Source organism: Dendropsophus ebraccatus, chromosome 2 (genome assembly GCF_027789765.1).
Source record: "Dendropsophus ebraccatus isolate aDenEbr1 chromosome 2, aDenEbr1.pat, whole genome shotgun sequence".
In the NCBI taxonomy this organism is placed as follows: Eukaryota; Metazoa; Chordata; class Amphibia; order Anura; family Hylidae; genus Dendropsophus; species Dendropsophus ebraccatus.
Genome location: NC_091455.1, coordinates 127,819,770 through 127,963,948, shown reverse-complemented (window position 1 = coordinate 127,963,948; position 144,179 = coordinate 127,819,770). Strand labels below are relative to the sequence as shown.

Sequence of the window (144,179 nt, the reverse complement as noted above, 5' to 3'; positions counted from 1 at the left end):
GACAACCAGGTCTCATCGTCATCATCAGACACCTCTTCTAACCCCACTTGCAAGTCCCCACTCTCATCACCCACTGACTGCGTGAGCTGCATAGTTTGGGCATCAGGACAGATTGACTGCTCCGGTTGCTCTGACTCAGGGAAGGGTCCAGAAAAGAGTTCCTGGGAGCATGGTGGTGGATCTGAATCCCTTCTTTCCCTAGAGGGGCCAGGCTGTGGGGAAGGAGGCTGAGCTAATGGAGCAAGGGTTCCACTCCCTTGGGTAGCGTGGGTGGACTGTGTGGAAGACTAGGTGGTGCATACGTTACTGGACACATTATCCGCTTTCCACGTGATCACCTGTTCACACTGCTGCGGTTTCAGTATCGGTCTACCTTGAGACCTCGTAAGTTGGGCAAAGAAGCTAGGGAGTGGACGTCTGCGGTGTGCCCAGTGGCGTAGCGACTGCGGTCGCAGAGGTCGCTACTGCGACCCGGCCCGCCAGCTGGGGGGGCCCGCGGGGCCCCCCTGGCTACGCCCCCGCTCCCCATCCCGTCAATTTGTGACCGCAAGCAGTGTTTTGCTTGCGGTCACAAGATGCAGTTTTCGCCGACGGGGGAGCGTGTTGTAAGGTGAGTAGGTTTTGTTTTGTTTTTTTCTAATCTGCTTTAGACTGGGGGCATCTATGAGGGGAGACTCCACAGGGGGCTTCTATAAAGGGGAATACACAGGGGGATTCTATAAAGGGGAATAGACAGGGGGCTTCTATAAGGGGGAATACACAGGGGGCTTCCATAAAGGGGAATACACAGGGGGCTTCTATAAAGGGGAATACACAGGGGGCTTCTATAAGGGGGAATACACAGGGGGCTTGGATAAGGGGGCATACACAGGGGGCTTCTATAAGGGGGCATACACAGGGGGCTTCTATAAGGGGGAATATACAGGGGGCTTCTATAAGGGGGAATACACAGGGGGCTTCTATAAGAGGTGACTACACAGGGGGCTTCTATAAGGGAGAATGCACAGGGGGCTTCTATAAGAGGTGACTACACTGGAGGGATCTATAAGGGGAGACTACACAGGGGGCTTCTATAAGGGGTGACTACACAGGGGGCTTCTACAAGGGGAGACGACACAGGGGGCTTCTATAAGGGGTGACGACACAGGGGGCTTCTATAAGGGGAGACTACACAGGGGGCTTCTATAAGGGGAGACTACACAGGGGGCTTCTATAAGGGGAGACTGGACTACACAGGGAGCATCTATAAGGGGTGACTACACAGGGGGCTTCTGAGAGTGGTGACTACACAGGGGGCTTCTGAGAGGGGTGACTACACAGGGGGCTTCTATAAGGGGTGACTACACAGGGAGCTTCTTTAAGGGGTGACTAGATAGGGGGCTTCTATAAAGGGAGACTACACAGGGGGCTTCTATAAGGGAAACTACACAGGGGGCTTCTATAAGGGGGGACTACAATGGGGGCATCTATAAGGGGGATTACACGGGGGCATATACAATAGGGCATGCACAGAGTGGTATGCATGTACTATAGTGGTCTACTCGGGGGGGGGCATATACTATAAGGGGGTCACATAGAGTCAGCCTACCCACTAAACGAGGGTGTAAAGGGGCCAATACAGATGTGCAGTTTGTATAAAGATGAGGATGGTGCCAGAGTGAGGAGTGTAATATGTCTGTCTGGCAGATTCTGTGGATTTGTGGCTCTGAGAAGTTCTCATAATGGCCCAGGACAGATGGAGAAGATGAAAAAGGAAGAACTCTGATCAGAGAAGACGTCACCTGTGAGTCACTAAATATAACTGCGCTATAATATACTGTATATGGTGTATATGAACCTGTGTAGAGCTGTGTCCACCTCTATATGACTGGATAAGGTGATTAGGTTATTCAGTAGCAGCAGTGGTGTAAGTATACTGGATTTGGTCTGTAACAGTATTATAACAGTATAGCAGGCGGTATTACGTATGGTGATAATATTTACTTCCTATGTACTGGTATTATTGGTAATATCAGTCTTGGTAAATATATATACACAGCAATAGCATTGCTTGGTCGAGGAATGGGGGGTCCCAAGTTGACTTCTTGCACCAGGGCCCAGGAGACATTAGTATGGAACTTAGATAGGCCTTGCATATGAAATACAGAAATCAGGAAAAATACTTGTTCTCCCACAAGTTTTGGGGGGGCTGTACGGTACAATCTGGTAGTGGCTGGACCTAGATACACGCTGTGATACCCCTGTCCAATGAGCTGTGAAGTTTTATAAAGATGTAGTACAAATCCCAGCAATACAGTGTAGTACCCACTAGTTTAGGGGGGGCTGTACGGTACAATCTGATAGTGGCTGGACCTAGATACACGCTGTGATACCCCCGTCCAATGAGCAGTGAAGCTTTATAAAGGTGTACTACAAATCCCAGCAATACATTGTAGTACCCACTAGTTTAGCGGGGGCTGTAGGGTACTATCTGGTAGTGGCTGGACCTAGATACACGCTGTGATACCACCCGTCCAATGAGCAGTGAAGTTCTTTGCAGGTGTACTACAAATCCCAGCAATCAAATATAGTACAGCAGCACCACCAGCCCCAAAATCAAAAAAGAATACACTGAGCACTTCTTAGGGGTCTGTATGCAACACCTAATGTCCCCTTTCTGCCAGCAGCCAATCACCACAGTGTGCTGGTTAAATCGTGGTAGCAGCACTGCAAGTTCCAGCCAGCAATCTGTAGTAATACTATTAAAAAACGATTTGAAGCCCTGAAAAGGGCTGTTTGTTTGTATTGCTAGTTTTTCCCTGCCTACTGAAACGCTAAATCCTACACTGACACTCTCCCTGAGAAGCAGCAGCTCTGTCCCTAATCTCTCGCAGCATGTGTGTGAAGCGAGTACTGACGGCTGCGCGTTTAATATGGCAGGGTCATCTGATCTGGCCAACCAATCTCTGCTATCGACATGTATGGGTCTCATGTGATCGCAGGATGTACTAAAGAGTCTCCTGCATGTTTATTGGCTGAGAAATAGTGCCCAAACCGATGATGAGATTTTCTTGAGTATTGCGAGATGCTCGTCTGAGTAACGAGTACCATCGAGTACCCTAATACTCAATCGAGTACCAAGCTCGGAAGAGCATGCTCGCTTATCACTAGCCACCATCTTTCACAGGGCAATTAGCAGTGAGCTTGGATGTGACTCACCACTTCTCCCCACCGCTTATTCGATTTTGACAGAAACCGAAAAAAAGTCTGCCACAAAATAATGTTTGCAATTCAAATATTAAATATCAACCAAAGAAAAAATTGCAGAACTAATACGTGAATAAAACATATTTCTTTATTTAAATCAATAATAAATTACAAATAATAAATTACATAATTATCACCATGAGATACACAGAAGTACAAAACTGGAGAGGGGAGTAGATGTCAATGGGGTATATGTGACTAATGACAAAAGATAAATAAACAGTATAAAGGGGAACACCCCGTGTAAGGCACAGCTATATATATAGATTAGATGACCTCCTGTATGTGCAGGGCCAACACACAGGGCAAACACAAGTGTGTATAGTGGAACAAAGTAAACCCACTAATCTGCCCAGCAAACAATAGGTACAAGCCCAAATTATAAACAGAAGGAGTGAGAAATAGAATAGCCAAACAAAGAAAGGAAGGAGGTGAGCACCAGCTACCACACTGACATTTTACCACTCTCCAGCACAGACAGCCTGACGTACATTTTGCTCACTTCATCAGGACACACTTGTGTTTGCCCTACGTGTTGGCCCTACACATACAGGAAGTCATCTAATCTATATATATATAGCTGTGCCTTACACGGGGTGTTCCCCTTTATACTGTTTATTTATCATTTGTCCTTAGTCCCATATACCCCACTGACATCTATTCCCCTCTTCAGTTTTCTACTTCTGTGTATCTCATGGTGATAATTATGTAATTTTTTTTATTTGTAATTTATTATTGATTTAAATAAAGAAATATGTTTTATTCACGTATTAGTTCTGCAATGATTCGATTTTGAGTTTAAATTTAACTTGGAGGTGCTGGGCTGCCCTGCCCCTAGCGTGTTGTCAGAGCGGGTCTTCAGTACAGCTGGTGGCTTCATAAGTGCAACCGCCTGTCAAGTGACAGTGCTGACAGGCTGACATTTATGAATTTTCTTATTTCTTTATTTCTTATTGCACCAAGGTCACTGCTAAATACCCTGTGTGACAACGGGCGGAACCTGGTGGCGGCTCTGCAACTCGGCAGCCTCACACATGTACCATACCTGGCCCACGTCTTCAACCTAGTGTTGCTGCAGTTCCTTAAAACCTATCTCAATTTGACTGACTTGCTCACCAAGGTTCACTGCATCTGTGCGCATTTCCACAAGTTAACCAGGGAAAGTTACCCCAACTGCTACAGTCAAATTCAAATTCAAAACAGCGGTGGGGAGAAGTGGTGAGTCACATGATGCAGGGAATGTTACCGCAACTGCTACAGTCAAATTCAAAGTCAAATTCCAACTCAAAACAGCGGTGGGGAGAAGTGGTGAGTCACATGATGCAGGGAAAGTTACCCCAACTGCTACGGTCTCCTCACCGTTGTTTTGAGTTTGAATTTGACTTTGAATTTGACTGTAGCAGTTGGGGTAACTTTCCCTGGTTGACTTGCGGAAATGCACACAGATGCGGTGCACATTGGTGAGCAAGTCAGCCAAATTGGGGTAGGTTTTAAGGAACCAAGCTCACTGCTAATTACACGGAGTAATACAATACAGTCTTCTTAAGAGGCCCCGGAATTTTATTAAAAATTCAACTCAAAACAGCGGTGGGGAGAAGTGGTGAGTCACATGATGCAGGGAATGTTACCCCACTTGCTACAGTCAAATTCAAAGACAAATTCAATTAAGCATGCTTGTCTTGTCCATTTCGAACCATATTATGTGTGGATGTCATCTTACTTTCACCAGTACCTTCTACCTTCTTTGGATGTTGTAGCTGTTTTGAAGGCAGAATTGGCCAGGTCTTTTTAATAAAATTCCGGGGCCTCTTAAGAAGACTGTATTGTTATTCTTCAACCCTACCTCCAAAGATATGCCTCTCACGCACAACTGCATGAGGGTGTGAGGCTTAATCTAGCCATAATCCGGCTTTTTATATTGGATGATTGTATTGTCCATCTTGGTATGGGTCAGTGGTGTCAGCCTAAGTTTTTGGGTGGTCCATATGCTACCTGTGTTTTAATGGTTCTCTGTGTCCTCACTGCCATGCTTTGTTAGGCTCAATTTTGGGGTGGTTCATATGCTACCTCTGTTTTAATGATTCTCTGTGTCCTCACCGCCATGCTGTGTCAGGCAAATTGTTTGCGTGTTTCATATGCTACCTGTGTTTGAATGGTTCCCTATGTTCTCACCGCCATGCTGTGTCAGGCTAAATTTTTTAGCACGTTGCCTTCAGTCGGTAGCTTTAGGCGCAGCAGCACTGCCATGGGTAAGCGCCAACAGGCGGTGCTCAAACTTGTGAGCAGCAAATTTTACCTTCCTTGGATGTTTTAGCCATTTGAAGGCAGGATTGACCAGGCCTTTCACCAGTACCTTCTACCTTCCTTGGGTGTTTAAGCTGTTTTAAAGGCAGGATTGACCAGGCCTTTTACCAGTACCTTCTACCTTCCTTGGATGTTGTAGCCTTTTTGAAGGCAGGATTGACCAGGTCTTTTAATAGACAGGATATTGTACTTGCCCTCTCTTAGATACTCTTTAAAGGATTAAAAGTGTATTTGTTTAAATTCCGGGGCCTCTTAAGGAGACTGTATTGTTATTCTTCATCCCTACCTCCAATGATATACCTCTCAACCACAACTGCATGAGGGTGTGAGGCTAAATCTAGCCATAATCCGGCTATTTTAATTGGATGATTGTATTGTCTATCTTGGTCTGGGTCAGTGGTGTCAGACTAAGTTTTTGGGTGGTCCATATGCTACCTGTGTTTTAATGGTTCCCTGTGTCCTCACTGCCATGCTTTGTCAGGCTAAGTGTTTGAGTGGTTCATATGCTACCTGTATTTGAATGGTTCCCTGTGTCCTCACCGCCATGCTGTGTCTGGCTATATTTTGGGGTGGTTCATATGCTACCTCTGTTTTAATGGTTCTCTGTGTCCTCACCGTCATGCTGTGTCAGGCAAAGTGTTTGGATGGTTCATATGCTACCTGTATTTGAATGGTTCCTTGTGTCCTCACTGCCATGCTGTGTCAGGCTAAATTTTGGGGTGGTTCATATGCTACCTCTGTTTTAATGGTTCTCTGTGTCCTCACCGCCATGCTGTGTCAGGCAAAGTGTTTGAGTGGTTCATCATATGCTACCTCTGTTTTAATGGTTCCCTGTGTTCTCACTGCCATGCTGTGTTAGGCTAAATTTTGGGGTGGATCATATGCTACCTTTGTTTTAATCCTTCACTGTGTGATCACTGCCATACAATTGCCCATAATTTGGTATAATAGTGCGATAAGGCAGCCTCAGAGGCATCCATGCATGCTGCCCCTGTTGTTTCCTGTCCACTTCTGTGGTGTTTTCATCATTTTCTGAGGTTGACAGGTTTTCACACAACCTTCCCTCTACCGAACTTGGGTCCCCTGCAAAAATGCTCGAGTTTCCCATTGACTTCAATGGGGTTCGTTACTTGAAAGCGGGAAATATTTGTCTCGAGTAACGAGCACCCGAGCCTTTTAGTACTTGCTCATCACTACTCCCTATACATCCATTGGAGCGAGCCAGGCATACGCGGTAAATCTGTAAATGTTCCCTCAATGGGAAAAATTGAGATGGCCATGGCCATCTATTGGTAATGGCCACAAATAAAGTTCATGATCATTATCTGTGGATGTCTTTTGGAGCTAAAATGCTGACCATCTGGAAAGACGGCTGTTGTTTTTCCACTTTAGAAACATAGCCATACAGTGGGGAAAAAAAGTATATAGTTAGTCACCAATAGTGCAAGTTCCACCACTTAAAAAGATGAGAGAGGCCTGTAATTGACACCATATGTAGACCTCAACTATGGGAGACAAAATGAGAAAACAAATCCAGAAAATCACATTGTCTGATTTTGTAAGAATTTATTTGCAAATTATGGTGGAAAATAAGTATTTGGTCAGTAACAAAATTTCATCTCAATACTTTATTATATATCCTTTGTTGGCAATGACAGAGGTCAAACGTTTTCTGTAAGTTTTCACAAGGTTGGCACACACTGTTGTTGGTATGTTGGCCCATTCCTCCATGCAGATCTCCTTTAGAGCAGTTATGTTTTTGGGCTGTCGCTTGGCAACATGGACTTTCAACTCCCTCCAAAGGTTTTCTATAGGGTTGAGATCTGGAGACTGGCTAGGCCACTCCAGGACCTTGAAATGCTTCTTACGAAGCCACTCCTTTGTTGCCCTGGCGGTGTGCTTTGGATCATTGTCATGTTGAAAGACCCAGCCACGTTTCATCTTCAATGCCCTTGCTGATGGAAGGAGGTTTGCACTCAAAATCTCACGATACATGGCCTCATTCATTCTTTCATGTACCCGGATCAGTTGTCCTGGCCCCTTTGCAGAGAAACAGCCCCAAAGCATGATGTATCCACCCCCATGCTTTACAGTAGGTATGGTGTTTGATGGATGCAACTCAGTATTCTTTTTCCTCCAAACACGACAAGTTGTGTTTCTACCAAACAGTTCCACTTTGGTTTCATCACACCATAAGACATTCTCCCAATACTCTTCTGGATCATCCAAATGCTCTCTAGCAAACTTCAGACGGGCCCGGACATGTACTGGCTTAAGTAGTGGGACACGTCTGGCACTGTAGGATCTGACCTGGCGGCGTAGTGTGTTACTGATGGTAGGCTTTGTTACATTGGTCCCAGCTGTCTGCAGTTCATTCACTAGGTCCACCTGCGTGGTTCTGGGATTTTTGCTCACCGTTCTTGTGATCATTTTGACCCCACGGGGTGAGATTTTGCGTGGAGGCCCAGATCGAGGGAGATTATCAGTGGTCTTGTATGTCTTCCATTTTCTAATTATTGCTCCCACAGTTGATTTCTTCAGTCCAAGCTGGTTGCCTATTGCAGATTCAGTCTTCCCAGCCTGGTGCAGGGCTACAATTTTGTTTCTGGTGTCCTTTGACAGGTCTTTGGTCTTCACCATAGTGGAGTTTGGAGTTTGACTGTTTGAGGGTGTGCACAGGTGTCTTTTTATACTGATAACAAATTTAAACAGGTGCCATTACTACAGGTAATGAGTGGAGGAAAGAGGAGACTCTTAAAGAAGAAGTTACAGGTCTGTGAGACCAAGAAATCTTGATTGTTTGTAGGTGACCAAATACTTATTTTGCACCATAATTTGCAAATAAATTCTTGCAAAATCAGACAATGTGATTTTCAGGATTTGTTTTCTCATTTTGCCTCTCATAGTTGAGGTCTACCTATGATGTAAATTACAGACGCCTCTCATCTTTTTAAGTGGGATAACTTGCACTATTGTTGACTGACTAAATACTTTTTTCCCCACTGTAGGTGTAAAGTGTGTTTACCTTCCTCCAAAGAGGTTGTAATTTCTTAAAGCAACTCTGTACCCACAATCTGACCCCCCAAATCGCTTTTACCTTCGGATAGCTGCCTTTAATCCAAGATCTGTCCTGGGGTCCATTTGGCATGTGATGCAGTTATTATCCTAAAAAACAACCTTTAAACTGGCAGCCCCGTGCCCAAAGATCGGGGCTTAACTTGTGTATGCATTAGGCCGGCTCAACCTCTCTGTCCCTCCTTCACACCCTCCTCATCATTAGGAATGCTGCAGGCAGATTGTCTCCTATTCCTCACATGTGTAAGGACAGCACATGGGCTGGATCGTTAAGGCACCTGTGCATTGTTCAGCATGGAGAAAATGTTCCAGTAGCTTTCCTAATGATGAAGAGGGTGGGGAGGAGGGATAGAGAGGTGGTGCAAAGTAAGGGCACAGATACTCCCCTTGGGCACGGGGCTGCCAGTTTAAAAGTTGTTTTTTAAAACAATAACTGCATCACCTGCCGAACGGACCCCAGGACAGATCTTGGATTAAAAGCAGCTATCCAAAGGTACAAGTGGTTTGGGGGGGTCAGATTGTGAGTACAGAGTCACTTTAAATGATTAAGGGCTCGATTCTCGTGAAAAGCCAGGGCTGCATGAACATCATTAGCAATGTCCGTACAGACCCTTCTTTGTAAAAGTGTAAAATAATAAAGTTTACTAACCTCTGCATGCTTCCTAGTGTCCTTAAAGTTTCTCCCCGCTCATTGTAGTTGCCACTGGCATGTGTAAAGCCGTGCAGTGACAGGCCACTTAGCCAATCACTTGCCTAGATGAGACAGCATCAAGGAAAGTATGAAATCTATTATTTTCTTTACACATTCATCAGCAATCATCTGCTGCTGGCGCGCATCACTGCATGGCCAGCATCAGAGGATTTTAAAACATATTTACAAGACAATGTTCAGCCGATGATTGTTTCTTCGGCCGATTGTTGTCTTTAGTACACAGAGATAATCTGCAAAATTGGCCTGATAGGGCCCTATTATGCTGCGATTACACGGAACAATTATGGTGCGAATTTGCATGATAACTATCGAATTTAAACGATAATCGTATGTGTAAACTCAGCGAACGATTGAACGACAAGTGAGAAATCGTTCATTTTAATCTTTGAACATGTTCTTAAATCGTCGTTCGCAAAAAATTCACAGATTGTTCCGTGTAAACAGTCATTCAACGATTTTACCTATGTGCGAGATAGGCTTAATGGACGAATTCGTATGGACGAATTTTCCATACAATGTATCTTTCCGTCTAAACGCTGATTGTTATACAAAAAAATTTGTAACTTCGAAATCGTTGATCGTTCGATCGGGCGAATTATCGTTCCGTGTAAACGCAGCATTACACAGAGCAATAATCTGCCCAAGGAGTACTCTGTTTTCAGTAAGCTAAAAAAAAAAAATCTTTTTTTTGCTTCTTTTCCCTTCCTTTTTAATAGTAAACCACCACACTGAAAAACAGACTTCCTTAAGAAAAAATGTAAACTTTTTTTTTTTTTTTTTAGCAATTACAAAAAGTATTTTGTAGATACAAAATCCATACAAAAATACATATCACTCAAGGTGCTCATTTGGCGGACTTCCTAAGTTGGGGATCAACTGTACTCCTCCAGGAGATCACGATCCTCCATCTGCACAACTGAAGGACTGGTAAGGCGTGCAGTCAAGCAGCTGGATGGATGTTTCAGGAGACAGTGCTCCTTTCCTCAGGTATACCATCTTTTTCCATCACTGCATTCAGAGAGCAACTAATTTTGTTGTACATATGAAATAATTGATTTCACTATAATTTACCCATTCTTAGGGAAAATAGGATAAAGAAAAGTTCATTCAAATGCAATATATCATGATATTTAAAACACGGGATAGCCAGATATCTCTAGCCTGTTGCCTTGGGGTGCCTCCATGATAGGGAGAGCACCACACCACCCTGATAAATAGCCCCTTAAGTCCCACTCAGTTGCGAGTATTGGAACATAAATAGGGAAACACCAGGGTGGCCCCTTTTTGTCAATGTCTAACTCAAGGTGCGAGTATGGCGATCATGAAAAGGGCTTGCCAAGGCAGGCTTCCATCCACAGACAGACGTTTCAGGGTATTTGCCCCTCATCAATGTGGAGTAGGATTCTGGCTAGTTGGGGCAATAGCAAATCGACCAACAAAACACAGTTATCACTGAACTCAAGGAGAACAGTGAAAAAAATTCCAATGAAGTACTCAACCAAGAGTCTCCACTGATGCCCCCAAAAATTTAAATATGCAAAACAGGAGTCCCTGGAGCCTCGGTTGCGAGACTCAAAACACGGGATAGCCAGATATCTCTAGCCTGCTGCCACGGGGTGCCTCCATGATAGGGAGAGCACCACACCACCCTGGTGTTTCCCTATTTATGTTCCAATACTCGCAACCGAGTGGGACTTAAGGGGCTATTTATCAGGGTGGTGTGGTGCTCTCCCTATCAAGGAGGCACCCCGTGGCAACAGGCTAGAGATATCTGGCTATCCCGTGTTTTGAGTCTCGCAACCGAGGCTCCACGGACTCCTGTTTTGCATATTCAAATTTTTGGGGGCATCAGTGGAGACTCTTGATTGAGTACTTCATTGGAATTTTTTTCACTGTTCTCCTTGAGTTCAGTGATAACTGTGTTTTGTTGGTCGATATCATGATATTTATCATGCTGATATGGTGATATAAAGAGATTAATAATTTTCTTATGTTTTTCTAATTCTGCACAATGTCTTCACTTTTTTTAATCAAAAAGAGAAAAGAAAATATAGGTTGCTTTATTCTAAAAACCATACTCCTGGAGCTATATAAGGGTTCTGTTGACCGGGAAGAAGCAAGGTCCTTAAAAGACTATAGGGCCCACAAGCGATCCTTCAGACAGCATAGCGCAGGTATTAGAGCCAGGTGGTCAGTAAGCTATGTGCTGCTGGCTACCAATGGATGTGACTCACCAAGCCAGATAAGAATGCCAAGATAGTTTATTAAAAAAGCGACGCGTTTCGGCACACTAGTCTATCAGTGCCTTTCTCAAGCTTAACAGAGAGTAACACAGAGTAGTACATATACACCTGTAGTACAACAGGTCCCAGCACGGCACTTCCGGTATCGCGGATTACTAAGCCATGTTAATCGCAAGCCACCCGGTCACATCACATCATCTCATATGTATACTGCCGGTACATCTACTAAACAAATTGCAAACAAAACAGAAAACATCATATACTTACTGTCCTCCAACTGTCCATGTCTCTCACATGCCGAGTCCAATATGGCTGCGGCGGAAATGACGTAGGACGTAGTGAACAGTATCCTCTAGTAGCGTAAATGGCGTAAAACTACGCCATCTACTTAGATGTAATAGCCGATAAGCCCCACTAGATGGCGACCTATCTGAATTCAAATCACCTTCCCTCTATGTGTGAGATCACACACAAGGGAATATCAGTTCATACTCAGGATATAAATAACTGTATATTAATAAACATCAATAAATAGATAAATCAATGTATAAATAAATAAATAAATAAATAAGTGAATAACCTCTCTAAACTCTGAGAATCTAAAAATACCATATAAAATACCCCTAGGACCTGCAAAATGGTATATAATTATATATGCTCTATGACCTCATTAAGACCATCAGGGTATAATGATTGGATCCTATATATCCAGTATGTTTCACATTTATTTAGCACTGTCACTCTATTATGTGTATTTACTGGAATTTGTTCAATGGGAGTAATGGATATTTTGTTGAAATCTTTATTGGTGGTGTTATGTCTATGTGAGTTTATCCTCTTGTGTAGAGGTTGGATAGTTCGTCCAATATATTGTAGTCCACACTCACATGTAAGGAGATATACCACAAAAGGGCAAGAGCAATCCAGGTGTTGTTTAATTTTAAATGTTTCCCCTGTTATATTAGATTTAAAAGTTTTTGCCCCCATTGATATATTTTGACAACACTTGCATTGTTTCTTTCCACATTTCCACACTCCCTTCTTCACATTCTCTTCCAGCGTAGTTGGATTTCTTCTGTTTTTGGCGTTTTTTAGCCTACTTGGGGCTATGAGATTACGTAATGTTTTGCCCCTCCTATAGGTTAAACCTGGTTTTTCTGGAATGAATCTTTTTAAAACAGGATCCGTAGTCAACAGATGCCAATGTTTCTCCAGAGTTTCTTTAATTAAACCATTACTATTATTAAAAGAAGTAATAAAATTGAAACGCCATCTCTCCGAATCACTTCTTCCCTTCTTCTGAATTTTTTGGGGTGGTTCTAATAAATCATTCTGTGTTTTTGCAAGGTTCTTCTTAAAAGCCCCGTCTATCAACTTCTTCGGGTAACCCTTCTCCGCAAAACGTTTTTTCAGGATTTTTGACTGTGCATTAAAATCTTCAGTGTCTGTGCAATTTTTTCATATCCGATAAAATTGACTAAAAGGGATGTTTTTCATCCATTTTTTAAAATGAGTACTTTGATAATTTAAAAAACTATTCAAACATTGACCACACCCTTGGATTGAAGGCGATGGAAGAGCATCTGAAGATTGATGGTAAGCTCGACGCTGTGCAAAGTGATTTTTTGGTGGACTGTATGAGGTATATTTTGACACATAATGTGTTCCTTTTTGATGGCGTCATGTACCATCAGACCAGGGGTACCGCGATGGGGACTTGGGCCGCACCCAGTTATGCAAATTTGTTTATGGGGCGGTTCGAGTCCTCCCACATTTTGCGGTCCCCCTGGACTGATGGTCATATCGTTATTTACAGGCGTTTTATTGATGATTTATTTTTTATTTGGAAAGGGACAAAGGAATCTGCCATAGTTTTTATTGATTCTCTTAATAATAATGATTGGGGCATACAATTTAGCCCTAACATTAGCGCGGAAAATATATTGTTTCTGGATTTGGTCATCTTTCACACGGAACAGACCATTTGCACTAAAACGCACTTTAAACAGGTGGATTCAAATAGTTTTTTAAATTATCAAAGTACTCATTTTAAAAAATGGATGAAAAACATCCCTTTTAGTCAATTTTATCGGATAAGAAAAAATTGCACAGACACTGAAGATTTTAATGCACAGTCAAAAATCCTGAAAAAAACGTTTTGCGGAGAAGGGTTACCCGAAGAAGTTGATAGACGGGGCTTTTAAAAAGAACCTTGCAAAAACACAGAATGATTTATTAGAACCACCCCAAAAAATTCAGAAGAAGGGAAGAAGTGATTCGGAGAGATGGCGTTTCAATTTTATTACTTCTTTTAATAATAGTAATGGTTTAATTAAAGAAACTCTGGAGAAACATTGGCATCTGTTGACTACGGATCCTGTTTTAAAAAGATTCATTCCAGAAAAACCAGGTTTAACCTATAGGAGGGGCAAAACATTACGTAATCTCATAGCCCCAAGTAGGCTAAAAAACGCCAAAAACAGAAGAAATCCAACTACGCTGGAAGAGAATGTGAAGAAGGGAGTGTGGAAATGTGGAAAGAAACAATGCAAGTGTTGTCAAAATATATCACTGGGGGCAAAAACTTTTAAATCTAATATAACAGGGGAAACATTTAAAATTAAACAACACCTGGATTGCTCTTGCCCTTTTGTGGTATATCTCCTTACATGTGAGTGTGGACTACAATATATTGGACGAACTATCCAACCTCTACACAAGAGGATAAACTCACATAGACATAACACCACTAAAGGATTCCTTAAACATAGCGTGTCACGACACCTTACATGCTTACACAATAAAGATTTCAACAAAATATCCATTACTCCCATTGAACAAATTCCAGTAAATACACATAATAGAGTGACAGTGCTAAATAAACGTGAAACATACTGGATATATAGGATCCAATCATTATACCCTGATGGTCTTAATGAGGTCATAGAGCATATATAATTATATACCATTTTGCAGGTCCTAGGGGTATTTTATATGGTATTTTTAGATTCTCAGAGTTTAGAGAGGTTATTCACTTATTTATTTATTTATTTATACATTGATTTATCTATTTATTGATGTTTATTAATATACAGTTATTTATATCCTGAGTATGAACTGATATTCCCTTGTGTGTGATCTCACACATAGAGGGAAGGTGATTTGAATTCAGATAGGTCGCCATCTAGTGGGGCTTATCGGCTATTACATCTAAGTAGATGGCGTAGTTTTACGCCATTTACGCTACTAGAGGATACTGTTCACTACGTCCTACGTCATTTCCGCCGCAGCCATATTGGACTCTGCATGTGAGAGACATGGACAGTTGGAGGACAGTAAGTATATGATGTTTTCTGTTTTGTTTGCAATTTGTTTAGTAGATGTACCGGCAGTATACATATGAGATGATGTGATGTGACCGGGTGGCTTGCGATTAACATGGCTTAGTAATCCGCGATAACGGAAGTGCCGTGCTGGGACCTGTTGTACTACAGGTGTATATGTACTACTCTGTGTTACTCTCTGTTAAGCTTGAGAAAGGCACTGATAGACTAGTGTGCCGAAACGCGTCGCTTTTTTAATAAACTATCTTGGCATTCTTATCTGGCTTGGTGAGTCACATCCATTGGTAGCCAGCAGCACATGGCTTACTGACCACCTGGCTCTAATACCTGCGCTATGCTGTCTGAAGGATCGCTTGTGGGCCCTATAGTCTTTTAAGGACCTTGCTTCTTCCCGGTGTATCTGCTCCACACGCTGTGTGGATGATCCTCTGCTAAGCTGCGGTATTGATATTACGTCTGATATAGTGTTGTGCCTATCATTGCACAACCTCAAAAGGTGAGCACATTGACGATCTTGTGCATTATTGCTATCTAGTAACCCAGATATTGCACTAGGAAGCGCCCTTCCCTCCTTTCCTTCTTCTTTTTTACTAGGGTTCTGTTGAGGAATACAATGTCTTGGAGTAGATATTCATTATTGATTAACCCTTTTTTTTAATAAATATAAACACTTGTTGCTCTTGCCTTTTGTTTTAGGTTTATTTCCTTTTTTTGACATCTAAAAACATTGCTTTTTTATTTAAAGCTACAAGACTGGCTTTTCAATGTTCATAACTATATATAGTAAATCAAGTTTCCACATTCTCTACACATTACATCATCCTCTGGTTGTCAAAGTTATGTTTCATATAAATTATATTGTATTGTATCATACATAATTTATCACTGGCTTCATAATAAAATCGCAATCTGCTGGAATACAACATAGAAGTGCTGTTAAAACAAAAGCATATTAAAAGGCACCATTAGCATGTTTTTACAGATAAGTTACCCTAAAGCTTATTATTGAAGCCACCACTGTGGTTCCCTCAAACCAACATCACTAGAGGAGAGACTTCAAGACATAGTAAAATTTGATTGACATGTTCCCAGAAAATGAGAGCACTAAGAATAAAATATTTACTCCATAACATTTTATCTTTCTACACTTCACTTGTTATAAATGTTTAATGTATGGCTTCATTCTCCCTTAAAACACTGCTAAGGCAAAATCAGAAATCTATTTTTTTCAGAAATATAAAGAGATTTAATAATGAATTTTGCAATGTATGCTCATGAAACATTAATAAGATTTATAAACTATTGCTTAAGTATGTCTTTCCAGCATATACATTAAGTTACATGTAGATATTTAAGTAAATAACAGTGTTTATACACTCATATGCACACACAGTCACGTGTTACAAATCTGTCTTTTTTCAATACAGTTCAAGCTGCTGGATCCCAACTTCCCAACCAAAATGTATGGAAGATAACTGAGGTCATTGATGCCCGGATGTCCGGGTCAAATTAATGCAATATTCGTCCCCGCTTTCTAAGAGCCATAGTGCTTTTATTTTTCCACCTACAGGGCTAGTTGGGGTGTCATATTTTTGCGCCATGATCTCTAGTTTTTATTAGTATCATATTGGTGTAAAAGACATTTTTTGATCGCTTTTAGTTAATTTTTTCCTAATATATAATTTTTAAAAAATCAGCAAGTCCAGTGTTTTTTTCTGTTTACGCCGTTCACCTTGCGGGGACAATAATGAAATATTTTAACATATCGGACAATTCTGCACGCTACGATATATAATATGTTCACTTATTTATTTTACAGATTTTATTTTTTTTTAATGAGCAAGGAGGTATTTTAAACTTTTATTGGAAGGGGGGTTTATAAGGGATTTTTTAAATACTTTTAAAAACTTTTTTAAATTACACTTTTTAAAACACATATTTTACTGTTAAACATGCAATCATTAGATGGCATATACTGATCTATGCTGTATCATTGAATAACATAAATCAATGTTATTGGTAAGTTATGGAGCAGGACGGCAGGGGACGGGCCAGATCGTCAATAGGGGGTAGGCAGTGCTCCTAAAGCTATTACCGGACCATGGAGTAAACAACTTAGTACACGGGTAAGGCGCTGAGGATGAAAGTAAGAGACATACCTTCATCCTTGGCGCCTCCTGCGCAATAGGGAGCAGCAGGTTAGATTTGTTCCCCTTTAAAGGGGTTGTCTGGTTAGGTTAAATATATGTTGAATCATCCCCTCTCCTGGAGACTAACAATTCATTCCATACATATCATTACCTTATCTGTCTCCTTCCCTCAGTTTTGAGCTGCTGCTTTCTGCTGAAAACACAATGGGGGACATTTATTAAGTCCGACGTTTTTTACGCCGGACTTAAAAATGTCCCGCATCTCCGGCGCTACCAAAATTTATGTAGAGTTGGACTGCGCTCCAGTACGCATGGCCGAAAACCTACGCCAGCTGAGGGCTTGAGTAGTTTTTCGGCGTAACTTTAAGAGAAAAAAATAATGAATCGCGCAGACTATGAGTCCGCGCCCCCGTTCTGCCCCCTCCTCACCCCCTCCCCGCCCCCCGGCGTACCCGGCGGAAAGTGACGTTTTGCGAATATTTTATTCGCGAAAGGCTGTTTTGCGAATAAAATATTCCCAAAACGGCACTTTCCGCCGAAAATCAAAGATACGCCAGATGATACATGTCCCCCAATATCTCTTTCTGAGCTCTTCAGAATTTACCAGTGGTGTTGCTGTAATTAACCCTTGCTGCTGTACAGAGAAAAGAGAAAGAAACAGATGGCCAGGGAGCTGTTTACATGAGCCAAGGGGGGGGGGGGGGGTAGAGCAGAGTCAACACAGACATTTGTGTCTTTAGCAGAAAGCAGCAGCTCAAAAATCAGGGAACGAGACAGATAAGGTAATGTGATGAATGTATGGAATGAATTGGTAGTAATGATAGTAGTGATGAGTAAACATATATTTTACCTAACTGGATAATCCATTTAATACTTGTATTCCCATTAAAATAACACTTTTGGAATATTTTTCTTAATAGCTTTTGTTGTGCTTTTAATTTGTTATTCTTACTAGAAATGTATGATTTGAAAACCGACTAGGTTTTACCAGTTGGAGATGTGTCTGGCACTTTTAGCTCTGATTGGACAGTCTCAGACAGTGTAGAGTCATTGACAGTGCATGAGTCATACATATCTATTAAGAATAACAGAGAAATGACAGAACACAAAGCTATAAAATTATTCAGAGCATCATATTTCTATATGTCTGCTTAGTTAGGTGGAAAAAAAAACAAAATAAACATATTTACCTTCATTACAGTGGCCACTGGCTGAGCAGGCAATGCCTCACGCCAATGGGCTTCAGGCGTTTTGTGTATGTGTTTTTTTTTACCTTCCTGATCACAAATATAAATACTCAGAGTTCATATTGTTACCAGATTACAAAACATAACAACATGATCTTAGATAACATAGAAGCTGCTTTTGACTGCCTAATTGATGAACCCAATTATCTGTATTCCATTAAAAATAATGAATCCTATCAAAATTAGTGTGATGAGTGCAGTGAGGTTTGCAAATCATTTATCAGCCAAATTAGAAAACTGACAAAGAGGCAGAAACTGCAGTTAATAGTCAACCTTTCTGATGGGAATTCAATATCTAATAGATTTGTGAAGTCACCCAAAATGAATAATTGAATTTAAGTTTATACATTAATAGTACCAGAGTTAAAGCCTTTTAATTCTATGGCTTTCCTGGTCATATTCAGAGAAAATAAAACAAAAAGGCTTGTCAAAAACTCCTCTAAATTGCCAGCACTGCCTCAGAAATGTCACAGGAATAGTAGTGGTAAATGAAAAAGTGAAAGGTGTTATTGTAATTTTCACAAATACGCATCAAGCCCAAGGGGCTTCAAGGTGAGCCCCCATCTACCCTGACATTTACCAACTGGCATATACGGTATCACAAGAGACGCCGCCTCCCGTTCTTTCTGGGTTTTTTTCCTCCTGGTCATATTCAGGCAGCACACAATGGTTTAAATTGATGCCTGGACCTACTGGACAGAACTCCACATGCATAGCAATGATTAATGCAAAGGAAATTAAAAGGAAGCAGCTCCACATTCTTTGTGATTTTTTTCTGTTCCTATTGGATCTCTAGTTTTTTCTCTTTTTTCCATCCGTAACATCCACAGACTCTTTGGTCACTTTACTGGTAAGCAGGGCCGTATTAACAGCTGCTGCTGCCCTAGGCATTAAACCTGAAGACGCCCCATCTTCACTCCCCATCACATTGATATCTGATCAGTCTTAGGCTGCCTTCACACATTTACTGTACGTCACCACATGCAGCAGATATCAGACACTCATGCGGTAACCAATAGGTGTATGGTCAACAATCCTGGTAACAGCCCATGACTAGTGGGGAAGAAATGGGAGCGTGGTTTCTGCCACATGCATACCCCCAACACCCCTCCACCACCTTGAAAATACACCAGATTTACTGGCAAGTCTAAAGGGGAGGTTGAAGAGTAAAAGAATAAAACTAAAAAAGTTTTTTTCTCCCCCCCCCCCCTGCTCCCTGGTGCTGCCCCCCCCCTGAAAGTTGCTGCCCTAGGCTCCGGACCACGGGTGCCTAGTGGTAAATATGGCCCTGCTGGTAAGAAAAGGTTATCTCAGAGTTTGTCATATGTCCACAACCAAGGTTATTTACAAAGTCGTATAATCTCGCAGCTAATAAAAGTTTTTCTGGAGGAAGGTATATGGCTTGTTCCAGCCAAACATTACAAGGAAGTTGTGTACTTAAGAATATTTCTAGTACCCGAACCAGGAGGCAAATGGAGGTTGGTAGACCTGACATAACTCAATCAATTTCTAATGAAAAAACATTCAAAATGGACAATGTAAATTCTCTACTGCCGTTTGTTCTACCCTAAGATTTCTTGGTTACCATAGACATAAGGAAAGCATACCTACACATTCTTATCGCTCTATTCCACAGTAAGTGTATTCAATTTGTAATCATTAACAATCACAAGATTCTAACACTATTGTCTCCCATTGTCTCCCATTTGGTCTGTTATCAGCATCATCAAGCATCTTCTTGATCTCAGGTGTCAAACTCAGGCCCTCCAGTTACAATACTACCTTTCATCATCATGCCTGGACAGCCAAAGCTGTCAAAAGTTATCCAAAGTTAGCTACCACTCCTTGATAAAGACTTGGCGAAACGCGTTGGTGGGTGAGGTGGAGGGGCTAGCTTGTTAGCACATGGGAGCTATTGTGTAGTGTGTATGTGGTCCATTCACCACCATTGTATAGGCAATGTAGCCTTTGATTGCAAAGTTTGAGATGAATTGTGTAGGATTATTTATTATCATAATTGCACAGGCACTTTAATAGGTTTTTTGCACACAGCATGTATTATTTATTTACTTATTAGGATATAGCATAGCCACCATTGATATATGAATTGATATTGATGTGATTTTTGTTACATGGTGCCCCTCCACCTTGTTTTTTAATGTCTAGTGTGTATGTGTTGATTTTATGGGATATTTTGGGATTTATGCAATAAATTCATTTTTGGAGTAATGATTTAAACAATTTTTTGTGGCATTATTGCAAACAGGGGGTTAATTTTGTTTTTGTTTTTTACAGCCATATCATCAGCCTTTTTGGAAAACTGTTCAAGAAAAGTTAGATAGGTAACAGCCAGCTCACCGGATAGCACTGCTGCGCACGGTCCACACTCCAACAGGTCCTTGTAATTACTCCAATATGATACACTGGACCAGCGATTTGCAGATGAATGAAGTTTATTTATTCGGACCCATAAGACCACAGATACATCAGCAGTATTCACACACAGATGTCAACGCGTTTCTGATGCTATCGCATCCTTAATCGTGACAATTGTATCTCCGTATGGAGCTGGCTTTTAAACCCTAAGTTCCATTTCTCTCTGATGTCAGAGCATAATTTGTTACACATGTTTTGTTACCCGTATAACGTGTAACAAATTATGCTCTGACATCAGAGAGAGGTGGAGCTTAGGGTTTAAAAGCCAGCTCCATACGGAGATACAATTGTCATGATTAAGGATGCGATAGCATCAGAAACGCGTTGACATCTGTGTGTGAATACTGCTGATGTATCTGTGGTCTTATGGGTCCGAATAAATAAACTTCATTCATCTGCAAATCGCTGGTCCAGTGTATCGTATTCAAGAAAAGTTAGGTTCGAGTTAAACATCTTGATTTTCTCGAACTCGAACCGAACATTTTAGTGTTCGTTCAAGTAAGCGTTCAAGCGCCTTTTTGCCAGCCAATCTATGCAGAGCACATAGAAGTGTCAGAAACGTCATTGCTGAGGTGTAGGGGTCTCATTAGCTGCTAAATCACATGACCATCTCATATAATAGTCACTGTGCTGCATTTTGGACGCCATTTTCTCCACATTTACTGTGCTGTTCAGACTGCTGTTTCAGTGTATCATTGTCTCCCTGCATGCTGCCATTTCAATTAGTCACTGTGCTGCGTTTTGGACGCAGTTGTCTCCTCACTCACTGTGCTGTACACACTGCTATCTCAGTGTATCATTGTCTCCCTGCATGCTGCCATTTCGATTAGTCACTGTGCTACGTTCTGGACGCCATTGTCTCCTCACTCACTGTGCTGTACACACTGCTATCTCAGTGTATCATTGTCTACATGCATGCAGCCATTTCGATTAGACAGATAGGTAGTGAGATTAGTGATATTACTGAGATAGGTATTTAAATTAGAGAGATCAATGGGTTGTTTATCAAGGTTAGGCTAGTATATTTGCAACAAGCATTTCCTGTCCATAGGGAGCATTGCATTTAAAGCAATACTTAGCTTTGGGATTGCAGGATTGCATTGCATATTGGATTTGCCAATTTATACATAGTGCCCAAAAGTATATTTTGGTCTGCTCACGCAGTAATTAAACGTACATCTTATTTGTGTACGTGTATTTGTTTAGAGATTACAGCTATACTTGTATAAGCTGAAAAACGTCCTCTGTCCATCAGGAAAAATACAAAATAGTAGACATCTGTTATACAGTAATTAAACGTACATCTCATTTGTGTACGTGCATTTGTTTAGTGATTACAGGTATATTCCTATAAGCTGAAAAACGTCCTCTGTCCGTCCCCAAAAATACTAAATACTTGACATTGCTTATACAGTAATTAAACGTACATCTCATTTGGGTATGTGCATTTGTTCAGTGATTACAGGTATATTCCTATCAGCTGAAAAAAGTTATCTGTCGTTGTCAAGTATTCCGTATTTTTTGTTATCTGTTATACCCAGTATAAGAGAGAACCAGAGGTGGTAGGCGAGCAATATCAGGTGTAGGAAGGGGAGATAGAGGTAGCGCACAAGGTAGTGCTTCCGCCACTTTCTGGCCCTGGTATGTCCCCAGTATCACATGCCCAGCAGGCAATTCTTTGCAAGAAAAGCTGTCCCTGACCTGGCCCAGCACGTTCAGGGGTGTCCTCTGCCTTCCTTTCATTTTGTAGTTGTTTCAAAGGCAGAAGCCAGCAGCTCGGTAAAGGCCACTTTCCTTTTTTTTTAATCTTCGATTTCAAATCAAATCAAAAGAACAGACAGTGAAAATGCAGCATGGTCATAGTGATGCTTTAGAACATCTTCACATTCTCACAGTTCTCTTTTGTATTTTAGATACACATAGTATCTATTTAATTAATTTCCTGTAGAAAGTCAGAGAGTTGAGTATAATGATTCTCTAGTGTGGTTAATGACTTATCAAATTCAATTCAATCTTTCATTTATTTTTATATTTTTTTTAATCGAATCAAATTGAATACTTGAGGCACCCCGGGGCAAAAGGCTAGGGATATCTGGCTATTCCCGTGTTTAAGACTCGCAGCCGAGGCTCCACAGACTCCTTTTTTGCATATTTAAATTTTGGGGGCATCAGTGGAGACTCTTGATTAAGTACTTCATTGGAATTTTTTCACTCATATCCTTGAGCTCAGTGAGTGCTGCATTTTGCAAATTAAATACTCCCAAGGGCCACAAAATCAATTTTTGTTTTAGGTCGAAAAAGTCACTGTTTAACAGTCACTGTTTATCAATCAAGTCGGTGGAGGCGGTAGTAGTGGGTGGTTTTTCCATCTAATTCAATTTAAATTTGCCTTCTCTTAGATACTCTTTAAAGTATTTAAAGTGTGAACATTCAAATTACATGGTTTCTATGACAACCACACTACTGTAGAGTGTCTGACCAAATAACACACACACAATGACAGTTAGCCATGGGTGCTGTTTGCAGGGGAAGCATGCATGGGTGCATCTAATACTAGTGATCAACGTAAAGTGAAAGCATATGTTTCGGTCTAGCACGAATAGCACACTATTCGATCGAATACTATTCGCTCATCACTACATGAAGTATTTTACCCTCTTAATTTTTTTTTCTGTCATTCTTAGAGCCAAATTTTCTTCACTAAGTTGTTCCATGTATCCAGTTTCCTCTTCTGGATGGTAATTTCAGCTTTTCCTCGCCTGTATGAAAATTAACCCGAACATCTCCCAATGGCTTTAATTGGGTTCGAGTTTGAGTTCGAGTCGAACTTCGAACCAAACTTCACTTCTGTTCGAGGTTCAACTAAAACATTTTACTGTTCGATCATCACTAGTTATTACACAGACAGATAATAGCTCATTTTCGATTGTTATAGCGAATTTTTAAACGATAACAAGAGTTACATAAAACTGGATTTCTCTTCATACAGTTTGCAGGTCCTAACATCCTTTTGGAACAAATTTGCAGAGCTGCCACTTTGTCCACTCTGTTGACCTTTGTAAAGCATTACAGGTTGGATGTTATCTCTGCATAAGGCTCAGCCTTAGATAAAAAAAAAAGTGCTTCAAAGCCATTACTAATATGCCCCTCTAAGTAATATATTGCTGTACAATTCCCATTTTGTACTGACTGAGGATGACCAGGAAGCGGAAAATGTGCTCATCTGAAATATTCTTTTCTTGTAGTCGGAAGGCAGCACAGAATCCCTTCCTAATAAATTGCTCTATACAAAACACACTAAAGATATAGCGCTGCTTCGTTTTATATTTCATGAGTTAGTCATTGATGAATTAATCATTACTGTGCATGTGGACTTCTGTCCAATAGGGTCAGCTTTCCATTTAACCCATTGTACGCTGCCTTCAGACTACAGAAAAGAAAAAAAATTTCAGGTAAGCAAATTTTACTTTTATCACTGCCATATATAGTACTATATGATTTATCATAAAAAATAAAGTATAACTTTATTAGATATAGTAAATAGTATAAAAAATACTACAGGAATGTATGCGAGTGCTTACCATTTTTCATATTTGCGTAAATATGTACACAATTGCATATAAAAATAGGACACATTAATTTATTCACAAAAATACTTCTTTGTTGCTTTTTTCAATGCAGATACAAAATAGAATATGAAAAAATACAAAAGAATTTCACCACAGTGCTCTGGGAACTGAAGAGTCCGATCTTCACGCTATAGCGCCGGTAAACTCCACATGTCCCATGAGACTCTCACTCTCATCAGGTAGCAAGTTGGTGACGTCTGGTTGCGTGTCCAGACATCACCAACGTGCTACCTGATGAGAGTGAGAATCTCATGGGTAGAGAGGACTGCTCTAAATGGCCAGAAAAAGAGAACTTTCATCTGAAACTCGACAGTCTATTCTTGTTCTTAGAAATGAAGGCTATTCCATGTGAGAAATTGCTAAGAAATTGAAGATTTCCTACAACAGTGTGTACTACTCCCTCCAGAGGACAGCACAAACAGGCTCTAACCAGAGTAGAAAAAGAAGTGGGAGGTTGCGTTGCACAACTAAGGAAGAAGATAAGCACATTAGAGTCTCTGGTTTGAGAAACAGACGCCTCACATGTCCCCAACTGGCATCTTCATTAAATAGTACCCGCAAAACACCAGTGTCAACATCTACAGTAAAGAGGCGGCTGCGGGATTTTGGGCTTCAGGGCAGAGTGGAAAAGAAAAAGCCATATCTGAGACTGGCCAATAAAAGAAAAAGATTAAGATGGGCAAAAGAACACAGACATTGGACAGAGGAAGACTGGAAAAAAGTGTTGTGGATGGATGAATCCAAGTTTGAGGTGTTTGGATCATAAAGAAGAACGTTTGTGAGACGCAGAACAAATGAAAAGATGCTGGAAGAATGCCTGACGCCATCTGTTAAGCATGGTGGAGGTAATGTGATGGTCTGGGGTTGCTTTGGTGCTGGTAAGGTGGGAGATTTGTACAGGGTAAAAGGGATTCTGAATAAGGAAGGCTATCACTCAATTTTGCAACGCCATGCCATACCCAGTGGACAGCGCTTGATTGGAGCCAATTTCATCCTACAACAGGACAATGACCCTAAACACACCTCCAAATTGTGCAAGAACTATTTACAGCAGAAGCAGGCAGCTGGTATTATATCGGTAATGGAGTGGCCAGCGCAGTCACCAGATCTGAACCCCATTGAGCAGTTGTGGGAGCAGCTTGACCGTATGGTACGCCAGAAGTGCCCATCCAACCAATCCAACTTATGGGAGCTGCTTCTAGAAGCGTGGGGTGCAATTTCTCCAGCTTACCTCAACAGATTAATATCTAGAATGCCAAAGGTGTGCAATGCTGTAATTGCTGCAAAAGGAGGATTCTTTGACAAAAGCAAAGTTTGATGTAAAAAGTTATTTTTACATCAAATACAAATCATTATTTCTAACCTTGTCAATGTCTTGACTCTGTATGGTGGTGAATAATGTGACTTTTCATGGAAAACATAAAATTGTTTGGGTGACCCCAAACTTTTGAATGGTAGTGTATATATATATTATGTGGACATGTCACTGGACATGTCACTGGTAAAGTGCTCGAGGGGATGTACATCTCACCCAGGTTAATACATAGCATGAGATGGTGAGTCCAGGAGGCATCTGTGCTCAGCAGTGTTATGCTGCTGAGCTATTATTTATTATTGCCGGGCCTGGACTTACATGGAATGGCAGGTAGGTTTTGGTAGTGGGACTTGCCATTCCCTTCCAGGTCAGGTTTTGGGGTCAGGTGTCTCTGGCCGTAATCAGCCTGACAAGGTAAAAGCCCTGCAGAGGATCCAGTGTTGGCTCTCAGCCAGGAGTGATCAGCCTGGGTGTCTGTTTGGGAGCAACCTGGGAATAAAGCCTCTGCTGGAGCTTATGTATACCCTGCGGTATCCAGGTGAAAGACACACTGTGATAAGTGTTAGACAGGTGAGCTAACCTGTTAGTAAGCGCCCAGACGGGCAAGACCTTTTTGTTTGTTTTATTCTTAAAGCACGGTGCTGCTGTATTTTGTTTGATGGACTGTTTATGCTGCAAATAAACGCCAAGCTGTTATTTTACAAGTCCAAGTCTGCTGTGAACTGTGTCCAAACACACCATCCCCCGGGAAGATCCCTACAATTGGTGCTGCGGAGCGGGCAAAACGGTTGCTAGGGGCAACGGTGTGCATCAACTTGGCTACAGCTGCTTATGTCCTGGGTGAAGGCTTCTGCTTCACTCCAAAAACAGACAAGCAACATGGAGGAGATGATGAAGCAGTTAATGCAAGTGAGTGTGCAACAGCAGCAGGCTCTGACAGACGCTAACCTGCGCCATGAACAGACAATGGCTGCACATCAGCAAGCAATGGCTCAACAACAAAAAGGTCTTGCCCGTCTGGGCGCTTACTAACAGGTTAGCTCACCTATCTAACACTTATCACAGTGCGTCTTTCACCTGGATACCGCAGGGTATACACAAGCTCCAGCAGAGGCTTTATTCCCAGGTTGCTCCCAAACAGACACCCAGGCTGATCACTCCTGGCTGAGAGCCAACACTGGATCCTCTGCAGGGCTTTTACCTTGTCAGGCTGATTAGGGTCAGAAACACCTGACCTGGATCGGGGGGAAGGGAATGGCAAGTCCCACTACCAAAACCTACCTGCCATTCCATGTAAGTCCAGGCCCGGCAATAATAAATAATAGCTCAGCAGCATAACACTGCTGAGCACAGATGCCTCCTGGACTCACCATCTCATGCTATGTATTAACCTGGGTGAGATGTACATCCCCTCGAGCACTTTACCAGTGACATGTCCAGTGACATGTCCACTATATATATATATATATATATATAAATCCTAAATTGTAATATCCACAAAAAAGCATTAGCACTACACATTTCAGTACAATTGTAATCTTAATTATTCACTATAAAAAATATATAACATAATAAATTAAAATTTAAAGTCTGGAATATGCTAAATTATGAGGCAAAACACACACACACACACACCAACATTCAGCAACAGTGTACAGTGTTAGAAAGTGCTTGAAAATACAGTCATTTATCATATTTCACATACTGGGAGACTTTCTTTATCAACCTGACATTTTCCAAATGCACACAAGGACAATTCAAGGTTGTTATACCCCTGAGAATTACTTGTCAAAGAGCTGTTATTCAGAATTTAGGTCCAATTTGATAATTTTGGAAGCAGGTTTTGGATGCTATGCTATGATTGCCTATTTAAAACTCAGAAACAGGGACAATACACATTTACTCTGCTGTTGGGTTTTATCTGATTTGGATTAGTCTCATCTATTAAAGGTTTATGTTTACTAGACCGTTCTCTACAACAAGTTTAAAGTGCTTTCTGGCACATCTATGCATGCCAGACTGATTGCAGCTTGTAAATGCCACATTTCTTCTTCTTGCTTTTGCAAAAAATGGAAACCCTGCCCTACCTACATTAAGCCCTTCAGGAACGGGCAAATGTTAATTTTTGCGCTTTCGTTTATTCCTCGTCGTTTTTAAAGGGCCATAACACTTTTTTTTTGTACCTACAGACCCACATGAGCTCTTATTTTTTATGCCACTACTTTTACTTTGCAATTGCAGACCTAATCCTTCCCAAAAATATGCTGCAAAACCAGAACAAAAAATATTTAGTAGTGAAATTAAAAATAAATTAAACACAATTTTTTTTATTTATTTTATTTTTTGGGGGGAGGGGGGTCATTTCACCGATCTTTCCTAACTTTTATTTTATTTGATGGGTTTTAAAAAAATTTTAAACCTTTTTAAAAAGTTAAATGCTCCTTAAAATTGCTCTATTACCATTGTTATAATCCCTTTATCCTTTGGTCTATGGGGCTGTGGGAGGTGTCATTTTTTGCGCCATAATCTGTAGTTTCTATTACTGAATATATGCGATTTTTTTGATCACTTTTTATTACAATTTTTCTGGATTTCATGTGACTTTGGCGGCTTTTTGCACTTATGCTGTTTACTGTGCGCGATCAGGATTGTGATAATTTAATAGTTTGGGCGAATACGCATGCAGCGATACTAAATATATTTATTTTTATTTATAAAATTGGAAAAGGGGGGTGATTTACATTTTTATTAGGGGAGGGGATTTTTTATAAATGAAAAACTTTTTTTCCACATAGTAATTAGAAGTCCCCTGAGGGACTTCTTTATTCACAGCACTGATCTTGCATTGTCTGCTGCAGACCAGATCTGTTGATTACCGATCTGGGATCAGCGCCATTCTGTCGCTGAGGCCCAGCTGGGTAAGTTGAACGGATCACCCCTTTGCAATCGCATCGAGGGGGCAATCTGCTCACTAGACCACCAAGGAGCAGGGGAAATAGCTATTTAAATGCAGCTGTTAGCTTTAACAGCTGCATCTAAATAGCTAATTAGTGGGCGCTGCAGTCAGACTGCGCCCACTAAGTGCCATTGTCCCGGGCTACTAATAGTGGCTGTGATGCAGTGGTTTAGAGCAGGGTCACTGTGTGGCCCCCCTCTGAACTCCCCTATCTGACATATTGCCAACCCCCCCAAAAAATGTATTTTACTATCACTAAATAGAATAGAGTGCCCTGATTACGCAACTATTTACAGTTTTCTCATATAGCCTCCCATTCAGATAGATGCGAACTTAGTTTTAATAATAGGGGGGATTTCAGGAGATGGGCAGGATTATATAGTCAGTTGGTGTGTATTAGGTATTCATATCCATCAATGTAAAACATTCACACTGACTGTGTCACATCAAGGGAGGTTCAGTGAACCCCAACTGACGTGCTGCCCTAAGTGGCAGACCCCAACTTGGCGACAGTCACTACACTGCTAAGGTGCTGGGGCTGTCAGAGAAGGAAGTATAGTCTGAAAGACTGAGTTTGTAAGGTCTGGCCACAATTCAGGGTCCAAGGAAGAAACCAGTAAACATGCAAGGGGTCGGAACCAAGAGAGCACCAAATCAGAATCCAAAGGGGAAACATATAACAAGCTGAGGTAAAACATCAAGGGACTAAGCTGGGGTAAGGGAACAAGAAGCAGAGGTCAAAACACAGAGTTGCAAAATATAGATAATTGTTAGTGTGGTATGGGAAAGCCAAAAACTATTACATGCACCTGTTTTAAGAAGCATCCCCACAGCGTTATTTTGGTGCTATGTCACCATTAAAATCCCCCATCTTCAGAGGCCCAAACTGGGGGGTTAAAAGAATTTGGGTGAGTGCTTCTTTAAATATGCCTTCATAGAGACTTGCAGGAGTAGCAGGTTGCACGATTGGCCCAGTGTTCCAGCATCCCAGATAGGTCAGTTGGCCCCGGCTGCCAATTCGTTTCATACCCACCACATTAGCAGAGAGGGCAGGCCCGTAACTCCTGCACCACTTCTGGAGGAGGAGCAAAGTCAGATTCCTTATAGCCTAACTGAATAATCACAGCCATCACCTGATATTCCCTTCTGGTAATAACCCCTTTATGTCTGGGTTTACTTTTGAGTTTTCATCTTTTCCTCCTTGACTTCGAAGATTCATATCTCTTATATTTTTCTATATACTATATATTTGCAGGACTAATTGTACCTTATGACTGCGTTTGTTTTACAATAAAATGTACAGCAACACAGAAAGAAAATTAGTTGTGGAGTGAAATAGAAATATACAGTATTTAGCAAACTTTGGGGATTTTGTTCCTACACCATGCAAAATACAGTATTCTATGGGTCCGCGAGATTACAGCGATACCCAATTGATATAGCTTTTGTTTTATTTTAGTACTTTTAATAATTTCAAACTTTTTTTTTAAATTAACCCCTTTGTGCTGCAGCTAGTTTGGTCCTTTATGACCAAGCTCATTTTTCAAAATCTGACCTGTCTCACTTTATGCGCTTATAGCTCAGTGATGCTTTAACATATGCTAACGATTCTGAGACAGTTTTTTTGTCACATATGGTACTTTATGTTAGTGGCAAAATTTGGTCACTATTTTGTGTGTTTTTTGTGAAAAACATCAAAATATCATAAATTAGCATTTTATGAACTTTGAAATTCTCTGCTTTTAAAAAAAGTAAGTCATAGCACATAAATTCTTTATTCTGACATAATTTGGTAAACATATTTTACTTTTTTAGGGTGTTACGGGCTTAGAAATTTATCAGCAAATTATCAGATTTTTGTGAAAGTTTTCAAAACTAAGAGACCAGTTCTTTTTTTAAATAAATTTAGGAGGCTTGTTGTCACGACCAGTCACACCAAACACAAAGAGACAGTGAGCCCTGAGCTCAGCCCCTCCCACTGTCCCTACCTAATTGCCGCAATCTGCCCTAAAATGGCAGCGGACAACTTGGCGGCGATCCCTGGCCTGGATACGTGATACAATAGACAAGACAAAACCAACAAACACAATAAGAATAGTCAACAATCAGGGTCACAACGGTCTGGCAGCAAAGGTACAAAATCAGGATCCAAAAGAGTAATCAGAAAACAGGCAATAAGGTCGGGGCAGGCAGCAAGCAAGCGAGGTCAAAAGAAACTAAGCAGGAGTCAGGAGAAACCAGAAAACAGAACACACAAGCAGGCAGAGACTAAGTCAATAACCGGCAAGGCACAGGCAGAAACAGAAATCTTAAATAGGACACCAGGAACCAAGTCCAGAAGATGATTGGAGGGACCAGCTGTCAATCACTGAGGCAAGGCAGGTTAACTGTTACATGACCAGAGGAAACTTTGCAGCACAGACACGGGTGGGGCAGGGAAAACAATTAGTAGACCAGAAGAAATAAGACACAGTTCAGACAGGGCACAAACAAAGGCAAACAAAACACAGAATAACTGAAAGATTATGGCCAAAATCGCAGTCTCGGTCATACCTTACGCACCGAGGACTGCATTCATGACACTTGTATCCTGGAAACCCCCATAAGTGACCCCATTTTGGAAACTTGACACCTTAAAGAATTAATCTAGGGGTATAATGAGCATTTTGACCCTACAGGGGCTTGAGGAAAGTATATACCATTAGTCCGTAAAAAAAATGGAAAATGTAAATTTTCCAATAATATATCCGTTTAGATTTAACTTTCTCATTTTGAAAAGGAACATGAGAGAAAAAGCACCCAAAAATTTGTAAAGCAGGTTCTGTTGAGTAAAAAGGTACCCCATTTGTGAGCGTAAACCACTGTATGGGCACACAGCAGGGATTTTTCTGAAGAAGTTTCTGAGCGCCAAGTGCGTTTGCAAAGCCCCTATAGTGCCAGCGGAGTGAAATGCCCCCATAAGTCACCCCATTTTGGAAAGTAAACCCCTCAAAGAATTCATCTTGGGGTGTGGTGAGCATTTTGACCCCCACAGGTATAGGAGGAAAGTTTTCAAAATTAGACAGTAAAAATGAAAAACACAAATTTTTAAAATAATATGCTTGTTCAGTTTAAAGTTTCTCAATTATACAAGGAAAAGGAGAGAAAACGTACCCCAAAATTTGTAACACAGTTTCTTCTGAATACAACAGTTCCCCGTAATAGGCGTAAACCACTGTATGGGCACACAGTGGGGCTCAGAAGGGAAGGAGCGTCAATTTGCTGGAACAAAACTGCAGCTAGTAACAGTTATTAGAATGGCGCAGTTACTAAAATAAAATAAAATAAATGAGATTACAGGTAATCTGGAGGTGAATATGGGCAACCTGCGGTGGTTACGGGCAACCTAGGGTGGTTACGGGCAACCTGCTGTGGTTACGAACAACCTGGGGTGGTTTCGAACACTCTGGGGTGGTTACGAACAATCTGGGATGGTCACGGGCAATGTGCGGTCTACAGACAATCTGGGGTGGTTACAGACAACCTGGGGTGGTCACGGGCAATGTGCAGTGCTTACAGAAACCTGGGGTGGTCACAGGCAATGTGTGGTGCTTACAGACAATCTGGGGTGGTTACGGGCAACCTGCGATGGTAACAGGCAACTTGCGGTGGTTATGAACAACATGGGGGGTTACAGACAATCTGGGGTGGTTATAAACAATCTGGGGTGGTTATGGACAATCTGGGGTGGTTACAGACGATCTGAGGTGGTTACGGACGATCTGGGGAAGTTACAGATAAACTGAAATGCTCTTAGGTAATCTGGGGTGGGTACATGTAATTTGGGGTGGTTACGGCAATCTGGCATGGTTATGGGCAATCTGGGGTAATTACCGACAATCTGGAAGGGGTCACTGGCAATTTGGGTTGGTTATGGGCAAAGTGCGGTGGTTATGGGCAACGTGCGGTGGTTACAGGCAATGTGCAGTGGTTACAGGCAATCTGGGGGGTTATGTGTAATCTGGCATGATTACGGGTAATCTGGTGGGTAATCTGGGGGGCTACGGGTAATCTGGGGTGGTTACGGACAGTCTGGGGTGGTTACAGATAAAAGTGCTTATAGGTAATCTGAGGGGGGTACATGTAATTTAGGGGGGTTACAGGCAATGTGGCGTGGTTATGGGAAATCTGGAGGGGGTTATTGGCAATTTGGGGTGGTTACGGGCAACGAGCGGTGGTTACGGGCAACGTGCGGTGGTTACGTGCAATCTGGGGGTTACATGCAATCTAATGTGATTACAGGCAACCTGGGGCGTTACAGGCAACCTGGGGTCGTTACGGGCAACCTGCGGTGGTTATGGGTAATGGGAGTAAACCGCAATTATTACTATAATAAAAAGTGTGTGTTTTATTTTATTTGTATGTTTTTCACTTTTTCACTTGTGCTTTTACACTTTTTTTCACTATATTACTATGATTACTGTGATATTTTCTATCACAGTAATCAGTTCAGTGACAGGGACCAAATTGGTCCCTGTCTCTTTAAATTTTCAAAGTTGACTGCTTCTGAAGCGCATGTGCACTTCAAAAGCAGCCTGGGCGCAGAGGAGGAAGGACCTCCCTGGATCAAGTGAGTATAAGGGGTAGGGGGTTGACTGGGGGTGACTAGGGGGGTGGGGGGCGGCGACACAGGGGGGTCCCCGATCACTGCCCCATGCTCTCCGCTACCTCGGGTGGCGCAGAGCACGGGGCTTTGATTATTTTTACTATTCCATCACTGTGAACAGACATAGTCTGTTCACAGTGATGGCACCAGCCATTTTGGAAGTGATGGCCGCCGGGGGAGGGGAGGGTTAGTGACTGCCTACTAGGGGGGGCTGATCTGGGGTCTGGGGGACACATTTTTCATCTTCCCCCGCCGTGAATTCACGGTGGGGGGAAAGATGAAAGCATGCGGCGGCGCCGGCAACACCCGGTACCGGCGGTCGCCGCTATGACATTAATAGTGGTGATCGCCTGTACGGGGGGCGGTTGGGATGGACCCCACACACTACCCCAACCCCTCAGTTACCTCCGGTAGCTGGGGGGACGGGGCCTTACCGGCGCCGCTACCTTATTCTCTGCCATCGCCGTAAAAAGCTGATGGCCCATTAGTGACCGCCGTTAAAAGCTGTATCGGCAGTTACTAAGGGGTTAATATTCTTAGCCCCTAGACAACCCTGGACGTACCAGTACGCCGCGGCTGCCTGTCTCCAGACGACCCTGGAAGTACTGGTACACAAAGGGTTTAAACAACTGCCGAGGTTAAAAAAAAAAAAAAGGCATTTTAGGAAAGATGGCTGCTATTTCTTACAGTAGGCCATCTTTATATGTATGTAGGCTGCGGCGGAATCCCCAACCCCCACAACCAGCGTGTCGTCACCAACTTTAGAATCATCAGTCTTGGGGGGTGGTGGCAGGGGTCTCAACAGCTGTTAGCCATGATTGGACAGTCAGTACGGACCAACAGCAGTTAGAGACGGCGAGCAGAGTGGGTGTGCATTTGTCCTATGCCCCCATTTGTGCCCATCTGACCTGGTGATCCTGGTGCCTTTCTTTGTGCTGGTATTTAATCAATGGAGTTTAGTGGTGTCCTGCCAGTACTGTGCTGCCTTCTGCTGTGCTGCCTGGCTGGACTGAGCAGTGATCTGCGATCCTCCTGTGTTTGGAGGGTCCTGTGTCACCATCATCTTCTTTATGTTGGTGACAGAGTCACTCTTGTGCGCAACCCTCTCTGCATGCTGATTTTTTTTTTTTGTCTTTTTTACATCCCCTGAGGTGTCCATGCTTTCCTGGGTGCTGATCACCACCCATCCACCCAGGTGTCCTGCTTTTTTTGGGGTGCTGATCACCACGCATCCACCGAGTTCTCCCGATATTCTGGGTGCTGATCAGCTCACACTGATCAGCATATAATTCTGACTTTTTTTTCTTTTTTCTGTGTCTGTGCCTAGGTACCTTAGCATATATTACAGGGTGTATACTGCCAGCAACACTTTATTGTCTGGCTAATCCCCTGTGTGCCAATGTACCTTCTGTGGCAGTCTTTTTTTTTTTTTTTTTTTAACTTGAGGATCCCTGTCAATTTTACCAGCAACCGTATAAGTCTGTGTGGCCGGCGGCCTCTGTGTTCTTGCTCCACTTAGTGCTGATCTAGGGAAAACCTGTCCATGCCAGGGATCCTTCTACAGATTTTTCAGGACAGTCTAAAAAGAAGTCAAGGGAATGATCTGTAGTAAGACAAAGAGCACAAGCCGAAGTAAATTACCCATCACGCAAAGCTATCTTGAGAGTTCTCAAGGAATCTGCTACACCTTCTGTAGGTGTATAGACCTGTGGCTTGTATCACCCAACCTGGTACTCTGTAAACTGGTGGGGGCAGAGGGTGGTCTGTTGTACGCTCGAGTATGCGTTTTCTTGCCTTTACACTAAATACTATTCTCTACACTAATTCCAACAGAGTACACTTCTACCTTGAACAAGGCCCCCAAGATGGTCCCTATGCCTTCTTTAAGTCAAGCTTAAACTTTTACTTTTAAAGTTCACAAGTAAAAGACACTTTTTGTTAAGTGTTGGCCTCTGTGCTGATTTTCTGTGCTACACCTTGTGCTACCTTTACAAGTGCCAGTGCCCGTGTGTCCGGAGGTGGGTAGCACCACTCTTGGCCACCATAACAAGCATCCCAGCCACAGCAACCACTCCTGTTAGTGCCTCCGATTGTCACTGATAAATTTGCTGCTAAACTTTTAAGCCCTATAACATCCTGTAAACGTAAAAGGACCTTTACCAAATGCTGACACAAAATATACATATTGTAAATGTGATTGTCTCATTTGTGTTGCATCACTTTGTTACATTCAGACAATTCCAAACCTAAAAAATTTACACAAAAAATGTATGTATTTACAAAAATTTACTGCTAACAAGAAGAATGTTAGTAGGATGCCATCTTAGTAACACCTTTAAAGCAAGGAACTGAGATTACTCCCTGTATACAGCATGTACACCTAATGCCAGGGGCCCTGTCCAGCTGCTGCCATGCTGGGGGGGCCACAGACCCCTGTGATCAGAGGCTCAGGCTATTAACCTTTGCAGAGCCAACCTAACATTAGCAGCTTCTCAAGAAGCCTTTGTGGCAGAAGATAAGAGGGATGTTTACACCAATGCCTTTGGCAAGCAAGCTCAGGTGAAATGGAGCAATTTTTTCTTTTCTTTTTTTTCTTTACCTTTCATTTTCACATCTACAACTTTTGAACTTGGTCAGGAGAAGCCGTCTCAGCAGCTTAGAAGAGAAAAAAATGGCACCTGGTCTGGTGATCGGTTTTATGGTTATATTTAGGGTACCTAGCCCTATGGAAACATACCAGCAAGTTGCATTATTCTAACCTGCTGTTAGTTTTCCTTGTGTTCACACATGGCATCATAAAAGGCATAAAAAATGCCACGTGTGAACATAGTCTTAAATGGGTATTCTCATTAACTAACATTTTGTTAGGTGACAGAGCATGCAAAAGAAAGAAATTCTGCAAATGCTCTGCATTATCAAAATTGCTTTCTTTTGTAGTTTTGCCCCTTTCTCTCCCTGTAGTGTTGACAGTTTTTTGCCTAGGTTCCCAACCACCACTCTCCGCTAAGAGCAGTGGCCTGGATCCTCGGGATGAGCTCACACATGTCTCCAGGTAGAATCCACAAGCCCTATAGATATGTTTAAAGGGATAAAAAATGTTTATAAATTAACTGGTATCAGAAAGTTATACAGATTTGTAAATAATTTCTTACAAACATGAAAAAAAAATAATTGTGATCGTGTTAGCCGAACATTCATGAACAAATAACAAACGTACAGTAGAAGCGTACCTTTCGGTCTACGCACATGCATACAGAGTATCAGGTGCAAAGCGTAAATTACGCAGTTGCCTTTGCATTTGTGTACACATTACATTTGCATTCATTTGCATACACAATGCTTACATTTCGGTCTAGAGTTACGCACGTACAGATTATCAGCAGCAAAGCGTAAATTATGCAGTGGCGTACATTCGTAAGTTCGAAAATGATCGTTATAACCATTCCGATCGTTGAACAAATTGATTGTGATAGGCGAACACGAACAATAAGCGTCATGTTCGTATGAACATACAAATATGAACATACAAATACAAATACATCACTATTCAGCACCACTGCCTCCCACCTTTGCTCCCCCCACACCGAACCAGGAAGTGAGTGCCGATCTGATTGAGGGGAGATGGTAAAACCTCTTTAATTATTTAATAGATTTATTGGTAATTAACCAGTCTATTTGATTGTACCTAGGGGGATTTATCACATCTGATGTGCCCCCATAGAACTATGAGGAATACTTTTTTCTCCAATGCACAACTTTGGTTGATTCATTTTCTCCACTTTACCAGCATGTATATTTAAAGGGGTGTTCCTCCCAAAATCTTTTTTTACACAAGGTGATAGCCCACCCATAGCTATACATATTGGTCAATACAAGTTATTATGTGTTTTAAGCGGTTTTCGTGCTTTTTCTGCTTTCTGACACCCTTTGAATGCAAAAAAGGAGCTAAACTGAGTCCACTCTGATACCACTCCTGCCACCCCCCACACCCAACATCATCCTCTGACTGCCGCCCCTCCCCTGGACATCATCCCCGTCCTGTCCTCTCCCCCCAGATACCATCCCCCGCTGCCCACAGAAATCTGGCTCCCCCAACACCATTCGCCTGACTTACCTCTGCTACTGTATATCACTGACTCATCTCTGCTTCCTCACTATGTCACCTCTACTACCTCAACTTTGCTGTATCATGTGGGTATCAGTTCTGCTACATCATGAACCAATTAGGCAGAAGCATTGCATGATGGGAATTGTAGTTTCCCATAATAGATATAGACCATCTTTTAGAAAAACTTGTAACTCAGGAACGGTGGCAGCTAGAAAGACAGAAGATGTCTCAAAATACTCAGGAGTAAGACCAGCTTTTTAAGCTATATGGTGGAATACCCTTAAAGGAATACTCTATTCCCTAAGGACGCATACACATGTTCCGTGTTCCGCACGGAACACGGAGGTGGAATGCCTGTAACGGACTCCCCCCCCTCCCCCCGCCCGGGCAGCATTTATGATAAGATGCTGGGAGCGAAGGAATTGTATGCATATGCGCTGCATTGTAATGGATCATGTACAGTTCCCCAGCTCCCAGCATCTTATCATAGATGCTGCCCGGGCCGGGGCGGGGGGGGGGGGGGGTTGTCCATTACAGCCATCCCACGTCCGTGTTCCGTACAGAACATGTGTATGCGGCCTTAGGAAATAGAGTATTCTTTAAAGAGTATTCTCCCTAAGCGCTAAAAAAGCTGGTCTTACTCCCGAGTGAGGCTGTGTTCACACACATTGCAGTTTCATTACAATACAGTTGTGATATTGCAGCATTTCCACTAAAACTATGAACACAGCCTTAGGTGAGGAAAATTGGCTTCTACCACATGGGGGTATTCTGGCTATCCTTGGATCAATAGTGCATGATAATAGGCTAAATTGGATGGATGTTTTTCCATGCTTAAAGGGGTAGTGCGGCGGTAAAAAATTATTCACAGACTAATGGGCCTATTACACAGGTCGTTAGAGGAGCAAACGAGCGCTCTCAGCGTCCGTCCGAAGATGACGTTTGGCACAAGATGGCGGACGGCCCTCGACACAGATCAGGTAATGTATAATGCACCACACTTCCGGGTACACGGGTGAGGGTGGGGGGACATGGGGAACGGGGCCATTCACATACATAACATACATTACAAAGTTGTATAACTTTGTAATGTGTGTTATTCTGTGAATAATTTCTGAGCGCCGCACTACCCCTTTAAAAACTGTTACAGGCTTAGGCTATATTCACACAACGATTTTCAAAGGCCATTATTTGAGTACCAAACAACGGCCGTGGTTTAGCATGTTCCCACAGTGATTCATTTCAATAACAGCCGTTGTAACATTATTCTAGTTCAAAGTCAAAGATGGCCCTTTTGGGTGTTTCTTTAAAAAGTCCATTGATTTTAATACAAAGAAGGGTGAAAGAAGTACTATGTATAAACAAGTTAAAATAACAGCCACTGTTTGTGCAGTAACAGCTGCACATTAATGACACAATATAACAAACATGTTATGTTATACATTGTGTGAACCAACGGCCATTGTTTTCATAGTAGTTCAATGGTAATCATTGAAGAATGAAAACAATGGCCATTATTTTAAATTAAAATGGCGGCTGTTTTTTTTTACAGAGTGGGAACATGGCCTTACACTGTAATGGTAAGGCTGGGTTTACACTACGTATATTTCAGTCAGTATTGTGGTCCTCATATTGCAACCAAAACCAGGAGTGGATTAAAAACACAGAAAGGATCTGTTCACACAATGGTGAAATTGAGTGGATGGCCGCCATATAACAGTAAATAACTGCCATTATTTCAATATAACAGCCGTTGTTCTAAAATAACAGCAAATATTTGCCACTCCTGGTTTTGGTTGCAATATGAGGACCACAATACTAACTGAAATATACGTAGTGTGAACCCAGCCTCATATAAAATATGAAATGTAAAAAAAAAACTAACTTGGTAGTTTTAATAAAAGTGACTAAAGGGCAGGGGTAGGGAACCTTGGCCCTCCAATTGTTGCAAAACTACAACTCCCATAATGCCTAGACAGCCAAAGTCGGCTACAGCTGGAGCGCCAAGGTTCCCTACCTCTGCTGTAGAGTGCAAAGTCCTTTCCCTGGCTGCAAAAATCGCTTAGGAACATTATTGACTCATTGTGTACTTATTTTAAAGTTATACAGAGTTTAGGATAAAAATTAAGGGTAGACTGAGCAATAGTTTTTAATCCTACATGGACTTTCACCACAGATGGTGAGGCCCAGGAATCATTTTGCTCTGTTGGATGAGGCTCCAGCAGAAAATGTTTGATAAGCACTGACCTAGATATGATACAAATGTACACTCTAGTGGTTACAAATATGAACTACATCATTAAAAGAGAAGACTATTATTCAAAAGAATGTATCAGTAAAGAAGCTTTGTTATTTTAGATAAAAAAAAACCATTGCATAATATACATTTAAATTCCTATTCAGAACAGCAACATAAAATGTATTGATGGCATTCATCCTTTGGAATTACTTTTATAGGGTGTTTTCTTCTGTTCATAAAACAATCATATACACTGCTTTTGCCGAGATGTAAAAACAACCAGTTTTACTGGGGGAATTAATATAGTGAGTTCACTATCTACTTGCATCCCCACTTAACCCCCTGGGGGCCATAGTTAACAATCTGGCACCCAAGGGGTTAATTGAGCATGCATTACATACACACTTACCCCCTTGAGGGCCACACTGTAAGTAGTGATCTGTAAAGATTCTGCATACTGTAAGGTGCAGAAGACCTGTCACAATAATGGATGTTCTGCTCCTTTTTGTTTTTTTTTTGTTTATTTTTGTGTTTCTCCCTTTTTTCTTTTTAGATATTGGTATCCTGAGGATTACTCTGGATTCTGTGGACTACGATTTTTTTTTTTTTAGATTTTTTAAAATAAAAAAAGTCAATGAGGGGTGTGGGGGTCTTTTTATTTGAATAAAAATTCACTTGTTTCTTATGTTTATTTCTAGGCCCTGACTTAGTGATGGATTCAGTAAAGTAAGTAGCCTGTAAAGTAAAGAAATAAACACAAGACACATGTAAAAAAAATGTTTTATTCAAATAAAAACACCTCTACACCCCTCATTGACCATTTTATTATAAAAAATTTTCCAAAAGATGCTTGTCATCAACATAGTACACCGAATCCAACGTAATCCTCAAGATAGCGATATCTAAAAAACAAAGGGAGAAATATACAAAAAGAAAAAAAACAGGAGCAGAACACCCATCATATTGACAGGTCTTCTGCACCTTACAGTATGCAGCATCTTTGCAGATTGCAACCAAGGGGTTAAGAGAGAATGTATCACATCCACATTTAACCCTTTGGGTGCAATACAGGACAGTGTGGCCCCCAGGGAATTAAGTTAGCAACCCCATTTAACCCCTTGGGGGCCAGACTGATCTCACACTACACCCATCCCAGAAAGTAAGTGGGTTAAGTTACCCCCTTCCTTGCTAGGATGAGTGCAGTTCAGGGGGGAATGAGGTTGAGCATTCCTACTCACCCTTCAGGTCTTCTCTTTTCACTGGAGCTGGACACACTCAGCTCAATGTGCAGGCTCTGGCTCCTGATATGTCCGCTGATTGGCTGAGCAGCCATAAACAAGAAAGACGACCAAGGGAGGGTCAGTAGGACTACCCCTCCCCCCGACCCATGGGACCCTCCGGATCAGTGGCAGGGCCTGCTGATCCGGAAGTTCAGGTCTCCATGGATAGTGGGTCCATGGAGACCCAACCTTCCGGATTTCCGGATCTAGGCAATGGAGCTTCGTAGCTGAAAAAGTAAAAGAATTATATCTCTTAGAAGGCGAGGAGGAAAAAACAAAAATGTAAAACTGAAAATTGGCGCGAACCTTAAGGTCATTTTAGGCTCCGTTCTTAAGGGGTTAAGGCTGTTGAAATGTGTTGTGCATTACCACAGCCAGGGCCAGCATTGGGGGGGGGCAAACAGGGCAATTGCCCAGGGCCCCCATCCCCCAGGGACCCCTACCGCAGTTACAGTAGAGCAGAAGAGCACCGACAGCGTCCTGCAGCATCTGAGAGTGATCCCTGGCTACAGCTAATGGCTGCTATCAGGGGTCACACAGAGGCTGCAGGACACTGGGCTCCCGGTGTGTGCTCCTTGTGTAGCTCCCCCCAGCTCCTCTTACTGCACGTGACCTTCTCCTCCTGGTGTTCAGCTGTCGGGACGATGGGGGAGACGTCTGCAGGGTGAGGATGACAGCCTGCTGCTGCCATGGACAAGACCACTACACCAGCATGCTGCTAGAAGGGAGTAAGTATACTGTATATGTAGTGTGTATAAATGTATGTGTATAATGCATGAATGAAGTGTATGGTATGTGTCATGTGTGTACTAGATGGAATGGATAGTTTGGATCTGTATAATGTGTTTTCATGGATGTGTTAGTGTATGTGTGTGTATGTATATATATATATATATATATATATATAATGGTGTGTGTGTATCAGCACTGCTGACTTTAAGTGTTACGGTAAATAGACTGTACATACTGTAGGAGCTGCAGCCATTCTCTGGCCTCATCAGTCCTATGTAATTGCTGCAGGTGACCATTGAGGCCGTGGATTGGCTACAACTCCTATGTATAGTGTATTATGATGTCACTAAAGTAATACGGTGTATTTTATTGAGGAGAAAATAAGGTGGTATTCAGTCTTCAGGCGGTGGTCACTCTATGGCGGTAATATTGGTCTGGATATAGTGTGTATAGTGTCATTATGCAGTGGTCAGTCTATGGCGGTAATATTGGTCTGTATGTAGTGTGTATATAGCGTCATTATGTGGCAGTGAATCTATGGCAGTAATGACTCGAGTCGATCCGAACCCGAACGATTGGCATTTGATTAGCGGGGGCTGCTGAACTTGGATAAAGTTTGTCTGGAAAACATGGATACAGCCAATGACTATATCCATGTTTTCCACATAGCCTTAGGGCTTTATCCAAGTTCAGCAGCCACCGCTAATCAAATGCCGAAAGTTCAGGTTTGGATCGACTTGAGCATGCTCCAGGTTCACTCATCTCTAATTACAAGGTTTTTATCTTTACGAAACGGCTTGGTCCTATCCAGGTAGATCTTGAGACATGGTTTAACTGTGAGCGCTCATTGGGAACGCTCACAGTTAAAGGATTGGAGCACAGTGCAGCAGTGGGTGACCGCAGGATTATAATGGGGCAATCTCCATGGGCCCCAGATTGCCCTCAAAATATTTGGGTTCAGAACTGTTATTCGAACCCAAAAACTCAGCATTTAAATCCCTGCAGCTACATGATTAGATTTGGCAGCTTTCAGCTGGCATCACGCTGGGTTTATGATATGATTTAGTTGGTGAACTCCCAAGTCTCTAAATAAATGCATATTTAGGCTATGTTCATACTGAGTATGAATCCGTCGGTAGATCGTACGCCGCCATACATGTGCGGCTGAAACTACGGGCGTGGGAAAAATAGACATGCGGCCGGATGCGTACGAACCGCGAACATACGCCCGTAGTACAGTTATGCTTCCCTAGCTTGTTTGGAAGCGATCTGAGGCAGGTCATTTACTTGGAAATCTTCACCCAGCCCCGTAAACCACACAGAACCTTTTGGATCGAAAAATCAAGTTCAATTTGGCTGAAATAAGTACTTCGTACGGGACCGCATGGAAATCCACAGCCGTGAGTTTCAACATTTCCGTCCTCAAACAATGGTCTTGTTCATTTTTCACGGCGCCGTATACGATCCGGCCGTAAGCTCATACGTAGTGTGCATTGTGCGGCCGTATATCGTATACTTTCAAGCGAACGCATCAACCTCAAAACTACGTGCGTATATTCGCGGTTCGCACTACAGACGGATTCATACGCAGTGTGAACATAGCCTAAAAACACAGTAAGTGATGTATTCTTTCTGACACAGTGCTTTCTGCTGCCTCCTCTTTCAATGACAGTAACTGTCCAGAGCAGTAGCAAATCCCCATAGAAATCTCTTCTAATCTGGACATTTCCTGTTATGGACAGGGGTGAAAGCAGAGAGCACTGTGTCAGACTGGAAATAATACACCACTTCCTGCAGCACTTACATCACCCTATAAGTACTGGAAGACTGGAGATTTTTAAAAAGAAGTGAAATACAAATCTATTAATCTATTAATAATAATAATAATTGTTGGAGTAACCCTTTAATTCTACAAAATCCACAAAAGTCGCTGCAGCAAATTCACTACAAATCTGAACAAAGATTGTTGAACATTTTCCTGCTTTTTGGTGCTTTTTTTCTGGCACTTTTTCTGCTGTTTTCTCATTTTTGTGTAAATTACTACTAGTGTTTTATCCTTGTTTTTTTTTATTCATTCATGTGATTGTTCATCATGCGATTCCAGGTTTTCTATTGAAGAATTGAGGAAAAAACAGAGAAACAGAGAAAACTGTCCTATGGGTATTGTTTTTAACTTTTCCCCATTGACTCTCAGCAACCATTGCAGCGTTTTTTGACTCCCCCTCCAAAAAAAAAAAAAAAAGCCATATGCCAGATTGCAATAGTACATGAGAACATACCCTTCTCTCAAAGTTCACAGGATAACAAGCCCTACATGTAGTGTCTCCGCGCAGGTGTGCCACTAAGTTCTTTATGCACCTGGGCAAAATAACTTCTTTAAGGGTATGTTCACAATGAGTAAGTACGGCAGAATTCAGTGGCAGAGAATCCTGCCGTGCTCAGTGTCCCACTGTCAGTGAATGAGAGGGCGCGCGCTCCTCCGCAGGCGTTGCTCTCCGCTCAAAGAAGTGACATGTCGCTTCTTTGAGTGGAGAGCAGCGGCTGCGGAGGAGGAGCACGCGCCCTCTCATTCAAAGACAGCGGGACACTGAGCATGGTGGGATTTCGCCATACATACTCAGTGTGAACATACCCTAAGGTTCTCACAGTGGACAAAAGGACATCCACAGATTAAATGTGATATTTAATTGCCTTAAAGGAGACCTGTCACCCCCCGCGCCGGGGTGACAGGCTCCCGACCCTGCTGTCGGAGCCGGTCCCGGGACAGAGATATCCCGGTGAGAAGCCGGCGCGCGCGCACATCAAATCCAAAAAAATTTAATAAAAAGCGATCAAAAAGTCGTATATGCGCAATCAAGGTACCGATAGAAAGTAAATATCCTGGCGCAAAAAATGACTTCTGACACAGCCCCATAGACCAAAGGATAAAAGCGCTATAAGTATGGGAATGGAGCGATTTTAAGGAACATATATTTGTTAACAATGGTTTGAATTTTTTACAGGCCATCAGATAAAAGAAAAGTTATACTTGTTATATATCGTAATTGTAACGACTTGAGGAACATATATTACAAGTCAGTTTTACCCCAGGGCGAACGGCGTAAAAACAAATACCCCCCAAATAAAAGAAATGCGTTTTTTTCCTGGTTTCCCAGTGTACTTTATGCAAAAATTCAGCCTGTCATTGCAAAGTACAATTAGTGGCGCAAAAACTAAGGGCTCATGTGGGTCTCTAGGTGGAAAAATGCAAGTGCTATGGCCTTTTAAGCACAAGGAGGAAAAAAACGAAAACCCAAAAATGAAAATTGGCCCTGTCCTTAAGAGGTTAAAAATGAAATTAACAGCAATGTTTCTATCTTCGCAGGTGGCAACAAGCTGTGTAGTACAGTACAGTCTATGGAAGATGTGCAGATCTTACAAGCTGACTTAGACTGACTGAGTGTTTGGGCATCCACTTGGCAAATGAGGTTCAATGTGGATAAATGTAAAATGAGGCACCTGGGTACTAATAACCCACATGCATTATATGTCCTAGGGGGAGTTACACTGGGAGAGTCGCTGATAGAGAGCCACTTGGGTGTACTGATAAATAATAGAAGCAGCTAATTGACATCCCATTCTGTAGTCAGCAGGATATTACAATGCAAAGAAATGGGAATGCCTAGCTATAGTGCCTAGTATGTAAATCAGTACAGTGTTATGTTCAATGTAAACAATTGATTATCAATTAATGGATATTAAATAATGGTTACATGGTTTGTTGATTCATTCAGGATATTGCAATGCATTAAAACAGGCATGGACTCTCAGGACAGGGACATAATATTCCCACTTTATAAAGCTTTGGTGCAGTCTTATCTGGAGTATGACATTCAATTTTGGAACCAGATTCTGCCAGCTGGTGCTGACAACAATATATAACTGCAGGCTTTTTGATAGAACATAAACTATATCAACCTTTAGGGGACATAGTCAATTTTGGCATTTACAACAAACCTTTCAAGTATAACATGTGTTACTTTATGTATTAATAACTTTGGAATGCTTTTACCTATCTTTGTGATTCCAAGACTTTTTTTTGTGAAAAAACTCCAAAATGTTGTAAAAAAAACAATTACAGTGAAACCTCCCGAGAAGACCACCCCCACCCCCCCCCCACCCCTTCCCGACCGATTTTTTCTGTGACGGATTTTCCCCCCATTATTTTCTATGGACGAAGCCTCTCCTTTAGAAGACCACCCCCTGATCCTACCCCCGACCGCCTTTTTGTGCAAAATTTGTGGGTAAAAAACCCTATATGAAGACCAGGATCAGGATCAGAGGGTGCCATGATATGGACCAGGGATGTCAGGGGGTGCCATGATGGGGACCAGGGATGTCAGGGGTGCCATGATGGGGACCAGGGATGTCAGGGGGTGCCATGATGGAGATCAGGGATGTCAGGGGTGCCATGTAGGAGCCAGGAATGAGACAATACTGTATACTGTACTGTATCATGACAGGTCCCCCCTTGTCTCATTGTCTCATTGTCGATCAATACCGTCCTATATTACTGGAGAACAACTGCATGGTAAGCATCATGGGATATCGGTCAGTGTGATGCTAGGACTTTTAATACTGTACTGCTAAAGCTCTTGCTTTTCTGTGTCAACAGTTTACAGTGACCAAAAAAGATCTGCATGTGCACTGTACTCTTCCAGAGAACCTGCTGCAATGTCTGAGAATCAAGAAGAGAGCACCCGGTAAACATAATGGTGTACTGAACGGTGCGATGCCAGGGTCTATTCCAGATGCATCTAATGAAAGGGCGTTGGATACATGTGGAATAGTGAAGAGGGAGGACAAACAAACCCAACAGTTTGTTTTTTTTGCCTTTAAAGTGACTGTACCACCAGGCCCAGGCTGAAGCACTGGAGGCGGGCCGACCCACCCTTAGTGGGAGGAAACCCCAGCCCCTCCATGACGGGACTCCATTAGAATCAATGGAACCCTATCATAGAGGGGCGGGGGTTTCCTCCCACTAAGGGTGGGTCAGCCCCCCTCCAGTGCTTCAGCCTGGGCCTGGTGGTACAGTCAATTTAAGGTCTATACAAAGACAGACAAGAACATCAGCTATGGAGAGTTCCAGCAGCAAAAGAAAACTGTCCATTTTAACCCTGTGTGATGGAATTGCCATGATGAAGAAGAGTGAAGAAGGAAAGTCACAAGAAAAACTAGCTGATGTAAAGGCTGACACTATCACTCTGGGAGACATTTATTAAGTCCGGCGTTTTCTGCGCCGGACTTAAAAATATCCCGCAGCTCCGTCGGTACAAAGATTTATGTAGAGGCAGTCTACGCGGCAGGAAACCTATGCCAGCTCAGAGCTGGAGTAGGTTTCCTGCTTATTTTTACGCTAAAAGAATGATAAATGAAGCGGACCTTGGGTCCGCGTCCCCCTCCCCGCCCACTCCACACCCCCTCTTGGCCCCCCCTGGCATACCAGTCAGAAATGGGCCTGATGCAAATAATTTATTTGCAAAATGGTCATTTGCAAATAAATTTATTCGCATCGGGACCATTTCCGACAAAAAATATGCATTTTCACGTTGATACATCTCCCCCTAAGTGTTTTCTAAAGAATGGCTTTGAGTTACAGTAGCAGCTCATGTGGATGACTTCCTCTCTGATGTTGATGAGATAGGTGAATTTCCTAACCATCTGGTAATGTGACCAATGATGTGGAACACATTGATGAAGATGTTGAATGCTTCCACACTGGTAACAACTTAGATTCTCTGGTAGTGATTGGTCACAGTGATTCTGATCCTGAGGATCCTAAGCTGAGTGATGGGAGGCCCTCTGTTTCTCTAGAGCAGTGCTTCTCAAACTTTTTTTACTGGAGCCTCACTCAACAGATCAAGGCAATGCTTAGGCCTCACCAGTCTGACCAAGAGGGTGCCTGGGCCTCATTATCTGTGGTTGAAGTCCATTTAAATAATGCTAGGGCTACCTTTTACCCATCTCCCAAGCTCTAGATACTAATAAAGCAACTACGAAATAAATTAATAATGTTGGTAAAATGGAGATTTTTGAAAACAGTCACTACTTTGCAGATCATAGTTACTTTGTGAAAACTGGCTCCCCAGCTGGGCCTCACCAACAACTAGGGGGTGCCTCACTGGTGAGGCCCGCCTCACAGTTTGAGAAGCACTGCTCTAGAGCAACCAATACAATTGAACGGTGCTCTTCTAAGTGTCAGACAGCATAAATTGTTTGCTGCTGAACTGGGAAATCAGTTACTGATTGACTTACTGCTTCAAGTTGAGAGAGAGTATGAAAATGTCACTTTTTTGGGCAGAACCAATTAAAACATGTTCTTCACTATACTATACAGTACTGTAGTGTCATTTTACCTGTGACTCCCCAGTTGACTCCTAGTCACTCACAGTATACTGTACTGGGGAGTCCCAGGTGGAAGAGCACTGCAGTACAGGACGGTAGGATTCTTTTTAAAGTGTACCTTTCATTTGGGCAAGCTTTTCAAATGTGATAGAGATATGTCAAAAGTATTGATTGGTCTGGGAGTGTTCACACCCATACTGATCGTGGGAATAAGTGGGGAGAGCACCACGCTACAGCACAGTCCACTCCCTGCTCTGTGTAAGAAAAAAAGAGTTGGGCTCTATGAAGCCCTACTCTTTTTTTCTTACACAGAGCAGGGAGAGGACGCTCTGCAGCGTGGTGCTCTCCCCACTCATTCTCACGATCAGTATGGGTGTGAACACTCAGTTCTGGACCAAGTTTCAAGGTGATAGGTTTGTTCTGCTGGCTGTTTGTAAAGTTCTGAAAATGTCATTTTCTTTTGCAGCCGTAGAGCCGTCCTCTATGTCACTCCAGTAAGGTGGGAGGGGAAGTTGTGTCTGGGCTGCTGCAAAGGCAAATGATGACTTTACAACTTTACAAACAAAGGTATGGGCGGTCGTATCCTTATGACCTGAAGCATTAGATGTTCCTGTTTGTTGCAAAGGTTTTTTTTTTTTTTAAATCTCTGTTTGTTGTATGAGCAAGAGTAGAGATGAGGGAATCTACAGTAGGAAAGACTCAAAACACTTCTGCTCATGAAGCTGTGGGGCTTTGAAGTCTGCTCTACTTCATGTCGCTCTTCCCTGGGTGCTGTGAAAAGCTAGATCCAGTCCTGAGAAACTGGGAGAAGTTTCCCAGGACTGGATCCAGCTTTTTTCCAGTACCCGGGGAAGGGCAGCATAGAGTAGAGCAGACTTCAAAGCCCCACAGCCTCATGAGCAGAATGCTGCTAGGAACTAATGGTGCGTTTACACAGAAAGATTTATCTGACAGATTTTAGAAGCCAAAGCCAGGAATGGATTTGAAACGAGGATAGATCCCAGTCTTTCCTTTATGACCTGATCCCTGTTTATAGTCTGTTCCTGGTTTCCGCACCAGGACGTACTATAACTGCCGGGCTCCCGGTGCTCACTGTTTACACAAACAGTGACCGGGAGCCGAAACTAAACTGTCAGCTGATAGCTGACAGTTTAGTGTAGCTGCCGCTGGACCCTTTGAAGGTGTCCAGCACAGCCAATCACCGTCATCAGTGGATCGGTAACGATCCACTGATACCGGTGAAGCGAGCAGGAAACCCCCGGGTCCCGGTCTCTGCCGAGTTCCGGGGGAAGCTGCTGCCGATCCGTCCGGCCCCCCCCTGCCGTGTCTGCCGATGTCCCGCCCCCCCTGCTATGTCCCCCGCTGATGTGTCGCCGGGGTCATCCCGCCTCCCGCCGCCACTGTGCTGGAGGGTCACAGCAGATGCCTCTCCTGCCGCTGCTGTGCTGGAGGGTCACAGCAGATGCGATCTCTACCCTCCTGCTGCAGCATGATCCCCCCCCCCCCCCGGATCGCCGCTACAGCCGCCACTGCCACCGGAGGGGGTCACAGCAGTCCTTCCCCCTCCTCCTGGCAGCACTGGCTTCCCGGATCCCGGAGCTTAGAGTGAGTTCCGGGAACGGGGAGCCAGTGCTGCGTGATGACGCTGGTATATGCTGCTATATACTGTGATTGGCAGCTCTGTGATCAGAGCTGCCAATCACAGTATTTGATCGTGGCAGAGCATGGATGCAGGCTCTAATCACTCACTTTGTGAGGAGATCAGAGCCTGCATCCATATACTGTAAAAAACACACACACACACACACATATAATAAAAAATACCCCCTGCCCTGTGATCTCCCAGTAATAAGGGAGATCTTAGTTAGTGTCCGTCAGTCAGCGTCCGTTAGTAAGCATCAGTCAGCGTCCGTTAGTAAGCCTCCGTCAGCGTCTGTTAGTAAGCGTCGGTCAGTGTCAGTCTGTGTCCATTAGTAATCATCAGTGCCAGTCAGCGTCCATTAGAAAGCGTCAGTGTCACTCAGCGTCCGTTAGTAAGCCTCCGTCAGCGTCTGTTAGTAAGCGTCAGTCAGTGTCCGTTAGTAAGTGTCAGTGTCAGTCTGTGTCCATTAGTAATCATCAGTGTCAGTCAGCGTCCATTAGTAAGCGTCAGTCAGTCAGCGTCCATTAGTAAGGCCCCGTTCCTACTGAGCCAAACTAGCGGAATTCCGCTGCGGAATTGTCCGCCGCGGAATGCCGTTAGCCTCCTGCTCATAATGGGAGTCTATGGGAGGCACGCGCTCCTGCTCTGTCCGCGCTGAAGAATGAAAAGAATTAGTTTTGCTCAGTGGGAACGGGCCTAAGCGTCAGTGTCAATCAGCGTCCGTTAGTAAGCATCAGTCAGCGTCCGTTAGTAAGCGTCAGTTGGCATCCATTAGTGTCAATCAGTGTCAGTTAGTAATCGTCAGTCAGCATCCATTAGTCAGTCAGCGTCCATTAGTAAGTGTCAGTAACCGTCAGTCAGTGTCCATTAGTAAGTGTCAGTAACCGTCAGTCAGTGTCCATTAGTGTCAGTAAACGTCTGTGCACACACAGACATAGGTGCTTCTTCTCCTCTGAGCCCTGTTGAACGCCCACACAATACTCTATGTTCACAAATGGGGTATTTCTGTGCTCAGGAGAGATTGCTTTACAAATATTGGGGGGCTTTTTCTCCTCTAAGCGTTTTGAAATTTGAAAAATTTGAGGTTTCATCAATGTATAAGTGTGAAAAATTTGTTTTTTCATTTTCACGGCCCACTTTTGCAAAAAACTGAAAAACCTGTAGGGTCCACATGCCCACTGTACCCCTTGTTACATTCTTTATGGGGTGTAGTCTTCAAAATGGGGTCACTTATGGCGGGTTCCCACTGTCTCTGCACTAGTGGTGCTCTGTAACTGTAACATGGTCTCCTACATTTATTCCAGCCAAATTCCCACTCCAAAATTTAAAGGTTGCTCCTTCTCTTCTGAGCCGTGTTGTGCGCCTGCACAACAGTTTACACCCACAAATGGGGTATTTGTAAAAACTGCAGATTCAGAGGAATAAATGTTTTATTGTATTTTACTTTTTATAGCTGTGCGGTATGAAAGAAATAGGATTGAATTGGAATGTCTGCCAAGAAAATGGAAATTTTTACTTTTCACACTTATGCCTCTATTTCACGGGTCGTTTAGGGGAGCAAACACTCGTTTGCTCCTCGTTCCCCGCTCGCTGCCGCCGCTACTCAGCGCGGCTGCAGCGAGCGGGTGAGTGCGGGAGCTGCGGGGGGGGGGCTGCCCAGGTGATCGCTGATCGTCCGGTAAGCCCATAGGATACAGCAGCGTCTGCTGCCGATGCTCCTATTCAACAGAGCGCCGGCAGCAGTTTGCTGCTATATCAGTCGCTTGTTTTTCAACATGTTCAACATGAACAATGTCGGCTGATCGTTGCACTCTATTCCACGGGACGATTACCGTTCGTAGCGGCCGATATCGTCCGAATGCGAACGATATGCGTTCCGTGGAATAGGGCCTTTATTTTGCAGTTATTGCTCTGAAATGCCTAAAGGGTTAAAAACTGTTTTAAATGTCAATTTGAATACTTCAAAGGGTGAAGAGTTCAAAATGGGGTGAATTATGGGGTTTGTAGTATACAGGCCTCTAGAATATGCTTCAAAACCTAACTGGTCCCTAAAGAATTTTAAAATTTAGAAAATTGCTACTAAACAATCACGGCCTCTAATATCCTAAAAAAGTTGAAGCATGTTCACCAAATGCTGCAAACATAAAGTAGACATGTTATAGATATGAATTAATGAATAATTTATGTGGTAGAACTATCTTCCTTATTGGCAGAGACTTTCAGATTTAGAGAAATGCAATTTTTTTCAATTTTTCACATCATTTTGGAGGTTTTCTCAAAAAAAGTTAAAGGTATCGGCCCAAATGTACCACTAACATAAAGTGGAACATGTCACAAAAAAAAAAAAAAAAATCTTGGAACCACAAGGATCGGTAAAAGCATTCCAGAGTTATTAATATATAAAGTGACACGTCATATTTGAAAAATTTGGCCGTGTCATAAACACCAAAAGTAGCTGTGTCCCCTAAGGGATAACCAATCACATCTCTCTTTCCTTTCAACAGAGCTGTAAGCTGAACTGTAATTGGTTGCTGTGGGCAGTTTGCACCAGTCTAAATTTTACACCCTTTGATAAATCTCCCCCTAAGTGTCTTGCGTCTTTCCTACTGTAGATTCGCTCATCTCTACGCAAAAGAATACATGCCCAACTGCTCCTCCATTCAAGAAGAGAACATGGCACAAGGGCCGGCGTTAGGGGGGGGCAAAGAGGGCAGTTGCCCAGGGCCCCCATCCCCCAGGGGCCCCCTGCCACAGTTACATTAGGTGTCAGGGGCTGGACCGCACAGACAGCGTCCTGCAGCCTCTGTCAGTGATCCCTGGCTGCAGCTAATAGCTGCTATCAGGGGTCACATAGAGGCTGCAGGACGCTGGGCTCCGGAGTGTAGCTCCCCCTCCCCCTCTTACTGCATCATGTGACCTGCCTCCTGTACCATGTGACCTGTCTCCGTCCTGCTGGTGAGACTGCTGTAATGTACCAGCAGTCGGGACGATGAGGAGAGGGCTGCAGTGAGAGGATCCCTGCCTGCTGACAAGGACCACTACACCCAGCAAGCTGCTGGAAGGGAGTAAGTATACTGTACATGTAGTGTGTAATGTGTATGAATGTAGGTGTATAATGCATAAATGTAGTGTGTGTTACATGTCATGTGTGTGGTGTATGGACTGGATGGTTTAGATCTGTATAATGTGTTTTATGGATGTGTTAGTATGTGTGTGTGTATGTGTATATGTGTGTGTGTGTATATATAGTGTGTGTGTGTGTATATGTGAGTATGTGTGTGTGTGTATATATAGTGTGTGTGTGTGTGTGTGTGTGTGTGTATGTGTATCAGCACTGCTGACTCCACTGTCCAGCAGAGGTGTAGAAGTGAATGTACTGTATATAGGAGCTGCAGCCGTTCTTGGCCTCATCAGTCCTATGTAATTTCTGCTTGTGACCACTGAGGCCGGTGATTGGCTGCAGCTCCTATGTATAGTGTAACTGAGGCCGATGATTGGCTGCAGCTCCTATGTATAGTGTATGATGATGTCACTAAGGTAATACCGTGTATTTTATTGAGAAAAAAATAAGGTGGTATTCAGTCCTTAGGTGGTGGTCACTGTATGGTGGTAATATTGGTCTGTATATAGTGTATATAGAGTCATTATGCGGTGGTCAGTCTATGGCGGTAATATTGGTCTGTATATAGTGTATATATAGTCATTATGTGGTGGTCACTCTATGGCGGTAATATTGGTCTGTATGTAGTATATACTGTATATAGTCATTATGTGGTGGTCACTCTATGGCGGTAATATTGGTCTGTATGTATATATATAGTCATTATGTGGTGGTCACTCTATGGCGGTAATATTGGTCTGTATATAGTGTATATAGTATCATTATGCAGTGGTCACTCTTTGGCAATAATATTGGTCTGTATATAGTGTATGTATTGTCATTATGCCGTGGTCAGTCTATGGCGGTAATATTGGTCAGTATATAGTGTGCATGTAGGGTCATTATGCGGTGGTCAGTTTATGGCGGTAATATTGGTCAGTGTATAGTGTATATATAGAGTCATTACCACCATAGAGTGACCACCATATAGTAACTCTATATATACAATACATACAGACCAATATTACCGCCATAGACTGACCACTACATAATGACTCTATATATACTATATACAGACCAATATTACCGCCAAAGAGTGACCGCCACATAATGACCCTACATACACTCTCTATACAGACCGATATTACCGCCATACAGTGACCGCCACATAATATTGGTCTGTATATAATGTATATAAAGTCATTATACGGTCGTCAGTCTAAGGCAGTAATATTAGTCTGTATATAGAGTCATTATGCGGTGATCAATCTATTGCGGTAATATTGCTCTGTATATAGTGTATATAGAGTTATTATATGGTGGTCAGTCTATGGCAGTAATATTGGTCTGTATATGGTGTATATATAGAGTCAATATGTGGCGGTCATGGTGTGGTGCTAATATTGGTCTGTATATGGTGTCATTATGCAGTGGTCTCTCTACGGCGGTAATATTGGCCTATACATAGTATGTTTTCATCAATAACGGTATGGAGGTCATATTTGGTTCTAATATAGGGATTTTTTTATTTTATTTTTTAAAACAATGCATATAAATAGTTTTTGTGTTTGCAACACTAACAGCAGTCCTGACCTGTAGCGGGGGTCCTGACATGTGCGTCGGTCCTGGCCTGTAGCGGCAGTCCCGGCATGTAACCTTCTGAACTGACTGACTGTGACTAAGGGCCCTAATACACCAAGCGAAAATTGTCCTAATCCGGCCAATATCGCTCTGTGTATAGACAACAGTCATCAACTAATCATTGTCTTTTGGCAAGTTCAAAAATCATTGGCTAATGATCAGGTAGTATATATCACAGACAAGACCTGAGGACACCGGGGAACGTGATCAGGTAGTATATATCTTTATTATTTATTAGCAAATAGATAATCCACGGCACTCACGGGGTTAAACGGTGAAAAAAGTAAGTGATTTATTGCAGCATTCCAAAACAAGACACGACGTTTCGGTAACCTCACGTTACCATCCTCAAGTGTACAAAGTGAAATACATCAGGGGTGTATATACCCACACAAAGTTCTGTGATTGGTTTACAATAATTGCAAATAGTTCACACATGTGTTAACAAACATCAAGGTTGTGCAAAACAAAGTTAGGTTGTGCTGATTAGAAGGACACTGCCCACTGTGGGCGTGTGTCCAAATACATGTGACATAGTCATGTGATCAGTGGGCGTGTGTGTCCAAATACATGTGACATAGTCATGTGATCAGTGGGCGTGTGTGTCCAAATACATGTGACATAGTCATGTGATCAGTTAGAATCCCACCCACATTGTTGTAAATGACTCTCAGTGTCTGTGAGTTAAAAAGAGTACAAAGTCTCTATTCAAAATGAAGTCACTTGAATAGGGCAACGCAAATCTTAGATACAAAGTATAAGTCCATAAGACATAGTTACTGCTTGCTGTAACCGGTTCTGGACCCACCATACGGCTCGGGCGATCATAGCAGCTGGCACATGCGCAGTGAAGAAAGATAGAAGCCTGCGTCCTGCGTCGTCATGATGACGTGAGCCTTCCCACAGGTAAGGAGAGTCACTGTAGGTAGCTAAGCCCATCGCTTACAGGTTCCGTGAACACGACCCCGGGGCCCATCTTGTCCTGTGCAGGCACTCTCTTGGTCCCCTGTCATCCGGACTGGAGCTCCCAAGTAACCTGGACAGCATCCTAAGCCAGGATGCCCACCCAAAGCCGAAGGGAAAACATCCGTCCTACAAACCAGGTCAGTGTTCGTGGACCTCTCCAGGTCCTATGTTAAAGACGCAGCACTACCGTTACATGTGAACTGCTCCCAATGGTACTTTGTGCTCCGCAGGAAACATCAGGTAAAGCAAGCAAGATGTAAGATGTGAAAGCATAGCCAGCTGATCGTGTCCTTGGTGAGGTCCTTCCGGCAGCAAGGAGATAGATCTACAGACAAGAAAGGTAAGTATAAGTAAATAAATTCATGAATGTATTTCACAGATGCCTATTCAAGGTAAGGTAAATCGGATGGTTTCAGTGTACGGGGAAGCTACCTAAGCATGTCATTACTAACCTTATAATCAATATTGAGTCCTCTAGGGGACAAAGAATCCAACTTGTGGATCCATTCCAATTCCCTCTTTTTCAATAACATTAGTCTATTACCTCCATATTTCAGAGGAGGAATGTGATCAACGATCATAATCTTCAGGTCATTTTCTGTATGATTATTATCCACACAATGCTTGGATACAGGGAGATCCAACCTTTGTTTTCTTACTGAATATCTATGTTGCCCAAAGCGTGTTCTCAAATCATGTGTCGTCTCCCCTACATAGATAATGTTGCATGGGCACCACAGTACATAAATAATCCACTTAGTGGTACAGGTGAGATAATGACGGGTCTTGTATGTCATGCGGTTATTAGGATGTGTAAAAAATTGTCCTTTAACCAGTTGTTTACAAGTTACACAGCCCACACAGGGAAAGCAACCTGTTTGATGTGTACCCAAAAGTGTTTGTCGCACTGTCTTTTTCTTGCTGATGTCAGTTTTCACTAATCTGTCCTTCAAGTTCTGACTTCTCCTATATGATAGTAGAGGTGGTACTCTAAATTCTTCAATGTAACTATATGTGTCACTCAGGATCCTCCAATGTTTTTTTACTACCCTTCCTATGTGTGGAGAACAGTCCGTATATGTCGATATAAAAGGTATCCTTTTTTGTGAGTCATGTCTGTTGGTTTTCTTGAGTAGTTCCTCTCTAGGGAGTAATGTAGTTTTATGTCTACATATCTGTAGTAAATGATCAGGATATCCCCTCTCACGGAAATCCCCTGTCATTCTGGTTAAGGCCTCATCCAGGTTATATGAATTGTCGATTATACGTCTAGCCCTTAACATTTGGCTGTAAGGCAAGGAGCGTATCATCCTCTTCGGATGGCAGCTAGAGTAGTGTAAGGTGGTGTTTGAGTCTGTCGGTTTTCTATAAATGTTAGTCGATAATCTTTCTTGTGTCACTGTTACCTCTACATCTAGATATTGCATGTTTGTTCTAGAAAAATTAGCTGTGAACTTGATAGTGCGGTCCAATCCATTAAGCATGTCCACAAATCCCAATAACGTGTCCTCATCCCCCCTCCAGATGAGGAACACGTCGTCTATGTAGCGCCACCAGGCCAGCACATTCTGGAACTGGGGCGCCACATAGACAAGATGCTCCTCAAGGTGTGCCATGACAATATTTGCGTATGTGGGCGCGACATTCGCGCCCATGGCCACGCCCCTTTGTTGTAGGTAGATTACATCATCAAATGTGAAATAATTATGTGATAGAACCAGAGTCAATAATTGCATGATAAAATCACATTCAGTATTATTGAGATTCAATTTGTGTAGTGAAGCGGCTACTGCAGACAGTCCCATATCCTGATCAATAGATGTATAGAGACTAGTTATGTCCAATGTTACCAATAGTGCCCCTTCTGGTATTCTCAAGTCTGAAATTCTATTCAGGAAGTCGGTGGTGTCCTGTATAAATGATCTGGTGTTAGTAGCTAAAGGTCTGAGTACCCTGTCAAGAAAGATAGAAATGGTGTTAGTAATAGACCCCCTGCCTGACACAATAGGTCTCCCAGGTGGGTTGACCATACTCTTGTGAATCTTTGGCAAGAAATACAAGAGTGGCATTTTAGGATGGGTAACAGTGAGAAATTCAGCAACCTTTTCATCAATCACATTTTGGTTAAGACCTTCCTGAATAATACCATCAATTTTTTTCTGTATGGAGAATTTCGGGTCATTAAGCAAAACACGGTATACCTCTTGATCATTGAGTTGTCTAGCCGCCTCATTCAAATACATCTCCCGATCCATGACCACGATCGCCCCGCCTTTATCGGCGGGTTTGATGACTAGATCGCGGTCATGGATCAGAGACTGGAGGCATATAACCTCCTCAGAGGTAAGATTGGGATGGAAAACCTGTTCAAAAAACATATCATCACGCAATTGTTTAACATCATTTTTCACCAAATTTTGAAATGTTTCAACTGCTGCAGGTAAAGTGGGGGGTGAAAAATTGCTCTCTAGCCTGAGACCTAACCGGTCCAGGTTGAAAGCCTTGGTGTCACAATGAGCTCTAGTATTATTTATTATATACAGCAAGGGCTGCACAGACATCACTAATGATATATATATATATTATATATAAAATCTATATACACAGTCTTTGCTGCACGATAATTGAGCCATGTAGTAGGCTCTGTAAGCGAGCTCCATTCTACCAGATTGGCGCTCACTTCGGAATATCAGGCCGTGTAATACAGCCCTTAAATTGGCCGTACACTTTCAGTGGCTGCTGGCTGAACAATCCTTCTCCCATCCGGCCCCATCCTCCCCATACACAGGAATGTTCGGCACAGCTGAGTGTTCCTGTGTCCTCTATAGGAGGGGTAAGCCATAGTCAGACAGATCTGATGGTGGCTTGTCTCTCTGAGAACAAAGAGGTTGGATGTTGATTTTCCATCAAGCCTAACCCCCTATGTCCACTGATATCATCTGTCAGACTGTCCAGAGAGCCCCATACACCTTACACTGATGGCCGAACCCACCACGAGCAGCAGGTACCACCAACAAAAGTGTAAAATGTATGGGGACCTTAAATTGTTGCTACAATACTTCAGCATTTGGGGCCCCACCTTCAACTTTGCCCAGGGCCACATTTAGTCTAAAACCAGCCCTGCATGGCACCACAGTACAGTACTGTATCTCTTGATTTCTGGGGCCCTCAGTGATAAGATATAGCACTGTACTGTATTTCAGTTGCAGAACTTTCTGCATTCTTTTATGCTTTTTGGTTTGCAGTGTACTGGTGTTATACTGTAGTGATGTTGTACTGTAGTCAGTTCCAGGAATAGTTTTAGGGTTGGGCAATATTTCCCATATGTAGGATGTATGGAAAAAAAAGTTCATAATAAAGTACTGTTTGCTGTATGATGACTGTCTCATTAAACACATAAGACATGACTGTGTTCTCTTTCATCATTAATAATTCATTAACTGATAGTGTGTAAGCTCATGCATGCGAGCAGGGACCTCACTCCTCATGTATGGATAACTATATGTATCTCTCTGTAATGTCTATTTTTTGTCTATGTATGTACCCCCAGAATTGTAAAGTGCTGCGGAATCTGTTGGCGCTATATAAATAAAAATTATTATTAATTATTATCATTATTTATGTGTAAATGTATGCTGTACATGTTCCTGATTCAATTATACACTTAATTCAGCATTTTCTATACTTTGTTCTGACAAGACCACCCCCATAAAAGACAAATTTTATGTGCAAAATCGGGTGGTCGGCTCATAGAGGTTTTATTGTACTTACGGGTAACTGTGTTTTCATGAACCCATGACAGCACCCCTGGGGATGACCTCCTACCACAGGACAGGAAACCAGTTTTAAGACCAGTACTCTGGAGGAGCCATGACCATAGACAGTATAAACCAATAAGGAAAAGAACAGATAGAGAATATGCATATTTAAAGAAGCAGTTCACTTTTTATTTTTTTCGCCCCCCCGGGTAGCCGCTGTCAAGTATACTTACAGAAGATGATCGGTGTCCCGTTCCCGTCGGTCAGTTCCGTCCCGCGGTGCCGTTCACATCGGGCGCGCTCATTTCCGCTGGCTGCTGCGAGTCCTCTTCTCTGCCCAGTGATTATACGCTGGAACGCTTCCGGCGTTCAAATGACAAGGGAGAGAAGAGGAGTCACAGCGCTGGCGGAAGTGAGCGCGCGCCCGATGTGAACGGCACCGCGGGACGGAACTGACCGACGGGAAAGGGACACCGATCATCTTTTGTAAGTATACTTGACAGCGGCTAACCGGGGGGGGCGAAAAAAATAAAAAGTGAACTGCTTCTTTAAGGGCCAGTATATATGAGGAATGCGGTCATTGGCTCATGAAAACAGAGTTACCCGTAAGTAATTATATTCTCACCCCTACACCCATGACAGCACCCCTGGAGACTTGTGGTGCATTTACACAGATATTTATCTGACAGATTTTTGAAGCTAAAGCCAGGAATGGATTGAAGAGAGGAGAAATCTCAGTCTTTCCTTTCTGTTTATAGTCTGTTCCTGGCTTTGGCTTCAAAGATCTGTCAGTTAAATCTCTATGTTAACGCACCATTTGAATAGGTGCTATTTTAGGGAGGGACTACAGTTGACAATACTTTGCAACCAAAGGACAGATCCAAGACTGGGTGTAGCTGCAGTCGGTAGTGTTCAGTATGTACTAAGTTCCAGGTAGCTGCTTTGCAAATTTGATGTAAGAAGGCTTCAGCTTCCTCAGCCCAGGAGGCAGCGGGCGGGGGGGCCCTGCAGGGGGCGCCATGGAGGGGTAAGTAGATTACCCATATATGGCGCTCCCCCCTGACAGGCTGGCGGCGGAGGGGGGGCCCCTTTAACCAGTGGGCCCAGTGCACATGCACCATGTGCTCTCTGTTTAAAGCGGCCCTGCCTAGTGGAGTGAGCAGAAAGGGAAGGAGCAGATTTCCCTTTATTGGAATATGCCAGGGAGATTTTCTGCTTTATCCACCTACTGACTGATGGATTTGATGCTGCTTTCCCTTTATTTGCCTCTGTGAACCGAACTAAAAAGGTGAAGCATGGTCCTTTGTAGCATCCAAGGAAGCAAGAAGACACGTTCTTACATGTAAATTATGCTTCCCTAGGATTTGCTGGCTCAATACAAAATGAGGGTAGGATAGTGTCCTGTTTTTTGTTTTCAGACTCAACCTTAGGGTATGTGCACACTACAAAATCCCAGCAGATCACCAGCTGTAGATGCCGTAGTTGGTGGCTGCACGCATGTCCGCTGCTCCCTTAGGCTTCACTCTATGGTTTGCCAGACTCCACCAGGTTGATTCTTCGGGCGGATGGCGAAATCTGGCAAACTATAGAATGAAGCCTATGGGAGCAGCGGAGATGCAAGCAGGTGCGAACTACAGAATTCCGACAGAACACCCACTCGCATCGCTGCTGCTCCCATAGCCTTCATTCTATGGTTTGCCAGATTCCGCCATCCGCCCAAAGAATAAACCCGTTTACTCTTCAGGTGTACGGCGGAATCTGGCGAACCATAGAATGAAGCCTATGGGAGCAGCGGAGACGCGCACAGCTGCCAGTTGTGGATTCGGTAGTTTGCACATACCCTTAGAGTGGTCATGAGGACTTTACCTTCATTCCTCCCAATCCTCCAACACCTGTGTATAAGGAGAAGGGCCTGTAAGTACCCCACTCTCTATGCTGTTGTAATCGCAAACAGGAATGCCATCTGCAGGGTGAGTCTCTTTAACCCCTTAAGGACAGAGCCTGAAATGGCCTTAATGACAGAGACAAATTTTATGAATATGACCAGTGTCACTTTATTCATTAATAACTTCGGGATGCTTTTACCTATCCAGCTGATTCTGAGATTGTTTTCTCGTGACATATTGTTCTTTACATTTCTGGAAAATTGGAGTCGATACTCATAACGAATCTTTATGAAAAAAAACCAAATAACGTGAAAAAATGCATTTTTCCAACTTTGAAACTTTTTTGCTTACACAGAAAGTGGTTATACCACATAAATTATATATTAAATAGCATTAGCAACATGTCTACTTTATGTTGGCGGCATTTATTAAACGATCTTTCATTTTTTTTAGACAATAGAAAGCTTAAAACATTAGCAGCAAATTTCCAAATTTTTAGTAAAATTTCAAAATCAGATATTTTTAGGGACCTGTTCAGGTTTAAAGTGTATTTGAGGGGCCTGTATGTTAGAAAGCCCAACAAAGCACCCCATTTCAGAAACTGCACCCCCCACACTCTTCAAAAGCATATCCAGAAAGTTTTTTAACCCTTTAGGGGAGTCACAGAAATAAAAGCTAAGCGTGTAAAAAATTTGAAAATTTAAATTTTCTGTGCAGAGATTTTATTGTAATCCAATATTTTTCATAATTATAAACCTGTTACCAGAAAAATGCACCCCAATATTGATTGCCCCGTTTCTGCAGTTTATAGAAATACCCCATATGTGGCCCTATTGCGCTATTTGACGCAACCACAAGCCTCAGATATAAAGGAGTGCCTAGTGAATTTCAACGCCTCCGTTATATTTGGTCATTTTTGACTGTACCACTTCAGGTTGGCAGAGGCTCTGGGGTGCCAAAACCTAAAAAACACCCCTAAAGGGACACCATTTAGAAAACTACACCCCTCAAGGAATGTAACAAGGGGTGCGGTGAGCATCTGGACCGCACAGGTGCTTCACAGATTTTCCGAACAATATGGCGTGAAAAAAGAAAAATTTATTTTTTACACTAAAACGTTGTTCTAGCCTTCAATTTTTCATTTTCTTAAAGGGATAAGAGGAAAAAAAAAAGACACAAAATGTGTAGCGCAGTTTCTCCTGAGTACGGAAATACCCCACATATGGCGATAAAGCGCCAAGGGGGCGCAGGACGAGCCTCCAAAGGGAAGAAGCGCCAATTGGCTTTTGGAAGCTGAATTTCACTGGAAAGGATTTCAAGGGCCATGTCGCATTTATAGAGCCCTCGTGCTGCCAAGACACTGGAAACCCCCCACAAGTGACCCCATTCTGGAAACTACACCCCTCAAGGAATCTAACAAGGGGTTCAGTGAGCATATGGACCCCACTGGTGACGGGCACAAATGTGGAACAATGTGACGTGAAAGGGAATATTTTCATTTTTTCACTTTCATGGCACAAATGTGCCCGTCATCAAGGGGTCAATATCCTCACTGCACCCCTTGTTAGATTCCTTGAGGGGTGTAGTTTTCAGAATGGGGTCACTTGTGGGGGGTTTCCAGTGTTTTGGCAGCACGAGGGCTCTGTAAATGCGACATGGCGTTCATCATCTATTCTAGTCAAATCCAACCTCCAAAATCCAAATGGCGCTCCTTCCTTTCGGAGGCTTGCCCTGCGCCCACATGGCTCTTTATGTCCACATGTGGGGTATTTACGGACTCAGGGGGAATTTCTCTACACATTTTTTTTCCTCTTTTAACCCCTTGTGAAAATGATAAATTCAAGGCTAAACCAACATTATAGTGTAAAAAATGTAATATTTCATTTTCACGCCACATTGTTCCACATTTGTGCCCATCACCAGTGGGGTCCATATGCTCACTACACCCCTTGTTACATTCCTTGAGGGGTGTAGTTTCCATAATGAGGTTTCAACTGTCTTGGCAACACAGGGGCCTTTTGAATGCAACATGGCCCCTCAAAATCCATTCCATCCAAATCCAGCCTTCAAAAACCAAATAGCGCTCCTACCCTTCGGAGGCTTACCCTGCACCCACATGGCGCTTTATGTCCACATGTGGGGTATTTCCGTACTCAGGGGAAATTGCGCTACACATTTAGTGTTTTTTTTTATCTTTTAGCCCCTTGTGAAAATGAAAAAATCATGACAAGATTAATGATTTAGAGTAAAAATTTTACAAAAATTACACTAAATGTTGGTCTAGCCTTGATTTTTTCCATTTCCACAAGGGGTTAAAAAAGAAAATGAACACAAAACGTGTAGGGTAATTTCCCCTGAGTACGAAAATACCCCACATGTGGGCATAATGTGCCATATGGGCAAAGGGCAAGCCACCAAAGGGACAGAGCGCCATTTAGAGGCTGGAATGGAGGATGGAGGCCATGTCGCAATTACAAAGCTCCTGTGCTGCCAGGACAGTAGAAACCCCATATAAGTGACCCCATTCTGGAAACTATACCCCATAAGGAATCTAACAAGGGGTGCAGTGAGCATATGGACCCCACTGGTGACGGGCACTTACGTAGAACATGTGCCGAGAAAATAAAAAATACCATTTTTTTTCATTTTCACGTCCCAAATGTGGCCGTCACCAGGGGGCCATATCCCCGCTGCCCCCCTTGTTAGATTCCTTATGGGGTGTAGTTTCCAGAATGGGGTCACTTGTGGGGGGTTTCTACTGTCCTGGCAGCACAGAGGCTTTGTAATTGCATCATGGCAAGTCTCTAATGGGAATGGCGGCCATATCTATTTAGCTGGGGAAAAGGGACAATTCTAATTTATTTGGGGATATTAGGCCAATTATTAGTTTATAAGGTTGAAAAGGACAGGTGTCCATCAAACTCAATCTGTGTTGATCCAGAGGAAGGCAAAAAACCCTTGTGAGGCAGACGATAGTAGCCTCATCACAGGGGAAAAATTCCTTTCGACTCCATAATGGCAATCAGAATAATTCCTGGATCAACGTGACCCCCTGAAATAGGAATAAGGGACAGAATTTAGATAATGTAGAACTCCGATGACGTGTGGTGCGCCTTGAAGCGATCCAGTATGCAGAGGCCGGGGTGATCAGGACAAGCGTCACACTGGAAAATGGTGTCCTTCCTGATCCCCCTGTTACGCCATACTCTGCACTTCTTCTGGGGTCTCCTGTTTTCCAGTGTGGGGGACGTCACCTGGAGAATGTTGCCCTGGTGCGATCTGGGGTCCTTCATATCCAGAAGCGCTCTATGGCTGGTAAATATTAGGGCTTTATTACGGATTCTGATATTTTCGGATCGTGCCGCAAGCTACAGTAGCTTGGGCAGCGAGGGACCGGAAGAGGTTGTGCTGGTATAAAAGTTATCCCCGTACAGGTGGTAACCTTTATCCAGCAGTGGGAAGATCAGTTCCCGGACAATCTTCCCACTTGTTCCGAGGATGGGGGGGAGGGGGCATCTGGGGCTGGATTCGGGTGTCCCTTCCTACATACACTCTAAGAGTACGTGCACACTGCAGAATGGCGAAGGATAACCCTTTGTGCATTCCACAGCTGGCACCCACCGGCGGAGTGATGCAGGCGCACGTCTCCATCCGTGTCATAGACTCCATTCTATGCACGGGCGGATTCCGCTCTCCGTCCAACGTGTTCATTGTTTGGATGGACGATGGAATCCGCCCATGCATAGATTGGAGTCTATGACACGGGTGGAGACACGGGTGGTGCCAGCTGCGGAATGCACGAAGCGTTATCCTTCGCCATTCCGCAGTGTGCACGTACCCTAAATCTGTAAGTGTACCCTGAGGTACTCTCACAGAGTTTGTAGAATTTCACGCCATACCATGATCTCTTATTGGGACAGTACTGGCGGAAAAGACGTGTCTGGGGGGCAGCGTACGCTACACTACCCCCAGACACGTCACTGGATGATGAGGATGAATGGAGAAACAAAGGATCATCCTCACTGGCTGTTTCGGTGTCGGAGGCAATAATAACGTATCCGTCTGACGCTGAAAACACCCTGGGGGCCATTTTTATACGGGAATTGGTACATGGGGTATGTAGTGGTATAGTGTCAAACTCTTATTCAATGTAGTGTGGTGTAATGTAGTGTTTTTTTACAGTAACTATGAAAAAAACCTACACCAAGAAAGGAGTTGCTGATAAATGCCGCACTTATGTACTTTCGTGCGATGCTGATCAACACTCAGCGGCGATAGGGTGCGGAAAATTGAAAAAAAAAAAATTGGAAAAAAAAAACAAAAAAAACCTTTCTACATTCTGAACATCCCTGTAGCTGCTGATAAGTGTATTACACATATCAGCCGCTAGAGGGCAGCAGAGCGCAAAATCCGGAAAAAGACGAGGCCAAAAAAAAACGTTGGGAACCGCCGGACATAGCCGAAGACCCGACGGAATGACGGAGGACGCCGCGAACCCGGAAAACGCCGATCAGGACCCCGGGACAGGTGAGTAATGTACAAATACCTGCTGTGGACCCCTCAGTTACCTAGTTGAGGGGTCCAGAGCAGGTATTTATTTTTGTGGACTCTGATCGCCGTGCCACTGGCCCGATCGCCGTGAATGGCCGGCCGGTACCGGCCGGCCATTCACGGCGATCGGGCCGGTGGCACCGTGACCACCATTACTTTTTACAGTAATGGCGGTCGGTGCCATCCTCGGACAGCACCGACCGCCATTTTTTCCGGGCCATCGATGACCCGGAAAGGCTCCTATCGCCACTATTGGCTGATCTGAATTGATCAGCCAATAGCGGCGATCGTAAGCACGGGGGGTGTTAACCACCCCCCGTGCCGAGAAGCTAAGATGGCCTGCTATGATTTATAGCAGGCCATCTTCCCCGATCGCTGTGTGCGAACACACAGCAATCGGGGAAACATCGGGCGTAAATTTACGCCCTGATGCATTAAGTACCAGGGCACGAGGGCGTAAATTTACGCCCGATGTCGTTTAGGGGTTAAAGGAAAATTTAGCAAAGAAAAATCTTCCCACTTTTCTATTCTCTGTGGAGAATTGGCAAACAGAACATTTTTACTAGAAATTAGCAAAGCAGATTCGTTTGGTATGAACCAAAACTGATCTGCACTTATCTCTCTCAGGCTGTTGGCTCAGTGCTGAGGGAGGATACAGACCCGGGGCTGCCTGGAAAACATGGAAGTCTAGGACAGGCCGAAACAAAAACCCACCATTTCAACAGATAGAACACAACCTACCTTTAAATGCTACATCCCCCTTCCATGACCTTAGCCACAAGGCCCTTTAACCAAATTCGACAAGGCCACGGCCCTTGCTGACATCTCGAGTACATTAACGCATCAGCCAGGAATTCAGCTGCCTTTGTCAATGCCTTTAAGTCCTTGAGGAGTTTATTACAAGAGGAACCCTCTGGTTGTGCCCTTATATTTGCCAGCCAGAGTCTAAGAGCCCTCGCTTTGCAGGTGGATGCCACACATGTCCTCAGGGAACATGTAGCCGCTTCCCATGTTTGCTTATTAAAATATTTGACCTTCATGTCTATTCGGTCAGGAAGGAATCCTCAAATGCCAAACTCTCTCTGCCATTTTTGCTATTGGAGCATCCACAGCCGGGGCTCTTTCCGAAGCTTTTCCGTCTGCCTCCTGAATTAAAGAATCTGGGAACAAAAGACTTCCCCTCCAGATTATCCCACTCTATTAAACAGATCCATAATATTATGCAGGGAGTGCAGGATCTTCCACTGTGTGGTTGCCTTATGTCCTCCACATTCATGGATGCTCTTGTTACCTTTATTAATTGGTTAGAGTTATCTACCAGAAATAACTTCACTGAAGGCCCCTCAGACTAATCAGAAGAGGATAGGGTGTCAAGTTCACCCTCCTCCAAAGTTGCAGCACGCTCAAGAAGATGTGCTGAATAGAGCCTACAGAATGGGCTCATGGTAGAGTGGCTGTTGGTATCTGCAGAGTGCTGGATCGCTGTGTACAGATAGAGAGTGTCCACAGACACAGATGACAAGTGGATGCTGCCCCAGCTCCTTATCTTACCGCACCCAGAAGGGATACCAGGCCCATGCACTGATGACGTGGTACCAAGCATCCCATGTATTGGTGGAGTTTGTGCCTGTGCATTGGGGGTCTAGCACCGACTACACTAAACTGTCCGCTATCAGTGGCTGTTGGTCACTGTTTATGTAAACAGTGAGCACCAGGAGACAGTCAGTTATTGTACATGGGGAGGAACGGCAGGAAGCAGAACACACTTCAAAGCCCCGCAGCCCGATGAGCGGAATACAGATAGGAATGAAGCAATCCCTTCGTTCCTACTGTAAATTTGCTCAAAACTAAGTTTCCCACCAGGCTGTAGAACTGACTGGTGCAGCTAGGGGTTAATAACATTAATATGAAAAAATTCAATGATGAAGTTTTTTTTTTTCTTATAAAAAGCTGGAATCCATATCCCCCCCCCCCCCCCCCAACCAAAACTAGCTCACACTCCACAGCCCTGCTGAATACACAGAACCAGATCCAAACTGCTGTTGATGGGTCAAAAGTTGTTTCTAATGACAGGTGCACTAAGTTTCCTGTGGGATGGTTCTGTTTTGTGTATTGTATTATGTGGCCAATATACATAAGTGTATATGTCCCAATTTCATCCCAAACTGGGATCTCACAGCCGGATACTCCTAATTACAGGAAGAGAAAGGATAGGGTCCTTTTAGATCAAGAAATTTCTTAGCTGCGGGGGTCACAAATGAGCAGCGATAAGCAGCTCATTTACTGTGTCTTTACACAGTACAAGAAATTGAGCAGATGAGTTACAAGAACAATCCTTTTATTACTTATGCAGCCCGGGAAACTGACAGTCCAGATGTGTATATATCTGTACTGTCAGTTTCCAGATCACACGCAGTCTATACGTACCAGCCATGCGGCTTGTGATCATGTATCTGGCTCTGTCCTCGTGCCTGTCCTCGTGCCGGCTGTATTTTCAGACAACACCCCCCCCCCCCCAGGCTGTCAATTATTCCGGAAGAGGCAGCAGCCTGAAATTCTGTGCTGTCAGGCTGTTATGGCCTGAGGTTTATGCTTTAATGCTAATTTGTATTTGAAAAAAAAAGTGAAAGCAATCTCTGCTGTAAAGCCATGCACAATTTCTTGCAATGTACAGTATGTACTTACAATGGTACATACAAGAACACTATGCAGATCAAAGGCTATTTTAGTGACAGTGTAAACTGGTATGGCTATAAACATTTAAATGTGTAGGTGTATCTTTAATGGAAAATGGAAGAGAAAAAAAACATTGCAATAAAATAGAGAGCACAAACAGTTAAAAGGCACTTGCAAGTTTTGTTTATTAAAAGAAATAGAAAATACATAAAAATAGGTTTCATTTTATCCCTCACACTGTTCCATCCCAAAAAGTTCACACATGATTTCCTTTCAAATTAGCATAAAGCTGCTTGGTTGCCTGGTGCTAGAGCATGCTTGACCTCAAACTTTAAAATATGTCACATTTTAAGTATAACCTTGCTCTTACACATGTTCACAGAATATTGCTATTCCACAGTAAATTTATCATATTTGACAACCAATTATGCAATGCGAACAATTTCAGAAGATTCTGGCAAATGATAAAATATTAGGCATGAACAGGGTCAGCAATAGGAATGTGCTACTTTGATTTGGAATGTTTGTTCATTCAAAGTCAGCCTCATTGCTGTGCATCAAATTTTCAGTGCCAGCAGAATTTCTATATGAAGCCACCTAGGAAACCTGTATTTACCTAAACCCTGCAAATAGAGCTGTGGAAGCTTTCTGGCTCAGAACCATATATACTAATGCAGGCTGGAACACAAAGTACAATCAAAAATAAGAGCTACTTTGGGTAAATCAAATTGTTAAAGAATATTCAAATGCAAAGGCAGATTACCTCAAAAGTAGTGGTTAAAAAAAAACAAAACCCACAGAAAACAGCACATATATACAGTATATCAAACACCGATAACCTTGCATAGAAGACCTGTACACAATAAAAGTAGCAATGTAAATTTGCCCAACATGTGTACAAACAGGCTCATGAAATTGTGGTTCTTAACAGAACACATGCATAAAGATTTCAGAAAGAAATCAAAATAATACCCTTTCTAACAAAACATGTCATCTGACATTCCAGCTCATAGCCAATATTGTATTAAAAAAAAAAAAATTCTACAAGACTAACCACAACTAGTGCTCCTATAATCCATTTTCTATAAATGAACAGAGATCATGCTGAAACTTAAAAGTTTATCTATCGAATCGGTAATGAAAATGACAGAAATACAAAAACGCACAGTGAAGGTGAATGCAAAAAAAAAAAAACCGCACACACAAAAGAAACAAATGTACTTCTGTAACCAATGCCAGATCAGCAGACTTTAGGTATTTCAGAAGGGAAAGGCAATTTAAAAGCCATAATTTGAAGCCTTGCAAAGCTTACTAGTTGTTTTTACAGAGACCAGAAGATTAAGATAGAATGGGCAATTGTTAGAAGATGTTCCCCATAAACAGGCTGGTATAAACAAAGTGAAACTTTCGTTTGTTTCTTGTACATTTAAAATAAAAGACAAAAAAGCAAAAAGAAAGGAAGTTATGGCTACGCAAATTTATCTTTGTAAATAAAAGGGGTCAGGTACACTAAATTATAGAAATAAAGCACCATACATTAAATTTAAAAAAGAATAAGTCATTTTTATGCGGCCCGAACCATAGTCAGCATGTAACACTGAAAGACTTCATCATTACCATAGTGTATGACCCACTTTGAAACCCGGCAGAGTTTCCAAAGAATCCTAATTATGACACAAGCCAGGAACAGAGCTCCAAGTCATCAGGACTGTCTATAGCGCCTTGACCAATTGGTAGATCTATCCCTTAACTCAGATTTGTCAAACAAGGCTGAAGGGCTGGGGTAAAACCATCGAACACCACCCAAATGACCCCTTTCCCAACAAGTGTCATACTAGGACTCCTCTGAAATGCTGCAGTGGTCCAGAATGATGAAGCTTGTCCCCGTTTCATGCTGTCTATAGTTCAAGCAACATGAAAACGATAAGTTTCCTATAACCAAAAATATATTAGGAATGTCCTTAAAGGGGTTATCCAGCACTACAAAAACATGGCCACTTTCCCCCTACTGTTGTCTCCAGTTTGGGTGGGGTTTTGAAACTCAGTTCCATTGAAGTAAATGGAGCTTAATTGCAAACCCCACCTGAACTGGACACAACAGTAGGGGGAAAAGTGGCCATGTTTTTGTAGCGCTGGATAACCCCTTTAACATCTTTTTCAAAGTGAAAAAAAAATAATAATAATTTGAACTTCAGTTATCAGAGGTTGAAGTTAAAGGCCACCTTGTCTCTAACCTTGCCCAAATACTAAATGTCCAATTATGTTCACTGGCAGCTAGGCAATCACTGAATGCTGTAAAGGTCCAGTGGCAGTAGTACAAAAAGTGCATTTATCATCAGGGGGAGAGAAATATGTCCTCACAAGCTTTAACATGACATCTAAAAAGGAATTAATAAGATTTAAACCATTTAAAAGAGAAGTCCTACGGGAAAAAAAAGCAATGTGTACTTCTCAGTCCTCGTGCCTCCATAGAACCACTGCGAGTCCAACGCGTAATCCATCCACTATTAAATATGTTTATCCTGAACTACGTTTCCCATCATCTATTGGGGAGTAGCAAAAAGACAGCCGGTCAGTGCCCGATATTCCTGGACACTCTGCTTGTCGGGACCTCCAAACTGCGAGTCTGACTGACTGAGTCTAATTTTCATCTGGAATCCGGGTACATTACGTACCTGGCTCTCCAAGCTGCAATGTCATGGATAAGTGGTTGCCCGCTCAGCCAGTTACTGGGGAGGCGTTCGGCCCAAGTCACTTATTGGCTGAGCGGGCATTCGCTCTGCCGGGTACGTGATGTTGCAGCTGGAGAAGATGCAGAAGGCTGCCAGCTGGACTTGGGAGTGGCACTACAGGGCACGTGGATAGGCAAGTATACTTTATTATGTCCCATCTTCTGTTCTTTTATAAGACTTCCCCTCTAAATGTTACATTTTGTAAAATACTAAACTGACGTTCAAGGGGTTCTCCAGCATAAATTGCATAAAGCCTCTATTATGCATCCTGCCAAATTACTGAGAAAAGTGCAAATTTCTTTACAACCCATGTCTGTAATTATGGCTGCTCTGCCGATTTACTTACCTACAAAAATATCTGCACCTTCATTACCCTGGAATAGTCAGAACTATGTCAGGAGAGGACCATGTGATCATAAGGCTTTTGCCTCCCCCATTCCATTTATGTCATAGGGTCATACAGTGAATGACTGCAAGGGGCTGGCAAACTAACTTTAAGCCCCTTATGGTCAAATGATCAGTAAAAAGCCATCACAAACGGAAGGTGTAAAAAGCGTTCAGTCACACGGCGCTGTGTTGACATGTCTCCGTACAGGAAGGACAACCACAACTACCTGTACCACTGAGGAGCATCTTTGGTAGCACAAGTCACCACTGACCCTTTAAAGTGAATAAATCATTGAGCAATTTTGTTCAGCCGAAAAGACCCTCAATTCAAACTTCTAGCAGTTAAGGAAAAAAAAAAAAAAGTGCTCAACATCAACCAGTTTTTACTTTGTTAAGCACTGGAAGTCCCAGACACAGGCAAACTCATCTGTTGATGTTGATAGGAAGGCTATCCCTCAACTGCTTTTTCCTCTTCCATGTGTTCCGATTATAGTGATATGTTCCTCTGCTGCCATTCTGTCTTGTATTGCCAAAGTTAGCCAATTCTTGCCCATCTTTTATACTGCGGTGAAACATTTCCTTCATTTTTATGCCATTGTGATGTTGCTAAAATATATAAATAAAATTAGTTATAAATGGAATAACTTCAACATGTAAAATTGACCTTCAGAAGCATGTCTGGGTCCTGGGCATAGGTTTACGCATCATTGATCTCTACAAATTTATTTTTCCCCTTAAGGAAAAATATAGAACTTTGGGAACCTTCTTGACATGTACAAAACACTGGTGAAAAAGGGAGACTGGTGAATCTGGTGAAAAAGGGAGACTTTCCTCAAACAGTTTTTGCCGGTTGTCACCCTTTGCAGCACAGCCTATGGTTTATGACGCCCCTGTCAGCCAACGGGACAAGAGGAATATTCTTATGAAATTAAAGGTTTACATGACTACTCCCCTAGAAGGTATATAGAGAAACCACATGGTCTTACTGAGGTTTTATTTTTATCCTGTAAAGCCCACAAAAGGAGTGTTCCCTCCACTTAATGTGTAACACTCAATTTTTTTTCTAGAAATCAATAGTACAAGCGATTTAAAGAAACTAATAGATTTTATAAGGCAAAAAAGCCTCTTTCTGTACTCAAAAAGCTGTTCTCAAGCCTCCCCCCCCCCTCTTATCTGTGCATCATTAGGCAAAGCAGTCTTTATTGGGGTATGTTCACACTGAGCAAATACGGCGGAATCTCACTGTGAGTAAATGAGCGGGCACGCGCTCCTCTGCTACCGCCGCTCTTTGCTCGGAGTAATAACATGTCACTTCTTTGAGCGGAGAGCGACGGCAGCGGAGGAGCACACGCTCTCCCATTGAGATGTGACACATCGAGGCAGGCGTAATTCTGCGGCAGAATTACACCTATTTTACTCAGTGTGAACACACCCTAACAGAGGAGCAAAGTAAAGGATTTGCCAAGTCCATTATAGGGGCCGAGGAGGATGAGAGAGCAGACAAAAAAACTGTACAGTTTGCAGACTGGGCACAATAAACACTGAGGTCAGAAAGGTCAGTACTTATCTGGGAGCTTGGTGAGAGAAGATTGCAGGATGTAGTGTTTTGCAGTTCTGCCTTTTCTCCTCTCCATGCTCATTCATCCCCCCTCGACCCATCCTCTCTCCATAGAGCATAATGGACACAGAAATCCTGCTTCTTTTGAAGTGAGGGGGTGGTAGGAAAGCAGCTTTTTGAGTACAGAAGGAAACTGTTTTGTTTAATAAAACCTATTACAGAATTTCTTAAAATCGCTTGTACTATTGATATTTTTTGATTTCTGAAAAATGACATTTAAATTACAGTTACGCTTTAGGCTACGTTCCCACACAATATTTTTGCAACCAAAGCCAGGAGTGGATTGAAAACACAAAAAAGGCTGTGGTCTGATGCAGGTGGTCAGTCATAGTTTAGAGCTGAGGCTGGCTTTAAGCTGCCTTAAAATCTTTGAAAAATGCCAGTAAAAACACCATGGCTTTTTTGCAAAAATGTCAGTGGCCAGATGTTAGCCGGAAGTCAATGGAAGTTTATGATCTGCCTTATACACATGGCGTTCTTTTGGTGTGCAGTTTCTCTGTGGCGTTTTTAAGGCTCTTTGGCTGTTTTTTCAAAACGCAGAATGCTGAGGGTGTGTTTTGTTTTTTTCTTTTGCCCAACTGTGGCACTTTTTCTCCCATAGATTTCAATGGGATTGTTCTGAGAGTCTCAAAAAACTCCATGCTGTGCATATGACTTTTCCTGGTGTTTTTTTTTTTCACCTTTGTGGCCAAGCAGCTAGGTAGTGTAATGGCAGAGGGAAAAGTTCAGCAGACGCCTAAACTACAAAAAAAAAAAAAAAAGTATCTAACGCAAAGTCAAAAATGCTATGTGCAGCATTGGCGCTATTATGGCTTTTTTGGGGGGGCCAAAAAACCCCCACCAGACAAAATGTGTATGAGGGCACCCTGAGAGCTAGACATCTGTTTGTCAGGATGGGGCTGGTACCATACAAGTGTTTGTTCAGCCTCCTGAGATAGGTATGTCTCCTTTCCTGGGTACCCCCATCTTGCTGGAGCCCATTGTCATCTACTAAAGTGTTTGACACACTTCAGGCTCCCCAGATTGCAGCCAGTCTAGCGTGTAGTGCTAACTATTCTATTTTCTTTTCAGGACTGCAGCCCTATTAGTATAGTCATACTGTGGACATTAACCATATTTGTTTGTGTTTTTTGTCATATAAGATCAAGTCATATGAATCAAGCAGAGGGAGGCCACTGAAGGCATGTTGGGACAGAGTCTCCCATTAGTGGACACCAATTACAGAATATTTAAACTCCAGAAGTTTGCTGGTTTAGTGCAGTCAACTACCTTTTGCTGCAGCAGCCCCACTATCTCAGAAGTGTGTGTCCTGCGTGCACTAATTCAAGCATTCTGCATATTCTTCAAGTGCAATTATGCTTAGGAGCCCTTCTTTGGTTACTTGCTATGCATATTTTAATAAAGAAGTTTCTCTCAGGATGTCTTCTATGGATTCAGGCAGAAGCCCTGGAAGCAGGATAGGATGCTCTAAGAGGAAACAGTCGGCTTGTAGCCAATGTGAGACTCCATTATCAGATGGATATGAGAATTGTATGCACATTCCTCATATTTATCTTTTCCATTGCAGTGTAAAATCCACTGTCTTGTTTACAGATGTGTCAACAATGTCATGCCAGAGACTGAGGAGCCCTCAGTCAGATGTCTATTTGGGTCAAGGATTTTGTACTAAAATACTTATCTGGGTTTAAGGAGGGGTCTGCCCTTTCCTATTTTCCACTCTGGTTCCAGGCCATAGATGAAGTCGGGTCATCCTCAATCCTCAGACTGAGGGGGAGGCTACTAAAGGTTTTTTCCCCATTAGACAAAATAGCCTACAGGAGATGGGTCCAGTTTAAACATTCCCATGGACAAACATTCAGATGGCTTTAAAAAGGCTGCTGTCGCTACCACTTATGAGGTCTCTAGGAGCCTTAGAAAATGGCTAGCAAGATTACAGGAAGATGTTGAGTCTAGAGTAAAAACAGATGAGATCCTTAGCTGATAAAGCAGATGTACTTGGCCATGCAGCATTACAGCGGGTCAGATTGTCATCAAGAACCATGTCCCCCTCTACAGCAGGGAGGACAGCACTCTGGCTTAGATCCGGGACTGGTGACAACCCTTCAAAATACTCTTTGCAATCATGTTGGTCCTGAATTAAACAAAAATAATGGAGGAACTCTCCAATAAGGAGAAGCCACTTTCTCAGACCTCCAAGAACAGTTGGTCCATTTGTAAGATCTAATCAATTAAGACAATACCAGAGTAGAGGTAGAGCAGGTACCTCCAGAACGGGGAAACACGCAACCTAATGATAACTGATTTCTGACGCCAGACACATTCCGGTAGGCAGATGGTAACGTTTCTTTCTAGACTTTTGGGAAACACCTGTACACCTCTGACTTTATAAGGTATTACAGACTAGAGGCGTACAGACTACTTTTGCAAAGTCTGTACTTTAAGGGAATCTGTCAGCACCCAGACCCTACCTAAGGTGCTGACAGTGTGCTGTAGCTGTCAGTCCCCTAGTTAGCATGGTACCTTTTGGTAATTTGTCCATGCAGTGGATTATGCAAAATCCTACTGTGTCCTACTGTAATGAAGTGTCAAAGAGGAGTTGTCTGAACCAAAGAATGAACTGCTGGCAGGTCTCTAGACAGGCGAATTACCCCTAGACCAACACATTAGGGCTCAGAGATTCAACTATATCTGAGTATCAGTACAGGGAAGAAGTTGATGGAATTTGTCTGGCGCAAACACCCCTTCTGGGACACATTCCCCTGTGCTTTATAAGATTCCCACAGATTGTCACAGAGGATCCACCCTGGAGAATCTGAAGGTGGTAGGCAGCATCCTCTTTTGATCCAGAGGGCATATTACAAGTCGTGCCGAATTGTGTACAACCTAATCAGGTGAGCGTGCATTTGCACACACATGCATGTTCTTCCAAAGTGTTTTGACCTGCACATGCAGCGCAGTTTATGTGTTTTTTTTTCCTCTTGCATATACAACTACATCTGAGTGCTTCTTTCAATCTGCCTACAGAGGACTGATCTGCAATGAGAGATACTGCCTGACAGAGGAGCGCGCAGGAGGCCGGGCAGCATTGATTATTCATGAAGTAGGAGTGTGGAGGTGTGAGTGTGGCACAAACAACTCTGACACTTTATTACAGTAGGATTGTGCATAATCCACTGCAAGGACAAATCACCAAAAGGCACCGTGCTTACTAGGAGACTGCCAGCTACAGCACCTAAGGTAGGGCCCGGGTGCTGACAGATTCCCTTTGATGAGGGATGAGAGCTCATCCCATGGGGGGGGGGGGGGGGGTTCTTGCTAGTTTCCCACATGTTGTGCTGCCAAGGTGGACAACAGGGAAGCTAACATTTTGTTAACGTGTTTTCCCCAAGTCTCCATGGCAGCACAAGGCTCCCTTCCCTATTTAGTTACTTTATAATTTACTCTATAATTCAATCTATTATTTACTTAAGACCATGTGGTTTCTCTAATAGATACCTTCTAGGGGAGGAAATATGTACATTTTTTATTCAAATATACCTCCCATCCCATGGGCACACAGGCGCGTGATAACTTAAATGTCGTGCTGCCAAGGGAACTAAGGGAAAACACTCAAAAAAAAAAAATTTCTTTTACGCTTTAGTTTATTTTATCATCCTATGTGTGTACACAATTCTGCTCCGGATAAAGTTGGCACAAATGGTTTACATAACTTTCATAATTGCATCGTATACCATTAAAGATGGAACGTTTTGATAATTTATTGACCTCTCTCAACTGGTATACATGTGGTTGGTAGACTGTAAAAGGGATGGTGCCATGTGTGCTGAGATGCCAGTCACGCCCAGCCACGTCTGGCATCTCAACTCATGTGGCACTATCGCTTCAGAGAGATCAATGAATGACTAAAACGTTTGATCTTCAATGGTATACGATGCATTTGTGTCAACTTTATCCACAGCAGAACTTTGTAAGCATATACATGATAAACTAAAGAGCATAAAGAAAAAAAACTGCTGTGGAGTGCAACTGATAGTAGGAAACATTGATTGACTGTTTCAATTGCAGCCAACTTGAGTGTGCCGACAGATGTGTCCCTGCATAGTGTCGCCTCTGCTTCCACCGCTCTCCGCTCAAAGAATTGACACGTCAATTCTTTGAGCGGAGAGGGGAGGAAGCAGAGCCGCATGTGCCCTCCCAGACACTGTAGGACACAGATCGTGGAGGAATTACGCAGTGAAGAGCTCTGCCGTGGAATTGAGAAGTTTTTCCTGAGCTCATGGATTAATGTGTTTTGTTGTAAAGCAGACAGTTTCTTTGGTGCAGATAAAGCATCAAGCCAAAAATACCTTGAAATAATGTGGACTTGTAGAGTGGGCATGGGTTGCAGAAAGAGAAGCAGAATAGAACACATGATGAACAGTTTTATGTGAGGCTGGTTTAATACCAGCTTGCCTGCATGGATGTAGAGGCATCGTAAGAGCTGGGGCAGACATGTTATAATTAGTCTGAAAGGCAAAAAAAAAAAAAAAAAGTGATTATTTTAATGAAATACAAAAAACCATTATGAGCAGATTTCAAATGACAGCATTGTTAGCAAATAAGTACCTGATGACTCGTAGAAAGTAACAGTGCTCTAGCATGCACAGTTTTAGGTTTGTCCGTAGCTATGGTCAATGTTGGATGCATTCTGGCCATAACTGGAGTCTTCGGCTGAAGATTAAAAGACTGAATCGTGGGTGTGACAGATGGCGGTGTATCAGAGTCCTTAAGGAGAAAAGGAGGAAAAAAAAAAATAAACTACTTATGTTTTTGATAAAAGGTGTTACTGCCTTCTTATAATGGCATCAAGTGCAAGATGCTATTAAATGAAGCAAAGTCCATTAAAGGAGTTATCCAGTGAAAATCTTCTTTCAAATCAACTGGTTTCAGAAAGATATATAGATTTGTAATTTACTTTTCAAAAATCTCAAGTCTTCCCATACTTATCAGGTGCTGTATGTCCTGCAGGAAAGGTATTCTTGTCAGCAGATAGCACTGTGTCAGACTGAAATCTCTGGCCGAGTCGGCAGAGATCTGAAAGGATTTCTATGGGTTTTTGCTGCTACTCTGGACAGTTCCTGTCTCAGACAGAGGGGATCAGCAGAGAGCACAGTGTCAGACTGGAAGGAAAACTACATATCCCGCAGGACATACAGTGGCAGAAGACCTGGGATTTTAAAATAGAAGTAAACCACTTATCTGTATAACTTTCTGAAACCAGTTGATTTGAAAGAAAGATTTCCACCTTAGTGAAATGAGTCATCAGAAAATGGCCCATTGTTTAAAAAGAGTTTATGTTAAACATATTTAAGCATTTTTGGTATTTTTTTTCTTATTTCTAATATATAAATATATGCAAAAAAGGGGTCCGTGGAGTCTCAGTTAAGAGTCTCAAAACACGGGAATAGCCAGATATCCCTCTCTCCAGAGAAGGAAGCCTGTTGCCAAGGGGTGCCTCCTAGTGGGGAGAGCACCAAACCACCCTGATATGTAGTCTCTCAGGTCCTCACTCTGTTGCGAGCTTTGGGACCTAAATAGGGAAACACCAGGGTAGTATATATATATCTTTTTAATCCTGAAATTTTATAGTATTTATTTTGGCCATTCGGTTTAGAGGGGGTTATCCAGGCAGGGGACTTATGCATCGCTATGTTACTGCTCAGTCCCCATGGTGCAGCTGCTTCTGGGTTCTAGAGTTGTGAGATTGCAGGCCCCCTCAGCAAGTCAGCATCAGAGACAGGATGCACCATGAGTAGCTGCAGGGCCCTGCAATGTCAATGGGGGGGGGGGGGGGGGGGGGGGGGGGGAGTGTCGATGGTGGTGGTGGTGCCGGTGGGGTTACAGGACACAGGAGGTAGATGGCGACTCTGCGGCACGGTCACCTGCCTGCCGGGTGGGAGGTGACAGATGTAGGGAGAACAGGATTGTATACAGGGGGGGGTGGGGGACGTACATGACTGTGTATGACCTGCTTTACCCTGTTGCTCTCTGTACAGCTGTCAGTACTGTTAGAACTGCAAGTCCCAGCGGACCTGATGGTCATACACACTGGCCTGATATGTGTATCGCCATCGGGTGCGCTGGGACTTGCAGTTCTAATAGTACTGACAGCCGTACAGAGAGAGCCAGAGTGAAGCAGGACCCAATCGCAGAGCTTGGGGAGGTAGGAGAGGCAGGGAGGGAGTGCCTGGTAGCCCAAGGAACGCCCCAGATCATGACGTGCCGGCCTATGTGTCGACCCCCAGATGGCGCCCGGGGCTGTAAGATGGTCCCTGAAGAACCCGGAAGTAAGCCACTTCCGGTGGCCAGCGGGACCAGAGAAAGTAGGGTAAGGACCTGAAATTGGCCAACAATGTATATTATGAAGTTATATAACTTTGCATGTGGGAAGGGAATGAGGGGAAATGTTTTTCACCGCACTACCCCTTTAAGTCTCTGATTGCTTAGGATCCCACTGCTGAGAATGAAAACCAGGATGCTGTGTTTGCTATCTGACTCAGGTGATGGTTAAGCCACTAGAGTCATTGGAGTGCTATATTTGTATCTCGGGTGGCTCCATAGACAATGAATGGCGCTGCAGATCACACACAAACCTGCATCAGGGTGTCCTAGAGATCCCTTGGGGGTCCAAATATCTTGGCACACCCCTTTAACCAAATTATTTGAAAGTAAGGACTTACAATATCACTGCCTGAGAGAGATGACGATGAAGAACATGGTTCAGAAGGCTGAGGGCTACAGGGAGATATGCTCAAGCACTGGTCAAGAGAAGACTTCATATTAACATCTGGACAAAGGGATTGTGATTCTCTCTCAGTGTCTGTAAACAAGAAATGAATGTATTTTACAAACAACTTCAAGGGCCAATAATATCAACCAGGAACATATAAGTGAACAGCCTTTATTCCAATATTTTCCCAAAGTATAAACTGAGAAAAGTTCTTTCCAGCTTTGAGTTATAGGTGTATATAGGATCTAAAGCCTAAGGCCGCATTCACACATTCTGTACGGAACATGAACGGACTCCCGACCCCACGGCAGCACCTGTGATAAGATGCTGGGGCGGGGGAACAGTACAGATACGCGCCGCGCTGTAATCAAGCAGCCACATGGCTGTCATTACAGTGCAGCGCATATGAGTACAGTTCCCCTGCTCCCAGCATCTTATCACAGATGCTGCCCGGGCGGGGTGTTTGAGTCTGTCCGTGTGATTGCAGCCTAAGTTCTAGGATAAAAATTGCAAACTTACCACAAATTTGTGAAGAATCCATCTTGCTTTGCCATTTTTGCTTGATCCACCTCCTATAGTCAATTACTTCTTGAGTGATCTTTATAATTCTGCCCAGTATGCTATAACAAATATATAACAAATTGACATATGTTACCATATAGGATTTTACAATACTCCTCTGAACAATTTACATGACAGGATCAGATAAAGTTTCATACATATGATGTATTTAAATACCTTTCTGTGTCTCTGTTAGGGTAAGATCTCGCAAGCGGCGACACTGAATGACTCAGTACAAGGTAAGCATAGTCAAATGCTTGCTGGACTTGAACAGCCCCATATGAGCTTCTTCCAACATCATTTTCTGTTAATACAAGAATAAGATTCAAAAGATGTGCGGTGGCATCCCAACAGGTGTCAGAAAGTTAGTTTTGTAAATTACTTTTGGAAAAACTGAAACCTTGAAATAGAGGAAGCAGCAGAAAACACTGTCAGACTAGAGATTACGCCGCTTTAAAAAAAAAAAAAAAAAAGGGTACCTATCATTTAAACAAACTGACATGTCATAGCAAAATGGTAGAAGTTTGTATCGGTTAAGGTTAATGTGCAGCTACTAAGTACTGTATTTTTTTTTTTTTTTTTTTTTTTAACAGAACTAAATCAGAAATCTGTCACCAGTTTATTTAAAAGAAACATTTTTGGTGACCTACACCTTTAAGTTACGAAGAGGCTTCTACAAACAGAATGATCCTAAACATTCCTTAAAATCTACTGACTAAGAAAATTAGTGTTTTTTTGCTTAAACTACCAAGTCATCTGTAACTGTATGCCATTTAGAGATAGTTTCATCTTCAACTGTTTACAGTAACAGTAATTTTGACTGCGGTGGCCAGACTTCTGCATGTCACTGTATTAGTAGTGATTCATATTGATATGGGGCTACTTTTGTAAATACTCTCCCCCAGTGTGAATTTTAATAGCTTTGGCAATTCTGTATTCGCATTTAGCACTTTGCATTCATTGGTCTGTATTGTTATACAGTTTTTCCACTTTATATGCTATCATGGAGTTGTAATATTCTTCCAAGTTTCAGTCCCTGGGGATCTCCCTTAGCTTAGACCACACTGAACAGTTTTTAGTGTTTTCACACAGTTTGCATTGCCTGGCAGTTGGATTTAAGATTATTCATTAGATTTACAAACAGTGGTGTGCAAATTATTTTCCTGTGCTCTGTGTCACAACTTGGTATTCCCCCCTCTGCTTGGTATCCCCTCATCCATAGGATAGGCGTGAAGAGAGCAGGGGCAACTGAGTCTCTGTTCTTGAGAAGGGTGTGGGTTGCAGCAACCACCTGAGATGGGAATGCCCCTTTACCTGCTGGTTCTAACCCCCCAATGATCTCTTTTGCCCTATCCCGTGCACTTTAAAATTTTGAGCTATATATTTCACAAATCCAGGTTTAGTTTTGTAGTGATGCCATACATTTTGTCAGGGGTTTTAATTTACACATGAAACTTACCAGGTAACAAAGGGTCCTCTATACATAACATAGAAGGCCTATATCCATTTGCCATTGCTTTCATGATTTCTTCCTTTGCGATGTAAGCGCCTCCATCTCTTATTCTAATACCAGTTTTCAAGTAATTAAAATTTCTTCCATACAATTCGAAGAACTCAATCAGAAGCATGCCAAGATTCTCATTTGCCCTTCTAGCATCAATTCTAGGATGCAACTAGTAAACAAAAAATTGCATTAGCTAATACATCAGTCAAAAAGGTTTTATTCTTAGCCTACCATAGAAAAAGATTTCTGTGGCCTCTTGCACACATCTGTGTGTGTGCCTCAGGGGTGCACAGTCTGACTGCCAGTGGCCCACACAACACTCTGAGCTGCCTAAAGTCTATGGAGCCCATGTCCCACAAACCAAACCACAATTGCAATTTAAAGGGAACCTGTCACCCCCTGTGCCGGGGTGACAGGCTCCTGACCCCCCCGTTAGAGCCCCCTATACTCACCTAATCCCGCCGGGTCCCGCTTCTGGAGGTGGTCGGGTGATGAAGATCTCAGCCGCTGCAGCCCGGCGTGCGCGCTGAGAGATGAGTCCAACACCCATAGAGAGTGACAGGAGAGTCCAGCGCTCAGTCATTCTCTATGAGCGTTGGACTCATCTCTCAGCACGCGCGCCGGGCTGCAGCGGCTGAGATCTTCATCACCCGACCACCTCCAGAAGCGGGACCCGGCGGGATTAGGTGAGTATAGGGGGCTCTAACGTGGGGTCGGGAGCCTGTCACCCCGGCACCGGGGGTGACAGGTTCCCTTTAAAGGGAACCTGTCACCGGGGACGCGGGCACAGAGCCCGCCCGACCCCCCGGTGCAGCACCCGGATATTTACCATTTCCGATGAGTTCCGTTCCTGGAGCCAGTCCTGAGACAAAGATATCAGCACCCGAAGCCGTGCACGCGCGTCGCCATCATTCTCTATGGGCATCGGACTCATCTCAGCAGCACGCGTGCACGGCTTCGGGCGCTGATATCTTCGTCCCGGGACCAGCTCCAGGAACGGGACTCGTCGGAAAGGGTAAGTATCCGGGGGCTGCACCGAGGGGGGGGGGGGGGGTCGGGCGGGCTCTGTGCCCGCATCCCTGGTGACAGGTTCCCTTTAAAGTAAAACCCATATATAGCCTTACCTGTAAGAAACTTATTGCCATTAAAATGAGGCTGTAAGAGCTAATCCCGCCAGTAAAAACTTCATTCAAATCCCTTTGAAGGAGAAACTGTTTCAATACTAAAATCAGGTACGGAAGTAAAGAGTATTTCTAAAACAAAAACAAAGTGAACAAAAATACAGAGATTGATAAATTCCAGCTATTTAAAGTAACAAGCAAATACCTGACAGTAATAGACATGCATCAACATTACCTTCATACAATCTTTGATGAACTGAGCTGCTTTAACACCAGTTCTTACATTAAAACTGATATCTACTTTGACATCTGTCTCCCGGTCTGTAAGTTTAATTATTGGAACCTGAAAGAGCATAAAGGAGAAATGGGGCAGATTTATACTATTCTATGGCTTGAAAAGGCAAACTAATAACTGCAGATGAGTGCCCCATCTGAGCCTGAATGGAAAATCACACTGTATGAGCAGTTTGCCTAGGTGAGCTTGGGCCATTGTAGCATTATATGGGCAGGAATTTATATGAACAGCTTCCATGTAATACCACATTAACCCTGCTTGGTTGGCTGTAGCTTCTCAAAGCAAAAATGAGTATCAGGTGTGTAAGGAGTATGACTTGGACTTTATCATTTGATTACCCCTGCATTTCAGAAGGGGTTGTTCCTTGGAGCAACGACCCCTTTAATAAAAGCCAAATGTATAAATACTTAGACGTATCCTATCATAACTAGAAAAACATCTGAGAAAAAAGCAGGCCATATGTTATAAGTTATGTTTATGCATCTGCTACATCTGATGCTGAAAAAAAAAGTTTAATGTAAAAACTGCACTTATAGTAGGGGGAATACTGTAATAAAACACTCAACTGCTGCAAAGCAACAAGAAAGACTAAGTAAACTAACTGAACTCTGAATAGCACATGATCACCAAATTGCTATTACTCCTTTTCAAATACAATCATGTTGCAGTAGAAGGACTTTGTAGCGCAAAACAGCCTGTCACTTCCACCTTGTGGATGTCCGCACAGGTTTATGTGAACAAAGAAACATTTCTTCAGCTGAATGGTTTGTGCAGCTGCTTTTTCTTCAATCATTGTGTATTAATTAAATTAACCACGATGTCCACAGAACCACATGGTTTGCGGCTATTTACCTAGAGCATAAACAACCGGAAAAGATGCAGAAACCTATGACAGTATTCAGACTCTGAACCAGGCAGATACTAGTCAAGTTACAGAACAAAGGGTTAGAAATAAGAGGTGTTTAGACACAGGAGGTACATATCACAGTGGAAAGCTTGTTAGGGTGCATTCATGTTGGGTGGACGCAGTGGCTGACCAAGCCAGATCAAAAAACATTAACTGCAAGTTGACAGGACTGGCACTGTACCCCAGTTAAGGACTATTGAACATGATTTTGCCTACTAAATTGATAGAGCTTACAGATTAGCAAAACCCAAGCATGCTCAAGTGAGATCGTTCGGCATTTGAATACTTGTGGGTGAAGTTGGATGCAGCCCTACCGAGTCCGGGAAAACATGGATACAGCCTAAGGCTATGTTCACATAGCGTAAGAGACCAGCCGTTCTGTGACCCGGCTGGGTCACGAACGGGTGGTCTCTGAGAAGATCATCCTGGCCGGTACAGCAGTACCGGTCGGATGATCTTTTGGGCCAGAGTTGTGATGTGGGCACATCCGTGCGCACCCGCATCAGAACTCTCCACTGCACGCTATGGAACTTGCGGCCGGAGCCGCTCGCTTCATAGTGTGCACTGACATGGTATTCTGCAGCCACTTTTCAATTAATTAACGGTGGCAGAAAACTGACATGTCAGTTGTTTGCGGCGCCGCTAGGGGTCCCAGCCGGACCTTATACTATGTGTATACGCTCTCATTCAAGACAAGGCAACATTTTTCCGTAAAAAGTGTGGTCGTTATTGTCGATTTCACGAAAATATACGTTGTGTGAACATAGCCTATGGGCTGTATCAATGTTTTCCCAGACTCCCTAGGGCTGAATCCAAGTTTACCCACAAGTATTCAAATAGCAAAAAATCAAGCATGCTCAGGTCGCGCTCAACCTGGATATTGAGTGAGCGGGGAAAAAAAACAAAAAAAAAAGAAAGAAAAAAAAACATACCGTTGCCTTGTCTAGTACTTTAATCGAACCTGGCTCAGCTACATTTTGTTTTCTCAAAGCCTGTTCCAACAGTTGTAAAGGTGGGTGATCCCACATTCCAAACACTACGAGATCGATGTCACTAGAAACATACACAAGTCAAAGATTACAATTTGACAGATTCATAAAAGCGTGAAAGGCAATCTAACATTGGTGTAGAACAAATTCTGTCGTCATCATTAGGTGCATGATAATGATACATAGGCTGAAGTAGCAAAATCCATTCTTATGCATTGGTTATAGCCATCCTTTGGACATTTCTAAAAAGTTTGAAGGAACTGCTGTTTGAGACCTGAACAGACGCCCCGAGAATCTGCTACATAATAGCGGCAAACCCTTGGGGGTGGGCTGTTGGCTTCTGTAACACCTCTACTGATATGACAAAACTCAGCTTGTATCACCGCATTACATAACTTCCGGTGGTGGTTGTGGAGTATTTACAAGTACAGTGGTACCTTGGTTTAAGAGTGACTTGGATTAAGAGGCTTTTAGTTTAAGAGCTCACAGTTTTTCAAAATTGTCATTTGGTTTAAAGGGGTTATCCAGAGCTACAAAAACATTGCCACCACTTTTCCCCCTACTGTTGTCTCCAGTTCAGGTGCGGTTTGCAATTAAGCTCCATTTACTTCAATGGAACTGAGTTTCAAAACCCCACCCAAACTGGAGACAAGAGAGGGGGAAAGTGGCCATGTTTTTGTAGCGCTGGATAACCCCTTTAAGAGCATTGCTTTGGTTTAAGAGCTCCATGTACTGGGTGGGAGCAGGAGTTGGGATGGGCATAGTCTGAACAGCGGGGTCTACAGCACTGTACTCTGACCTAGAAAGTCTCCCTCACCTTCCAAATCATAGCAGATCCACTTCAGGCTGGGGCTTACATCAAGGGACAGGCTGGGGCTTACATCAAGGGACAGGACTGTGGAGGCAATCTCTTTAGAGCTCCCCAGAGAGATTGCTGCTAAACTGTGCATACTCTACACCCTGCTCATTCCTTCATACTCCCTGCAGTCTGACAGCCCTTGTGTTTCCCATCCTCACTATTATGGGGATCTGCAGTTCCATCCTGTATCCACAAACAGCAGCTGTTTTTCAGGTTTTTGCCCTTACTATACATTATACTCCACATGCTGATTGCTATACTGTACAGTAACTTATAATGTGACAATCAGCTGTTTCTAAATGTTTGTTTCATCTGTTCTACATGTTATTCAGAAAAAAAAAAATCTTTATTTTTGGGGTGTGAAACCAATTATCCGCAATTTAGTGATTTCTTATGGGAAGTTTTGTTTTGGTTTAAGAGTGGATTTGGATTACAAGCACGGCCCCAGAATGAATTATGCTCGTAATCCAAGGCACCATTGTATATTGATGTACAGTGGTACCTTGGTTTAAGAGTAATTTGGATTAAGAGCGCTTTGGTTTTTCAAAATTGTGACTTTGTTTAAGAGCTCCCTGTACTGGGTGAAAGGGCGAGTGGGGGAGGAGCATGGCCTGAACAGGGTGGTCTACAGCCCTGTACTATGACCCAGGAAGTCTCCTCACCTTCCAAATCATAGCAGATACTTCAGGCTGGGGCTTGCATCGGGGGACAGGACTGTGGGAGTAATCTCTTCATAGCTGTAACCCCTCTCTCCCTGGAAAGAGTGCTGCTATACTGTGCCCACAGCTTCCTTCATGCTCCCCGCAGTCTGTCAGCCCTTGTGTTGCCCATCCTCTCCATTCCTGCTAGAATATGCCTGCACTCACACTCAGCTATATACACTGCTGCTATAAGGGGCCTGCACTTACACTCATTATGAGGATCTGCAGTTCCATCCTGTATCTACAAACTGCTGTTTTTTCAGGTTTATGCACTCACTATACATTATATTCCACATGGTGGTTGCTATACTGTACAGTAGCTTATAATATATCCAGCGTTTTATAGATCTTTGTTTCAATTGTTTTACATGTTATTCAGAATATAAAAAATAATTATATTTGAACCAATTGTCTGCGTTTCAGTGATTTCTTATGGGAAGCTTTGCTTTAAGAGTGGATTTGGATTACAAGCACAAGCCCAGAACGAATTATGCTCGTAATCCACGGCACCACTGTACAACTTTTCAAGGTAGTATATTTGGCATTTAATTGGGCATATAACTGTCTGTGGCAAAAATACCTGACACAACACAGGGTGAGCAATTTCAACTCATTAAAAGGGTAATCCCATTGCAGGTGCCACGTAAGATCCGTATCCAAGACGTTTATGTCATATCCCACAGATACGACAAGCCTTCTAATCTATAGGGATTCAAAGTACTGCCATCTTGGACATTTAAAGACCCTGCAAGCTCACCTTGTAGACATTGACAAAAGGGGCCACCCTGTTGTTTCCCTGTCTATGTTCCAATAATGGCAACCGAGTGGGACTTAAGGGGCTATTTATCAGGGTGGTATGGTGCTCTCCCCATCATGGAGGCACCCCGTTGGCAACAGGCTAGAGATATCTGGCTGTCCCGTGTTTTGAGACTCGTGACTGAGGCTCCCTGGACTCTTGTTTTGCATATTTAAATTTTTGGGGGCATCAGTGGAGACTCTTGATTGAGTACTTCATTGGAATTTTTTTTCGCTGTTCTCCTTGAGTTCAGTGATTACTGTGTTTTGTAAGCTCACCTTGTAGGCAGATAAAGGCCAGTGCTGAAGCTTCCAAAAATTTGAACCTTAAATAAGGGGAAAAAAAAAAAAAAAAAAAAAGTTAACTCACAAAGCATTCTTTGTACAAATAACATATTTAACTCCATAATCAGCCTTTTTTATCTCTATGCTTTCTAAGGAGCCATAATTGGTATTTTTCCATATACAGAATATCTGGGCTACTGAAGCCTGTAGGGAGGTGTATGTAGTTATATTTGTCTCCTGGGCTCCACATATGTTCACTGGCACCAGACTGATAGACTGCACCATCCAGCGGCTGAAGTGGAGTTCCGCAACTGACTGGCTGGGGAGAAGTCTATCAGCCTGGTGCCAGTGAAAAGACGTAGAGCCCGCAGAAGTATAACTACCCAGTCCTTTCTACAGGTGCCAATGCCCTTAACATGCTGTGCAGTAGTAAACGCACAGCATGTGAAGGATCTGGGCCGGGTCTCATATCTGCAGTGGAATGAAAATTCAGCTGCGGGTATGTGACCCCATAGAACTTCACTAAACCAGGATCCGCAAATCGCAGCGTGAAATCCACTACGGATTTGGTATGTGTGAAGGCACCCTTAAAGTGTACCTGATATTACAAACTTTTGACATCTTGTAGCCCTCTTGTAGAGGTTTGTATCTGTGGGGGTCCGGGTGCTGAGACCCCTGTCGATTGCTAAAACCAAGATGCAGAAGCACTTAGCAGCGCTCCCTCTCTGCCTTTTCATCTGCGTCTCACTACTAAAAGTAGCAGAGGATTGAATAATATGGCAGCCCATGGAACTTCCAGCAATCACGACTACCCAAAGTACCATAGGCTCCATTAAAATTAAATTTTTTCATACTTTAACAGTAAGCGTATGCTGCTAAGCACTTCATTCTAGCGATCACAGTGGACCCAGCACTCGGACCCCCACTAATAAAGACTTCTGACATGTGGCTATAACATTTCGGAATTTTTTTTTTTAATGATATGAACACTTTAAAGTAGACAATAAAGTGACATTTTTGGGAGCGGTTTGCCCCAATTTAAATGCAACTGTCCAGTGGTTTTACCATAATATTCTGAAATCTGGCAAAAAAAAAAAAAACACCACAACTACTGGTTTTGAAACTTTTGAGGGATTTAGTTTTTGTGTAGTTTACTTTGTAGTAAAACTGATTTTATCTACATACTGCAGGTCAATACCATTACAGTAATACTCAATTTATATCATTTTTGTTTTACCAAGTTAAAAAATGAAGACCGTGCTGGTCATCAGAAAAAACTTTTGACATGTGTCTGCCGCGATCCGGATCCCCCCTAGCAGCAGAGATTACAGAAGCGCATGATGCAGGGGCGTAGCTAAAGGCTGATGGGCCCTGGTGCAAAATTTTAGCTTGGGGCCCCCCCTATGCCATCTGATGAGGCACAGTCAGGCAGTGAAGTTTGTTGGTTTGGCTCACATAGTAACATAAGGCTTGATCAGCAATGTGGCTGACTATGTATCTATCTATCTATCTATCTATCTATGCTCATTATCATCATATTGTTAGGGCCTGTTCACACAGAGCAAAAGATGCAGAATTTCAAGCGGAGTCCCCACAGGAGACGCTGCTTGAAATTTCGCCTGTCCCATTGTCCTCTCAAAGAATTGACAATCAGGCATATATATATATGTGTGTGTGTGTGTGTACAGAGTATATGTACTGTATATGTGTGTCTCTATGTGACTATGTCTTACACATACAGTCACATAAGTACATATGGTCAGGCACGTATATACCCATTTAGAGACGCATATGCTATACACACAAGCACATACATATTACAGTCACATATATACCAATACACATACATGCTGTACACAAAGGTACGTACATACAGTCCCATATACACATATGGACATAGATATACATAGAGACACATACAATTACATATACACAGGCACATATAGTCAAGCACATATATAAGCATACAGAGACACACAGACGCTGTATAACAGGCACTTACATACAGTCTTATGTACACATACAGTCAGGCATACCCATACAGGGGGGGGGGGCATGCATGCATACATACTGTACACAGAGGCACATACAGTCTTATGTACACATACAGTCAGCTTCATAAATACTCATACAGGGACAGAGAGAGACACACACACACAGCCACATATATATATATATACTCATACAGACACACACACACAGCCACATGTATATATATATATATATACTCATACAGACACACACACAGCCACATATATATACTCATACAGACACACACAGCCACATATATATATATATATATATATACTCATACAGACACACACACAGCCACATATATATATATACTCATACAGACACACACACAGCCACATATATATACTCATACAGACACACACACACAGCCACATATATATATATACTCATACAGACACACACAGCCACATATATATATACTCATACAGACACACACACACACAGCCACATATATATATACTCATACAGACAGACACACACACAGCCACATATACATATACTCATACAGACACACACACAGCCACATATACATATACTCATACAGACACACACACAGCCACATATATATACTCATACAGACACACACACAGCCACATATATATACTCATACAGACACACACAGCCACATATATATACTCATACAGACACACACACAGCCACATATATATATACTCATACAGAGACACACACAGCCACATATATATACACTCATACAGACACACACACACAGCCACATATATATATACTCATACAGACAGACACACACACAGCCACATATACATATACTCATACAGACACACACACAGCCACATATATATATACTCATACAGACACACACACAGCCACATATACATATACTCATACAGACACACACACAGCCACATATACATATACTCATACAGACACACACACAGCCACATATATATACTCATACAGACACACACACAGCCACATATATATACTCATACAGACACACACACAGCCACATATATATATATACTCATACAGAGACACACACAGCCACATATATATATACTCATACAGAGACACACACAGCCACATATATATACACTCATACAGAGACACACACAGCCACATATATATACACTCATAGAGACACACACACAGCCACATATATATACTCATACAGACACACACAGCCACATATATATATACTCATACACACACACACAGCCACATATATATATATACTCATACAGACACACAGCCACATATATATATACTCATACACACACAGCCACATATATATATATATATATATATATATATATATACTCATACAGACACACACAGTTCTTTACACTGAAGCACTTACATAGTCCTCCTCTCCTGTATTTTCTCGGTACTGTGTGGGAGGAGCTTCTTCTGCAGGGGACAGGACTGCTCTGTAACCCCCTGTATGCTGTATCCTGTCCTCTCCCCACCGATCAGCATGAGATATGCAGCAGCAGATCGTTCCTGTTCCTCCTCCTGGAGCATGTAACAGGGTCGGCCGGGGCCTCCTGCTGCTGCACAGTCAGTGAAAGAGTCTGTCAGGGCCCTCAGCATCTGCTTTAGAAAGCAGGGGGCCTGGGAGGGAGGGTGTCCGCTGCACTGCCTGTGAGTTTTTTAATATGCAGCCTGATAAATGCTGTTCTCAAAACCCGCCTGTTATTATCGCAGCTGATTGGGGAGAACTGTGAGTGACAGGGGGTGGGGAGGGGGAGTCGGCGGGCCCCCACCGGCGTCGGGCCCGGTCGCCATGGCGACCCTGGCGACCACTATAGCTACGCCACTGGCATGATGTGCGCCCCCGTCATCGCATATGACTAGTCACAGCCTGCACGGGAGAGTAGGTTAGTAGTCAGATGCAATGACATTATGTGCTACTGTCATCTCTGCTGCAGGGGGGGGGGGGGGGGGGAATCCGTGCCATGATCCACACTAGGACAAACCCTTTTTTTCACGGCACAGATCATGCAAATGGCTGCATTTACTTTAATGGTACCTAAAAGTGTCCATGGTCAAAGATTCGGGACTATACAGGATTTTATGGGATGTGTGAATGCTGCCTTACGTTAAGCAACTGTCCAGATCCCGAAACAATGACAGGTCTATGGAGCAATATGAACATTTTGCGCCTTGATCTCTAAATCAGCACTAGTTCAGATGGGAATTTATATTCTCGTATAATTCAATATCATCCGATACAGGATATGACCAATACTAAGTAGTTCTTGCATTTGGTATATTTTCTCACTGCCTTTTTTGTATGTATAATACATACAAGTATAGATAAATGTAAGTACGGTAGCTATGCAAGAAGTGGTTTGACCACCAAATCCTGCTAGCATCCTGGTGACGGGCACTAAGTCACCTTCAGACGTCTTCAAGCCCATGCCTTAAAGGGGTAGTGTGGCGCAAAAAAATTATTTACAGAACAACACACAATACAAAGTTATACAACTTTGTAATGTTATGTCTGTGAATCGCCCCCTTCCCGTGTCCCACCACCCCCGCCCGTGTACCCGGAAGTGTTGGTGCATTATACATTACCTGATCCGTGTCGCGCATATCCTCCATCTTGTGCCAAACGTCATCTTTGGCCGGCCGAATCGCTGCCGCCGTCCCCTCTCTGCCGCATCATAACTGTGCTCAGCCGCGATCGGCTGAGCACAGTTATGCTCAGCCGATCGCGGCTGAGCAGCTGATGACGCGGCCGCCTCATCAGTCACGATTGGCTGAGCATAACTGTGCTCAGCCAATCGCGGCTGAGCACAGTTATGATGCGGCAGAGGGGACACGGCGGCAACGATTCGGCCGGCCGAAGATGACGTTTGGCACAAGATGGAGGATATGCGCGACACGGATCAGGTAATGTATAATGCACCAACACTTCCGGGTACACGGGCGGGGGTGGTGGGACACGGGAAGGGGGCAATTCGCAGACATAACATACATTACAAAGTTGTATAACTTTGTAATGTGTGTTATTCTGTGAATAATTTTTTAGCGCCACACTACCCCTTTAATAGTTCAGAAGGCACAAGGAGGACACATTGCGCAAATTGTGTTAGGTCTGACTGGCTATATCCCCCCCCCCCCCTTCAAGTAGTAATCAGAAAACAGACTGAAAGATGCTTACATCAGCTGAAGGCCACAGATCTTTTATTATCACTTCAATTCTATTCACAACTTCTCTTCTCATTGCAGCTTCTTCCAGTTGTGGAGACATGAAGTCATAGAAATCTATAATTTCTTCATGTAGACTGAAAGTTAAGACTGATACAGTTAATGTATAACACTAAAAATCCTGAACCCAAACAAATGGTCCAATTAAGCACAAATATACAATATACAATTTTATCAAGATTTGTCTTTTTTTCAAGGCTAAACAAATCCAAAAGGGACAATATGGGTCCCTCTTGTTGCCACCAATGTTACCATTGATATAAAGGGCAGGGTCCTGTCACCTTCCACATACTGTATAAAAGTAAATAACTTCATTAAAGCAGTGTTAGTAATAATAAATACATCTTCGGGTAGCCCTTTAATATACTCAAGTTTCTAAGGGCCCAAGAAATTGTCATTTCTGCTTTTGCGATCATCACATACGCCACACACATTAAGCGTCCCCATGCCATAACTATATACCCTAGAAAGGCTTAAAAGGGCATTCCATAAAAACTAGTGTATGTACAAAAATGTCTCATCCATAGCAACTGATTCAATTCTGTTACCATTATGAGATATCTTACATTGATATCAGTGGCAACCCCTGCTGTCTCTTGTTCTGCAGATTTCTAGGTCCACAAGTTACTTTATGCACTTCCATAAACCAAGACACAAAGTGAGAACTAAGCAGTGTTTAGAATGCTCTTTACATATACAGTGGTCTCTAAAGTTACAATATTAAATGGTTCCAGGATAACCACTACCTGGTAAAACTATTGTGTCTTGAAGCCAAAAAAGCCCCCAAAAGGTCACCCCCCCCCCAAAGAAAATACAAACATTTAAAAGAATAAACAGATATCCAATATGGATAAGGCATGTGGAAGACAGGATTGAGGCCTGTTAAGTTCAGACCGGGTCCCAGAATAAAATGCCCAAAGCAGCAACTCATCCTGGCACAAGTAGAGAGCAGTACAGGACATGTAGTATCACACTGTATTGTAGAGAGGCTACTAGACAGCCAACCAGTGCATGGCCTTCACTAATACCACTAAAACTGGGGTTTACGAGTAAAATGGCCATATTCATTGATCATTTAGCTATTCACATACTCCTCAATGCAGGAGTGTCTGCAGCGCTGTATGTTAAACCAAATGTACCTTTAGGTATATTGCTTTTTTTTCCTTAACCTCTTAAGGACGGAGCCAATTTTCGTTTTTGCGTTTTCATTTTTTCCTCCTTCTGTTTAAAAGGCCATAGCAATAGTAATTGCTGTTAAGCTGATCACTCTTTATAACATTCTGGAGTATATGCAAATTGCCATTTTAAAAACTGAAGCAGTAGAAAATTTAATAATTTGTATCATTCTCAAAACTTTTGGCCATGACTGTAGTTGATGGTGGTCCTGTATACATGTAGTGTATAGTTCTGGGGTCCTGTATACCTGTAGTGTGTAGTTTGGGGGTCCCCCTGCCAACTGCAGACCATAAGTAAGGTGTGTGTGCAGAAAACCGGCAGCTTATAATAAGTGCATATACAATCCTGCATCATCATAATCTGGCCCTCTTAGGCACTACGTTTCATCCTTGGTGAGGACAACACAGAAGATGTTTCAAAGTTTCTAATACTGTATACACTCCTCCCCCCCCCCCCCTGCAGTTAGCCCCCATACTGTATACACTCCACCCCCCACCCCCTTGCAGGCACTCCTATACTGTATACACTCCCTCCCTGCAGGTAGCCCCCATATTGTATAAAGTCCCCCCGCAGGTAGCCCTCATACTATATACACTCCTCCCTTCTTGCAGGTTGCCCCCATACTGTATACACTCCCCCCTGCTGTACAAACTGCCCTCTGCATGTAGCCCCCATGCTGTTTACACTCCCCCTGCAGGTAGCCCCCATGCTGTGTACACTACCCCCCCCCGGTAGCCCCCATGCTGTATACAATGTACCCTTCAAGTAGCCCCTATGCTGTATACACCCACCTCTCCAGCCCGGTAGCACCCATGCTGTATACATTCCCCAACACCACCATCCAGCAGGTAAGCCCCTTACTGTATACACTGTACACTGTTAGGGTGCCTTCACACCTACCGGATCCGCAGCGGATTTCACGCTGCGGATCCAGTGTCTTTCACCCTATGACACTACATACTCGCAGTGAGATTGACATCCCGCTGCGAGTATGTAAATTGACAGAGGCACCCATCATCCCGCCCGCACTGACAGCTGTTAGGTCCCGTTCCCACTGAGCAAAACTAGCGGAATTCCGTTAGCCTCCCGCTCATAATAGGAGTCTAGGGGAGGCGCGCACTCCTGCCCGCGCTGAAGAATGAACATGCGCACCTCCCATAGACTCCCATTATGAGCGGGAGGCCAACGGCATTCCGCGGCGGACAATTCCGCTAGTTTTGCTCAGTGGGAAAGGGGCCTTAGATCGTGCAGGCTCCCTTCTGGTGTGTTCAGTGCTGGGCTGCTGCAGCTCTCTCCTCACAGCTCTGGACATCCCCCCACGAAGCAAGCTAGAGCGGTGTGTGCAGCGTCCAGAGCCGTGAGGAGAGAGCTGTGGCCGGCAGCAGCAGCAGCACAGCGCTGGACACACTGGATGGGAGCCTGCATGATCTAACAGCGTTCTGTGCAGGCGGGATGATGGCTGCCTCTGTCAGTGTAAGTTACACTCTGGCCGCCGAGGGGGTTAATTTACATACTTGCAGCGGGATGTCAATCTCACTGCCAGTATGTAGTGTCATAGGGTTGAATGACACTGGATCCGCAGTGGATTTCGCTGCGAATTTGCAGCGTGAAATCCGCTGCAGATCGGGTAGGTGTGAAGCTACCCTTAGGCCCCGTTCCCACTGAGCAAAACTAGCGGAATTCATGTTCAAGTTCATTCTTCAGCGAGGACGGAGCAGGAGCGTGCGCCTCCCATAGACTCCCATTATGAGAGGGAGGCTAACTGCATTCCACGGCGGACAATTCCGCTAGTTTTGCTCAGTGGGAACGAAGCCTTACTGTATTTATTTCTGTGGATCAGTTGTGAGGAAGCTGGCCCTTGCAACCAATCAGATTCCAGCTCCCTGTGAAAATGAAAGTAGTAATCCTATTGGTTGCTGAGGCTTCCAACTGCCATTTCTGCTGGAGAGCTGAAGCACTAATTATATCACCTGTGTCTGCAGTGTGGAGATTCTCCCATTCATCTCTATGGGGCGCTCTTCCCCCTCCCCTCCTGTAAATCTGGCAGGGACAGGACCTTCATTCTAACCTTCCCGGGCACCCAATGTATCTGTGGACCAAATTTGGGGTCAAACGGTTCAGGCGTTTGGAAGTCTATACAGGACAGACAGATTTTCATTTTTATGATATAGATGGTGTAAAGTGAAACTGACTCAGTTGCTCCTAGCAACCAGATTCCACCTTTCATTTTCTAAAGAGTCTGAGGAGTGAAAGGTGGAATCTGAATGGTTGCTGGGGGCAACTGAGACAGTTTCACTTTATACCAGGTTTGATAAATCTCCCCCACAGACAACAAATATATGTCTCGAGGACTTATTGCCACCTATCCAGCAGTGCCGTGAGATCAAGGAAAGACAGATTTGCTTTAAAGATGTAGTGCGGCATTTAACATTTATTCACTAAATAACACACATTACAAAGCTATACAACTTTGTAATGTGTGTTATGTAAGTGAATGGCCCCCTTCCCCGTGTTCCTCCCCACCCCCGGAAGTGGGGTGCATTAAACTTACGCATTCGCTGTTGACCCCGGCCGCCATCTTGGGTCGACTGTCATCTTCGGGAGGTCGGCTGAACCGCTCGAGCCGTCCTTCATGCCAGCCCCTCTGCAGCATCATCAGCTGCTCAGCCGCGATTGGCTGAGCACAGTTATGATTCACACTTCCAGGGGTGGGTGAATAAATGTTAAACACCGCACTACCCCTTTAAGGAGATAAAGCTTTGACTATAAAGTACTATGCAATTGACATGCTTTAGACATAAACCTAAAAAATTTGCATCAAATGCAGACATTGGGCATACAAATAGACGTCAGTATACTTCTTACCCGTTTATTCCAAGACTGTATTCTCTAGTCTTCCATGGTGTCCCTGAAGCATAATGCACGTCCCTACATTCTGGCCATTTTCCACCTTTATGAAGGCCTTCCTGAAGCAAGTAGTTCATGCCAAAAGTGCTCGCTTTATTATCCCTTTTCCTGCGGCCAGGATGGTACTGGTGCAACTGGTCATAACAGCTGGAAAGCTGATTGATGACGTTGTGATGGAAGTCACCAGGACTGGGGCTGTAGGCGGAAACTGGAGCATTTAGCTGCTTACCACCACTACTGTTGTATACACAATTATTTCCACGTCCACCAACAAAATAACCATCACGCCCCAAACCAGGAGTTGAAGTGTTGGAAGGAGTACAAGTCTGAAGAGAACCAGTGCCCTTCCCATAGGGAGGGGAACATCTGAAACCATCAGCATCCAAGTCAGACGATGAGGAGCAGGAGGACGACACTGAAGGGTTCTTCTGCAATCTTGAGACCCGAGAACCATCACAGGAATGGAAAGCTGAGGCAGGAGGTAAAGCACAGCCAGAAACTACAGGTACAGAGTCCTCATCTACATGTGAGGAGGAGGAAGAGGAGGAGCTGGGAGTGCCTGGACGAGAAGGACCAGACTGGAGAAGACTGTACCTATCTAATGCCAAGGTGTTGAGACACAGCTGGGACATGTAGCTAGGATGTCCATGGAACACATGCGGATGAGAGACTCCGGGTAGCATGCTAGGAGGGGAGGACATTGGCCTGGTACGGGGGTCACGGACACCTTGGGACGTCTCCCAGATGTGCATCCATAGGGCATTGGCAGGTCCCTTCTGCTCCGGCTGAATCCAGGCCACACGGGGATCCATGGGAAGTTTAAGGAAGACAACAGAGACAGACTAGAAAAGTACTCACATACACCCACACAGAAAAGGGCTTCAGACTGACATAGAAACTTCAGACGATTGACAGGAGGCGAAGGAGGGTGTGGAGAAGGCACAGAGCCGGGATCGGGCACAGAGCCGGGATCGGGCACAGAGCCGGGATCGGGCACAGAGCCGGGATCGGGCACAGGCTTCCCAGGTCATCCAGGCGGCAGGGCTCCTCCACGACTGGCCGGGACAGGCCGGGATAGCAGAGGGACTGGGCAGGGTGGTGCTGCTCTCCCTTCCCGTTACTTCTGGAGGCGGAGTATGTGACAGCCGGGGCTGAGCTCCATCTGCGAGGAGAGAACACGAACAGTTACACATAGCAATGCACAGACCAGAGCGACGTGACCGGGAACGCAGCGCTGACACATGCCGGTGTCCTAGTGCAGCACACCGGGAACACGTCAGGTGCTACAGGGAGGAAAGCGCGCCCGTGCCAGGAAACCCCGGCACTGGCGCCTACACGTGTCCCCACACACCGCCCCAGGCCTCCGTCCCGCTCCACACAGCGTCACTCACCGGCACACTCGGCTGGCTGCGCGTCGGTTGTCTCGTACGTGACGTTCCACGAACGGTGTGCGCTACTAATTGAAGAACAAAAAAAACGGTCCAAGAAAAAGCGCAGTGCGCAGGCGCGGCGCCTTTTAAACTCTCACAGCCTGTCGCTGCCTTGGAAACAGGAGGCGGGGCTGCAGACACTATCAGCCACGCCTCTTTTCTCCAGCTTTCCGTCTATACCTCTCTGCTTGTGCGCTGTACGGCTGTGGCGGGGTCGGGAGGGGATGTAGGTTACGTACTGGAGCCGGCGAGCAGTCAGACGTACGGGGGCGGGCGGAGGGCATAGAGAGCGGAAATAAGAAGACGCATTCCTATGGTTGTGAATCTACTTGCCTCGTCCATCCGCTTACTTGGATGTAGCGCGCTCTGTGCGAGAATGCTGAATCCGAGTGCATCTATGGGCAGAATTTAGCGTTGTGTTTGCGCCTTTTTTTGTTGTGTTTTCTGCCTTTGCACTTGTCGGAATCCTGTGCAGCTGATTCATATTGTCAGTTTGTGCAGTTTGGTGATGGTTTGAGCCCCGTGCACATTATACTGTGCGTTTTTTTGGGCATGATTTATCTGGTACACAAAAATGTGCAACAACCCTCAAAAAGATTGCAGACCACTCCACTCCAGATGTTCCATAACAAGTAACTTCCACATGCTAACAGATGTCCGAGCGGAATTCATTATCAAGCGTGCGAAACAGAATGAATTAGGCACAAACTATACATCGCTAAAAATGCAATTCAAACTAAGCGTGTGCCAAAATATAGCGCACATAATAAACTGTGGATCTATGTACCTGGTACATCTCACTTGGAAATGGCTTATTCAGTGTGAGAATGCTAAATCCAAGAAGGGTAGGAAAATCTACCTGCTGGTGTGCGAGGGCCCACCACTTGTGCAAGATCACAGGACTTATAGCTGTGAGCAGGGTAACTGTCAGCCTGTCATCACTGATAGGTTGTCAGTAGAGATGAGCAAGTAGTGAAATATTCGAGAATTCAAATCGAATAGGCACAGAGTATTCGAACGAGTATTTGATCCTATTATAGTCTATGGGGAAAAAATTAGCGGCACTTGGAAATCAAAATTCGACCTCTTGGAGGTCAACAAGTCCCCCGTGAAATCTCCCTAAATGATGCAAACACCTCCGGAATGACACTGTGACATCAGGGGGAGCATGCCTGGGTGCACCTAACACCCCAAAATCGCAGTATAATGCCACTCTCCGCAAGTGCAAAGGGAAAATATTTGTGAACGCTTTATGAACATTTATGGCAATGTTCACACATTTTGTTTGTATTTCTTGCGCAGTGTTACATACATGATTTCAATGTGCGTCATGTTATTTGCGCGTATCACGCGTATTGCTGTACGAACTTTACTGGAACAGTATTATGACGTGCCTTTTTCTGGGCTACTGGAACAATATGTATAACATGCCTTTAGTGGTGTTAAATAGGGACACTATAAGTCACTTGTACACACAGGGTACTGGAATGAATACACATGCTGCTGCTATATCATCTATTTCTTAGCACTGAGAAGTGCTTTGGATTCAGAGATGACTTTTTTTCGCTTGATCTTAGCCCCGAAAATGACTTTTGGGTTCAGTAGTAATCCTGTCTAACCAAAACGCTACTAAAAACTATCTTTCCCTGCTGCAAGATCTTTCCCTGGCTAGGTTGAAAGCACATCTGCGGTCGGGAGGCGGGAGCCAAGTATTTAAGATTCAAGGTCACGTGGTTCAGCTATCCAATGAGGGTAGACGCAGTTTTCACACTGCGTGCGTACTCCCAGGGACCCTCACGGCCTCCCTGCATGGTCCTTGGATTAAAAACAGCGCCAAGTGCGATGGTAGGGCTTTCAAATGTTTCCCGCGTGTTCGCCTCACTACTCAATTGAATTTGAATCTTAAATACCGCAATATTCGATCGAATACCTACTCGATCCAATCGTATTCGCTCATTTATAGTTGTCAGTCCTCCTTCTTGCCTGCCAAAATGGAGACCACTACAGAAGGTCTGTGGAGAGATGCTGGATGAGGGGAGATGCTGTGCTGGAGGGGGGAAGAGATTATGTGCTTAAGGGGGGAGACATATGCTGTGCTGAAGGAGGAGGAAGAGATGCTGTGCTGGAGGGGGGGGGAGGGGGGGGAGATGCTGTGCTGGAGGGGGGAAGAGAGATGCTGTGCTGGAGGGGGGGGAGAGATGCTGTGCTGGAGGGGGGGGGAGAGATGCTGTGCTGGAGGGGGGGGGGGAGAGATGCTGTGCTGGAGGAGGGGGAAGAGATGCTGTGCTGGGGGGAAAAGATGCTGTGCTGGAGGAGGGGGAAGAGATGCTGTGCTGGAGGGGGGGAGACATATGCTGTGCTGAAGGAGGAGAAAGTGATGTGCTGGGGGGGGGAGATGCTGTGCTGGAGGAGGGGGAAGAGATGCTGTGCTGGAGGAGGGGCAAGAGATGCTGTGCTGAAGGGGGGGAGAGTTTCTGTGCTGGAGGAGGGGGAAGATGTTCTGGAAGAGGGGGAAGAGATGCTGTTCTGGAGGAGGGGAAAGAGATGCTGTTCTGGAGGAGGGGAAAGAGATGCTGTTCTGGAGGAGGGGAAAGAGATGCTGTTCTGGAGGAGGGGAAAGAGATGCTGTGATGGAGGAGGGGAAAGAGATGCTGTGCTGGAGGAGGGGAAAAATATGCTGTGCTGGAGGGGGGGGAGAGATGCTGTGCTGGAGGAAGGGGAAGAGCTGCTGTGCTGGAGGTAGGGGAAAAGATGCTGTGCTGGAGGGGGGAAGAGATGCTGTGCTGAAGGGGAGAAGAGATTATGTGCTGAAGGGGGGAAGAGATGATGTGCTTGAGAGGGGAGAGATATGCTGTGCTGAAGGAGGAGGAAGAGATGATGCGCTGGAGGAGGGGGAAGAGATGCTGTTCCGGAGGGAGGAAGAGACGCTGTGCTGGAGTGGCCAGATTCCGGAGTGAGCGGATGTGAAAAGGCGAGCTCCGCTTAGAGCTAACTTACTAAGCAGTTTTCCTCCACTCTGGGAACTTAACTTACCTCCTGCCATTGTCCAGAGAAGCTTCCATAAGACACAGAACCAGGTAACTGTGCCACCCATGTGGTGGCCGCCATGACACATGGCGCCGCAGGTCCAACCGATATAGATGACACACAGGCCCCTGACATCGATCCTCCAAGTCCATTAACCCCTTCACCCTTACCACCCAGATCTTTCCTTAGAGATACAGGGATGGCCCCCACACAAGTAAAAACACCAAACTAACAGCTGCACAATCTTCAGCTTTATGGTGTTCTCAGTCTTGTGATTCACATATGGATGCTTCTGATCTCCACACAGATCATCCCCTAGGTAAATATATACAGGCGTATATGGCAGACTTGCAACCTACATTATCTGCCCAGCACAATGCTTTATGCGGCACTTGGAATAAACCCTTGGAAGACCTCGATAATTGAGGCTGTAAACACAATATAGGCCTTCCAGAACCCACCCAATCTAAAGATCTGAGGGAAGTTCTCAATACCCTATTCAATCATATTTTAGGAGCACCAACAGATCATGTAGTGCAGTTGCACAGGGCCCATAGAGCTCTTAGACTTAGGGACAACTGCTAGCCAAGTGATATAATATTCTGTCATGGATTTCATGCTGAAGGAATTCACATTGCAGAAAGCCAGAGAATTGAGAGATATACAGTTTCAGGGCTCTATATGCAGCTGCTCCCGGACCTATCCTGGGTCACGTTGCAGAAACGCAGGACACTTCACAGGGATTTGGAGTCGGTAAGCCGCAGCTTCGACTCCTAAATTTTATCAGGGACCGTCTGCAACTGCAGCTCCTTCATAAATGACCAGACAGACACCAGGGGAGTTACTTATCACATTGGTGTAAAGTAGATCTGACTCAGCAGCCAGCAGGATATAGAGGACAGACATAGTGATATAGGCGTCAGCAATAGTGATATAGGGGTCAGCCATAGTGATATAGAGGTCATCCATAATGCTATAGAGATCAGATATAGTGATATAGGAGTCAGCCATAGTGATATAGAGGTCAGTCATAATGATATAGAGATCAGATATAGTGATATAGGGGTAAGCCATAGTGATATAGAGGTCAGCCATAATGATATAGGGGTCAGCCATAGTGATATAGAGGTCAGCCATAATGATATAGGGGTCAGCCATAGTGATATAGAGGTCAGCCATAATGATATAGAGATCAGATATAGTGACATAGGGGTCAGCCATAATGATATAGAGATCAGATATAGTGATATAGGGGTCAGCCATAGTGATATAGAGGTCAGCCATAATGATATAGAGATCAGATATAGGGGTCAGCCATAGTGATATAGAGATCAGATATAGTGATACAGGGGTCAGCCATAGTGATATAGAGGTCATATATAGTGATATAGGGGTCAGCCATAGTGATATAGAGATCAATATAGTGATATAGGGGTCAGCCATAGTGATATAGAGGTCAGCCATAATGATATAGGGGTCAGCCATAGTGATATAGAGGTCAGCCATAGTGATATAGAGGTCAGCCATAGTGATATAGAGGTCAGCCATAATGATATAGGGGTCAGCCATAATGATATAGGGGTCAGCCATAGTGATATAGAGGTCAGCCATAATGATATAGAGATCAGATATAGTGATATAGGAGTCAGCCATAGTGATATAGAGGTCAGTCATAATGATATAGAGATCAGATATAGTGATATAGGGGTAAGCCATAGTGATATAGGGGTCAGACATAGTGATATAGAGGTCAGCCATAATGATATAGGGGTCAGCCATAGTGATATAGAGGTCAGCCATAATGATATAGAGATCAGATATAGTGACATAGGGGTCAGCCATAATGATATAGAGATCAGATATAGTGATATAGGGGTCAGCCATAGTGATATAGAGGTCAGCCATAATGATATAGAGATCAGATATAGGGGTCAGCCATAGTGATATAGAGATCAGATATAGTGATACAGGGGTCAGCCATAGTGATATAGAGGTCATATATAGTGATATAGGGGTCAGCCATAGTGATATAGAGATCAATATAGTGATATAGGGGTCAGCCATAGTGATATAGAGGTCAGCCATAATGATATAGGGGTCAGCCATAGTGATATAGAGGTCAGCCATAGTGATATAGAGGTCAGCCATAGTGATATAGAGGTCAGCCATAATGATATAGGGGTCAGCCATAATGATATAGGGGTCAGCCATAGTGATATAGAGGTCAGCCATAATGATATAGAGATCAGATATAGTGATATAGGGGTCAGCCATAGTGATATAGAGGTCATATATAGTGATATAGGGGTCAGCCATAGTGATATAGAGGCCTAGATGTTTCAGCTATCAGTGTCCACACTCCTGAATCATCATGGCCCCACAGGAACCTGCTCAGCCAGTCAGTGATTGTCCTGCCTCAGTCATTGATGATTAGCTGAGTGGGTATTTTTGGGTGGGGCCATGACATCACAGAATTGGGAGCCCAGCAGGGGACCATGAGTGGTGATGCTGCACTGCGGGGGCATGGGGACAGATTTATTATAATCCCACCACCCCCTATCCTGGATTTTTCACCATAGCCCAAAATAGTCCCTTATAGACCACAGAAAAATCTGTGTGTGTGGACATGAAGTATGTATATTATGTGAGTCTGTGTGTATGGTGCATGTGTGTGTATTATATATGAATATATGAAATGTGTATTTGTTTAGATGTGCCTATTGTGCATGTGTGTGCGCATATTATGTATGCATATAGGTAGTTTCTTTACATCATCATAAGCTTTACCGCAATGGAGCAGCTTTATCAATCTGCCAGAGACAAAGCATGGTCTGATTTGCCCATAGCAACCAATCACAGCTCACCTTTCATATCTTAACAAGCTCTTATAAAATTAAAGCTAAACTTTGATTGGTTGCTATGGGCAAGTTAGACTGCCAAGTTGCGCATGGCAACCAGTCGCAGCTCAGCTTTTATTTTGCCAGAGTAATTTGAGAAACAAAAGCTGAGCTGTGATTGGTTGCTATGGGCCACATCAAACCATATTATTTAGTGTACTTACTGTGGCCTAACCTTAAAGGGGTACACCAGCAAAAAGCTTTTTCCCAGTAATTGAAACACATTACAAAGTTATATAACTTTGTAATTTGCTTCAATCACCTATATGCTCCCTTCCCTATCTTTTCCCACCCACAACATCTAACCAGGAGGTGAAGTAATCTCATTCTTACCTAATGACTGTTGACCCCAGGCTGCTCTGTGGCAGCCATTTTGTGACAATGACATCATCAAGAGGGAGGCGGGCCTAAACTCTGTTAGTCAGTACATAGTACATAGTTAATACGGTTGAAAAAAGACACATGTCCATCAAGTTCAACCAAGGAGGGGATGGATACAGGGAAGGGGGAGGGATGATAGGTTCTATACATATGCATTTATCTTATTTTGGTCTAAGAACTTGTCTAGGCCGTTTTTGAAGCCCTCTACTGTTTTTGTTTTGACCAGATCCTGTGGTAGACTGTTCCACATATTCACTGTTCTCATGGTAAAGAAGGCTTGTCACCTCCGAAGGTTGAACCTTTTTTTCTCCAGTCGGAGGCAGTGCCCCCTTGTACTTTGAGGGGGTTTTACCTGGAACATCTTTTCCCCATATTTCTTAAGCCAGCCTCCTTTTGTCAGATGACTCAGGTTGCTTAGCTTTAATTGACTGAACAAGATGTAAGCCATCTGACAATTTTACAGAGTCAGTTAGACATCACAGGAGACAAAGTGCATCATGGGAAAGCCCAAACCAGGAAGTGAAGAAAAAATGAAGCCACCAACTGGAGCTTCAGGGACCTGCAAACAGCAGGAAATTCAAACCGAGACAGACTCAGGAGGGAAGTTAAATGTAAAAACTATGTTTATGATTGATTGATTGTTTTTTATCAGCGCCAGAAAGTCCCTTTAAGCTGTTTGCTTGGTCACAATTGTGTTTAGTGACCTCTGCTTCAGATGTGTTTACCTGTAGTAACCATGGCAACCAAGCACTGTGATGACAAGCACTTATGTCATAAAGAAGGTTCTATAAAGCAATGCACCACACCCTGGTAAGTGCCATCTTGGATGTGCCAGGGGACCTTGAGCTTGACTACTTTACTCTCCCCCCGCCACTCCTCCACCACCACCACCCTTGATTCAATTTGGATGTTCTAGCAGGGGAAAAGGAGTGGTCTGCTTTAGACTAACCCTTCATCGAATCTCCACTTTCTTGAGAAGTGGACCTGGATCTGTGAGGGAGAAGAGATACATCTGCCTAGCCATCAATAACCTGATTTTGCAGCCAGATCTCTCTCACATCCAATTTTTTTATATTTATAGTATGGTATTACCCATACCTCCCAAGTGTCCCTCTTTTGATACATGTCCCTCTTTGCCCCTTACATGTCCCTCTTTTTGACCTAGAAATGAGATTTGCATTAATATGTTGCTCTAGAAAGTGTCTGGTTACTTACTTTATAATAGACCCAAACTTGCACATTTTTCCATCATGTGGTGCAGGTTGGATCCTAAAAAATGTTATATTCAGATGAATCAAGAGAAATAATGGCCTCTCTTACACATGCAGATTTCTACGACCCCATACACACATCTGTAGGTGTTATAGATCTGTTTTGGGGACATGATCCGTGCCGCAAAAATAAAATTAAGCCATTGTGGGTCCGTGTCACCTATCTGAATCCCTGCAAATGCAGACAGTAACTGAAACACATTTGTAATCCTGTCCGCAGTTGTCTCTCTTTGGCCATCAAAAAAGTTGGGAGGTATGGAATTACCCTCTAAGCCCAGGGGAGGGGCAACTCTCCAGCCATGGCTCCCTTGAGGTTTCCCCCATAGGGGTTCTTTCCTCGCCTGAGTGCTGGAGGGTGACTCTTCGTGAGTCAGGGGTCTGCCATTTTCAGTGCCATGTAATTTTAAATAAAATTGGGACCCTTTGACACCTGAATACCATGTGTTGTGTCTTTATTTTGTGTTCTTTGGTTTAAGTGTCACTTGAAAATGGCATAGGAGATGCCAAAACGTTGTGTATTACTTGTGAAGTTTGCTGCACATCGTTATATGGAATAAATCCACATTTTCACGTTTGTATTACAATCGGAAAATGGGGTTTTAAAAAGGGGTGTGACTTTTAAAAGGGGCGTGTCATAATTACATTTACGATGAACCGCGATATTGATTTAGGCCATTATCGCCCAGCCCTACCTAGGTAGCTGTTCCCCAACACCCCCCCCCCCCCCCCCATCCACAGGATAGGTGATATCAAGCTGACTGGTTGGGGTCCCAGTGGTCACAAAAATGTGGGGAAGTTGTCCTCCTCAAATAAGTATTGGCACTGCTGCTCCATTAATTCTCTATAGGTCTTGTTATCCATTATCCTGTGGATAACTTTGGGAGATGGGTGTGTTCACTTCTCATGCACTATATAGCTGGACTCATATGTCATATGGCATTTTTGGGGTTCAAAAACTCTGCAACCAGATGTTATCCGATGGAGAAAAGTGAAACGCAATACCCATAGGACATTTTTCTGCTATGGTGTTTTTGTTTTTTGTGAAATCTTAGCAGGCTATGTGTTTGGTGTTTTACCACAGTGTCTTTTCCTCTTTTCTTCAACAGAAAACCTGGAATCATATGATAAAGAATCACGTGACTTGAACTGAAAGAAAAAAAACCGCTGGGGATTAAACACCAATAGTATTTTACACTAAAGTGGCAGAAAAGGTGACAGAAAAAAAGAAAAGAAAACACCAAAGAGCAGGAAAATGTGCAACAATTTCAATCTTGGTTCAGATTTGTAGTGAATTTTGTAGAATTAAATCTAGTGCTACAAAAACATGGCCACTTTCTTTCAGAGACAACACGACTCTTGTCTCCAGTTCAGGTGCTGTTTGCAATAAGTCTTCATTCACTTCAATGGAACTGAGCAGCAAGACCCTGCCCAAGCTGAGACAAGAGTGGGGCTGTCTCTGGGAGAAAGTGGCCATGTTTTTGTAATGCTGGGTAACCCCTTAAAAGGGGTACTCAGCCTGACACAGTGCTCTCTGCTGCCAACTCTGTCTATGAAAGGAACTGTTTAGAGCAGGAGAGGTTTGGGGTATGGGTATTTGCTACTGTTCTAGACAGTTTCTGTCATGGCCAGAGGTCGCAGCAGAGAGCACTCTGTCAGATTGAAAAGAAAAAACAACATTTCCCACAGGACATACAGCAGCTGACAAGTACTAGAACACTTTTAAAGGGGTTATCCAGCGCTACAAAAACATGGCCACTTCGCCCCTACTGTTGTCTCCAGTTTGGGTGGGGTTTTGAAACTCAGTTCCATTGAAGTAAATGGAGCTTAATTGCAAACCGCACCTGAACTGGAGACAACAGCAGCCATGTTTTTGTAGCGCTGGATAACCCCTTTAAATAGAAGTAATTTACAAATCTATATAACTTTCGGACACTATTTGATTTAATCAGAAAAACACCTTTTTTGCAGAAGTTAACTCTTTAAAGACGGAGCCTTGTGTTTAAAAGGCCAAAGTGTCTGCATTTTTTCACCTAAAGACCCACATGACCCTGTATTTTTTGCTTCATTAATTGTACTTTGCAATGACAGGCTTAATTTTTGCATAAAATATGCTGTGAAACCAGAAAAAAATATATTTGTGGTGAAATTGAAAATAAAATGCAATTTTATTATTTGAGGGGGTTTTGTGTTTACGCTGTTCGCCCTAAGGTAAAAGTGTCTGGTTATAAATGTTTCTCAAGTTAGTACGATTACGATAATATGTAACTTGCATAACTGTTATTTTATTTGATGGCTTTTAAAAAATTAAAACCTTAAAAAAAAAAGTTCCATTGCTCTATGACTATGCTTATAACACTTTTTTTTGGTCTATGGGGCTATTTGAGGTGTCACTTTCTGTTACAATTTTTCTGGATTTGATACAACCAAAAATGCACAATTTTGCACTTTGGAATTTTTTTGTGCTTACGCCGTTCACCACAGTGTGATAATTTAATAGATTGGGTAATTATGCACGCGGCAATATCAAATATGTTTGTTTATATTTTTATTTTTAAAAAATGGTAAAGGGGGGGGGGGGTGATTCTTTTATTATGACTGGGGGATGACTTTTATTAGGGGAGGGGATTTTTTATTTATAAAATTGATGGATGCCATTTTATACCATCTGTTCTACATAGACTCCCAAAATGCATAGGCAAGGACATAACAGGCCACTGTACATATGTATATTATTTTCTATTTGTGATTATTTACTACTTTTTGTACGTAATAAAGTTTTCCTAACACAAGTATGAAGTAAATGGTTGAGGCAGTGGTTTTCTACCTGTAAAACCACACAGCTGGCTGTATTTTCTACCTGTAACATCACACAGCATGCTGTATTCTCTACCTGTAACATCACACAGCATGCTGTATTTTCTACCTGTAACATCACACAGCATGCTGTATTTTCTACCTGTAACATCACACAGCATGCTATATTCTCTACCTGTAACACCACACAGCACGCTGTATTCTCTACCTGTAAAACCACACAGCATGCTGTATTCTCTACCTGTAACACCACACAGCATGCTGTATTCTCTACCTGTAACACCACACAGCACGCTATATTCTCTACCTGTAACATCACACAGCACTGTATTCTCTACCTGTAACACCACACAGCACACTGTATTCTCTACCTGTAACACCACACAGCGTGCTGTATTCTCTACCTGTAACACCACACAGCATGCTGTATTCTCGACCTATATAACCACACAGTGCACTGTATTCTCTACCTATAACACCACACAGCACACTGTATTCTCTACCTGTAACACCACACAGCGCACTGTATTCTCTACCTGTAACACCACACAGCACGCTGTATTCTCTACCTGTAACACCACACAGCACGCTGTATTCTCTACCTGTAACACCACACAACACGCTGTATTCTCTACCTGTAACACCACACAGCATGCTGTATTCTGTACCTGTAACATCACACAGCAAGCTGTATTCTCTACCTGTAACATCACACAGCATGCTATATTCTCTACCTGTAACACCACACAGCATGCTGTATTCTCTACCTGTAACACCACACAGCATGCTGTATTCTCTACCTGTAAGACCACACAGCACGCTATATTCTCTACCTGTAACATCACACAGCACTGTATTCTCTACCTGTAACACCACACAGCACACTGTATTCTCTACCTGTAACACCACACAGCACACTGTATTCTCTACCTGTAACACCACACAGCACACTGTATTCTCTACCTGTAACACCACACAGCATGCTGTATTCTCGACCTATATAACCACACAGTGCACTGTATTCTCTACCTATAACACCACACAGCACACTGTATTCTCTACCTGTAACACCATACAGCACACTGTAATCTCTACCTGTAACACCACACAGCACACTATTCTCTACCTGTAACAGCGCACTGTATTCTCTACCTGTTACACCACACAGCGCACTGAATTCTCTTCCTGTAACACCACACAGCACACTGTATTCTCTACCTGTAACACCACACAGCACGCTGTATTTTCTGCCTGTAACACCACACAGCACACTGTATTCTCTACCTGTAACACCACACAGCACAATGTACTGTATTCTCTACCTGTAACACCACACAGCACGCTGTATTCTCTACCTGTAACACCACACAGCACGCTGTATTCTCTACCTGTAACACCACACAGCACGCTGTATTCTCTACCCATAACACCACACAGCACGCTGTATTCTCTACCTGTAAAAGCACACTGTATTCTCTACCTGTAACACCACACAGCACGCTATATTCTCTACCTGTAACACCACACAGCACGCTGTATTCTCTACCTGTAACACCACACAGCGCACTGAATTCTCTACCTGTAACACCACACAGCACGCTGTATTCTCTACCTGTAACACCACACAGCACTGTATTCTCTACCTGTAACACCACACAGCACGCTGTATTCTCTACCTGTAACACCACACAGCACACTGTATTCTCTACCTGTAACACCACACACCTGTAAACTGCCCACAGCAACCAATCACAGCTCAGCTTTCAGCTCTGGTAAAATATAAGAGGAGCTGTGATTGGTTGCTGTGGGCAGTACACCAGGTGTATGTTTACACCCTTCCATAAATCTTCCACATTGAGTTTACACGGAATCTGTCAGCTCCCAGCCCCTACCCAAGGTATTGATAGAGTGCTGTAGCTGGCAGTCCCCTAGTGAGCATGTTGCCTTTTAGTAATTTGTGTTTGTGACACACTCTTGCACACCTCACCACTCCTTCCTCCACCCTCTTCTTCATGAATAACCAATGCTGAGTGCAGAGGTGAAGACGGAATGCAGAGGGAACACTGACATCACTCTTGCACTTTTATTGCTGTCACCTGTAAGCCTGTGTGGTGATAGGCCACACGGCCAAACAGTGTCCTTGCAGCCCTTGCTTCACAATCATCACTGAGCCATGTAATAGGCTCGGTAAGTGAGTGATCATCTGGCAGATTAGCACTTGCTTACATTAAATGTCGACCCCTAGGTTTCTTGTGGCTGATTAATTTGTCACCCAGCATCTATGAAAGAGGACTGCAGGGAAATTAAGTTCACAAGCAAATGACAGCAGCCATAACTGGGGTAAGCTACAATGACATCCCTACATAGCCAGCAAGCACCCTGAGAAAAAGATCTCTAAAAATTGTACTGGATGCTGAAGTCCATAAGGTGGCAGTAGATATCTGTTTAATTGGCCTCTGTATAAATTCCAAAAGAGAAAGGCTTAGCAATAGAGAGAAAACTGGAAGTCAATATAATGAGCTATAGTGAGCCAAATAGCTGCAGGGGGATATCAGCATAGTTCCCCTTTAACCCTTTCAAGACCCTGGGTCATTGATGCCCCAATTCCTCGGTTGTTTTTGGGCTTCATCTATGGGATTTGTGTGTTTTTCTGTTGTTTTTTCAATTATTATTACTTTCCTCATCCCTATGTTATCTATTGAACCAGACGAGGAAAAAGCGTAACATGTAGCAACTTTCCTCCATTCCAATCACTGGGTAAATAGGGTGCAGGTCCTAGAACGTTACAGGATAGGTAAAAAGATTTTTTATTTTTAAAACACAACGCGTTTCAAAGTCGTGCTGACTTCTTTCTCAAGTGTATAATACCAAATGTTTTTTTCAGCGTCTATAAAAAGCGCACATTGAAGCACTGTTCACATTTATTCCTAGAGGAAAAAGAGTAGGCTGATTCACTTAAGGTGAATTTGGCTGTGCCTAAATTGTTCAAGCATCTCAACTTTTCTGACCACATGGAGCACAGGATCAATAGTAGCCTGCAGAGGAGTTATTGGTCAGGTTAATTCACACCAAGACTATGTTATCGTCTTACACAGTGGCCAAGAATCTGGGATCATGGCTCTTAGAGATGGAGGAGGACATTGATCAATGTTTTTTCAGTGATGATTTGCAAACAAATAATAATCAAATTGTTCTTGCTTCTGATTGTCTATGTGTTACTACAGTTTAGCAACACAGTTGGCTGCCCGATCCATGGCTCTTCCATGGTTGGGAGATGTGCCATGTGGTTTAAACCCTAAGGGGGCAGATGTTCATTCTAAGAATACTCTATGTACCATGAAATTCCACTCTCATGAAGCGCCTTTCTTACAAAAAGGTAGAATCTCTGCCTCAACCTAATAAAAGGAACAGAAAATACGCCTTTTGTTCCACATTCTATAGGAATTTTTAGAATGGAAGGTACAAGAGAGGGATCCTGCACAAGAAGAGACCATACGTCTCAGAGTTCTTGTGGATGAGGCAAAAGAGCTTGTGACAGAATCTCCTCTGGAAATAACCATAGACTTTCTTTGGGGTGCCAGGACTCTGCCTGTGGCCCAATTTTACCTATAATGGGAGAGGTATGTAACAGGCAGTTTGGTGTAGACATAATAAGAAAGACAGTGGCGTAGCTACTATGAAGGCAGGGAAGGCGACTGCTATGGGGCCCCTGCATGAAGGGGGCCCGAGGAAGCCTGCCCTGCCTTCATGGTAGGTACCCCGCTCCCCCAGGGGTCCAGAGAGGAAAAGGGACTCCCACTGCACTGTTCAGCCCCCTCACTGTAGTGCCGGGTGAGCGGGCTGAACAGAGGAGCAGGACCTGCCAGACGGCACAGGAGAGGGATTAAGGACCTTTGGGTCACATGACCCAAAGGTCCTCAATACCTATGTGAAGAGCAGCCCGGACTACAGGAGGAGGAGAGGGGAAGCCTGGGAGCTGTAAGTGCTGTGTATGTGTGTCAGTGAGTGTATATATGTATCTGTGGGTATATATGTATATGTCAGTGTGTGTATATATGTATCTGTGGGTATATATGTATATGTCAGTGTGTGTATATATGTATCTGTGTATATATTTATATGTCAGTATGTGTATGTATCTGTGGCTATATATATGTGTTTGTGTATGTCAGCAGTGTCTGTAGCACTGGTGTATATGTGTATGTTTGCTCCCAAAGATGTTCTGCAGCAGCTTCTATTAATGCTGGGCTCTAATAAAAGAACCCACCACTAATATCTGCTGCATTTTCTTTTATTTCTGGTTGAGTATTTCTTATCACACTGAGATGATTTTCCTGTGTACAGTCTATTCATGGTGTATACATCAGCACTAATGTAATCACATTACAGCGTATATATGTGTGTATGTCAGTGGCGGATCTGTATATATGTTAATGGTGCCTCTGTGTGTGTATATGTGCGTCAATGTCTGTGTTTGGCTGGGGGGGGGGGGCTACAGGATTCATGGGGCCCCATACAGTTTTTTGGGGCCCCATGAATCCTAGCTACGCCCCTGAAGAAAGACTATCATATGGAATTTCGCAAAAAGCCAACAGACAGATTTTACTGCATTCCATTAGGACTCCAGTCGTGACAGCTGCATATAAGGAAGGTTCTGTATGGAGAACATATGCTCTGTATTTCCCCTCCTAGAAGAAGAATACAAGACCACCAGATGCATACTGGCAGAGAATCAAGGGTCATCATTGTGTCCTACCTGAGCCATTGTCTCTTAAACTCCAACACAGCAGTGATGCTAGTGACAAATATTTGCACCACAATAGTTGAACCAGGCTGGAACAATTCCTTGGGTACATAATAGATACTAAGTCTGTGACTTTATCTCTTTCTTCAGATAGATTACTGAAGTTGACACAAGCAGACAGGTTTCTCACCAACTCCTCAGTTAGTGTCACTTTATTGAACGATAACCTGGGGTCTCATGACGTCTGCACTGAAAATAGTTAAAAGATACTTGTCACTTGGCAACTGCAGCAGGATCCTCCGAAAAAATCCTGCAAGTGAGCAGTCCTTTTCTGAAATGAATTGTGGTAGGGAACTCCTGGAAGCACCTTAAGTGCCGTAGACTGCATTTTAAGTGTGTTACAATGCAGTCTATAGCACTTTTGGGAGTTCCATACCATGGCTTGTGTTAGAAGAGGGCTGCCCACCTGCAGGATTTTTTCGGAGGATCCTGCCTAATGATAGATACCTCTTAAAGGAGAAGTTCTGCTGAAAGTATTTTTTAATATGTTATTACTTATAGAAAGTTAGACAAATTTCTAATGTATATTAACCCCTTCAAGACCAAGCCTATTTGCACCTAAAAGACCAGGCTCATTTTTCAAAATCTGACCTGTCTCACTTTATGCGCTTATAGCTCAGTGATGCTTTAACGTATGCTAGTGATTCTGAGATATTTTTTTTTTGTCACATATGACACTTTATATTAGTGGCAAAATTTGGTCACTACTTTGTGTGTTTTTTTGTGAAAAACATCAAAATATCATGAAAAATTAAAAAAAATTAGCATTTTATGAACTTTGAAATTCTCTGGTTCTAAAAAAAGAAAGTCGTATCACATAAATTAGTTACTAAGTCACATTAACGATATGTCCTCTTTATTCTGGCTTCATTTCATAAACATATTTTACTTTTTTAGGGTGTTACGGGGCTTAGAAATTTATCAGCAAATTACCACATTTTCGTGAAAGTTTCCAAAACTGATTTTTTAGGGACCAGTTCTTTTTTTAAGTTGATTATTTAGGAGGTTTGTATACTGGAAACCTCCATAAGTGACCCCATTTTGGAAACTAGAAACCTTAAAGAATTAATCTAGGGGTATAATGAACATTTTAACCCTACAGGGGCTGGAGGAAAGTATTCACCATAACCCGGCCGTAAAAAAATGAAAAATTAAAATTTTCCAATAATATATGCGTTTAGATTAAAGTTTCTCATTTTCAAAAGGAACATGAGAGAAAAAGCACCCCAAAATTTGTAACACAGGTTCTCTTGAGTACTACGGTACCCCATATGTGGGCGTAAACCACTCTATGGGCACACAGCAGGGCTCAGAAGAAAGGGAGCGCCAATTAGCTTTTCCATTGCAGATTTTGCTGAAGAAGTTTCCGAGCGCCAGGTGCATTTGCAGAGCCCCTGTAGTGTCAGCAGAGAGAAAAAACCCCATAAGTCACCCCATTTTGGAAAGTGCACCCCTCAAAGTATTCATCTTGGGGTAGGATGAGCATTTTGACCCCACAGGTATTAGAGGAAAGTATTCAAAAGTAGACAGTAAAAATGAAAAACTTACATTTTTCCAATAATATGTTTGTTTAGTTTGGAATTTCTAAATTTCACAAGGAACAGGAGAAAAAATGTACCCCAAAATCTGTAACGCAGGTTCTCCTGAGTACAACGGTACCCCATATGTGGGCATAAACCACTGTATGGGCACACAGCAGGGCTCAGAAGGGAAGGAGCGCCAATTCACTGGAGCAAAACCGCAGCTAGTAATAGTTATTAGAATAGCGCAGTTACTAAAATAAAATAAAAAAAATTAGATTACAGGTAATGTGGGGTGGTTACGGACAGTCTGGGGTGGTTCTGGGTAATCTGGAGGTGGTTACGGGCAGTCTGAGGTGGTTACGGGTAATCTGTAGGTGGTTACTGGCAACCTGGGGTGGTTACGGGTAATCTAGGGTGGATACGGTCAACATGGGGTGGTCACGGGCAACCTGCTGTGGTTACGGCAACCTGGGGTGGTTAGAGGCAACCTGGGGTGGTTAGAGGCAACCTGGGGTGGTTACGGGCAACATGGGGTGGATACGGACAACCTGTTGTGGTTACAGACAATCTAGGATGGTTACAGGCAACCTGCTGTGGTTACGGGCAACGTGGGGTGTTTACGGACAATCTGGGGTGGTTACGGACAATCTGGGGTGGTTACAGACAATCTGGGGTGGTTACAGACAATCTGGGGTGGTTACAGACAATCTGGGGTGGTTACAGATAAACTGAAGTGCTTATAGGTAATCTGAGGTGGGTACATGTAATCTGGTATGATTACGGGCAATCTGGAGGGGGTCATTGGCAATTTGGGGTGGTTAGAGGCAAGGTGCAGTGGTCAGAGGCAAGGTGCGGTGGTCAGAGGAAAGGTGCGGTGGTCAGAGGCAAGGTGTGGTGGTCAGTGGCAAAGTGCGGTGGTCAGAGGCAAGGTGCGGTGGTCAGAGGCGACGTGCGGTGGTCAGAGGCAAGGTGCGGTGGTCAGAGGCTACATGCAGTGGTCAAAGGCAAGGTGCGGTGGTCAGAGGCGACGTGCGGTGGTCAGAGGCAAGGTGCGGTGGTCAGAGGCAACCTGTGGTGGTTGCGTGCAATCTGGGGGGTTACATGTAATCTGGCATGATTATGTGCAACCTGGGGTTGCGGATAGACTGAAGTGCCTATAGGTAATCTGGGGTGGGTACATGTAATTTGGGGTGGTTACAGGCAATCTGGGGTGATTACGGACAATCTGGAGGGGGTCACTGGCAACATGCGGTGATTACGGGCAACGTGGGGTGGTTACGGGCAACCTGTTGTGGTTACAGACTATCTAGGGTGGTTACAGGCAACCTGCTGTGGTTGGGGTGGTTACAGATAAACTGAATTGCTTATAGGTAATCTGAGGTGGGTACATGTAATCTGGTATGGTTACAGGCAATCTGGAGGGGGTCACTGGCAATTTGGGGTGGTTAGAGGCAAGGTGCAGTGGTCAGAGGCAAGGTGCGGTGGTCAGAGGAAAGGTGCGGTGGTCAGAGGCAAGGTGTGGTGGTCAGTGGCAAAGTGCGGTGGTCAGAGGCAAGGTGCGGTGGTCAGAGGCAACCTGTGGTGGTTGTGTGCAATCTGGGGGGTTACATGTAATCTGGCATGATTATGTGCAACCTGGGGTTGCGGATAGACTGAAGTGCCTATAGGTAATCTGGGGTGGGTACATGTAATTTGGGGTGGTTACAGGCAATCTGGGGTGATTACGGACAATCTGGAGGGGGTCACTGGCAACATGCGGTGATTACGGGCAACGTGCGGTGGTTACGGGCAACGTGCGGTGGTTACATGTAATCTGGGGGGTTACGTGCAATCTGACGTGATTACGGACAACCTGGGGTGGTTACGGGCAACCTGCGGTGGTTACAGGCAACCTGCGGTGGTTACGGGTAATCTGGGGGGGTTAGGGGTAATTTGGGAGTAAACTGCAATTATTACTATAATAAAAAGTGTGTGTTTTATTTTTTTGTATGTTTTTCACTTTTTACACATTAATTTTCTCTATATTACTATGATTACTGTGATATTTTCTATCACAGTAATCATAGTTCAGTGACCAAATTGGTCTCTGTCACTTTAAATTTTCAGAGTTGGCTGGTTGTGGAGCGCATGCACACTTCATAACCAGCCAGGACGCCGAGGAGGAAGGAACTCCCAGGATCAGGTGAGTATATGGGGAAGGGGGGGGGGGTGACTGGGGGACGGGGGACTTGGGGGGGGGGGCACAGTATCACCCCCCTGTATCCCCTGTCACCAATCATTTATGGTGACAGGGGATATAAAGTGTCGGGGAGCACATGGCACAAGCGATCAGCGGTATATAGGATATATCACTGATCGCTTGTACCGGGACCCCACAGGGGGGTCCACGTTCACTGCCCTATGCTCTCCGCTACCTCCGGTGGTGGAGAGCATGGGGCTTTCATTCATTTTAACATTTTGATCACTGTGAACAAACATTAGTCTGTTCACAGTGATGGCGGCGCCATCTTGGATTTGATGGCCGCCGCGGGGAGGGGGGGTTAGTGATCGGGGCACTAGGGGGGCTGATCTGGGGTCTGATTTCACTTATTTCATCTCCCCCCACCGTGGATTCACGGTGGGGGGAGATGAAATACAGCGGCGGCACCGGCCCATTACTGACTGCCTTATCGGCGGTCACTAAGGGGTTAATGGGGGTCAGCTGCGGGATCACAGCTGATTCTCATTATCTCCGGTGCTGTACTCAGATGAGAGCGGGATCGCAATCTCTGCAGCTATCCCGCTCTCATCATAAAACCCCTGTCAGTCAGGAACATATATATACATTCCTACTGCACGGGGTATGTGCAATAGAAACGTATATATATGTTACTGAGGTGAAGGGGTTAATTATGGGGAATGCACATATAGGGCTATTTCCCTTAATTTAGTAGATCATGGAGTGTTAGAATTCTGTCAAAAACAGTGACGTCACAAATCAGTTGTAATTCCTATGGAGTGTCCAGCAGCGCACTATATATAGAAGTCAATGAGTACCATTGACTTCTCTATATAATGGGCCCCCTGCTGGACACTCTATGGATTTAATTGATGTGTATTTAAAAATGTAATGTACAGTATGTTTTTGAATGAATACATTTATGGAATACTTTGGGGAGCAAGAACACTTGCTCCCTAAAGTATTCCATAAATGTATTCAACCAATACACTTGGAGGGCACCGAGCAGGGAGGGAGAGAAGTGCCTATGCATTTTACTACCTCCCCCCTGCTCTGTATACACTGTACTACTCCCCCATCATCTGCTCATAGTATGAGCAGATGATGGGGGAGTAGTACCAGGGCCATCACCAAACATACAATAGAGTGAAAAGCACACACATATTTTTCTGTGGCCCCAGCATAAAGCAGCAGGCTCAGAACTGGAGGAAAGAGAGGAAGGATTATGGAACGAATTGTTAGTCTTGAAAATACCAATAAGTCTTGGAACAAAAGGTCAAAACCAAAACCACGGACAAGGACTTTACTTAAAAACATTTTTATTAAGATGGTTTAACCTTTTTTAATAAAAGTTAGATATATAAATTGACAAATAGTTTATTTTAGAAATATGCTTACACAGATTTTGTAAGTGTAATCAAATATAATACTGCATATAAAACAGGCCATGTGCAAAGCAAAATAGAAAATCACATGCAAGTAAAATATAACGCAATTACAAAATAAAAAAATAAAGGTTTTTATGCTACCATACATTAAATGTAATATGGCATTTACAATCTACAAAATTACTCAAATTCATAATATATACAAGTTTACAAACATTTTGTAAGATGATTGTCACTTATTGCTATAATACTGTGTAAAAGTAAGTGTGTGTATGTGTGTAATCTGTTTTGCATATTACTAAGACTCCAGAGCAATATAAAAATACATTATGTAGTGTAAAACAATAAAATACATATTGTCACATTGTAGCAGCAGTTTATATGATGAGAATCTATCTATGGTCAAGGACTCACCATATGTTTTATCCTGTCAAAAGGTACTGTTTTTATATTTAGAGAATGAATTAAAGAAAAAAAGTAAATTGCATTAGAATAGATGAGATCCTGGAGACACAAGCAGAAAGAGACAGAGACAGCTAAGAGACGGCTCACTACAGCTTTATCATGGCTTCTATGCTGCTGCTGCTTTCTAGGCTGTGCACCAGACAGAAAATTGTGCAGGCACCTAGAGATGAGCTCTTCCTCCATATTGGGATTCTGCTCATTAGGCTGCGGGCTTTAAAGTCTGCTCCGCGCTGTGCCTCTCCTCACCGGGTGCTGAGAAAAGATGGATCCAGTCCTTTGAAACTGGGAGAAGTTTCACAGGACTGGATTCGACTTTTCCCAGCACCCAGTAAAGAGTATCAGGGAACAGGGCAGACTTCAAACCCCACAGCCTGATGAGCAGAATCCCAATAGGGACGAAGTGATTCGCTTTGTGTCCTTTTACACACACAGATATCTGACAGATTTTTGAAGCCAAAGCCAGTAACAGACTATAATCAGACAACAGCTCATAAAAGAAAGACAGATTTCTCCTCTTTTCAAATCTATTCCTAGCTTTGGCTTTAAAAATCTGTCAGATATCTGTACATGTAAAAAGTCCCTTAAAGGAGTACTCCGGCCCGGGGGTATTTTTCAGCTATGGCCGGGGATAGGGTGGTTATGGACGTCGGAGGTCACTTAGCTCCTTGATTTCAACACCGGGTCCCGGAATGCGCCACCCCGTACACCCGTCCTGTAGCTTCCTGGTGAGAGCTGCCACATGAGACATGACATGTCAAGGCAGCTCAGCCATTCTGCGGCCATAGCAAAGTCCTGCCTCGGCCGCTGAATGGCTGAGCTGCCTTGAGACGTCACGTCTCATGTGGCAGCTCACACCAGGAAGCGGCCGCGGGACGGGTGTACCGGGCGGCGCGATCCAGGACCCGGCGCTGGAACATGGTAGGTAACTGACCTCCGCCGCCCATAACCACCCCATCCCCGGCCATAGCTGAAAAATACCCCTGGGCCGGAATACCCCATTAAGTCCCTATTACACAGGGCAATTCAAAGGGGTATGTGAGTGCCGATCTGTCAGGTCAGCGCTCGCTTGCTCCTGGTTCCCTGCTCACTGCGGGCGATATTAAACATGCCAACAGTGAGCAGGTGAGAGCAGGGGGTAGGAGGGCTGCCCGGGCGATCATTAAATGATTAAAGCAGCCCATACAAGATAGCGGCAATTGTTGCCAGGCTGATTGTTTGTGTTCCAGCTTGTTGAAAGACAATGATCAGCAGACATCATGCATGTCGGCTGATTGTTGTCTTCTATTACACAAAACGATTATCAGCCGTAATAGCCGATATCGGCCGATAATCGCTTCGCATAATAGGGCCTTTAGGCTATGTTCACACAACGTTCTCAGCTCCATTTAAATTGACGTCCATTATTTTGAGGCTAAAATAAGGGACGTCATTTAGCTGTCTGGCCGCCCATCAGTGCAGTGACGGCTGCTGGTACATTATTCTAGTTTGGTTACTAATTGGCCTTTGGCTGTGTCTTTAAATGAAAAGTCCATTGAATTTAATAGTAAAAATTGTGAAAGGACGGTGAAAAAAGAAAAACTGTGTGAACAGCAAAAAAAATAAGGTCCGCTGTTTGCAATAGACGTCTGAAAATAATTGACATGATCATTATTTTGACATCGATGCAGATAATGTCCGTTATTTTACACATTGTGTGTATTGGACGTCTGTCATCCCATTGACTTCAATGCATTGCATTGAAGTCAAACAAATTGCAGCAATAACGGACATCTTTTTAAGTATAAAAAGCAGACACCTTTTCTCTTTTGTGGACGTTGAGTAAGCATAGCCTTAGGCTCCGCCCACCAGTTGTGGAAGAACTTCAAATTACAGATTAAGCTTGCAGAACAGAAGTCTGCAGAAATTGCCATATATAAGGTATGATATTTGGAGAAAAAAAGATCAAAAGGGCCATCAATGTCTGATCTACATGCCGACACCCCCACTGATCAGCTATTTGGGTGAGCCGTGGCTCCTGCACATACACTGTGAATGGGACCAGAAGTTAGGTGTAGTGATGGTGCCAGGTTACTGCAGTTCTGCTACCACTGAAGTGAATGGGTGCTAAGCTGTAGACACCCAGCTACACAATGAACAGTGTATGGTTTCTGTGCCTGTTCATTATGTATGTGCTGAAGCCATGGCTTACCATGGCGGAATTCCCGGGTGTCAGTATTGCACTGGTCAGATAAAGGATAGGCTATCAATGTGGAATGCCTAGGAAACCCCTTTAACTAAAACACACTAAAGGTATAACTGATCAATGCTGTTAAAGAAATAAAAAGAAATTATATAGACAATGTTAAAGGATTATTCCACTCGAACATAACTTTTCATATGTTGCTGCCCATGGTGAGACTAACAATTGATTACTTACATGTTATTATCTATTTAGTCTCCTTCCCTCAGTTCTCAGCTGCTGCTTTCTGGTTGAAGAGAGCCTAATAGATAATAAGTATGGAATGAATTGTTAGTCTTACCATGGGCAGCAACAAATGAAAAGTTATGTTTGAGTGGAATACTCCTTTAAATATTATAATGCACAGAATCCTTGTTACACATATGACATGTATCATAAATAAAATGGCTTGAGGTCATATAATAAATGTTTCAAAAATGAATCTTTGTTGCAACCATCACAGGAAAAAAAAATGAAGTACAAATTGACCTACTAACAGGCTGTGTTCACACACTTCAATTTTATTAGTCAGTCAGTAGAAAATAAAAACTGCAGAACAGCGACAGTACTGCAAAGAAACTGAAATGTGTGTGAACACAAGTCATTGATGAGTCAAGTCATGTAAGATGAATGGTTATATCTGCAGAAAATAAAAACCTTGGAGAAAGACTCCTTCACCTGTAGTAAGGATTCAGTTTGCTGCCCTAGTCCTGCATTTTAATACCTTAACCAAGACACAATGGTATCGGGCAAGTGCATCCCATCACCCTCCACCTCCCTGGGTATCCAAACACTGTCAAACGCAATTCTTACACAGATGAATTGTTATAAGTCTCTTTGGCACAATAAATGATCACCCTAGCAGTATACCTAACTTATAAAGTGCCATGTTACTAAAGAGGCTCTAGTTCAGGGATGGGAAACCTTTGGCCCTCCAGCTGTTGCAAAACTACAATTCCCATCATACCTGGACAGCAAAAGCTTTAACTTTGACTTTCCAGGCATGATAGGAGTTGTAGTTTTGCAACAGCTGAAGGGCCGAAGGTTCCCCATCCCTGCTCTAGTCCTTTCCTGACAAACAAAGTAAGTAATTTCTCTTGGCTACTCCGCAGTGACCAAAAGACCTGACTGTGGGGGAGTGACTGTGGGGGAGTGTGTATCCATCATCTTCACCTACTTAGGTGGACATGCACATTACTATATACTTTGAACATCAGATGGCAGCACACTATGTAAAGTCATAAAAGTCATAATGTCACTGCAATATTTTTAATAGCATGTAAATAGCAAATATTCTTCATTTATATGATAGTTTGATAGTGCGACAACTACTTTATGGTTATGGTCACACACAGTAACATAACAGCCAAATACAACTGTAAAATAGTTATACAACGCGCCTGTATTTTTAATCTAACAATTAGAGATGAGGGAATTGTCTGTCTAAATGAAGGGAAGAGATTTGATTGGCAATCGCCTTATCAGCCGCCTGCCTTTCAACTCTTTTCCACTCCCTGCTGCTCCTCCCCAGGTAACGGGAAAAGCTGGATTCAGTCCTGGGAAACTTCCTGACGGCGGGGTGGAGCGGCAGGGGGCGGAACACAGTTGAAAGATGAAGTGCTTTGGTTTGTTTAGACAGGCGATTCTCTCATCTATACTAATAATGTACTACTTCTACTATGACAAATGATTATTTTTTTTTTACTTATAAATATGCAGGCATTTTTCTATTTAGTTGTGCTGGCATATTGGTTACCACTTTTAGGCTATTTTCATACATAGTATTTCTGTCAGTCTTTTGGTCAGTATTTTTTCAACCAAAAGTGGGTTGAAATCGCAGAAACTGTGCAAATCTTTCCATGAAAGTTTTTCTCTTTTAATTCCACTCCTAATGTTGGCTACAAATACTAACAGAAATACTTACCAGAATACAATGTGTGAACATAGCCGTAAAGCAACTCTTTACCCACAATCTGACCCCCCCCCCAAACCGATTGTATCTTCGGATAGCTGCTTTTAATCCAATCTGTTTTTAATACATCTGTCCTGTGGTCCATTCGGCTGGTGATGCAGTTATTGGCCTAAAAAACAACGTTTAAACTTGCAGCCCTGTGTCAAATTGGCATGACCTAGAATGTGTGCCCTAGACTTGCACTGCCTTTCCGTTCCTCCTCATCATTAGGAATGCCCTGGGCAGTATTTTTCCTATTCATCACTTGTGTGAACACAGCACATGGGCCTTAACGATCAAGCACATGTGCAGTGTTCAGACAGGTGATGAATCGGAAAAATCCTGCCCAGGGGCATTCCTAATGATGAGGAGGGACGGAGAGGCAGTGCAAGGCTTGGGCACACACACTCGAGGCCACGCCAATTTGACATAGGGCTGAAAGTTTAAAATTTGTTTTTTAGGACAATAACTGCATCACCTGCCGAACGGACCCCAGGACAGATGTTGAATTAAAAGCAGCTATCCGAAGGTACAAGCAGTTTGGGGGGGGGGGGGGCAGATTGTGGGAACAGAGTCGCTTTAAAGAACAGCTAATGTCAAATTATCCATGTGTTTTTATTGAGCATTTCAACAATATATCCTTTTGTAGTCAGTTTATAAAAAGCTGATCCAAAAATGACAACCAAAATGCTTCAAGTCACTGCAAATATAGTAGCTTCAACAAAACAGGAAATGGATTTATCTCCACATAAAAAGGGGAAACACTTAAAAAAAAATCTATAAAAAAAACCTTTTGGCTTTTACTTGTAATTTACTCATGTATCAGCATAAGGTTTTGGAAATCTCATTTACAAATGGGGGCTTTTGAAAATAATAACAATATTTAATATTATTAAATAATAATATTTGTGTCATGGCAGCCCTGGAGACTTATTGTAACATGGGACAAGCAGAAATAAAAAAATATACTCCAATATGTTGCAGAAAATATTCTACACAATGTGGATCATGCATTGTCAAAAAATAGATATGTGTTTAGAGTTTTCTATTGCACAAGTAAAAAAAAAGAAATACATTGACATAACTATTTAAAAGGAGACCCATCACCAGGACAGGTCCTTTTACACAAGCCATCTTATACAGTCATTCTAATAACACTTAACTATTTGGTAGAATGTGAAGTTTTAATAGCCTCCTAAAGTGCCAATTTAGGTTTTAGAAAACAGCTTGCTATACAGAATCTGCACTTCCTCTGTAAGCACAATTTTTATATAGTCTGAGGGTGGGGTATTCTTCTTCTAAACCTTCTTGATTAGAATTCAGTGACATTTAGTGTGCGCAACTGCCAGACTGTGTCTTCTTTTATATACATGCAGGTGCTCCAATGCACAGATTAATACTGATGAATTGATACATAAATAAAATATACATTGACAATGAGGTAACTTCAAGGATTATGTCAAACAAAAATAAATATATCTAATAAACTGTGCATAGACATATCAGCATAATGCTAAAACAATAATGTTAATCCATCCAGTATTTAGCGTAATTTCCAAATTGGATTGATCCTTTGTCAGCAAATACAAAATCAAGCATCATTGCATTATACCTACATTATCTTATTATTGTAGCTTGCAGTGTAAAAAAACAATTGCTGCTCAGAAACCATCAACAAGCAGGCTCTTGTCTGCTATTCTTAGTATGGCTTTATCTTAATTGTAATTATGGCTTATACACCTAACACTTTAAATATACTATATTAAATATACTTAAGTCTGAAAAAAAAGATGTCATGCAACATGATGCTACCACCAAATATGACTGCAGGGGGCACCACATTCATGCTCCTTCAACATCACATTATTGGATGTTATGCATATATAAAGATGGGGACCTAGACTAACTGCAAAGGATCCTTAATGCTTTATTGACAGCTAATTTGTTATGGAGCCAGTCATAAGAAACAGAATACTTATGCACTGCTGACAAATATTAACTGCAGCTTGTTGACGGATTCCGGGAGGCAATAAAAGTTTTTTCCCACGTACCACAATAAACGCAGCATGCTCAATTTAAAAAAAAAGACAAAACATTGGGCTGTTTTCACACAAGTGTATTACGTGGACATTTCGGCTTCTGTATTATGGACGCAAGTTCCAGCCAGCCTGACCAGGAGTCCAGCAAACTGAACTGAGATCTGCCAGAAACATGGTCAGGCCAGGACTTGCATCCATAGGACTGATAAAAATTTAACATGCACATGTAAAAACCAGCGTTTTAAGGGAGTCTGACATCAGGATTGGAAGAGCAGTGAATTATACACTGGCAGCTTGCATGACTGTACTGTTATTTGCTCAGATTGACACAATCGTAAGTGCCCAGAAGTAAGAGTGGTTCTTGACCACTGCTCTCAGTTCCCTAAATCAAGGAGCAATCATTGCACTTGCTCAGAGCTTATAGGAAAGGCCTATGAAGCACTTGGCTGAGAGAAGTGTAGGCAGTTAACATGAGGGGTTTGCCTCCCAGATATTTATAATAGCAGTTGCTTGGACATCTGTACACCAGTCTTAATGAAATCCCTCTGCTGTACTAAATCCTGCCTTCTTTTTGCAGCCTGTGCCCAGACGCAGGGATGATAAATCCCCCCATGGCTGCTTTACTTAGGACTAAAACGTTAGAAGTTTTCCTTAGCAGAAAATGCACAAAAATTTCTGCAGATGAACCCACAGCACAAATCACACCTAGTTGTGCAGATTTTAGTTTGTAGCAGAATTGCTTCTCATTTAGTGCAGAAAATGTTAGCTGCACATCCACATCGTTTCCAACACAAAATTCTGCACCTTTGCAGATTGTGCCCCACAGCAGCTTATGTTGTGACAACACCCTAAGGCTATGTTCTCACACAGTAGCTTTGCTCCGTATTTTGGTCAGTATGAGTGGATTGAAAACACAGAAAGGCTATGTTCACACACTAATTTACCCCTAAATGGCGGCTATTCACTCAATTTCAACAGTGTGTGAGCATAGCCTTTCTGTGTCTTTAGTCCAATCCTTGTTTTGGTTGCAAAATACTTAGCAAAAATACTGTGTGGGAAAATAGCCTAAAACAAAGCATGATTCAAAGGTATCACTGCTTTCCCCATCGTCTATATTGTAGTGTCATTAGTTTTGAGCCTTTGACTATACTGAGATCATTTTACAAAGATAAAAATAAATCTGCTGAGTATAGAGCCAAAGCTAATCACAAGTGGATCTTTTCTTTAAAGGGGTTGTCCTGATGTAAAAAAAAATAATCGGTAGCTCATGACGTAACCATTAGTGTTCGGGTATATACTGTACCTATAGTGTTTTGCTGATTTCAAAGATAACCATTGATTGGAGATCCATTCCACTGTTTGTTCTTGTACACAAATCCAAATATAATTATGTATTAGGTCGTTTCACCGGCCCCTCAGTACACCATTCCACCTGCCTGCTGGCCTCCTCTGCATATATTGTATGTATAACGTAGTGACGTTTTCTTCCTCCGTAGGTGGTGCAGAAGAAGCAGGTGGGCGGGTGGAGCAATGTGGCTGGGGAATGTCCCAGTGCACCAAACAAACTCATTTACATATCTGGATTTTTACAAAAACAGAGTATACAAAAATAGCAGAACGGATCATCAATCAACAATTATTGTTGAAATTGGCATCAAAACGATTACAGGTATTTACCAGGAGGTCCGTATGTACAAACCAGCTGTTAGTTTCCCTTTAATTCCCCCAACAAACCAATGCCAAAACCCTGATCATCCACCAGTAGGTGTTTGTGTACGTTTTAGGAGTGATGTGCAATATTGGCATATATTAGCAGTGAAGCCATAGTCTCTGAGGTCAGTGAATGGCTGCAGCTGCCATATGACCAACAAAACAACAGGAGACTACCAGAACATATCAGTGCTGGACTGGTGGGGAACAGGTAACTACTGTTTTTTTGTTTGTTTGTTTGTTTTTTAAACTCTTGGACACCCCTTTTACAACTAAGTAAAGCAATATATATATTTTTTTTACACTATGAAACAATCTTTTCTTTAAATTACAGCATATCATACATAGCAAAAGGCATACAACAGAGTAATCAGGATATATATACATAAATAATACATATTACATTTTATTTCATTACACTTAGAAGGAAGTGTTGGTGATGTTTGAACCTCAGATGTGATAAGAGCGGATAATGGCACCTGAGAAGCCAGAGTCGGACTGTCAGAATTAATAAGTGAATTTATCTTTTCTGCCTCTTTATTACATGCATCGATCTAGAAGAAACAAAAGTACATGCTCAAAACTTAGATTTATCATTCATTCATGTAATATATGGGGTAAATTGACATGAAATACGACTTACAGTATTTGCATTTTCAAATATGACCCTATGTCAATATTATCTATGTCCAGTGTTCGAAGCAGGGCCGGGACAAGGAGTTTTGGTGCCCTAGGCAGAGAAGGCAAATGGCACCCCCCCTCCCCACACACACACAGAGGCATGCTGGGAGCTGTAGTTCTACCTTAGTCACACAGGTGAATGCTGGGGGCTGTAGTTCTACCTCTGCCACACAGGAACATGCTGGGAGTTGTTGTCCAACCTCAGCCACACAGGTCATGCTGGGAGTTGTTGTCCTACCTCAGCCACACAGGTCATGCTGGGAGTTGTTGTCCTACCTCAGCCACACAAGTCATGCTGGGAGTTGTTGTCCTACCTCTGCCACACAGGTCATGCTGGGACTTGTTGTCCTACCTCAGCCACACAGGTCATGCTGGGAGTTGTCCTACCTCAGCCACACAGGTCATGCTGGGAGTTGTTGTCCTACCTCAGCCACACAGATCCTGCTGGGAGTTGTTCTACCTCAGTCACACAGGTCATGCTGGGACTTGTTGTCGTACCTCAGTCATACAGGTCATGCTGGGAGTTGTCCTATCTCAGTCACACAGGTCATGCTGGGAGTTGTCGTCCTATCTCAGTCACACAGGTCATGCTGGGAGTTGTCCTATCTCAGTCACACATTCCACTAACACACACACACACACACACACTCACTCCATTAGTACACAAATACTCACCCACCCACACAGCAGTAGCAGTAGAGGAGGACACTGAGGATGTTTCTGAGGATGCCGATCAGTCTCCTCATCGTTCTCTGTCCGGAGGGGGGGCGGGGGTTGGGGTATCTGCCATTACACTTGTCCCTGCACTTCTCTCCTCTCCTGATTGGCTCCAGAGGTCATGTGACATTAATTAGAAGCTTTTCTTCTGCTCCGGAGCCAAGCAGAAGAGAGGAGGAGCAGCGCAGGTCCTGCCGTTGCGGAGCTGGAGCAGAGTGGAGAAGGGATGCTGCTGTGTGAGGTGGGGTGGGGGGATTTTTACGTGAAGCTACATTGCGCCCACTGTAATTCACCAGGAAATGCCGCCCTAGGCCATCGCCTACCCTGGCCTACCCTCTGTCCCGGCCCTGGTTCGAAGACCTACAGTGAGCTTTTATAACTTATCAGTAGAGTGATAGTGAACCAATGTTCAGGTTCACACAAACCCGAACTATCAGCATTTGAATTCTGCTGTCTGGAGATGGTATAACAATTTTAAAAAATTAAGAAAACGGTTTGGGCAATAAGGCTCAAATTGGCTTGGCCACTAAGGGGTTAAAATGTTATTGGTCACTTTGTTTATGAATATTTTTAGTTAGAGGAGTTTCATACTAATACTCATTATTCTAAGCTATTCTACTACCTGTACCTAATGTCCAAATTCTCTTTAATGTCCACAGCCTATTGCTGTATCTATGTTTTCCATGACGTCCTAGAGATGCAGCCACCAGGAGTCAAATTGCTAAGGGTTTGGGTTTGGTTTAACCCAAATGCTCGGCAAGTTCGCTCAGCACTATTACAGAGCATTCACATCACAGTTTGCTCATTCGGTTGAGATATGTTGGAAAAATGTTCTGCCAAGTGTCTGTGCTCTGATAGGCATGGGCCCTATTCATTTCAATGGCCCAAATGTAGTAAACTAATGACTAACTCCAGGTCAATTTCAATGCGTAAAATAAAACAAACCATGCTTTTTAGTCAGAGCCAAAACTTGTAAAGGTTCTGTAAAGGTTCAGGTACTTTTTTTCCCAAAGCATCCTTGCTTGGTTGAGCAAATTGTAATATAATTACACCCTATACAAGCTATTTTACACTACGGGAAAGGGCCATCATTTAATCACAAAAGGCGGTCGTCTATTGATAATAACTGATAAAAATAATGTACATAAACATTATTTGCAGGCATCATAACCCATAGATGGCTGTCTTATAGCACTAAAATGATGGATGGCTTGAACGATGGCTGTCATTTCAATGTTGTGGGAACATAGCCTAAGACTTAATCGCAATGCAGTGTGGCTAGCAAGCATGCCCAACTAGCCTACACAATTGTCTATTCATGTCAGTAACTAAGCTGAGTCAGAGGTGACTGAAGGAATAGGATACCATCAAATATAGAATTTAAAGACATTATAATAAAGTAAGAGTTTTAAACTTTAAATAACCTCAGATTGATCCTTACCAATAATTTACTTATTCTTACCTGTATTGGTTTTGTTTGATTGTCGACTGGCATAATAAGCACAATTATTTCCGATTCTACACTGAGGTAACCAAACACATCACACTGGGGCACAGATATGTGGAGTCTTATTTTCTGAAGTATGTCCAATATAACAATAGGCCATTTCTTTGTTGCCTGTGAAAATACATATTTTTCATTTCATTTTCTTATTTAAAACTAATGTAGCCTAATATTTTCACAAGATGGATGTAACCAGTAGTGTTTGGAAGCCACGTATTTGCCTCTGTGGCAATAAAATGCTATAGCTAGATGCTGGTCATTGTTTGGCTGTCCACTCCTATGTCTGCGGCCAGTTATTAAATATTGCATTTTACCATTAAAGAAAAATTATTTAGCAACAGAGTTTTGTAAATGACCCATCTCTGCTGGCCCAGTGTCTAAGATTTATGGATCAAGGTGGATCAAGCTCAAACCAGGTTCACATGTATTATTATGGCACTTATTTTAGTATGTATTGCGCACCAAAATGCTGCAATGTGTGCCCCATAGTTTTTATTGAGAATGCAGTTTAGTAGCAAATATTCCAAATGTTTACCTGGTGTTTTCCTATTTATGTTCCAATACTTACAACTGAGTGGGACTTAAGGGGCTACGTATCAGGGTGGTTTGGTGATCTCCCCACTGGGAGGCACCCCTTGGTAACAGGTTTCCTTCCCTGGAGGAATATCTGGCTATTCCTGAGACTCACAACGGAGGCTCTACGGACCCCTTTTTTGCATATTTAAATTTATAGGTGGCAATGAATCAATATAGACTCTTGAGTGAGTACTTCATTGGATTTTTTTCACTGATCTCCCTCAGCTCAGTAATTGTTGTGTTTTGTTGGTCTACTTTTCATTGCCCCTGTTAGCCAGAATCCTACTCCACACTGACAAGGGGCAAAAACCCCAAAATAGCTGTCTGTGGATGAATGCCTGGCTTTGGTAAACCTTTGTCATATCACAATACTCGCAACAGAGTAAGACTTTGATTCAAAAGGGGTCACCCTGGTGTCTCCCTATTTATTTTCCTATACTCACAACCGAATGGGACTTATGGGGCTACCTATCGGAGTGGTTTGGTGATCTCCCCACTGGGAGGCACCCCTTGACAACAGGTTTTCCTTCCCTGGAGGGATATCTGGCTATTCCCGTGTTTTGAGACTTGCAACTGAGGCTTCACAGACCCCTTTTTTGCAAAAATACTGTGTGTGAACATAGCCTAAGTGTGTACATAGTGTATGCATGCATGTGCAGTATGTTTGTGTATTTATGATGTATGTACAGTATGTGTTATGCAGCACAGTAATTTTTCTAATATACAGTACATCAGTTTTGAATTTGGCACATGTCTGAGCACACAACCTCACTGCCACGCATAGGAAGACCTGCATATGTGCACCCCTGGAACAATCTATATTCTGTCTGTAAATGTATGTAGGGTTCCATAGAGAAAAGTCCAGCACTTTGTTCCATGTGCAGTATCAATATTCACAGCTTTATTTTAGATCCATAAAACAAGATAGCAGTCAACATATAACAGTAACATATCAGAAGAATAAGCACTAATGTACACTTAGCGTATTTTGGTTTGTAAATCAGCATGTATTTTGGGCTGTAAAAGGCTAATAATATAATGTGTCCCCTGTTTGTATAGGGGCCCTGACATTCCTTATGGCAGCCCAATGGAGTGGGAAGGGGTTAAGAACTGGTTGTACTGGTGGATATAATCATCAGCAATCTACACACTGTACATATCAAAATATTTAAAGCCTTAACAAGTAATACTGTACCTCAGCAAATCTGTCTAACTTTTCTTTGTCATACAAAATCCTTAAAACTCCAGCGCACAAAGGACAGCATGCACCTATTTGGAAAAAAAAGCTTTTAACAGTTATTCCATAGCAAAATATTAACGCTAACATGTCAGCAGTTTTCTGCTGACTGAAGTAAAGGCAGTATACAATAGGGCTTCTTACTCTAAATTAGTGGATACAATTCATATTTCAATCTGTTGCTCCAGATATAAGCTGAAGAGATTTCATACAAAATACCAGATAAAGACTCGCCTGGGCTTCAAAAGGTTAGTGTAATGACTAAGTGTGGTGGATCCACTGTACCTTTGCAAGCCATGGTGTTAAGCTGCACCAGGGAGTGAAGTCTAAGGGGCCAATAGTCATTACCAGAGCCTGCAGGGTGCACTTGCTGCGGCAGGCGACCCCTAGGTTGCTACCCATGACGCAACTGTCTTGCATAGGGGGCCGATGTGAGATAAAGTACAGTAACAAATGTGAGGCAGGTTCATAGTCAGAGACAGATAGGCAGATAGGTCAGGGCAGGCGGCAGGCAAAGCGGACTCAGAAAACTTAAGCAATGGAACTGGTACACAGATCATAATAAGAGGCTAAAAAACACTTTCTATAGGTAAGAAGCCCTATCGTACACTGCCTTTATTTAGTAAGCATAAGAGCAATTGTCTGCTTTAAGGGGGCAATTTATCAAGGCTTGCATTACTGGTGTAAGCATTGATAAATTCCCCATTTTTAAGTTTAGCGCAGCAAAATGTGTTTTGATAAAGCAAACAATAACATACATCAGAACTAATGTACAAAGCAGTATACTGTACCTAACAATATACTGTACATGTTCTCTCTTCAAGGTCAAGTGATTGCTAATTATTTAGTTTGATATAAATATGCTGTTTTGACAGTGTTCAATTGTCAGAAGACATGTACTTACCAGGAGGTATGACTGCTTTACAGCCAACCTTCGGCTTGGTAGGGCACTTAACAGAAGCACATTCTGAATGAAAACTGTGCTCTGAGAATATCCCCACATCTTGACACCTGCCATAATAATCCACAGCAACACGGTTGGAATAAGCACTGCATACATTACTGTATGTTTCTCCATTGTGTCCGCAGACTGGTTCCATAGACTTGCAGAAAGGCTATAAAATGTCAAAATGTTGAACAGTTAGATAATATATTACATATTCTCATACTGTGGCAAACAGCTTATGGTACCTGCTGTATCTAAACTGTGAAATCAAAAGAAAAGATTTATTGAAGTAGTGGTCCCTCAAGTTACAATATCAAAGGGAACCAATGAGCATTGATTGTGCTGCTATGGTTCCCTGCAGCACAGTACAGAGCTACTGTGCATCTCCCCGAGGCTACCAGTCGTGTCTGCAGCAGTAGCTTTATTGGTGCGTTCACACCTACAGGATCTGCAGCTGATTTTCTGCAGCAGATTTCATTTAAATAACTGAACACAGCATCAAATCTGCTGCAGATCTGCTGCAGATCCTGTAGGTGTGAACGCACCCTTAAAAGGTGAAAAAGAAATGCCATGCAAGGCAGGTAGAGGGGCGGCAACTAGTCATCTGGGCGGGGAGCTGCCTGTGACGAGTCACAGCTCTCTGCCTGTCAGCGTGCAGTTCGGGGATGATTGACAGGCAGGGAGGCACAAAAAACTTAAATGGATAAAACAAGTCTGTACATACAACAGTCAGAAAGAGCCACTGAAGACTATAAATAAATTTCTATGTAGAGGACTGGAGCATTTTCAGGGCCCTGTACAGATTACACCGGGTCTAAGAATTATAGACTAAAGCCGCCCTCACCTGGTGCCCAAAGAAGCAACTCATCCTTGCACAGGTATAGAGCAGTACGGGAAATTTAGTCTATGTTCACACAGCATAAAAGTACGGCAACAACGGCCGTACTTTGTACGCCTAGGCACACTGAATATTCTTCTACGGGATCCCGGCCGGAGCATATACACATAGTATACGCTCCAGCCGGGATCCCAAGGATCCCAACTGATGTGTCAGTTTTTTGCGGCCACAATTCTGTAAATTGCAGCCGTAGGAAACCCTGTCAGTTCACACAATGAAGCAAGCTGCTCCGGCCGCTTGCTTCATTGTGTGCTATGAGGAGTTCTGATGCGGGCGGGCGCTGACGCGTCCGCAAAGATCATCCCGCAGGTACTGCAGCACCGGACGGGATGATATTTGCAGAGACTGGCCGCTCCATACGCTGTGGTAAAGATGGGCTACTAGACAGACAAGGCACTTCACTAATACTGGGATTTTACCAGTAAAATGGTCACTTTTATTGGTCGATCATCTAGTTGTTTACATGTGCTGCAGATCCTGACTAGGGATGAGCGAACTGAACCGTAACGAACCAGATTCGTTATGAACTTTGCAAAAAGTTCGGTTTGGTACTGAACCGAACTTTGAGAAAGTTTGTTACGAATCTGGTTAAAATAACAACAGCGACGCAACACTGAACTTTTTTCACAGAAAAGAACGGGATACAAGGGATCCCTTGTATCCTGGTTTTCTGTGAAAATCAAGATGTGTGACGTCACCCCAGAGCCCCTGAAGTGCCTGAGCGCGCTAGCAGCTTGTCAGTGTGTTGCCAGACTTCACAGAGAGAGAGGAGCTCCGTATTAGATAGAGAGGGAAAATAGATAGATAGATAGATAGCCAAACAACTAGATAGATACAGGGAGAGATAGAGAAGGAATAGAAAGTGTTAGTGAGAGAAGCAGGAGAGAGGAAGAGAAAAAAAACAAATAACAAGATCCAGGAAAAGCTAGATATAAAAGATAAGGTGATAGACAGGGAAAGAGGTTGAAAAATCAAGAGATAGGGAGAGATAGGCATCTAAATAAAAAAAATAGTGAGATCTAGGGAGAGTTAGGGAGATAATGAAATAGGGAGAGAAAAGTGAGAAGTGTTAGAGCTTTGATTCTATTATAAAGGGCACCATATCCCCTTTGCTTCACTGAAATTATATTAGATATTATTATATATTATAAGATATTAAAAGTATAAAAAAAGAAGTATAATACTGTCACCTGGAGTAAGTAAGCACAATGCTAGATGGGGGCAGTGCTCATGACTTTTTATTTGGTGTGATTATATATAATCAGACACATTTATAGCCTCTTCTTATTGTCTCTTCTCAACAATACTGGCCTGGGTGCAATCAAGTGCTGCCGCCTCCTCCTCCTCAACTTTTTTTTTTTTTCACTATTTTTTTTTCCACTATTTTTGCACTTTGATTTTTTCCACTTTTTTCATTGTAATGGCAACTGCAACTAAACAAAACTATACCCTATCAGACTCCCACTATTGTAGCTACAATTATTCATCTGTTATTGCAGGTTCGTTTTAGGTTCTGTTCGTACGAATCCGAACTTCACGAAAGTTCGCCGGATCGCAACGAACCAAACTTTTTAAAAGTTCGATCATCCCTAATCCTGACTGTCTGTAGCATTGTATGTTGAGTCTCAAGTTACAAAGGTTCAGAAAGGACCATTGGATGTTGAGAATATTGTAACCTGGGGCCATTGTAAGTTAAAGGAGAAGGCCAGCGAAATTTTTTTTTAAAGTATTGTATTTCCCCCCAAAAGTTATACAAATCACCAATATACATTTATTATGGGAAATGCTTGTAAAGTGCTTTTTTCCCTGCACTTACTACTGTATCAAGGCTTCACTTCCTGGATAAAATGGTGATGTCACGACCCGACTCCCAGAGCTGTGCGGGCTGTGGCTGCTGAAGAGGATGATGGCAAAGGGATGCTCAGTGTCCCTCCAGTACTCTGTGTCCCTCAGTGTCCCTCTGCCATCATCCTCTCCAGCAGCCACAGCCCGCACAGCTCTGGGAGTCGGGTCGTGACATCACCATTTTATCCAGGAAGTAAAGCTTTTATGCAGTAGTAACTTCAGGGTAAAAACACTTTATAAGCATTTCCCGTAAGTGTATATTGGGGATTTGTATAACTTTTGGGAGGCCCTCCGATGCTGTGCCCAGCAGACTCTGGTAGGGCAGCAATTTCAAAATATCGATCTTTTATCCTCCATCCTAGCACCTGGTAACAAGGCATGAAGGCGGAGACGCAGTGGTATGTAGTCACACTGCCTCCGCCCTCTTTCCAGCCACTGATTGTCACCATGAACACTGGGAACATAATGCAAAGCCCAGTGCTCAGTTGGCAATTAAGTGTTAGTGGCGGAGAAGAGGGCTGTTAGACGCAGAATTGGAGAGCTGTGCACAGCAGCCGTAAGCTCTATCAGGGAGATGATTGGTTCCCTTTAAGACTCCTCTAAGTCACATACCCCTTTTCAATACACTGTCTAGTGAGGTCCAAAGAGCATCTAAAACACATAATAAACCTGATAACTTGGTGCACATGATATGCTCCACAATGATATGCTCCACAATTTTTGCCAGACTTTTGACACATTTTCTTTAATATTCAAGCACCCTGCTGTTATTTTAAAGTAAATCTATCAGCTGCAATTTCATGTTCCAAACTGCTGACAATGTTAGGTCAAGGAGACACATTGTAATTTTTATATCATTGTATATTTTTATCGTCTATACTTCCAGAATATAGAAATAAGCATTTATTCTCCTGTGCAAAGCTTTCCAAAGTAATATACAATGCACTGTTTCAGTGAAGTCCCCGTGGTGGTCCCTGGTGCCTACTCTCTTTTTTTCTTTTGCAGTCTATTTTAGGTCCCATTTCACCACACATTTTTACTGGATACATATAAAGTAAAACTCTTGTGAAGTACTGATTTAACAGATACATAGAATATTATTAAAAAAAATGACAAAACTGCATATGCACATTTTTTTTCATAGCATAGTAGACCTCCACTAAAAATGGGGGATTTATTAAGATGGTGTTTTGGCATAAAAAAGTGCAAATTTCTTTAGAAGAATAAACAAGCATAAAAAACATGCAACTTTTTAACCCTAGGGGTATGTTCACACTGAGGAAAACAGGCGGAATTCTGCAGCGGAATCCCGTCTGTCTCAGTGTCCCATAGCCAGTCTATGGGAGAGCACACACTGCTACGCAGCCGCCGCTCAAAGAAGTGACATTTTAGAGCAGAGAGCGTCGGCAGCGGAGGAGCGCGCGCCCTCTCATTCACTTATAGCGGCACACTGAGCATGGCGGGATTACGCCATATTTGGTCAGTGTGAACATACCCTAAGGGTATACCTATGGGCTCACTTCCAGTCCCAGCAGTAGTAGCAGGATGTTGGCTAGGTATTAGGATCCTGCTTTTGTAAGACCACAGACTGACAGAGGGAGTACCCTTTCACTTTCATTCTCTTTACATGGCCTGGTCTCCATTGACTGCACCATGTAAAGAGTTAAACTGCCGGGAACAGACTGCTCTCTATTCCAGGCAATTGCAGCAGGGTCATGGCTGTGTGTCACAGTAAGGCTCCTGTGGATTCATCCCACAGGGGTGGGGGTTTGCGTGCAATAGTAGAACTCCATGATCATCCCCGTGATGAGGACAAAACTCTAATAGCCTCGCCCATTAAGCTCGAGCAAAACTTGGGCAAGACTGTAGGAAGGTTAAAATGGTACTCTAGAGATTTTTTTTTTATGAACTGGTGACAAAAATTTATACAGATTTGTAAACAAATGTAACAAAAACTGAAGACTTCCAGTACTTATCAGCTGCTGCTGCCCTGCAGAAAGTGAAGTTTTCTTTTCATTTCAACACAAATCTCCCTGCTGCCACCTCTGTCCATAGCAGGAACTGTTCAGAGCAGTACCAAATCCCCATAGACAATTTCTCCTGCTCTGGACAATTCCTGTCACAGACAAAAGTCTCAGCAGAGAACACTGCTGTCAGTGTCAGACTGGAAACATCACTTCCTGCAGGACATACAGCAACTGATAAGTGCTTAAAAGCTTGAGATTTTTTTTTCATAGAAGTAATCTAGAAATCTGTATAACTTTCTGACACCAGTTGATTTGATTTTTTTCCCCAGAGTACCCCTATACGGCAGTTTAAAATGCTAGGAAAAAAACACTGCGAAGAAGGCTGAATGTCAAGCAGCAGCTGCAAAAGCAAACAGAATGTTAGTATGCATACATAAAGGGAAACTATTTTTCAAAGCATAATATTGTCCGTATAATAATAATTAAGGGCACATCCACAATAAAGAATAAAATAACAATGGTTATTTCAGATGTATTGTGCACTTTCCAAAAGCACAGACTTATATAAATATTATGATAATGACATAGGTGCATATAGATGGTTAGTGTTGTGCTAATGTTACAACTGCCTTTGTCTTGGTGAAGATTTTCCTCTAACATTTTTGTGTTGTAAAAAAAACAGGTACTAGCACATATAACAAAAAATGAATTAATGTATTTTTGGATATTATAGAGTATGCAAAAAACTTCAGATTACTACTGGTACATATAGCATCCTTTTTGTCTGGTCAAACAAGTACCAATAATATAAAGCAGCCACTACAATAGACACAATAGGAAATTTATATAGCTTTTCAGCATTCAGAGATCGTCTGCAGAGGCAATCTGAAGTTGACTGCATTACAAGCTTTACAAATGGAAACAGACATAGAGCTAAGATCTCATAAACTCGGCAGTATATTTTTCATATGTATGGATGCGATTATGAGACAATGCAAACATATAACTGAATGAAGACATGATGGGGATTGTTTTATGGTAACAAAAGTTCCTTACTTAAGAACTTAAGCATTCGTATCAGTGTCTGTTTCAGTGATATCCATTGCAGTCTTGGGAGAGAAAAAGTAATATGTAGTCAGAATCAATAAACTTTATTGACTTTTCATAAAATATGAATGACTCTGTTTTGTTAACTCTAATATCTTACCTGACATGAGCCTTTATAGGATAGCTGTTTCCCCCTCTGATATAGAGTGCAAATGTTGGGGTGTTCTGTATTGTCACTGTCACACACAGGTTCTCTCACATGCTCACACTTCAACTGTCTTGGAATGCATTCATACTGGAGACAGTGGAACATTTCAAAGCTAGTGAGGCAAACTTGTCGTTTTGGAATACATCTAAAAGAAAGAGATTTGTTTTTATTTCACATAGTAAATTATTCAAAGAAAAAGCTCAAAAATATTTTTTTTATCAGGAAAAGAATAAGCCTATTTTGTATATTTACTATAGAGTCCTTTAACCCTTTGAGGACCAGGCCCAAAATGACCCAGTGGACCGCGCAAATTTTGATCTTAGTGTTTTCGTTTTTCCCTCCTCCCCCTTCTAAGAGCTCTAGCACTCTCAGTTTTCTATCTACAAGGCCATGTAAGTGCTTGTTTTTTACAGGAATAGTTGTACTTTGTAATGGCGTCTTTCATTTTACCATAACATGTATGATGGAATTTCAACTATATTATTTATGAAGATATAAATTGGTGAATTCGTAAAAAAGAATGCAATATGGTAACGTTTGGGGGGTTCCTGTGTCTACGTAATGCACTATATGGTAAAAGCGACATTATACAATTATTCTATAGGTCAGTCCGAACACAACCATATGCAGGTTACACAGATTCTCTAATGTTATATATTTTTTTTTTAAATGAAATCCTTTTTTTGGCAATTAATTATAAATAAAATGGGCCTATTGTGACGCTTATAACAGTTTTATTTTTTCACCTACAGGGCTGTATGGGGCGTCATTTTTTCCGCCATGATCTCTAGTTTTTATTAATACCATATTTGTGAAGATCGGACGTTTTGATCACTTTTTATTAATTTTTTTTATATATAATGTAACATAAAATCGGTAAACCGCGCATTTTTTTCCCTCTTTTCGTGTACGCCGTTTACCGTTCGCAATGACGCTTGTTATATTTTAATAGATTGGACAATTACGCACGCTACGGTATATTATATGTTTATTTGTTTATTTATTTTTATATGTTTTATTTATATAATGGGAAAGGGGGGTGATTTCAATTTTTATTGGGGGAGGGGTTTTGGGGTAGTGTGTTAGTGTTTTTAACTTTTTTTTTTTTTTTACACATTTGAAGTCCCTTTGGGGGACTTTTACATCCAGTACTTTGATTTTTACACTGATCATTGCTATGCCATAGGCATAGCATTGATCAGTGTTATCGGCGATCTGCTCATTGAGCCTGCCTGTGCAGGCTTAGTGCAGCAGATCGCCGATCGGACCGCAGGGAGGCAGGTGAGAGACCTCCGGCGGTCCATTTTACCGATCGGGACCCCCGCAGTTTGTTTTTTTCTGCTCTCTGACACTCCACTTTCTTCCTCTGACCATCTAATTCTTGTCTACATATACTATACCTTCTTGTTGTTTTCATAACAACAACAAATTCTGCTGTGCTGTATAGAGATCATCATCAGGTACAGTTGCCTTCCCTCGTAGGACTTACAATCTGATTTTTTGTTTTAGAACACTATAAATAGCTATTTACCTTTGGTTTCTATGACATGGGTTCGGATAACATGGATCCTTTGAAGAACACTCTCCAAACTGAAACTGGTGGTCCAACAACCCAACACACCGTGCTATACATGCACTTGGATATGTCCGTCCATTGTTTCCACAGACAGGAACAAACTTATCAGCACAATTGCAGGGCAATCCTAAAATACGAGATTTATAACACTCTGGTTACATTACTAAGCAATCTTGCCTATATCAGCATTAAAGGGTTCTCTGCTATCAGAAAATTGTATTTAAATGTACTTTAGACATATAGATAGATAAAGAAAATGCTCTATTGCAGAACTGAAACATTGCTGGTCACTGTTTAGAGCCACATTGTTTTGGATGACTCTACACCACAGTTGTGATTTGAACATTGCGGGTACTGCACTTTTTTTGGATTTACACTTATCTGAAGGGCAGGGATGGGGAACCTCTGGCCCGTGGGCCACATCTGGCCCCTGAGATCCCCTGACGCAGCCTGTGGCCCTCCTGTGTCCAGCGGCGTCGCAATCAATATAACATTGAATGTGGTGGCCACCAGACACAGGAAGATGCTGTGTGTGCTGGCTTCTGCCTTACAAGAGTGAAGCATGTCTTCTTTCTCTTGTGGGACTTGGATTGCCAGAGGCAGCACTGGTGAATTAACTATGGCTACCAGGAGCACCACTGGGGTTAACATCAGCTACCTGGGACCTTTTTGGAAGTTAACTACAGGTATCAGGGGCATCACCGGGGATTAAATACAACTTCCAGGGGCATCACTGGGGGTTATGTCTGGCTACTGGGGCATCACAGGGGGTTAACTACAATAGCAGGGGCATAATGCTTTTTCTTGCCTGGGTGCTGAGTGCAGCGGCCATGTAGTGTATTGCTCTCAAATTATTTTATAAATGTCCAAACGGCCCTCAACGAGAAAATTTAGGGCTTTAGGGTTTACATGCTACTGATTTTCTGTGTATATGCTTCTGATCACTTGCAGAATTTGGGCAGAGTTGCTTCACCAAAACAAATCTATGTGCTGAAAATATGTTGCAAATCTGCTGCAGAAGCTTGAACTGAACATGAAGAGAACCAACAGCTAGTAAAGTTTACACTCTAGGACTATGGGAGTAATGTATCTACTTGGGGATACCACCAAACAGGTGTACCGAGTCTTACTAGTCTCCTAGTGCTCCTTGGGGAAGATAGCTTGTTTTCAAAAGTTAAAGAATTTCCTATACAGTGCCACCTACTGGAGGCAGCTTCCCTTCAAATCAGTGTTTGACCCCTAAAGAGCCTTTCCCAAACTTACATGATAAATATCAGCTGCCATCCAATGAGCCTTTTTAATACCTTCAAATTAAGTACTTTATAAATATATTTCTCAAAAACATTTCTCAAACATTATCCCCTACTTTGAAGATAGATGCAAGCTTCACAGACTTGCACACTCCCAGGTTATTCTTAAAGGGATACTCCGGAGCTAATAAAAAAGTATGTCTCCGTTTGAATTTCCTGCTGTTTGCAGGTCCCTGAAGCTCCAGCTGGTGTCTTCATTTTCTCTTCGCTTCCTGGTTTGGGCTTTCCCATGATGCACTTTGTCTCCTGTGATGTCTAACTGACTCTATAAATTTGTTAGATGGCTTACATCTTGCTCATCTGACAAAGAAAGGCTGGCTTAACACGGCTTAGACCCGCCTCCCTCTTGATGATTTCATTGTCAAAAAATGGCTGCCACAGAGCAGCCTGGGGTCAACAGTCATTAGGTAAGAATGAGTTTACTTCACTTCCTGGTGGGGGATTAAGGGGGGAAAAGATAGGGAAGGGGGGCGGATAGGTGATTAAAGCATATTACAATGTTATATAACTTTGTAATGTGTTTCAATAACTGGATAGCTGGAGTACCCCTTTATAACTTTATTCTAGTCCACCAGCTACATGTGCCCACAAATGGAAGAAGGTGTAGGCTCCAAATTTATTGATACCCAATGGTCCCAGATCTAGTAAAAGTACTAATCACAGCACTATAAAAACTGTATTGCTAAATGTAAAATGCGTAACCTACCAGTAAACATGTTTCGATCACCATCAGATCCGAGATCATTTACACACTGACGTTTAGAACATTGAACTTTACCAGCAACACATGAACAGCTATTACAGCCAACTTTAAAGGATGTTCCATGATCTGTAAGACATTTACATAAATCAATGTTCTTATAATGACTATGCAAAGTATTCAGAAAAACAGAATTATTAATGTTACTTTTAATTATTGGATAGATGTAGTCTTTGTATTCAAAAAGTGATGAATCAGAGTGATTCACTTTCAGCTGTTCTGAGGATGTCCTCATGAATATGATGGACACAGATTGTTGATCACAAGTCCTCTTCACTGTATGTGTGCAGTGTTGTCCACCTGCACCTTCCACTCATTGGCAGCTATTAGCCTTTACATGTGCAGTATGCTATTTAAAGTGGGCAGTATGTATACACTGTGTAGTGACTGCATCACCACTTCAGAAAAATGGGTGCGATAATGCAGTAACCCAGCACAGCCACTATACGAGAGAATTTGAGATAATATTTTGCACTGGTACTGGTGAAGCACAATTAAGAGTTGAACCTATACAGAGTAGAATGGAAAAATTTGTATTTCTAAAAAGATAGAACTTTCACAGCTCCATTCATTGTGCATGTGGGTGAGGATGTCAGACACCCAACGATAAAAAAAAAGTTGTTTTTTTTTGTTTTTTTTTGGTGGGGGGGGGGGGTTGTAGGCGGGGTAACGTGTCAAAGTTGTGGAAAGTATCCTATTATAACAACTGTTTACATTATTGTAATTTGAAACTGCAAAAGAGTTGGCCTAATAACACTTAGGCTGTAATTGACATTTTACTGTATATCTGACATCCAGCGTGGCTGATAACTAGTTGTAAAAGACGTACTTTTATGCTGTCCACCAACATTGCATGATATTTGATCAACACAATTCATTTCCATGCAGGATTCCAATGTCCCACTTTGTCTACAAGTGCAGATCTTATAGCAGCCCACTTTCCCTGATGGAACTTGGATCAGATCCCCTTGCCGTACGAGGAAGTCAGATGCTTCTCCCAACTTGCAACCTATGTAAAAAGATTACATATCATAAAACTGGGAACTTCTGAAAAACATACCGCAGCACATTACAAAGATTTTGGAATAGTTTATACATACAATTATACAGTAATAATTTGGATCCCTCAAGTATATTTCTATACTTAATGAGAAAGGTTAGTGATTTTCCCCCGAGTAAGCACATTCTTAGAAGAAAAAAAAAGTATGAAAAAAAATCAGAATACCCCTTTATGGTGCGTTCACACCTACAGGATCTGCAGCTGATTTTCTGCAGCAGATTTCATTTAAATAACTGAACACAGCATCAAATCTGCTGCAGATCTGCTGCAGATCCTGTAGGTGTGAACGCGCCCTTAGGCTATGTTCCCACACAGTATTTTGCAACTAAAACCAGGAATGGATTGAAAACACAAAAAGGCTATGTTCACACGCTGAAATTGAGTGCATGGCCACCATTGAACTGACATTATTTCAAAACAAGGGCTGTTGTTTAAAAAAAACGGCAATTATTTGCCATTAAATGATGGCCATCCACTTAATTTCAACATAGCCTTTCTGTGTTTTCAATCCACTACTGGTTTTGGTTGTAAAATACTGACCAAAATACTGTGTGGAAACATAGCCTTAAAGGGAATCTGTCAGCTGCAATGATGTTCCAAACTGCTGGCACTGT

General features: G+C 42.9%; 2 protein-coding genes across 5 annotated transcripts in view; both read right to left on the bottom strand.

The window, feature by feature from the left end:
- Window positions 1-70,388: 70,388 nt before the first annotated feature.
- TENT4A (terminal nucleotidyltransferase 4A) lies at window positions 70,389-104,376 on the bottom strand. Of its 4 annotated transcripts, none has more exons than XM_069958283.1 (14): window positions 104,342-104,376; window positions 97,056-98,259; window positions 92,968-93,091; window positions 87,783-87,829; window positions 85,092-85,212; window positions 83,193-83,300; window positions 82,961-83,089; window positions 81,792-82,005; window positions 80,510-80,636; window positions 80,291-80,391; window positions 79,722-79,861; window positions 77,608-77,766; window positions 77,349-77,507; window positions 70,389-71,990 (listed from the first exon to the last, which is right to left on the bottom strand). In XM_069958283.1, exons 2-14 carry the CDS (start codon window positions 97,907-97,909, stop codon window positions 71,808-71,810), a joined length of 2,466 nt encoding a protein of 821 aa, XP_069814384.1. In that variant the 5' UTR covers window positions 97,910-98,259; window positions 104,342-104,376; the 3' UTR covers window positions 70,389-71,807. The 4 variants fall into 4 exon arrangements, with proteins under 4 accessions (XP_069814384.1, XP_069814383.1, XP_069814385.1 ...); XM_069958282.1 differs by lacking the exon at window positions 104,342-104,376 and adding an exon at window positions 98,489-98,628; XM_069958284.1 differs by lacking the exons at window positions 83,193-83,300; window positions 104,342-104,376 and adding an exon at window positions 98,489-98,628.
- A 19,656-nt stretch (window positions 104,377-124,032) lies between these two features.
- The window catches only part of RECK (reversion inducing cysteine rich protein with kazal motifs), an 86,550-nt gene continuing 66,403 nt past the window's right edge, over window positions 124,033-144,179 (bottom strand). The window contains exons 14-21 of the mRNA XM_069958281.1: window positions 143,335-143,514; window positions 142,452-142,574; window positions 140,391-140,562; window positions 138,812-139,004; window positions 132,853-133,063; window positions 131,907-131,980; window positions 130,094-130,249; window positions 124,033-127,787 (exon numbers count right to left, since the gene is read on the bottom strand). Coding sequence (XP_069814382.1) covers window positions 127,572-127,787; window positions 130,094-130,249; window positions 131,907-131,980; window positions 132,853-133,063; window positions 138,812-139,004; window positions 140,391-140,562; window positions 142,452-142,574; window positions 143,335-143,514 — 1,325 coding nt within the window. The 3' untranslated portion in view covers window positions 124,033-127,571. The remainder of the gene's footprint in view (window positions 127,788-130,093; window positions 130,250-131,906; window positions 131,981-132,852; window positions 133,064-138,811; window positions 139,005-140,390; window positions 140,563-142,451; window positions 142,575-143,334; window positions 143,515-144,179) is intronic.

Excerpts from the sequence above, each read along its gene's own strand:
- TENT4A (XM_069958283.1), bottom strand. The coding sequence starts at position 97,909 with ATGGATCCCCGTGTGGCCTGGATTCAGCCGGAGCAGAAGGGACCTGCC. Across the intron at positions 83,301-85,091 it reads AAGTACTAGACAAGGCAACG|GTTCCAATAATTAAACTTAC; the intron begins GTATGTTTTTTT and ends ATGCTCTTTCAG. Across the intron at positions 82,006-82,960 it reads TGGCAATAAGTTTCTTACAG|TTGCATCCTAGAATTGATGC; the intron begins GTAAGGCTATAT and ends TTTGTTTACTAG.